At 34.1% G+C, this 144,179-nt stretch overlaps 2 protein-coding genes across 3 annotated transcripts in view; one reads left to right on the top strand and one right to left on the bottom strand.

The window, feature by feature from the left end:
* The window catches only part of LOC132545496 (uncharacterized), a 1,521-nt gene extending 201 nt beyond the window's left edge, over nucleotides 1–1,320 (top strand). The window contains exon 1 of the mRNA XM_060209177.1: nucleotides 1–1,320. This exon is cut by the window's left edge and continues 201 nt beyond it. Within this exon, the coding sequence (XP_060065160.1) occupies nucleotides 1–1,320 (1,320 nt within the window).
* A 41,270-nt stretch (nucleotides 1,321–42,590) lies between these two features.
* LOC132545593 (dachshund homolog 1-like) lies at nucleotides 42,591–133,046 on the bottom strand. Of its 2 annotated transcripts, none has more exons than XM_060209285.1 (10): nucleotides 132,323–133,046; nucleotides 94,228–94,349; nucleotides 76,138–76,348; nucleotides 68,314–68,408; nucleotides 65,758–65,880; nucleotides 60,336–60,551; nucleotides 44,666–44,749; nucleotides 44,336–44,491; nucleotides 43,786–43,860; nucleotides 42,591–43,480 (listed from the first exon to the last, which is right to left on the bottom strand). In XM_060209285.1, the coding sequence occupies exons 1-10, from the start codon at nucleotides 132,841–132,843 to the stop codon at nucleotides 43,377–43,379; spliced, it is 1,707 nt and encodes a 568-aa protein (XP_060065268.1). In that variant the 5' UTR covers nucleotides 132,844–133,046; the 3' UTR covers nucleotides 42,591–43,376. The 2 variants fall into 2 exon arrangements, with proteins under 2 accessions (XP_060065268.1, XP_060065269.1); XM_060209286.1 differs by having other exon boundaries at nucleotides 76,138–76,327.
* Between the last annotated feature and the right edge of the window lie 11,133 nt (nucleotides 133,047–144,179).

Here is a 144,179-nt window from a genome sequence, read left to right as displayed (position 1 = left end):
AGAAGAGATGTTATGAATGAAAGAGACGCCAAAATTGTCAGAAGAGATGTAATGGATGAAAGAGACGCCACATTGGTCAGAAGAGATGTAATGGATGAAAGAGACGCCACAATGGTCAGAAGAGATGTAATGAATGAAAGAGACGCCACATTGGTCAGAAGAGATGTAATGGATGAAAGAGACGCCACATTGGTCAGAAGAGATGTAATGGATGAAAGAGACGCCACAATGGTCAGAAAAGATGTAATGCATGAAAGAGACGCCACAATGGTCAGGGCAGATGAAATGAATGAAAGATACACCACAATGGTCAGGACAGATGAAATGAATGAAAGAGAAGCTACAATTGTCAGGACAGATGAAATGAATGAAAGATACACCACAATGGCCAGAACAGATGAAATGATTGAAAGATACACCACAATGGTCAGGACAGATGAAATGAATGAAAGAGACACCACAATGGTCAGGACAGATGAAATGAATGAAAGAGAAGCTACAATTGTCAGGACAGATGAAATGAATGAAAGAGACACCACAATGGTCAGGACAGATGTAATGAATAAAAGAGACGCCACAATGGGCAGAAGAGATGTAATGAATGAAAGAGACGCCACAATGGTCAGAAGAGACGTAATGAATGAAAGAGACGCTACAATGGGCAGAAGAGACGTAATGAATGGAAGAGACGCCACATTGGTCAGGGAAGATGCGATGAATGAAAGAGACCCCACAATGGGCAGAAGAGATGTAATGAATGAAAAAGACGCCACAGTGGTCAGGACAGATGTAATGAATGAAAGAGACGCCACAATGGTCAGCGAAGATGCAATGAATGAAAGAGACGCCACAATGGTCAGCGAAGATGCAATGAGTGAAAGAGACCCCACAATGGGCAGAAGAGATGTAATGAATGAAAGATACACCACAATGGTCAGGACAGATGTAATGAATGAAAGATACACCACAATGGTCAGGACAGATGTAATGAATAAAAGAGACGCCACAATGGTCAGAAGAGATGTAATGAATGAAAAAGACGCCACAATGGTCAGAAGAAACGTAATGAATGTAAAAGACGCCACAATTGCCAGGACAGATGTAATGAATGAAAGAGACGCCACAAAGGCCAGGAGAGATGTAATGAATGAAAGAGACGCCACAAAGGCCAGGAGAGATGTAATGAATGAAAGAGACGCCACAAAGGCCAGGAGAGATGTAATGAACCAAAGAGACGACACAATGGTTCGGACAGAGGTAATCATTGTTTATAAGGACTACGCACACACCATCTCTACGTTTCCCAGAATTAAGATATGAAGACCGCTGCGTTCTACAATTCCGGGAAATGAGAGTCATAACATAAGTTCGAGAGATGTTGACAAATACATGTAATAATACTAAAAGTAATTGACGTAGATAATTGTGGCACAGTTAGACCAACTCAAACTATTGTTCAATTAACCAAGACTCAGCTATATTTTGTCAGATCAATCAATTTTATTGTTCCAATAACAGAGACACAGTAATACTCTGTCAGACTCAATAAAACAATAGTAACAGTAACATTCCCTAAAAACCATTAAAACAATAGTGATAATAACGAGACACAGTATTACTCCGCGTAATAAAACTACTAGTAGTTTCAATGGCTGATTATAAAATTACACACCGAGAAGTGGAAAATCAAACAAGTACTACAGTAACTATTGCAGATCGAGAACTAATAAAAACAAAGGGAACTATTAGATACTATTAATAGAATAGATAATGCAATCAGTTAATTGTATAGTGAGGAGAGAGATGACGCAAGGAAGGACACATCCAGATGAATGATTGAATGAAGAAAACATCTAAATAGGAAGAGGAGAAATATGGTACAAAGTATTTAAGTGGAGCGAAAATAAACAGATATTTCCTAATTAAAAAACGAAAAACATTAACAAACAAACAAAACAAACAAAAGAGTAAGAGAAGCTAAGCTGAAGAATTTAACGAAAGGGATTCAATTATATACACACAGCGTGGGTATCCAATGGCCTCGAAATGTATAGAGTATAAATGATGTATGTAGACATAAGGTCATTAGGGTTAACCAAAATAAGCGGAAATCGACCAGATCCATACAAATGAAGTAATTGGTAATCGGTAGGAAATTCTAGAAAGGAATCTCTTTATCAACAAGTATGATTAATACAGGAAACACAGCAATCAACGGGGTAAGGAGGATCAAATTTAATAAGAAATTAGATTTAAGAAAAAACGCAAAAAAGAGATACATTTAGACTAATATATCTTTAAAATGAAATAAATAAAGAAACAATGACACAATTAAAGAAAATAATTTCAGAAAAGAGACACGAAGCAGAGGGTAAACTGTTTTACCAGTGTCATGTCAGCAAGTCACCAAGAACGAGACAAAATGATCAAAATAGGAAGCATCAACTTATCTAAACATTTAAAATCGGGATCATATCATGAATGGAGTAGAAAATAGAAATGACGAAGAAAGTCAGGGGAAATATTACGGAGAAGTCAATGATATACAAAATGAAGGAAAACAATAAAATGTTTATGTGATTGTACATACCGCGAAACTTTTTACTATTTTATCATCTGATTGTCGAGATATGTACTACATCATCTTCATTATCATCCTCAATCCCATGGATGATACGTGTTAGGACTTAAGGGGTGGAAGGGGGGGGGGTAGGGAGGATAGAAGACAAAGAGTATTAGGGTAGAGAGCTAGAAAGGAGAGCTGTGTTTATATCTGTATCGAGGAAGGCAATGCTGAGCAAGTCTCCATACCGACAAGGAGTGATAAACAAGATAACTTTTTATCCTTAATGACAATCGAAGAAACGAGTGAAAAACATTAGAAAAAGGAACAATTATAGAAACGAGTACAAAATGAGTAAGATATGATTTTCCGGAAGTGAGAGCGTCTTTTGCTTATACACAATATATAAGTCTACGTGTTCATCAAAAATTATCCTGTATCACTCTTATTACTGAATTTCTCATTAAAGTAAGTGTTACCTGTTATTTATTTGTTATGACTTCTCCAGATAAGAGGTTATTTATAGACCCCATCCACCCATCTCGTTTCCTAATGATCATTGCACTCGGTAATATTGTTGGGGTGGCTTTTATGCAGAGTGATTACACACACGTGAGAGTATAATTCACGATTATTGTACAGCTTCTAGCAACTCATTAACAGTGGAAATTAGAAAGAAATGTGAGTTGTTTATAACAACACTCCATCATTGCAATCGTAAATATTAAGAGGGAAAATATGAGGAATGTCCTTGACAACTGACCCCCAACAGTGTTTCCTATTGGAATTCAGTTACAATATCAAGCATGTGAATTATACCTCCTCATACAACAGGGAGTAAAATTGTATTTAAATATCGTTACAACTATTTGCAGATGCTAATACAGATCAATTTATGGCTTTCCATTAAATTCCTATTATCGATAATTAATGTATAAATGGAACATTTGATTAGAATATGTAATTGGTTTTCTCTCTGTGTTAACTTTGGTTTAACCATGATGTTGGCTGGCCCATAGTGTTCTACCGTATTTCACCAATTTACCTGGTCAGTCGGAGTATTGGACCCAACCTACAGAAAATCGTACTAATATATTTTATTTGTCCGTATTCAATTCTATTGTTTCTTTTATCAAATATTTGGAAGCAGCCCGATCTACATAAATGTATCGATTGGTTTCTTATTTCTTTTTTCCGTTTCTGCTGACATGCCCATCCACAGGAACATTTTTGGCTCTCTGAGCGGTGCTTCGGCAATCGACTCCATTTCCGGTACATTTAAAAATTACGTTCAAAATTTAAAAGGTGTGATATTTATATAATGTGTTTATAATTAACAACTTTTATGAATTCTTAATTATTTTACATTATGTGAACTATTCTGATATTTTTCTATTTAATAATTAATTATGATATGAACTTTTGCTAATTGTTGTTGAAAAGAAATTAAAAGATCTTGTAATTGAAATACAGCGGATATGGATTGGGATAGATTAAGAACACATAAAGCAGGAATTGATACAAATAGGTTTCAGGAGAAAGTAAAAAGGCATAGTGAGATACTAAAGTTCAAGTATGGGAACAAATATATACCTAACGAAAAGGGGTTCTAAACCCCAGCTAGAAGATATATAGCTTAAAATCTTATTTATGTCAAGTACAGGATTTATATAAACATTGGAGATCTCAGAACATAGTTATTACGGTAGATACACATTGTAAACTGCACCAAATCACCCGTCATCTAAGGAGAGCAGACGGCAAAGCCTCCCGTGTTTTCCCATCACTAAATGTCCGCCATGTAGCAATCGTAAGTTTATTGGTTAGGAATCAGAAAAGTTTGACAAGCTGTTTCTACTTATGTAAGAAATATTCTCTATGTTAACGAGATTTTCAGCTCTCAAAAAGATCTGCTCAATTGAATCTGGGTTTTATGACTAGGAAAGAAACAGTGGGAGTCAGGAGTGGATTTCCCGTGTAGCACTTGTGGGAGATAGACACTAGCGATTTATTAAAAGAAAACTTAATATTTTACTGTTTAAGAAGATTACCCATGAAATTGTATTACAATGTTTACTGACTATTAGGTCACCGTCCTTGTCATCAGAGGAAATGGTTTGTCCAGAGCAGGGTCCGTGATCAGATGATACATCACTCTTGCTGTCAAATATGCATTGAAGTATTAGTTAGCAAATGTGTTTTCCTATTGTTTCTCTGGTTGTGCTCGCCCTCTTAGCGGAAACATATATAATGTTTTATTTGAATTGCACATCTAGCTTATCTTTTATTGTCTCTTCCTCTGGACTGCCAACTGAGCGACATGATGAAGCCCTTTTATGTCTTGTCTAGAATATTTCAGTTGGTATTTGTGTGTGGTTGTGTTTTTATATGGCCATTTGCTTTATTGATGCAACGCAATATTTGAAATTGAGTTAGTCCATTGGCCATCAACCTTAAGGAGCATGAATGTTAATTATTGCAGCCATTAAATATGAGTCAGGGTGTGCATTAAATTATAAAGCACACAATATTGTATTATACGCTCTTTCAATAGTTTGTACATATTTGTATTTTTATGGTTTCACAAATATTTTTCTTGAATTTTTCTGCTTCATAAAGAAATAATGAGGAAGGAGACTAACAATGTAACACAATGATATCAACAACGATAAATCAAAGAAAACTAATGTTTTATCCGTTCCTGGACCGGATCCTGTCTGCCGGCATAGTAAACGGACATGTTTATAGAAAAATGAACTTTTATTTACCCTTTATTTATTTGTTAATTCAATATAACAACAAAAAAGTCGTTTTTATTTAATAAAAAGACAAATGTATTGAAGTTAACTTTCTCTGTAACCCTGTATTCACCACTATACCTCGCCTTTGTGATTATATAACAAGCAAACCGTAGTTAGCCAAGCTAGCACCGAACCTTTCCTCTTTGTAACTTTGTTTCTGTTTCTTTCATCAAATCGAAATAATCTTGTGTGAGAATTGAGTTTATTGAGCAGAGGTCAAAGATCATGTCACGTGATCCATGTGGTTCCCGTCGGGTGGTCAGTATGATTGATTTATTAAAATGAAGCATTTAATTCAATTTCGTTTCAAGATAAAGATGACACCTTTTTTCCTCAATTCTCTGCCACTTTTATTAGTACGTGTATACAGTTTACATCAAAAACTACGGGAAAGGAAATAAAACAAAAGACCCTCACATCAGCCGATCGTCTTGCACTGGGGAACACTGAACGGCTGCGTGAAATTAATCCGTTTCACTTTTCACAGCTTTCGAGATATGCTTTTGAACATCCTTTTGTGTCGTGTATACGAGAAACAGACCGACGATTTTATTGCTGTCGAGAATCAGAACGCTCTTATCTCTGTCCGACTCTACAACCAATTAATAGGAATTGAGAATATCCCGGGTCAGGGGTTAAGTGCCCGCATGCCACAGTTCCGCAGCGAAGTGCCAATTCGGCCTATGTACCGGAGTAACCCGAACGGGTCACCACTCACAGCCTATCACCTCCCTTGTTTTAAACGCTCAATGTCAGGAGGTCATTTCAAAACCATACAAGGACACTCTACGATAAAGGAAGTGAAAACAAACTGATATGTAGGAAATAGGAAATATAGGAAATATAGGAAATCTATATTTAGATCATGTATTAAAGCTCAAAATTGTTTTCCTAGTAAACAATTTGTGGAAATGCATTTTGCTAAAATGCCATGCCAAAGCGTAATTGCAAATTAAGAAAATAAATCTGTAAATGAGAATAAGACAAATAATATGAACGAACTAGACAGACTTAACTGCCATCGCTAGTTTTCAATGATATGAATCAATTTCAAATGAAATTACTTATGTCACAGAAAAGTGATAAATCCATGTATGTAGCATACAAATGAATAGACATTTTAAAAAAGTTCATTTAACCTTGTACAAAAGACACATGAGTGAATAAAACCTTTTGATACAAATGAAGATCAGGGTAATGGATTCAACCACACCATGTATTCTACTTCTGGGACTCGTCAGTGAGACTAAGGACCCATAATTGTGTGATGCATTCTAGGTGATATGACGTATCTATTAGATATATATTGCTATCTGAGTACATTTATTAAAAAAGTAAAGAAATGTCCCCACTTTTTCCTGTTTCTTTCGGAGTTATTCGTATAGATATATATTATTGAACTAGAAAACATTACCGTGACATTACTTGTATCTTATCACAATAAAATATATTTATTGTGGATTGCTTAAACAGAATAATATTTGTTGTTGCCATCTGACTTATCAAACACATGTGATGCCTTTATAGATATATACAGTGTACTATATAAATAAACAGAATGTCGATCCAGAGCTTACAGATTTTATACGGTATTCGGAATGTTATATACTAATTCAAAACACAACTACTACTGACTAATGATCGCTATGATGAATTTTCTAGAATATATCTGTGTATGATGTTCAAAACGCCTTTATTACCATTCAAGAACCATCCCTGTCGGTAGGAAGAAAAACGTATTAAATAAAAAAAGAAAACAATTTGGGATAGTTATGAGAACTGTTGGTATATTTATGTGCGGGCGTTAATCGTGTTCAGATACAGAGGTATAAATCGTCCACGCTTCCAAATGATTGATTGATTAAATTAACATTATATCCATGACAGTAATTTGGCTGTTTCCCGTACAGATACGGTTCACCACTATATTAAATCCGCTCCGACATGTGATTATAGTCATATAAATATTCTACAGGATGTATAATATCACTAGATGTCGATTTCACTGCAGTTTAGTGCTAACGCGTGTCAAAATGGCTGTTTCTTATATCGGTTTGGAGTCTGGCGCCTTCTGTAAGTAGATAGCTCCTAATTTTTACATTAGTATTTCATTATATCCAGAATTAAACAAACCATTTACCGATGACTGACTATTCCATGGAATGCTGACGTATCATGATAAACACGGGTGATGAAAATGAGTAATGATTTTAACGACCAGAGGTGAGAGATATTATTTTTTGCCCCGATCTGACCGTTCTGCCTACTCCTCTCACCTGCATCCGTTCATAGAGTGATGAACGCTCCAGGCAGCTGCCTGCTGAAACACGTATACACCCTGCTAATGTAATTGATGAAACATCCTGTCTGTAACATTAGTTTACTCGTTATTTTATTTAAAACAATAAAAACATTTGTATGATAAATATCCCACTGAATATTTAAGTTAGTTATTCGATCATGATATAAAACCAATGATATGAATTATTTAAATTCATAAAAGAGTTGGCGTATAAAATATCACAATATCTAGGAATCGTCTGTAAAGGCTTTCATCACCAAATGTAGGCGACACATATCTAGGTCTTGGAATAAGCTGGGACAACCAAGTGTGCCAACGGAGTTATGACTAATTACATTTACAAAATATTCAACATAAAAGTGAATAACATCTTTCAATAACCAAATAAACTGCATCATACAGCTATTTTCGTCCTTCGAGAGGCCTTGTCAGTGATTCTTGGGGCCTAATTGTTTGGAGGAAATCGCTTAAAGTGGAAACCGGCAGAAATAAAAACAAAAAATATAGATGGGGAGATGAACATGTTTCACCATTTTCACAAAGACCTTGCCAAGTTCTTCAATTTCACTTTCAAGTGTATTGATGATGTCTTGTATTCAAATAGCGAGAAATTTAGCGATCATGCCTACCATAATTGTAAATCAAAGATACAACAGGCTGCTCTTTGCATCAGTCACCTGTTTTTCCTGCAATTAATTCAACATGTGTAGCTGTATCCACAAAGCTTTATGGAAAGCATGATGGTTTTCCCTATCGTTAATTTTCCATTTCCAGATAACAAACCCCTGCCTTACCAACCAATAAGATTTCCTTTATAGATACTATTTTTGGGATTTTACATCCTCTCAACAATAATCATCATGCGAGGCCAAAACAAACAGGAATTACAGAAATGTTGAATGTACTGACAGAGATCCTCCTTTTCTGCAATCACAGTTTCCTCGCTTATTTCGACAGACATGTACATGAAGTTGGTGCATCGGTACTACATTTGAATTTTGCATAGGTCCCTTAAACAGATTAACCGGTCAGGACCTTTGCAGGGGTAGATTACATTAATCACATCTTGTAACATGCACCAGTTTGCAGCATATCTATTCTCTCCCTTCGATAGTTCCCGTCTTACTCTTTAGGCAATCGATGACGTTGGTAAAATGCGCGGTCGTTACATGACAAATTGAAAGGTGGCTATTGATAACAAAGGTTATATATCACATTTTGTAAAATCACAAATAGAGAAAATAGTATCTAATTCATAAATAATACGGATATAGTCATCATTTTATTGTAAGTAATCCACATATTGTTTTATTGTCATAATAATCTGTGGTTTCTATATCTGATTATCATTATCTTATTAAACGTGTCTGTGAAGCAAAAGAAGCCAGGAACGATTCTGCAGGTGGCCCAACTTGGTATACTCCATTGTATTTGTCACAAACTAGATAGTACTATGCACAGTTTATCTATAATTGTTGAATGCTAGTTCTAACTTTAGAGAAAAGACTGCATGTGATTTTATGCGAAAGTCGATAGTGATATATTATATAATAACATTATATAGTATTGTTGAATGAATGGCAAGTGCCAAAGATTGACCTATTAATTAATAACGTCACAATACCCAATGACTTTTACATCTGATACTTCGTACTGAATAAGTTGGCGGCACGTTCACAAGATAGATCGATTTATTCTTAAATATTTTTTACAATAAATGAAAAGGGCAAATATAAACATTGCAACAGAAATGATAATGTTTTCCGAGCAAAACGCACTCTCCAAGGAAGAATTTACAAAATGGCCAATTGTGATTTCAGATAAATCTGTCAAAACGTTTGCCCCATTACGTCTGTCAACGTCAGGAGAGGAGAGGGAATGTATTTAAATAAAGCTTTTAGGAGCTCTGTGCGGCCCGGGGCCACTTGATGTCACTGTCACGTCGGGATGGGATCAAATGTGCCGACAAAGACATAAAACCAGGAAAAAGCTTGATAAATCTAATTTCTGAATGTCTTTTTTAACAAATTAAATGAAGTATCCACACATTAGAGATAACAAATCGCCTCGGTAGGCCAGACCCATTGACGATGGATAATGCTGAAAATACGAGATGACACAAACCAGCGTAACAGCATCAGTATCTCTGCTACCAGGAGAGCTAGCTTTTACACGACTAGTTACCGAGATCGGTCTTAATGACATTAATATTATTTTGTGATATTCGAACTTTTAATGTCAATAGCCGCCGTTCAATTTGTCGAGTTACGACCGCACATCCCTCTCATGGATCTTGTTCTAGCCTATATGGAAATCAACAGCACGAAACCAAACACAATTAAGGAAGATTGAAATGGGTACAATTCTACTCAACCAACATCAAGAAACGTTAAATTCAGATCAACTTTATTCAAGACTAAGAATTACATATGTTATCAAAATTTAATACCGGGTACAAAATATAAAATCATAAAATGCCGAAGGAACTGTAAAAGAGCTTTTTAAAATGAAAAGAAAGAAAGAAATTCAGTAATTTAACATTTGTGAATAGGAAATTAACTGCTAAGAACTGGTTTCTGTATGTAATTGGGCATAGCTTATCCAGCGGTTTAATGGATAGATATGCCACAAGCACATATATATGAAATCGTATAGTTTCCTCTCTTAGTTGGGATTACTATTGAATCCCTATTTGTTCCCTTTCGTTCACATTATTAAATTGGATTCTGAACATTTGCTTATGTTAGAGTTTGTTTTTACATTGGTATGTATCTTCTATAGTGTTTTTAAAATTTTTAACTTTTATGCCTCGCGATTTAAATCTCGTGTTTATATGTATGTGTATTCCGTTGAAATCGTGCTTGCATAGTGTAGTTTAATTTGTTTCCACTAGAATGTATCTTAAATTCTTAATGTTTTCAGTATTATGCTAATAGATTTTGTATGCAATTTTGATGACATATTATTGTTGTTACGCAATTTCAATTTTAAATTTTATAATGATATTAACATGTGTGTAATAAAGGTAATTTATTTGTATGCGCGATATAACGCACTTAGATTGACCAAGACTTTTATGGCGGGTGTCGTCGAAAAAGCAGAAGACGCTTGCTCTTCTGGGACACCAGGTCATATATTCCTTGAGGTTTCTTTTCAGGAGTGAAAGTGTAAATCTTTCTTTTGTTCATATTTTACCCTAGTTTATAAAAATTTGGGATCGGATTATGATTATGTTCACTTGTAGTTATTTCAGCTGTAGTGTAAACTAATATTGTTGTTTCTCGGTCTGAATCCTTTCTGAACTGCTGGTATATCGCTATTTCATTATCACTACATCAGGTCCACAGAAGTGTCAAAACGTCTGTTTATACAATGATTGAAATAATCTGTCTCGCTTTTAAAAACATAAAACAAGGAATTATTGACTTGCCAAGAATAGTGTTGTGTGGACGAGCAAATACAAATACATTTCTCTTTTAAACAGTAAACAGGAATGATATGGAGACAATAATAAAATATTTAAAACATACCAATTCATCCATTACGTCCTATAGGGAGTATGAGAGAATCAGACCGTGGTCACTGTCGAGCTGCAGTAGACCAAAATTACATGTGTTGTGAAGGATCAGTCCAAATCGGTCATATATTACAATCACAGACATGTGACTCTCCCATCTTATCCTTGTTTATCGTTATCCTCCTATTTAAGTACATTGAAGGAATGTACCTACATCTTAAAACATCTTAATATGTCTGTTTTTCTTCCATATTGGTCGTGTTTTACAGAGGTTCTCTCTGGCTGTTAACACTTTCAATTGTTTTATCACAGGGAATATAAATAATTCAAATCTGGTTTCTATATCGTAAAACGGCAATATGTTGGAATCAGTCAAGCTTAATACTTTTCAAATAAAAATTAAGAAGAAAACATGCTTTCACACTCAAAGTCATAGAAAGGACGGATATATACAAAATACCATCACCCCTTAAAATGTTAAGAGTTTGATCATACAGCTGATTGTTTCTAATTGTTGAAACCTATAAGTTGCTGAGGAAAACCAAAACAAACTGACAGAAAGAAATGTCAAAATCTAGATTAGGAGGTTCACTAGCCAATAATTAAATAAATTGCATTTATTTGATTTCAAACGACCGTTAAGTACATGTGAATATTTTTTATCTATGCCACTATGGGAATGAATTCCAACGTGGCATGCAGCTTACAGCAAATCCAGAAAGTCCAACAGCATTGCCAATCATCAGTTATTTTGAATTAATCACCAAAAAGATTTCTCATGTAAATCTTATAATTATTACATAAGTATTTACAGGTCTGTTATACTGATATATTTCCACAAACTTGTTCTGCATACCTTAAACGGAATACACTGTAGAATGTACTTTATATTCAGCTTGAATGTTGGTTTTTGTGACCTCGTCACGACGTAGAGTACACATACTGATGACGCACTGTGGCGGAACATAATTGCAAAACCAAAGTTCCAGTATTCAAAAAATCATTAAGCATCATGTCAAGTACAAGTGTTAAGAGAAATTCCACTTGATATTAAAAATCAGTGCTGTTATTAGTTTTTTTCCGGATAAAATATTTATAAACTTCTCACAATATGAGGACATGCCACCTTTATCAAAACGTCGTTCGGGACTTAAATCTCACCAGGTTTGTTAGAGATTTGAAAAAAAATCATGTTTCTCATATGAATAAAATTAAATGGTCGTGTTGTGTTTTTGAAAGATTAATTGCCAAAGCTGTCGTTCGTATCATGTTCTCACGGTAGTATCGTCTGGAATTGATCACCGTCATTAGTTGATTATTTCTACCGCCACTTGCTTGGCCAGGAATTATCGTGTGACCGGAAGCGGAAATACCGGACAGGAATTAATACGAAAAAGAGAAACGGATACCGGTAAAATTTACTCGGATGTATGTATTTGATATTTTGTGTTTAATATCCCATTAGACAAGGATGAGCAATCTGCAAATGAGAGATCTCGTTTTGTCTTTCGTGACTGGATAACCCAAGCAATGACTAAGTCTTAAAAAGGCCTTCAATTTATTGTATGCTTTGTCACAAAACGCTCGTAAATTGATCCAGATCTAATGGGGTTATCGACAGGGACTTCTGATAACCACTGGTAGAGGTGGGCTTTTTCTTGTTACCCTACGTGCATATCACATTTACGTGGATACTTCAGCTGAACTTAATTGAGATTTAAAAAAATAAATATATAAATGAAAAAGAACCACCCATTAATGTTACTGTACACTGTATATTATAAGCGAACACTTTTCGATTTTCTCCGGGTCATATAAATAACACAGCAAAAAACAAGTAAACTCCCATGGCACAATAACCCTAATAACGCCCAATTGAAAAGAATCTGTCTGATGGCATCATTCATTCATTTTAAGAAAGGAAAAATACATTTTTGATAAAACGGATATTTGTGTTAAAGTAAACAAACGAAAAGAACGTTCTCCCTTTCTTTATGGACTTCTGTTAATGTCTGGTTCATGGATTGTAGATATGTTTTATACCTCACCATTCCCTCTTGTTTCTTTATGATTTTTGCTGAAGCAATAACCACTCGATCATAAAACAGAAACTTTTTTCATGTATCTCCAGATATAGCCAGACTTGTATTCTTGTTCGCCTTGCGTTATGGCTTCCAATCACGATAGCAATGATTAAAGATAATTTAATGGTTGGTGGTGATCTACGTCGGAAAGTGTCTTAACATTATTCAGGTCAGTTCCTATAGCTCTAAAACACAGGAAGGATACATATTTTAGTGTATCTCCCCCGATACGTGGATATGACACCGGATGGTCCTTACTTACTGTTTAGATGGACAATCGATTGATATTCTGTCAATATCCGGAAATCAGATTCAAAGATCATAAAAGGCCAACACCAGATCGTCATTAAGGATTCGCTTATTGTTTCATTTTTTGAAATTTCGACACGACATATGGTTATAATGTTAACCTTGACTTCTTAAAAGACTTCAATGAGCCTCATAGAAGCTGGTATTGTCGCCCTCTAGATTTCCTCTCTGATTTATAAATTGGATGATATTTATCTTCAAAAAATTAGAGTTGATATCTATATTAATTAAGACTGTAATTATACATTTACATATCAAACAGTGTTCATTAATGTAATAACAACCGTCCCTGCATGCATAATAGCCTTAGAATTATACATTTAAGTTCGATTTTGTATTAATGTAAAGTGGATCTTCATGTCTGTTTTGTGAGATTTGGAGAGGAATAACGACCGCATATGTTACCAATACTTTTCTTCTTTTGCGGGGATTGTGAATTTCGTCAGCTGAAAGGCCAAACGATCGTAATGGCGGGCGTAAATACCACTTACTAGTACAGTATTTGATATAGTTGAACAGTACAGGAAGTTCTTTATGTGTAGTTCTATCGAAGCCGAGTATTGTTAGTCACAACGTTTAAAATCATACAAGGGGTTTGGATGTGCAGTTTATGTCCAACTGAGTACAAAGTGCTTTGAGGATAAATCCCCGTCGTCGGTTTTGCTTGTCTTATCTTCTTGATTTTATTTAGGTTCCGAGAAATATATTTTAGTTCCAAATCGTACTTGAAATCAACTTTACTAAAATATTCTGAACGACATACCAGTGCTATGTGAAGTTAAATGAGAAATAACTACGCTATGAATGTATACTTTATAGTGTTTATGAATACAACACGCATCAGATTCCTCTGTACGTTTATGTAGTTTATATTTCAATAAGAAAATTCGCAATCTAGTATTTAATTCACAATCAAGTGATTAATTTCACGACAAGAGGTTTCATGTCAAGGGGTTGTGTTAAGTGTGAAGGTATTCGATAACAAAGGCATTACCCCTTTCGCCAACCCTTACATAGCAGTGTCACTAGCATCTTCTCCAGGTAGATTTTTACCTGTGGGGATACCAGGTTATTGTACAATACATTCTTCTTTCTCGGACGTAAGCGTCGATTTGACCAGGTAGTATTTCACACGATCTTCACAATGCATTCAATTATACTCTCAGATAATTTGTCAAAATTAAGTTTTATATTGTATATCTAGAACTCAATCAATATTAGGTTGCCAATATTGTCTCACATAAATTTTCTCTTCTTCTTTAAATAGAAGGAAGCTTTGGACAGTCTTATAGGGTAGCGAAACACGGTAGTTGTCCACCCAGATATTACTTTGCAATTAAACTTCACGATCTTCCTCCTATTTACACACCTTTAATTAACTGATCGAGTTTCTGTCAGCGAGGAGGACCGTAGTGTCGTCTGTCCAGGTCTTTATGACAATACCCATTTCGTTGGTCTAGAAACATAAAAACAGAAAGAGACAGATTTAAGTGAAACAAATAACACTTTTATTACCGAAATTGTACCTCAACGAATTTATATAAAGTTGCCCGGAATTCAAACTTCTTTGTTTCCGATAAAATTCCTTTGATGTACGAATTACGACTTTCTCTGCCATATCGTTCAATCGAATGTATTGTGTATTTATGGCGGGAAAGATGTCGTCTGCTCCATCTCTATCATTTACCAACAATAAAAAGAACGGGAAAACGGTTCTCCTTATTCACTGTGCAAATACTATTTAAATGACACGAATTGGACGAGGAGATAGCCGTGTAAACTGTGTGGTTTATCGGAGCTGTTTCTGTTATTTATTAGCAGCCTTATCTCCGAGTAGCTGGAGTGTATCCTCAGATGGCCTTTGATCGTCTCAGGACACTTATTTAGGTATCACACCTGGGTGTAAGGAAGCCCTGAATAGCAATGAAACTGAGAGGTATCGGGAGAGGATTCACAACGATATAATTTAGCTAATAATGATATATATAATATAAGTATGTGTTCAATTAGAGTACAACATCACGCTCGGCTGACGTTTCCACAAACCCACATGCACTGTTTGTTGTCTAAGTAACATAAATGTCATTGATATTGTAGAATGAAGTAGAAAAGTAAGTTTACTTTAAAGTTATTGAAAACATGTTTGCGACATGGAAATGAAAAACAATGCGTATCATTAGATAATTTACCATCTTGACTAATCATTTTTTAAGAAGCAATCAAATTGCTTGTTAAAGTAGAAAAGTCCAATTTACTTCTGTATATGTAATTACTGCGGTATATGTTTGGCAAAAAAGCGTTCTTGTTAAAAATATTCCATATTCCATTTCTAGGTAGTACGCTCGTACCTTTATTCCAGAGAAGATACAACGATTCCATATAACTATCTGTGTCAATACGAAAGCAGCTTAATTTTAAATTAAAATTTCCCGACTCTTTAAAACATTCTCATTGATAACTCTCGGGCCTCCTTACATCCGTTCTATCCTTGTTTGACTCTTCACCTCATTCAAATATATTAATAAAATACACAGTGTACGGTCAAGTGACACACAATAGATAGCTCGGACTTGGCCATCGTGTTGTCCTGTCTGAAAGCAGGCCCAATCTTATAATAAACTATTTTACTCTCCTTTTTGTCACGACATGAGAATATATCTATAACGATTCTATAACTTAAAAGGGATCATTCTTGACACTGTTTTTTTCTCTCGATCCAAGCTTAGACAGCAATGACTATGATTCGACATAACAAAATCCTGTCGTATAGTTACATTCAAAATCAAATTAAAACAACAATCTTTGTAATTTTTGTCAATAATTTGATTCTGTAAAACTTTGCGTATTAATATTCTTTTTATTGGCGTACACGTTTTTAATCTCCTAAAACATCAAGACACCACACATTCGCCCGGTTTTATGTCATTTGTCACCGCCCTGTCACATTTCACAACATCAGCACACGCAGACATTCTGATGACTCGTCACAAAGATGGCAGGTTTCCCGCCATTTTAGATTATAATGTCTTCCAAAAACATATTAGAGATGCATGCAACTCTATAGTATAGAATTGATATTGGCTCCCTCCAAAAGTTACTTGTCAGCTTAACCACAAATCGATAACAGACAGTTCTCTAAAAGAAGGATACACTGAAAAAAATAAATGGCTCTATATTTCTTGAAGGCCTGTTGTGGAATTATGATAGGGTGAGGATTTTGTCGTATGAACGTTTATTGAGGTTAGAAATTTGAAGTGTTGGTGTGATTGAAGCTGACAAGTCTAAGAAAATCTAGTCTCGGTATCATGGCAGTTGACATGTGCAAGCCTTCATGAATAACAGCTTTTTGTCCTATTCGATATGAATTTATCACATGCGATGTAACCTTGATAGCACTAACGCCATCTTACATGTCTAACTTACTGACTAGACAAACCATACCAGTGGTAGGCTTTGTAACGGTTGTTCAGTCTTAAATGAATGTAATATCTTGATTTATTCACTACAATGTCACTTCCTTAATGATTAAAATATACTGAGCTAGCACAATTATTATTGAATTGATTTTTCATTTAGCATATAATAACACGTTTGTCACGAAAACAAAAGCAAAATATATGAATTAGGGTTTAAAGACTTGGTTGGCAATTTTTTTAATTGTCAGATCATTTGATCAAAGATTTTGTCTCGATATTTCCAGGTCATCTTCCCACGAAGAGAAATCTAACACCAGCCATCATATGATGTTAGATCCCATAAAACATTTCAGGAGAAATCTCTAAGTCGGCGAAAATTCTCGCCATTTTCTCCACATTTCATCCTTTAACACCCACAATCACAGAAACGCCACCTCCCCGTATCATTGCCTGGAGGTGTTCTGGTGATGCACGACTCCAGCGCTATCAATTATCACACTACAAAACAGCTAGAAATCATAAAAGAACTCGGCGGAAATTTAATAGGTCTAAATCTCAAAATTCAAATGTACTCGTCGACATCGGACATTAATACCACATGAAGTAAGTAAGAGATACTTTCTGTCTAAATCAGAAGAAACAATAGACGGAGAAATGCAGTCCTATACCCTTGGTAACTGATGTATAGACAAGAAGTGTAAATGATAAGGACATATAAAACTGTCATTTCATTTTCGTCTGCGATTTAAGAGCACTTAATCACACTCTGGGACGTTATACAAATGTACGAAATACACAAGTGGTAGTTAGATACAAACTTGTTAGGTTAAATCTGAAAGTTGATAAGTTGTATCTTGTCATAGATCTGGTTATAATAATGTACTGACCCTTCTTTATTGTCATTTAAACTCATCCTGATTTTGACTTTCAGTTGATGGCTTCGTATGTTGAATGTTTTACTCCATTTAGTAACAATTTTATATATACAATATTGCTATATTAACGTTCCTCTCTCGAATTGGTATTCATTATGACAATGCGCAACAACTACAAAATCGAAAATCAAATTAAGAAAAAGACAAGACCAAAAACAGTATAGCCATGTATCTCCCCTTTTCGCTAACCACTAAGCGATATAACCACTCTGAATTGATTTTTGTTGATTTATTGATCTATTTTTTGGAAGGTTGATTTTTCATGACGAATGTTGTTGCCATTCTTACGTTAATCTACCTAACATTACTGAATAAGAAAGGGTGGTGATTGCTATTGTTATCTCACACAAATCAACCTAAAATAATCTGACTGAATTAGACATGGTGGTGATTGCTATTACTATCTTAAACAATAAACCTAAAATCATTTGACTGAATTAGACAGGGTGGTGACTGCTATCGTCATTATTATACAAATAAACCTGAAATAATCTTACTGAATTAGACAAGGTGGTGACTGCTATCATAAACTGTATGTACGTTTCACTCCTATAACATATATATATATTGTATGTACGTTTCACTCCTTGTCTATAACATTTATATATTGTATGTACGTTTCACTCCATGTCTATAACATTTATATATTGTATGTGCGTTTCACTCCTATAACATATATATATATAATGTCTGTACGTTTCACTCCATGTCTATAACATTTATATATTGAATGTTCATGTTCGTTTCACTCCTTGTCTATAACATTTATATATTGTATGTACGTTTCACCCCTTGTCTACAACATTTATATATTGTATGTGCGTTTCACTCCTATAACATATATATTGTATGTACGTTTCACTCCATGTCTATAACATTTATATATTGTATGTACGTTTCACCCCTTGTCTACAACATGTATATATTGTATGTACGTTTCACTGCTTGTCTACAACATTTATATATTGTATGTACGTTTCACTCCTTAATTTTTACTTGACGCTATTTGTTCTGTTTGTCTTGACTTATGATTGTATCATGGGTATAAATGTCGTTTTGCTTGACAATTTAATCTTTCTCATTATAATGTTTTAAAAGTATAAAACAAAGCACCCACTCGTCTTGTAACAGTTATGGTGTAATACGAGTTAATTAGCATGCTGGAAACACTAAATATTTACAATATATCAATATCATACTTGACTTAACACTTTGTTGCAGAGTTATAATGATAATTTCTTCATGAAAATATTTTAATACGTTGAAATAATACTGTGAAGAAAACATCACAAACACTGTATGATATTTCTTATGTGCAAAATTTTATGATAATATATGTACACGTTTTACATAAACACTATTTCAACGTGATATGCAAACTCCATTATTATGATAATTAATTATAATAATAATTATGTAACACTGAAAAGTCTCTTTCAAATTGAAAGAGTATTTTTTTTTTAAGTGAATTAATTTGAAAAAGAAGAATTCATAATAAAGTTTCCTTCATTAGCCAATTGAACACATCTTGTGGCCGCAGTATTCCCACCTGGTTTCCTGATATAACAAAACTGCAACGCTAAATCACCAACTGATTAACATAGCTTGAAGTTTTAACATACTAAGTAATGGCGAATAACAACATAGCGTTAGATATATTGGTAACATACCCGAGTTTCAAAATTTACAAACTGAGCTGGAGATGGAAAAAGGCCTTGCTGTGATATCGCTTGCAAGCAGTGTAGAATATGACAAAGAGAAAACGAATTTCACAAAAACTGCAAACATTATGATACATACCTATTTATATATCTACACGGCAATGCTAGATTTTCTTATCAACAGCGAATTAAAAACTCAAAGAAGGTCAGCTAGAGTTGCACCGCATAGACATTTTTTTATTTCCTGTCTACAATGGTGGGCGAGACTTGGAGCATAAATTTATTAGGTTGTTTTGTGGGGATTTTTTCACTCTGGTGTTAAGCCATGATATACCAGGAACTTTGTCGTATCTAATTTAACCATTGTGTTTGTAAGATTCACCGATTTATTACTTTTGTAGCTATCTGTTGATATTTTTATCTTTAAAACTTTTTGTGTACTGGTTGATGTTCAAGTTGCCGCGTCATCGCTGCGATATAATTACTTTAAATATCTTACACATTCATCCTTTTTATCTATATAACCGAATGTACTGTCGGAATATATCACAGCTCATGAAGCTGTACACTTATCTAATACACATATAGTTTTTTAACTGTGCCTTTACGATGTAATATATAAAGATGTACTGATCACAATCCTGCGTAATTTGAAAAAAAAGCAACAACAACAAGAAATAAACAAACAAAAAAAGAAGGAAAAAAAAGAAGAAGAAGAGAAAAAAACCATCAAAACAACAAAAACAACACACAATTATTATTACAGAATTCTTAGGCTGTAAACATAATAAACATGTGGATCTTCAGAGTAGTAACTGGATGTCGGTAATGGTGAAACTTTTTCAGCCATATATGGTAGTCATGTTTATCAAAGCTTGATATCATCATACCATGTATATAATGTAAACAAAATATCACATGTTTAAGTCGGACTGGTAACGATCATATCATACCATTATTGGAACTCAAACTCTTTTTAATTTTTTTTTTATAAAACAGTAAGTACTTTGGCCTTGGTTTTGTCGAAAGTTTCTCATAATGAACGATAAAAACACGAGCGAAAGACTTTTAATAACATATCTTTACTAGGGCTTCAAGTTATGGCTATATAAATGATCTGTACCTATATCTATCCATAAACAATTTAACATTTATGAAAAAACTAACAGGCAATGAAGTTTTAAAGATGTATAATATTTCCCATAAAAATAATTACGCATTTCCGGTAAAATAAAACAGTGTGATAATGGAAATACTTGATAAATATGTTTCTTTTGTTCTTTTTCCGTGAAATATATCACTTCTCTGTCAATACGTACACAAAGTTGTATGTAGTTATAAACGTCTTATGAAAACATCATCAAGAAATCACTTTTATCAAAAGAAATATTTGGCAAAAAGTATAGAATGAACGACGCCCTTTTCTACATTTCTTGCTGTGCTATGTTTATCAAAGACATAATAATGCTTCCAGCGTCTTGCTACTTGTCTATGTGGAAATCTTGATAACCATAGCAAACACAAACTATGTTAGATATAGTTGGCATAGCGTGGGGAGTAAATAGGATTCTCTCAATAGTTCCCCCCTCCCCGAGACGTCGGACTGTGACAACGTCACAGAATGCGTGTATATCTAATACCAATAATTCAAGCGATTTTATTTCTTTCTCAAGTAAAATAACCATAAAAACGGCACTTGAAAATTTACACTCAAGTATTTTTATTGTAAATTTGGTCGAGATTTTACGAGATCATAAACAAATATATTCATATCGTCTAGATTTAATCATTCAAATTGTATTATCTCGACCCAAAATAAACCATTCTAGAAACATAAAATTGATATATTTCATTCGAATGCCTAAGGTTGAACGTGTCGTGTTTAAAAAAACATTTGCAAAGTTTCTTCTTTACAAACTAAAATGTTATATTTCATACAGACATGAATTATCCATCTACTTTTACAAATTTATCTATTTGGGTACATTTCAGCATTTTATTCGGCTATATAGTTTTATTGGTTGATGACTCTGATAACTCCGCGGATGCTGATCACGAGATATACAGATGTAAATATCCATTAACATCTTCTATTGCCTGAAATACGAAACTATATTTGCCCATGCGTATCGAGAAATGGCGGAGATTCGCCTTTTTATTCTCTTATCGCAACAATCGTATTTAAATTTCTAAAATTCAAAGTTATGATTTTTTAAGTGCAGACCAAAGACTACCTTTGTAATGCTTATTAACAGGCCCGTCACTTTTGACAACTAGTGACCAGTAAGTGAATTAATAAACGTTTTAAGAGTTAATAATAGACGTAGTTTTTTCTATATGCGCAATACTTAGTATAAAAAATCCATAAACCGAAGAGTGAGTCAAGCGATTTCTTCCTATACTGAATCAACAATCTGAGGACAATATTTCATTGTCAATATGATAATTTAGTGGCTACCTTTGGCTAATAGTGACCTATGAGTTTGAATAAAGTTTACGTTAAGGTGATTATCGATGCTGATACTTCTCAAAAACCACCCGCATTAAAACAGTCCCAATAGCGATATTTCAGACTTTTTTTTATTTAAACATATTTTATTGAACAAATTCAATAGGATTGTGCACGAGTTTTCCAACTCATATTACGCTTATATGAAATTTGACAAAAATAAATAATGACAAGACAAAACGACATGCGAGAGAGAGATATCATACATACAATGTATGTTTTTAAGCGTAAATCAGTCTTTCCTGAACACAAATATTAGTTACAACTGTCTTCGAGCTGTTCTGAAGAGTTCATCCCATCCCGGTATAAAATACAGACATGTTTTGATATTAGACTCTATGGACAAGTAATATTACAGGTATGATTTGTTTTATATCTATTTCTGTTGAGCGTTATCTTTCACCACCATCAAAAAGAAATCACGCTATCGCATCATCATCTCAATACAAGTGGCGAATCTAATGTCTTTTGCTTTCAGGTTATTTGTGGTAGTGCCAAGAAAGACACATTTTCATGTAGTTCAGTAAAATATAGAATATATTCATACACTTGGAAGGTACCTATCGTCAACGACAGAACAGATATCAGAGGAAAGCATCAATGAAAAAAACCGACATAATGATTTTTCCATACAACAGGCAATTGTCGACCCTGGATGGACTCTGAAGGTAGAACTAGGAACGTTCCACTTGTCAATTATGAGGAAAGGAAACCTTGGTCGTTGACAGTGTTGATGTAAATATTTGAAAAGGGTGCAAGTAAATGAGAGTGAAGTGTGTAATTTTACGTTCTTGAGGAAAATAATAGGCAAATAATTGTGTCCATAATCATTTTTCAAAGGCAGAAACAGTTTCAAGTACTTTACCAATGTAATCCCCTTGTTATTGTTACATTGGCTGTTTCGTACAATCAGTGCGATTCAACAAGATGCTGGGATGACAAATTTTACTGCATTCGTTAGAATATCGATAGTCTATTGAAATATTTCAATCAATTTCATTAAAATGTGGTCGACTTGTGAACAAACTTCTCATCTGTAATACGCGTTACCATCACTGTTATGCACAGTCTTTCTCATTTATATTGATCACTCATCAGCTTTACATACAAATGAACGTAAATGAATCTGTTTAGATGTTGTGCTTTTGTAAATAAATCTGGAAATTCATGAATTACGCTTCCGGTCATGATATAGGTAAGATAATATTCAGCTGAGAGCACTACTATTTCATTGCGCGAGTTCTTTTTCAATTGCCATGTTCGAATTTCTTAAAAGACTCTCATTTCATAATTGTTTTATATAAACATTGAAAAACGAAATATTTCAATTTGGTTCTTTTCGCTTGAAATCGGTGATCAAATGCAAGGTTAATTCGTAAAATTGAATAGGTTGTAAAATACTTTATACGTGTTCTAACAAATGCCAGAAATGCTAGACATTCATAATTTATCCTACAGCCGATACCGTTAGGCAGTTGCACAACTCAACGTCATAAATCACATGTTTATTAATCATACGTATGTGATGATAACTCTCAACGTTGTAAGCGTCTTCTGCTTCATCGATGACGTCATCGTGTATGTCACGATTCCAAATAAGAACCAGGTAAACAACAACGGACCACTATGTATACCATCGAGCATGAAAGACGTTGAACTGGAATATTTCTCAAAGAGACCGTTATGCAACTATACAACTTGCCCAAAGACACAACTACAACAACACACACCGGTCCGTTTTTCAGCTTCGTGAGAAACGCAATCGACAAGGTTAGGAAACGTCGAACCATACACCTGAGATCTGTATCCTAGGTAACAGAGACCAACGCTTTAACCAAGTAAACTATCGCGGCCCCATACCATTACAACTTACCAATCAGAAAGGAAAACTTAACGAGGGCAGAGATTTACACGGAGACTCTCAGAAGGTACAGCAATGATAACACCATGTGATTGTAAGCGTTATGTTCCCAGATGAGAGCCAGGTCTGTAACAATGAAACCACTTGACATCGAACACATCAAATTTCTTATCTCAGAAGGAAATTTAACGTTTCCGCATAAGATTATAATGGCACCATTTCTACTTCCTCAAAGTTGGAATCAAGCTGCAAAACTGAGTCCCTAAATAAAACAAAGAGAATTTATTTTCTAGTTAGACAACTCTACCGATGAACTATCTACAGTTGTAGCTGATAAGGTCAAAATGTCATACTAGTTTTAATAGAAATTATATGTTGGAGTCAGAAGCTGTAGATTGATAAAGACGATATTCCTTTTATTAACGTCTGTTTCCAAACTCTTAAAACACAGATTTCATTCTTTTGAGTTTCACTGCGGGGTACTAATTTGTTTACATCGCAGACTTTTTACATCGACTGACTACTTTTGTTGATAATTGGTTGTTTACTTGCTATATATCCTTTGAAGGTTATTTATACTTTGTTGGGATGCCTATCTCATACAATGTTTTCTCAACAAACATGTAAAAATTGCAATATCATATACCTAGAGTTATTTCCCCTGCTGATAAACACTGGGATTTCCGGTAAGATATGAAGAACGTCAACTTCTGGTAATTAACATAACTGAAATGGCTAAACATGACTATAGAGCTGTATAGTGCATTTTTTTTCTTACTGAAGTATTTATCATACGACTGCCGTTCTATTCAGTGCATGCACACTTGAAAACGTTTTACATATCATCTCATAGCTCGGCCTAATGTGACGTCAGGATTAAATGATGAAATGACGTCACCTATTCACAGATTGCATTGCGAAGTCACAATGGTGACCATAGATAATGACCATTTAACATAGCATGCATATGTACCAAACTATTCTTCCTGAGGTATCGCATTGAAAATAGCTAACTGATTTCGACATTTATGGTAGTTTGTACAATGTATTGTTTTTTCATCATCATTAGCTTCATAATATATTCAAAAGTACATATTCCTCACTCTGTACATGTACTCTACTATTGGAGGGAAAGGTGATTTTAAAATAAAAAGAACTAAAAAATTGAGGAATAGAACTGTCCACATAAATAATATATTATCAACCATAACTGCTTTTAATCATAAAGACTTTTTTATTAAGACAATTCCTGCCAAAAAGTTTAATAAAAGTGTAAAACACGGAAAATACATCTTCTTGTTGAATCCGTCAATTTACTGGTTAAGTCAAATTTGCATGATTTTAGCAACCAGACTCCAACAATATTTTCAGATATCTTCTAGAAACATATTTCAGCTTATGATATTATAATACACAGGAAATAACTGTATAAAATGTATGTTCCATGAATTTGGAGATCGTTTGATTTGGACCTAAGATAGCTCACAATCACAATCATATCAACTCCGAAAACAGATTTTATCATTGAAGAAACTGAAAGATTTTACAAATGACGTACATGTGAATCGGACCTTTTAATATATATTTATACATGTTATAATGTTATGTATCTATGTTTAGCTAGTAATCCTATTGTTTTTATATTCTCGCTTACAAATACAACAAAAGCCAACAATGTTCCAACATTACAATGTTTTTGAGGAATATTCGATGTACTATATTCTACATGCACTAAAAGTTTTATGTTTTTGTTTGTATTACTTATTGGTTGTTTACTTCCCATATCCTGTATTATCCGTGAGTTATTACACTTCATAGTTGTTACAGTAAACGATTATAATTATCTTCGCTAACACTACATATTCCAATCGTCAGGTTGGGGGTGGGGAGGGGGGAGGGGTTACTTCACAACTACTATACACTACTAGTAAAGCTAGGGAGGTGTGTGATGCAGTTGCTTGTCATTGGCCTTACCGAAATGTGTCATCGACTATACCATACAGTGGCATCGGTTAAACTATATCGTGGCATCAATCATACCATAAGGCGGCATCGGCCTTACAATAAGGTGGCATTGAAACTATACTGAGATAGCATTGGCTGTACCATAAGGCGGCATCGGCCTTACAATAGGATGGCATCGAAACTATACTGAGATAGCATTGGTTGTACCATAAGGTGGCATCGGTCAAACAATAAAGTGGCATTGGTCATTAAATCGGCCGCATACATCATACACAACGATTGCCATAATCCTCCGCTACAATATTAAAGTTAAATGTAGATATCTTATTATTCTAGGGCGTATATTCTATTAAATCTGGTAATGTTTAACTTCAAAAGACTTTTGATTTTCTTTTAATATTTTGCGTTTGAAATTGCTGATAAATATCAAATATATTCACGATTTATCAGAATAACAATCTTTCTGTTCAATCTGAATACAAAGTATGACACATGTCAAACACAGACGTGCAGACTGACGATTTGAAAACAAAACCCGAGCAGGAACACCTATCTTCAAAAAAAAGCATTGACATGAGGTGACAATGAAAGTGGCAGTGATATATTTTGGTAACTATGATCTAAAATTCATACAGCTGATATGTTAATTCGTGTTTCAACCGCGAAATGACACAAAACATTGACAACGGAGCGAGTGAAATAGTTCAAACTGTCATTAATTTGGCTGGAACCATAAACCGTTTCTTCATCAAGCCCTTGTAAAATGGGACAATGGCGAAAATAACGATTATGAAAATATAGTTTGCAAATAACAATAAAACGGACATGAAATTCGTGATTTATTTTGTATGGCCTGTATCAAAAAACATTAAAATATTATAATATGAAAATTTTCTACATATATAAACATGTAAAAAGCCTGGAAGAATGGACCTGATTGTATCACCAAGACAGATGTATGATAGGATGTTGTCTTTTCTTGTGAAAACGAATTGTAACTCAATATTGGCAATAATAACTGAGTATGGAGATCTGGTATCTCACTCCGTCCTATCAGACACTCGCTAGATAACCAGGGGTGATAGAAAGCTAGGCCAGAACTTAATCACGGTATGGTGCTCTTCAGTTATACCATTTAAATCTACACTGCCAAATAGTAATAATTGTTGTCCAATTTCTGTTTGTGATGTATTAATAGACATATAATTAATTAGGTCATCTATTTTAAATCTACACTGCCAAATAGTAGTAATTGTCGTCCAATTTCAATGGGTGATGTATTAATAGACATATAATTAATTATGTAATGGATTTTAACAACTGCTGTAACACGTTTCCTTGACTGGTCTAGAAAAATGTGTTGACTGATACGTGAATCAATAGCGTGTCATCTTTAAAACGCTATTGTTATATAAGTAGTAAGTTCAATAAACTCATACAGTTTGTTTTGGAAGAAGTGATGATGAATGCTATAAGTTAATGAAACAAAGGTGTACCTACTACGCTGTATTGTGTGGGGCGATTTCCTATAAAAGATGTTATATTATCAATAGCGCAGCTTAAAAGACCATTCTACAAAAACTAAATAAGATCTTATTATTTTGTCTTGATTCAAAATCACGATTTAACGAAAGCACGTTAAGTAACCGAACACATAAAACTGTGGGTATGGAAACGAACTCGAATTCTAGTTTAGTGAACCCCGATCTAATCTTTGAGTGTCATTTAAATATGAAAACGTTGACTAGACAGAGAAAGGCAAGCAGCAATATGATTCTACACTAGGCCTTTAGGATAACACGTAGATCGTGAGCACGAAACGCTTTTGTGTGTGTTATCTTCACCTAACGTGTTTAACACCAGCATGAAAAAAGTATTATCAAATAATTTGTTCTGATAAAAGAACACTAAAGAGCGTATCATTTCGATATATGCGTCGTTTTCATTTCAGGAGAAATTTCAGTGTTCAAAAAAAAAATTGTTGTTTTCCTACGTTTAAAAAACCTACTATCACAAATAAAATACCTTTTATCCATAATTCATTCTCTTAGCAGCAAACGTAAGATTTGCTTTACTTCTCAACTAACAAAGAAATAAATTCTTTGATTTGTATAACTGATTAATATAATACATCGCTTAATGTGTTGGTATCTGCATAAGATGTCTAATTATAGTATGCTAATTAAATGGGGGTTGTTTATTGTTTATACAGTAAGAACATCATCAATCACCTGAACATTATTGATATTACACATAACTAATGAAATGCCGTAAAAATATTGGCAGAATTTTGTTTATCTGCAAACCAAATTTTCGCAATAACACTGTTATTAAATTGACTGCGTCGCTTATCGTTTAATTGTTCCCTTCCTTTGCATAAATATATTGGATTTGATTGTGTAACAAGTATCCATTACCTCAAAGTGCAAAAAAGCTTGTTTACTGAGATAGATAGGGGATATATATTTTCAGTTTTTTACCTTCTTTGTGGTAAAGTACCTGTTTTTTGTCGTCATGATTAAGAAAAACGTCAAGAAAAGGCGTTTTATTAAAGGTAATGAAATTTGCATGATACATATGTTACAATGCGGTTACTCCGTTCATAAGTCTAAGCACAGTTTGTTTGTGTTTGTATGAGTCAATCTTCTCATGCGAATAAACTCACAATCATATGTGTTTATGTTACTTATCATTGCCATGGATTTGTTATGTTTTAAGCTGAAATGGTGTGATGTTGATGTCAGTAAGTTGTATCATTGACCTCTACATAATCTACCTCAAATACGTGGTTTATCATATTGTTGTTTTACGTCCTATTAACAGCCAGGGTTATTTAAGGACGACCATCCTTAAATACATGAAAACCATCCACATATGCAAGACAACCATCCTTAAATGCACAGCAACTGTTCTAAAATACATAGTTATTATCCTCCAATACTTGACAATATTCCTCAAATACATAAACACCCTCCTATACAAAGCAACCGTGCTCAAATATCGACAACCTTCCTTCATGACACCCATCCTCTAATACATAACAACCATCCTTACAAACACGACACCCATCCTCCAATACATAACAACCATCCTTACAAACATGACACCCATCCTCCAATACACAACAACCATCCTTACAAACATGACACCCATCCTCCAATACATAACAACATTCCTTACAAACACGACACCCATCCTCCAATACACAACAACCATCCTTACAAACAACCACACAAACACACACCCATCCTCCAATACACAACAACCATCCTTACAAACACGACACCCATCCTCCAATACACAACAACCATCCTTACAAACACGACACCCATCCTCCAATACACAACAACCATCCTTACAAACACGACACCCATCCTCCAATACACAACAACCATCCTTACAAACACGACACCCATCTTCCAATACACAACAACCATGCTTACAAACATGACATCCATCCTCCAATACACAACAACCATCCTTACAAACACGACACCCATCCTCCAATACACAACAACCATCCTTACAAACACGACACCCATCCTCCAATACACAACAACCATCCTTACAAACACGACACCCAACCTCCAATATACAACAGGTTTACATATACTGCTGATGAACAAAAGCATGGAGCCAAAGTGAATGATTGGTAAGAATTCAAGTATAAGTACTAGCTACTAAATTTGCTGTTTCTGACCTATATAGGTTCATGTATAACGCACAGATGTACATAACTATGACCGTTATATGCACTATAAAACCGCAATGTACGTACATCATCCAATTTTAAATAGGATCGTTTATTGAAAAAGGGTCGAGTAGAGTTTAAATCTTCTGTGACCGGTATATATACATATCTATAAATTTCGCTGTATGTTTTCTGTCAGTTAATACGCGCGTGCGCTTACGAGTCACCCCGGAAAAAAGGCATTAAGTATTGCAATATACGTTTGTTCGAGAAATTATTGTGCAAATTTTCTTTTTTCATGACATAGTTCACAACGGGTTATGAAGACATAACATGAGAGATTAAATTATAGAGATACCCCAAGGTGATTATGTCGTGGGCTGATGGTATTCTGTTAAGCTATAATAGCAGCGGTAAGGAGGCGCCTGGCCCCCAGTCTGATTCCTATCACAACTACCTCTAACTGGTGCAGAAATTGAAATTCATTAAAGACAGATATTAACATGTGATGGTTTAGTATATTTCTACCAATATAATAAAGGCCGTTTCTGTTGATATTAATAATATGTTACATTTCACACTCCGCGTGTAAGAACATTTGTGCGAGAGCATTTACCCTTCATCTCACCCATATGCAGTTGAGATGCTATTTTCGAATTATACTAATCACAGCATGTCATGTTGAGAAAAGGAGGCTCCCGAACTCTGGTCTAAATGTACACTCTCGGATTCACAATCACAATCCACAGGCTCTCAAACCAAACAGTTTCACATTTCCCCTTCTGTAATAATTGTGATTTCCTGTGGATCTCTACCAGAGAGCTCCTTAGGAAAACAGGCACACCTTCTAATCGAGTTTTTATGTCAGTAACGGTCTCAAAGAGCGACGAAACGTACTGAACAAAGCTCTGTTCATACGCTGGCATTGCAATCGGTATTATTCCGTTATAAATTGGCATAAAAAGGTATTATTTCATTTTACGTTTATATAAATCGTCCATTTGATCCTTTACCTCAGGTTTCCTTTATTTTCCTGTTTTTGTTCTTGAGATGAGATTCTGTATAGTCCAATCACAAATATATGTAGATTATATACAGTGATGGGGCAATTCATCGCACTGCTTATTAACGCCAGTCTGAACGCATTACACCGTTTCCTATATCTTGGAATGCTCATTTGAAAGCCATCATCAGAGTGCGGGTGCTTTAGACCGTAACTCTTAGTCCGTTATTAATGCAGAAGTATGTTTTACACGTCAAACGATTCAAAACCATACCTTTCATTGCATTGTATCAATGGTATTTTCTCTATGGAGGCACAACAAAGTAACACTAGAGCTAGTTAATTCACACCTATTTCTTAATTCTGTAACTACAAACACAAGATCGATACAATACACTTCTTCTCTTTGCCACTCAGAAGGCGACAAATTCCAAAGAGGCATTCAGAACTTGTCATGTATATAGAATAACAAAAACTTCTTTAGCTAGAACAGGTAAATATGATGGATAATCTGCTCTGAGTTGATATTGAAATGTCATTCATAACATGATAAATGACAGTCCTGATAACTGCTTTATTTATTCTTTTCATCTCGATATTCCTTGTTTTTTTAGAAATGTTACTCCTAGGACGTGTTGGTTTGAACCACAGTGTCTCTGAGAGAGCAGGTGCCGCTATGTTTTACTGATTGCAGACATATGTGTTTTTATAACAAAGACCATTTATCTATTACAGATTTCAGTAGGTTGTTATTGTACTTTGATGTTATATATCTTCGATTTAACTCATAAGCACAGATTGTTTATGTGTTAGCTTGTCTAATGATTTGAGAATATTGTATATATTTCAGACTTTGTGCTTTTAAAACTGTGTGTAACTTAAAAATCAACCTGTAAGCTGTTTGTGTATTACTTACATGCCACTTTTGATTTCTCTACAACAGCAGCACCGATTCTACACACGTGTAAATTACATGTCCTCGATTAATTTTTAGTGTTTGTATTCAGGGTGTGTGTGGTGTGTGGGTGTGTATGTGTGTGTGTATGGGTTTGTTAAAGAATATCTGTAATTATTTTCTTTTACAATACCTGCACGAAAAGTGGATATAAACTTGTGGGTGTGTGTGTGTGTGAGGGGTGTGTGTGTGTGTGGGGGGGGGGGGGGGGGAGGGGGGAGGGGGGAGGGGCGGGGTGTTAAAGGATATCTGTATTTTCATAATACTTGCACGATAAGTGGATAAACCTCTGGTTGTCGATTTTTTCAGCCATCCAAATTTCCTGCACAATACCTGGACGTTAAATGGATGTAAGCCTCTGGTTGTCTATTTTTCTTTCGTCCTCGAAGTTTTCTGTAACATTGCGCGGTACATCCCCTATACTCCTTTAACGACATCAGTTCAGAAGGTTTTTTTTATTGAATTACAAGTGTTTAACCTCCCTTTGGTGTCTCTATCTGTATTTCTCGGACATCTCTCCGAATCCCACTGACCTCAGAAAATGAATTTCCACCATGAAATGCATCTCGCCAATATTTCAAGAATATCTATTTAATATGGCTACCATTGTGTGTTCAAAGTGTATTGAAAATACATGTATTTGAGAGATAAAACTAGATACATCAGATTGATAGAGCAGGTCCCAGAAAATATTTATCTCCTCTTAACGAGACCAGGAAACAAATTATGTACAGGTGCCGACACAGTCAAAAAAAAGGACAGAAGTATAATTATGCTCGTATCGGAAAGACGGATATCAATTGTTTGGTGCATAAGGCTTCCAAACCAATCCGCCTGTTCCTTGATGTGCTGGAGACGCGGAATCTGACGCCGTGAAGTGCCACATATATTCGTTAAAGAATAAGATTGAATCCTAATTATGTTTAACAAGTCCAGTATTTATCACTGCTCGTCATTACCTGTGCTGTTTTTGTTTATTACGATGTGTAAAATATTTAATTTTCGTTTTCCCTTTCTGATTTAAATAGTTAGTGAGCGATCTATAAATTAGCTTGTCAGGTTCACGACGGGCATTGTACTCAAGACAGGCACCACTTGCAGGAGGATATTCGTCTTGTCGAGTTCTGTTTGGTTTTAAATGACATGTATAAAAAAAAGACTACAAAGATATGATGGCAACTGGGATGTGCCCAATACGATGATCAGCTCTTCATACATCCATGTTGTAAAACTAAGTTGGAGTAGGGGAAAGGCAGGTTATTCATTGAAATGAAATGTTTAAGATTTGAAACTGTTATTTGATATTTGAAAGAACTAATAAAATGAGAGATAAAAGATTTTCGATTTTCACACTATAGATGTGAAAAGATAGTGTTTGATTTAATACCATTGTAAAACACGGCTATACAATTATCACGTAAAGTTGTACAATGCGTTCTCACTTCCTCAAAAGGTTCACATCTTTATCGGTATGAACATGTGAACGTATTTCAAACAAATTAGGGGTTGCATTTTGTATAGAATTATTTTTTACGACAATATTACACATGCACGGACCTTGATCATTTTGACCGGACAATAGCACATCGGTCTTCATCTGGTCACCTAACACCGTAACTGGTCAGTTTTGTTGTGTCTCTGCATCTGTGAAGGCGGGGTACTTTGTAGAATCTTCTCAAAAGCGTCTGATGTTGTACACATTTAAATTGCCGTTATAAAACGATGCTAACTGCAATTTACGATTTTAAACAGAAAATCACTCGCATTGTACCGCTGCATGTAAAGTAGGGGTTCTTTAGAACGGGTAACACCATACAAAACAGATGAGAATTGTATTTGGTGAAATTCAATCTTCGGCCAACTGCGACCAAATGCAAGTAGCGATTGTTGATGAAAAAGCAATCGGAGACCAACTGTAACTCTCCTTTGTATTATTCTTTAAAAGATGTACAGAAAGTTTTTTTTTCGTGAATGAAACACAATAGCCTGTTATCGGGAGTAGTGTCACTGCCTTACAACGGTGTGTCAAAATACCCAAAACTGATAACATTTAAATATTTGCATGTGAAGACCATAGCACCTGGCTCGGCCGAGGCACACTAAATATCAGAGGTATTTAGTTTGTTGTAATGCTACGGAATACATAATGGGAGAAAGATGGGGATATTTCCATGCATTTGAATAGAACTTGATAGGTTAGTGCCTTGGTCGTTACCCATTAATATACCGTGATTTGGGCTGGAAATCAAACACACCGGGCTGCCCGCGGTTATGCAGAATTTCTAATGATTAAATCAAACTAAATTCTGAATTGCTACGGATTGTCTGATAAAATATGTGGATCAAATTGTAAGGAATCTCAGGCTGATCTTGTTTGACATAGAGACAGTAAAATTGGAAAACGGCGGGAAGGCAAGTTACAAGTGTGGCGCGATTATTGTTTGAATGCGCACGTCAATGCACGTGCCTAGATAAAGGTTGATTTATTTATCACTATTTCATTTTTATGCACGTCCATACACTTGTCTGGTGTGGAAGGCAGTTCAAGTTATGTAGATATATTGTAATCGTCCATTTTAAGATACATATAGCGTCAAGCTCGATTTCAAACGAAGCAGCCTCTCACGTGCTCATGTGGAACTAGGGAGCACCGACTGACCCTGGGCATGTGTTATGGAGTTTGTTTTCCTATGTAATTGATGTTCCGCTTTTCCGTTCATTCTTTATTTTATTGTTTCTTTTGAAGAACAGTGCTTTCAGAAACGTCTTAAATTGAGGAAAGAATTTATTATTAAGTGTTTTGGTAGAAATATACAGCTAATGATTACTAAAAGATACATATTTGCCATTCTTTACAGGAGAAATACAAAACCGAGCAAATGTAGTTATTGGCAAAAAAAACAAAGGTAAATTAAAAGCAATTAGACAAACAGTTCGGCATAAGGCATTGGTAATGGAGAATGCTATCCAACGCTGTTTAACAAATGGCGGTTGGTCCTTGGGCACCGCAAACACGTGTCCGACGAGGAATGAATGACTGAAACAATTTTATTTGTAGTGTGATACCGTATGTGACTTGTGTCACTACTCCATATAAGTATAGGCTTCTGTGTGATGTTTTGGTATACATTGGAAGTGTGGTCCTTTGTGTGTTCTGTGTGTGTTGTCAGTGACATCTTGCTTGAGGGAATTTTGGAGGGTTTTATCTAAATGCGCAATGATGTTGGGGATGTGTCTGGGTTTTGTCTTTGGGATACAATGATAATGGGGATATGTGTGGGTACTAACATTGAGATACGCTGATAGTGGGGACATGTGTAGGTATTAACATTGAGATACGCTGATAGTGGGGACATGTGTAGGTACTAACATTGAGATACGCTGATAGTGAGGACATGTGTAGGTACTAACATTGAGATACGCTGATAGTGGGGACATGTGTGGGTTTTGTCTTTGAGATACACTGATTGTAGGGACATGTGTAGGTACTAACATTGAGATACGCTGATAGTGAGGACATGTGTAGGTACTAACATTAAGATACACTGATAGTGAGGACATGTGTAGGTACTAACATTGAGATACGCTAATAGTGGGGATATGTGTGGATTTTGTCTTTGAGATACACTGATAGTGGGGATATGTGTGGATTTTGTCTTTGAGATACTTGATAGTGGGGACATGTGTGGGTTTTGTCTTTGAGATACACTGATAGTGGGGATATGTGTGGATTTTGTCTTTGAGATACACTGATTGTGGGGATATGTGTGGATTTTGTCTTTGAGATACACTGATAGTGGGGATATGTGTAGATACTAACATTGAGATACGCTGATAGTAGGGATGTGTGTGGGTTTTGTCTTTGAGATATACTGATATTGGGGATATGTGTGGATTTTGTCTTTGAGATACACTGATAGTGAGGATATGTGTGGATTTTGTCTTTGAGATACTTGATAGTGGGGACATGTGTGGGATTTTTCTTTGAGATACACTGATTGTGGGGATATGTGTGGATTTTGTCTTTGAGATACACTGATAGTGGGGATATGTGTAGCTACTAACATTGAGATACGCTGATAGTGGGGATGTGTGTGGGTTTTGTCTTTGAGATATACTGATATTGGGGATATGTGTGGATTTTGTCTTTGAGATACACTGATTGTGGGGATATGTGTGGATTTTGTCTTTGAGATATTTGATAGTGGGGATGTGTGTGGATTTTGTCTTGGAGATACACTGATTGTGGGGATATGTGTGGATTTTGTCTTTGAGATACACTGATTGTGGGGATATGTGTGGGTGTTGTCTTTGAGATACACTGATTGTGGGGATATGTGTGAATTTTGTCTTTGAGATACACTGATGGTGGTGATATGTGTGGGTTTTGTCTTTGAGATACACTGATAGTGGGGGCATGTGTAGGTACTAACATTGAGATACACTGATAGTGGGGACATGTGTAGGTACTAACATTGAGATACACTGATAGTGAGAACATGTGTAGGTACTAACATTGAGATACACTGTTAGTGAGGATATGATTGGATTTGTCATTGATATGGTTTCGGACTCCCCTTTGGTAAACATTGACACCTACAGCGTGGCATTAAGATTTCGAAAAACATCATGAAAATACCAATATTGCAACAAATTACATAAAACTATGGCAAAATATGAACAAAATAAATAAAGTCATGATAAAGTACAGGGAGAATAAGACCAGGTGTTCCGGAAGAATAAGCGTCTTCTGACAATACCAAGCGTGTTTGGCATGAGTCAAATATGTTGTGAAAAGATCTCTTTTGTTTGACTATGCAAGGACCAAGTACTCTGGAACAGTCGTCTGGTTTTATTCCGTGTGAATGGTGACCATTGAAAGTATCATTAAAAAACAAGATTTGTCTGATACGATTTCATATCGACGGACAGGAAGCAAAGCGTCCACAGTTCTTCCACACAAAACCAGTCGGAAGCTTCAATTTATCACACATGTGTTTGGAGGACAATGATTGGTAATTATCATCTGGTTACGTTGGAGACTCGATATCACACTCTGTCCTGTTATCATACCTAAAGTTACATCTTGTACCTTCAATCAAATCGTCCTCAAACATTGTCACAAGGAAAGCAGTTACGTGGGGAAGGAGTGAAGATGGGCAGCGCTCTCCACTCGTGGCAGTTTGTGCGGTAGATGAGAAATCGTCCATCATATCTGTGCAGCCGTGGTTGTGTCATTGGACAAGGCACTTTCACCTAACTGATGTCCGTGGTCGGCGACGGGCCCCCGTATACTGTTCACTGAGTTAGCCACCAGCTACTAAAAGGATGCTCAGTTTAGATTTACCACGGTTGTTTACCGGCGATAAATCCAGCAACTAAACAAAACACACGGGTGTATTAACAAGACTCCTGTCAAGTTACACTGCTTGTGAATATATCGGCCTGTATTCTAAAGGGGTTATAAACAGGACTTACAACATTTATAAGGACATAATTGACATAGATAATATTAAAGGTCAGCAATATAGCATTCGTTTTATATATTCAAATTTAATAAACAAATTAAATTATTGACTTTTACCACATGTGTACCCTACTGACAGTCCAGACAAGACAAACCTTGATAGTGGGTGGTCAAACAAGCCTGTTTATGTCGTCATTGCTTGTCTCTGTATTTGTTTTGTGAATCATTTGTGCTGGCGTTACCAGCCAAATATTTAACCAGCGAATCTTCAATGATGCAAGCTAGCACCATATGGGATGAGAGTTCCTTTGCGGTTAATCTGGTTCTCTGGAATCGAATTTCATCAGACTGGTCGAAAGAATAGTTCTTTCAGATCTTCGTTTCTTTGATATCTAGAAATTATAATGAATCTCGTTTAGTTTGGTTTTATGTCTATAAGTAAATTATAAGTAAACAATGATGTTGAATAACGTACAAACAGATGTTTGTTAAGTTTTTTTATATATAATTTAAAGTTCATTATTTTAGCCATTGTTCAAGCAGATATAGGCACATATCTACTTAAACAACATTTTTTTATATGACAACCATTTTTGAGAACAGATCATTTGGTTTCTGGTCCACTTAAAACTGACAAATGTTATGAAACAGTGATATCGGCAGGATGGCTTGTTTTATTTGAATATCGTATAGGCTACCGTAAAAAATCTGTGAAATAGCAAATATATTTGTAGAACCTGCCATGTTGTAACATTTATTTTGACAATGAACACCATAGCCTGGCAAGTATTTTTATATCTGTATGCCGGTGATTGATTTCCAGTTCTTGACAAATTTGTAACATTCTTCTCCTGAAGATGGGCCTTTCAGGAACCCGTGTATAATACAGAGCAAATTATCCTAATTTATTGACCGTAATATACGCCTCTCTAACAGACTGAACAACATGTGTATAAATAACTGTAAATAAACTCCATCCAAATACATTTATTTTAAAATTACATCCATATTCAGTAAAAAAAAGTAAGCTAGCTTCTCATTTGATAAGACCAAAACACTATCAGACAACATTACAAGCCTTTAATGTCTTTTACAAAGTTCGTCAATATAGAATGAAGCGTAAATAACAATATCAGCTGTACTTGTACTGGTAAAAACAACAATTTTCACAGCTATTTTCGATCACAATTCAGGTATAATTCAACACATACGTAAGTTTGCCGTGTAGAAGGATACGTGCACGTAAGTCTTTGAGAAATCTGTGATGGTAGTAAATTCCACACTCTATGATATATAGAGAGACTGGGTCTGTCACTTATTACATGTATACCGAATGAATACACAATACGTCCTCGTCCCTGTAATTAGTGTTGTTACTTTTTATGTCATCAGTTTCTCTATGTCTACAGAAGCACTTTTTACAGAGTTATTCCAAGCAGATCGAGACGGCCTCTTAATGAAAAGCACCCGTCCAAACTTTGGAGAGTGACTGTTTCGGAGTCTGTCTGCAGTCTGCATAGTCCATCATGGATGAAGGGATATTTTACGTTTGGAACTATGTAGCTTGCTTCATGACTATGAGAAGGATCCTGTTTTCTAGAAACGAAATAGTTGAAACCATGTATGCTTAATACGAATGCGCCTCGTTTTTATTGGATTTGCAAACTTCACGAGAATATCTTGTTCAACCAAGTCTGTTATTGTTGTTTTATGATATTGTGTCAATTTAAAGTTGGAATCGATAAAAAGAAGATATTTAAGAACAGTAGAACGTTTCCTATTAATCATGAACATTTTAAACCTGTTATCTTTTCTTGATCTGCCCACCAATCACAATACCGTAGTTAACTCTGGCCCGAAGAAATGCGTTCGCTGACTTATTGTTAGATATTTCCTTACTAGAAAAGGCGAAAAGCGATATGTAGCCATGGTCTTGAAACTTACCGAAGAATTCTGTATAGATGTTAATTTCGAGGAGCTTATATTTTAACGGTCGTTCCAGTTTGGACTATTTAAAGGTGATTAAATCTCGCGCATAACTATACAGTGGAATTTATGTACATAGTATAGATTTCCTTGAAGTTTTTACAGTTTACAGTCATTAGGACGTCATGTTGTACAGCGTTTCGTAAATCCTTAGGACGTCATGTTGTACAGCGTTTCGCAAGTCCTTAAAACGTTCCTGCTGTACAGTTTTATCAGCCATTAGGACGTCCATGTTGTACGACATTTCGTCAGTCATTAGGACGTCCATGTTGTACGACATTTCGTCAGTCATTAGGACGTCCATGTTGTACGACATTTCGTCAGTCATTAGGACGTCCATGTTGCAGAACGTTTCTTCATTCATTATGCCATGTTGTATAGGTTTCGTCAATCGATGTTGGCGTTTTAAAACGTTTTTTGAAAGATTTGTCTACCTTTGGTAGCCGATACATAGAAATCATTCTAGACAATCAGGGAAAGTTCGTTTCATTTACCTCGATCCTCTGTATGAAAACAAGACATTTCTCGAATTTCATATAGAATTTTCCACATGGTTGGCATCTTTGGTTAAGTAGAAAACGCTTACCCTTCCTGAACAGGTATCTTATTCCTCTTGCATCTTCTGTATGATATCCGACCAAATGTGTTCAGAATTTGCTCTCTTTTAACTGATTTTCAATACTGATTACAGGTAAATTTTATATTGTCATTACGTTTTTTGTTACAGTCCTAATCGTACTTTCAATGTTTGTGAAAAAAGATGCCAAATATTAATCTCAGCAGGCCTTTCAAAACACACATGTTAAGGTGAAATAAATGCAAATAAACAATGTTGCAACAGGTGTATTAAGGAAATGATAACAAAACCCAAGTATTTGTTTCTACAAAGGATATTTTAATTCACTGGCTCATGGACACAAGTAAGGAATGTACCATCTGTACAGTAGATCAATGGACTTCTATCAGTAACTGTACAAATGACAGAAAACAATATCTACTAGCGACAACTAAAGTGTATACTAAGGAAGCTTACACCTCCACAAGACAAAAATCACATAATTATATATATATATAGGTCTCTAGTATCATGTTCAAATATAAGATGCCTTAACAAAAGACAATTCTAAAACATGCTCATTACAGACCCAGTGATGTATAGGTCTTTAGATTTATGCTGAAATATAAGATGCAGTTTTAGTCTTAACACAAGAAAATTACTGAATAGTATATAGGCCTATATTTTCATATTGGACATCTTAATTGCTCCAAATGAAATCTTATTAGAGACCTAAAAATATATAGATTTCCAGTACTTGCAGGAGACATTAGAAATAGTTTTATATCTCATCTTTTTTTGATAAGACATGTCTAACTTTTACACATGTATCAACTAATAACATCAAGTGTGTCTTTCATATCTTAAACTATTTAAACAAATTCAACTTTAGACATATCTTAAAATCTTAAAATTAAGACATTTGTTCTTACACCAACATATAGACATTTAACATCAATCTCAGATGTGTCCTGATACACTGACATCACACAAGACGCATCAGTACATCACAACAACAGCTGTATTTATCATACTCCAACTTTCCTGGCAAGAACATTGTTATATAAATTGTATAATTCAAAACATGTCAGAATTCAACACCATTTAATATTTGTTCCATAAGATACAAACACAGTCAACTCCATCATATGCTTAATCAACATCTTTCAAGTTTACTATTTTTTTTTTATTTTTTTTTTTTTCAAATTTGTCCTTGTAATTATTACAATGTTCCATGGCAACCGAAGTTTTTCTCCATATTCTTAAAATAAGAGTATCATATATGTACTTCAGAATGTGTGTTTCAGCAGAAAGAGGTTCAAATGAAACACACCAGGATGATCCTGTGTTATTGTCTAAGACTTGGACAGGTCAGATATGGTGTTGGAAAAGGGACTAGGCAGTCAGCTTTAACATAGGCCACACCAATGCCTACAAGTCTTAGTTATCACCAGGCTCTGACCAACAGTCAGGTTTAACAGAAGTAGACATATCATTGCTTTATTGCACTGAAATTAATTGCATTTACAAAAAGTAAAATATGTATGTTTGTGGTATGAGAGGATGGGGGGGGGGACAGATAGCAGAGGAAATATGGAGTGTTATAGCACATGTGTGATATCTCCTGTCCTCCAAAGTCCTTGGTTTAACACATGTGTGATATCTCCTGTCCTCCAAGGTCCTTGGCTTAACACATGTGTGATATCTCCTGTCCTCCAAGGTCCTTGGCTTAACACATGTGTGATATCTCCTGTCCTCCAAGGTCCTTGGCTATGTGTGAATGGCACAAATTGTCAATCAAGATCAATGAAGGTCCTGATATAAATTTATCAATAAGAACAATAAATGCACATAAGTAAACAACAATTATCAAGATCATAACATATGTTTGAAACAAACAAAACAAAGACTATTGTCTGCATCAACATTGACATAAATCAAAATTTGGAGAACAGATGAAAAACATCGGTGAACAGATAAAAAAGTTTAAAAGGTGTAATATATTGCAGGTTTTTTTAAGAGTTCAATTTTAGGGAGAAGGAAAATATTGCCATAAAAAAAAATATTACCCTGTCAAAAATTCCTACCTGATGAATGAATACTATGGGACATCACTACAAAGTCTTAGCTTGATAAAGTATTCAGATCAGGTTTATTTAATATTTGGAGTTTTTCATGAATGCTCTAAATTGAACCCAGACTTAAGCATGCTAAAAATATGATTAAGTATTTTTTACAACCCAGGATTTGTTCTAGCTGAGCCCATCTGAAATGTTTTGTCCAGTTTCATAAGCGATATCAGAGTAATTTTACTAAATTGTACAATTCTCCATGGCAACCTTGTCCTAGCATTGGAGATTGACATCCATTTTAATCATTATTCATAAAGCTTCTTAATGAATATTCATAAGTCAATATTCAACAAAAGCATCTTAAATGAATATTCATAACAAAGTCATTAAAAATAATTCAATAAGACAATCTATTCTGAAATATATCCAAGGACAACAAACGAACCAATGAGAAGCTAAACATGAGCCATGAATATTTAAAATGCAATAAACGACTACACATGTGCCTTGAGACAACAAATTCAAACTGTTTTCTAACATGTTACATTTCTTTTTCCTATCATCTCTCTTGGTATAAAGAATAACCATAGCATATAATAATTATATCACATAACATTTGCTTACTTGAGATATGGGAATAGGGTATAAATGGCAGGTGTGAAACACTTTGGAGTTCTACACACTAAAAAACGACACTTATAGCACATGGATAATTACCTGACACCTATACTTTAAATTTATTTCATTACAAAATATTCATTACAACTCATCTTATCAATAAAATGAACAATTCTATAAAAACTCCTTGTATTGAAATATCAGATATATAAATATCCATGTTTTTAAACTTCAGTTATCTTCTGTGAAACAAACAGGGAAAACTATCACTATTAATTCCTTATTTAGAGTTTTAATTTACCAGAATTGATAAGTCCCATATATGTTTAGTTATTCAAATGAATTTTGATATATTGCAATTTCAGTAAAAGAAACAGGATGTAAAATAATTTCAACACCATTGGATTTTCCAACACAAAATGGCACAAAGAATAAACATTTAGTTGTGAAAAAATATCACTATACATATATGTACACCCATAAATATTCAATGTTGTATTTCAATCCACTGATATTGGGGAGAGCAATTCTTCATCATGTAACAAGCACATGTATAGTTTTACAACAACAGAAGATACACTGATGAATAGTAACTAATTGAGTAGAAAAATCTCCTAGATCAAATATATTTAACTTAACATATAAACACTTTGATTTATTTTTAACTAAAACATGTTACACAATGAACTGACTGATCAATCAGGATTTTTATATCTGTACCTGTATTTCTGTCAAGGATTCTGAATGGTTAAAATGGTTTTGAATTGTCCAATCAAACTTCCCCTTGAATTCTTGTTCAAGGTTTTGATTTTTTGTGTCTTTGAATCCCTAATAATGTATATCCTTAATAAAGCCAACAGATGTCATATCAACAGACAATGAATTGGCTTAAACTTTCCACATCAAGTTCTTCGATAGACTGGAACACAATCTTTGTCTTCAATGTTTCATTTCAAGACATTTGTTTTACTGTGGCAGATTTTTAGATCCCTTACAACATTAAAATTCATTCTTTCTTCACATCTTCCCACTCATCTATGCGTCTGAGATCATTTATTCCAATATGGTAAGATAAAAAGTATGGAGGTCTGTTGGGGCCACAGGCCTATTGTACATCCTTCACCATCGGTAAGTATGGAAACCTACTGGTGTTATTGCTGCTGTGTGAAAGGTAGTTCTCAAACAGGTGGCTTGGGCGTTCTTGGGATTCTGGAAATGAAAAGTTACAGAATAGTAAATTACTCTGGACCATCATTAATCTAATTTAAAAGGAATACAATGCTTCCTTGAAGTCATGAGAAACAGAATATATAATTCTTTTGTGAATGTATAGATTGGAGTAATATTGATGAAGATAAAATACTCAAGCACCTTCCATTATGTAAGTATCTCTCAGCATGTTCTTCCTTTAGTCTTAACTGTACTTAGACGAAAATGTAATTTTTTAGATTTCTCGTAGATAGGGTTTTCTACTAATGACAATCAAATAGCTAATGTTTTGACCTTGAACTGACCTGTACTACAGCTCATTCGCCTGTCCATAGCCTCATTAGGTATCTCCTTCTCAACTTCTTTTTCACTTGCAGATTCTGAAACAGTTCACAAATTAAGTCAATCATAAGGGATTAAAAAATGATTCATGAGAAAGGAACTCAGTATGAGGTTTGGATGAGGTATCTAATTCAGTGAGGGCTATAATGTCCTCAGAAGTAGGTTGACATCACGGTTTAGGGAGAAGAAATGAGGTTCGAAAGAGACATAGTTCTTTGTTGACACTAGTGTACTTAATGGAGAATACCTGGGTAAATGACTTATGTTGGAATATGACTGGTTGAGGATGGTAAAAAGTATCTACACCTGAGAGTGATGATGATATATCCTGCTCTGAACCTATAACCCATAATGTAAATTCTGGTCAAGTTTAAGGAAGGAATGGACTGTAGGGATTATGCTTCCAGTTGAATGTAGGGAAGTTGATGAGGTTTAAGAACAGGGATGAGGTCGCTCTGGCTTGGGATGGAGATGCTTGAGAGTGGTGATGATCAGAGGGAGAATTCCACTCACCATTGTTGTTTTTTACAGAGTCGGGACTTGGTACACTGGCCGTGTTGGGGCTGTGTGAGGGTTTTATCTGCTGCTCAAGTGACATGTCCATCAGCTGTTGTTCCTGAAGTTTCCTTCGGATCTTCTTCTCCTTCTTTATCCTCTTCAGAAGCATAACTAGTAAAGAAACATATACATTTTCAAGTTTAGACAGTTTCTGTACTTGTTCCATTGGAGAGGAGTTTCACAGTGTAGCATATTTTAAGATTAGATATTTCTTAAAGGAAAAAAAAATTTCAATTTCTCTGTATAGACAGTGATATGACCTAGAACATTTTTTATGTTGCTTACCTTTGCTTCTCTGTTCAGCAGACAGCTGTTTCTCCAGACTCTCACGAACTTCTTTCTCTCTGATCAGCTCCATCTTCAGCTCAGCTGTAAAAACAAGGGGAGATCACTGTAAGCACAATTAAATTACGCAAGATTTTGAAGAAAATGAAAACTGTTGCTCTAAGTGATATCTACAATCTATAATCAAAGTATACATTGTTATCATATGCAGATAACTTACATTGAGTTTGAGAATCATCTAAAACACAGTATAAGTGTGATGGTAAGAAACTAAACAGCAGAGTCACTGGTGAAGGTAAAAACTTTATGTCACCATGAATTTCTAACAATGCAGAAGAAAGGAGAGCTGTAGCACAACATCCAAGTACATACATATTCCATCCATGTTATGGATGAATTCATATGAAAAGAGATTCATCAGTTAATGTACGTTTAAATGCATTTCTAAATGCCTTCAGCAAGTGAAATACTATATTACATGACAAATCAGTTACATAGTTTAGTCATCCTGGCCTTGAAATTTTGTATTTTTGTCCTCCTTGCAAGCAGTATAAAAAGCTAATATCTCCCATAGATACAGGTGCAATATACAACTGTATGTATGTATATAAAGTAGTATTGTTAAAGACCTAAAGGAATATGATGGAGTTTAATCTCTGTTATCCCAATAGGTTCAAATGTTGATGCTAGATGCCTACTATGAGCTAGTTCAGGCGATACACAGATACATTGAGGAGATATCATACCCTGGCTCAGGGGATGTCATCATGTTTTGAGTTAGAGGATACTACAATGTCTTGGTTCAGGGAATAATAAGATGCCCTATAACTGGTTCAGGAGATTCTATCTAGCCTTGGTTAAGGAGAAACACTCATTCAGGGGATACTATCAGAAGATTTCAATATGTCCTAGTTTAGATACTGCTATGATGCTCTTGATCAAAGTGATGCTATCATGCCCTGGTTCAAAGGATTCTATCATACCCTCTGGTTCAGGAGATTTTGTGATGCCCAAGTTGGTTACTATCATGAGACCCCGTTATAACATTTGATACCTCAGCTTCTCACATCCAGACTATAGATAAACATAACAGAATGGATAATCTGGTTACAAAATACAACAACTACATGTCACTTCTACTTGGGTGGTTGATCCCAGGTGTGATCAGGTCTGTGTTAGCCCACATGAACTATAAACCTCCATGTAAAGTGAATTTCAAATTGATTTCACGCCTTCTGTTACCTTTAATAAGTAGTCATTACATATGAATAATGAAATGAATTCATTGCTGATTACTCAACCTCCATTTAGAACAATCAATTTTGGTATCTAATTTTGAGGACATAAATTTATAAGCACCATATCCACTTGATCTAAATATGATAATTCTAATGATTATCATCCTTCTCGGAAAACATCATAAAATTCTGTGTACAAGTAGCTTATCATTGTTCAAAAAGAATACTTATGAACATTTATATTATTCATTTGAATTTCTAAAAGCTCGCTATCATAAAAACAGCAATAAAATGTTCTATGCTTGAGATACAAGCAATTATCTTCACCGCAGACTAGTATTGCTCCGGTATTACCGATGCTTCACAAATAGCTATCTTTCCCGATACATGAATATTTAAATTCCAAACAGGTGTTATGTTCATTGAAAACACTACAGGTAAATACACTGCATTTGAGGTACACGTCTTCCTCTTCGTTGATGGGTGTTTAATGTATAACTGTACATAATATTAAATTTGAAATATTCATGCAGCCATTCTGTTGTCATGTCGCCGTTACATATTTGTACCGTAACCATCAAGATCTTCATAACAGTATTATTAGTGCATTAATCGCATTCAAATTTACACACCTGAATAGCTAGGTAGTCATAAAATGAGATATTCAAGTTTTCCTTATGTTTATGAATATCTAAGAGTATGTGGCGATTACAGGTAAAAACATGTACTATCAGGCCATTTTATAACTGGTCAATACCTTTATTCAACAAAGGTGATTTCCACATGCAACAGAATATTTACACTAATGATCCAACAACAGTATTTCCATCTGCTAACCTCTGAATGCATTTATGGTAATAGGCAACTGTTTACCATTTTGATATGTAGAAATATAGTCCGTATAAAGTGTGAATCTGATTGTGCTGGAAAACCTATCATTTCATAAAACCTACCAACCATATTACAGTTATCCACACAAGCTGAATTACAGTAAAAAGTTCCTACAGACACTCAAGAAAGATAAAAATCTGTCAGTTTGGAGAATCTTGTAAATTTAATCATTATCTCTAAATAGAAGAACATGATATACCCCATATTTTTTTCAGATTTTTCACTTCAAAGTGAACACACAGACAACATTAACCATGGTAATATTCACCAATGAACAGCAATTCCTGCTACACAAATTGTCATGATTTTGACGTTAACCAAGGCAAGGCTATGATTTAAGAATATGCTCACTTTAATGTGTCAAATTCTCCCGCGTGTTTTAGCGTTTTTGTACACTTGGGTGTCAGGACAATGGTGATATTACCTCCTCCCAGACATTGCTGATTGAAAGGTGATGGAAGGAAAAAAATTGATCTTGTTCTGTCTAGTTTTATATCGTTTTTTATTTTCAACCTCTCTGGTTAAACGATCATCAACTGATATGGAGAGGCTGTTAGATTGGTTTGGACTTATGGTGTTCCCACCTGACTACCTCTGTTTCCAATTGTCAAGACAAGACAAGAAAAAAACCCAATTCCATTGTGCTTCAAAGAAGTATAAATCCTGACAAAAATCATGCAAGAATTACAGAAAAGTCATAGTTTATCAAAAATGATTATATATTTAAGCTTGTAGTTGAAAAGTATGAACAAGATGTAGTTGAAAAGTATGAACAGTATTTTCCCCAAGCATGACCAAAGATAAATGAAATTACAGACCAATGGTGGAACAAAATAAGAAATTGTAGTGAAAAGCCCTAGTCAGACACTGGTATAAAAAATAAGGTGTGTGAATACCTATCTATCATGATAGTCGGAGCTTGGGCATTATTACATGATATTATACAGGCATTAGTGTCTACAAAAAACACTACAGAACGCATTGGGTTTTTATATCCATATCCCTGGATGTGTCACAAAAGTGATATATATTCCAAATCACTTCCATAAGATACGGAAATGATACATTGCACACTGACGTTGACCCATCACGCCTGTCAGGCTCTCTGTAATCAATCAAATAATTAAATACTCTTTATGACAAATTCCTTTTTCTCCATACGTTTGTCTGTATCATGGCCATTATCTAGACTGGGATTGCCAATCGTGGACATAACAGCACTCCACTCACAAATCAACCAATGTCTGGGTAACTTTTTTTTTTCAATGTTGACAAGATTTTTTTCTCCTCTGTATAATTAGATGACAAGCAGATAGAATTTCAAATTAACCCAAGGGTTGGCTTCCTACTAAAAACAATAATTTAGGAAACTTCCCTAATATTCACTGACATATTTCCATCATACAAAATATGGTCATGAGAACTGCTGTTGCACTGGTCAAGGCAATCATGGTCATTATAAAGCTTATTGTCAAGGCAATCATGGTCATTATAAAGCTTATTGTCAAGGCAATCATTGTCATTATAAAGCTTATTGTCTGTGTGTTTGAATCATAATCTTTATTGATTTTTTGTTGAAGTTTTATTGATAATACTTGAAGTCAGGTCATTTTACAATCAGACAAGGTAAAAGAGCAATTTTGGGATCCAACTATGTAAAGTTTAAAAGATTAATGCAAGCTTGATATAAGCTTATATTAATGGCCTCATGGGGAGGTTGTGTAGACAGGGTAATATCAAACCAGGTGAAGCCTCATGGAGGGGTTGTGGGTAGGCAGTATAAGGTCAAAATAGGTGTAGCCTCATGAGGAGGTTGTGGGTAGGCAGTATAAGGTCAAACTAGGTGTAGCTTCGTGGAGGGGTTGTGGGTAGGCACTATAAGGTCAAAATAGGTGTAGCCTTATGGGGAGGTTGTGGGTAGGCAGTATAAGGTCAAACTAGGTATAGCCTAATGGGAAAATGGGGAAATTGTGGGTAGCCAGGGCAATTTCAAAGGTAGGCTTAGGTAGGTGTGGCCTGAGTACAGGAACCTTGTGGGGCAGCTAAGGTAGGGCTATGCAGGAGTGTCCTTATTATGGGGAGGTGGTATGTAGTTAGAGTAGGCCTAACTTATTGTGGTCTAAGTATGAAGATATTACAGGAAGCTAAGGTAGGCCTAACTAGGTGTGGTCTACATGAGTGGAGGTGGTGGGTACCTAAGGTAGGCCTAGCCAGGTGTGGCCTTGTGGGGAACTTGTTTACCTTGCTATGCAGGTAAGCCACTGTATTTACCATTGTATACATATCTGTTTGTTTCTACAGTCATAAATTATAAGTTTAGCGGAACAGGATACCCGTTCAGTGGTGTAATCAACGATGGTGATCTGAGTGAAATGTTTAACATGGCCTGATGCACACAACCACGATTACACATTTCCACACATGCAGAAAATTGTAATTATCAAAACAACTTTGGTGCCAGTTTTATGTTCCTCGTAGGCGTCTTGTGACATTTTCAATTTGTTTACTAAAATTCTGCGACTGACTGCTTATTATATCTACCAGGCATATGTTTAGGTACAAACCATGTGGTAAAACTTTGTCACCAGATTGAAATATAGAAAACAAGAAAATGTACCCATTCATACTGTTAAGTAGCTTCTTTATGATAATTTATAACAGACTATTTATAGATAGCAAGCTATCATATTTTCGTTCCCGTATTACATTGTGTCTTATTGACACTGGTTTGTTAGCAATGATTACGGATATAATTCCACTAATCTGAGATCTCGAGTGTTTACATTTTCTAGAACTGGCAGAGTGGCAACGCTAGCGATATTGATTCCCCATAGAACTCAGTGTAGTTTTTATGTTCTTACGCAGACTATCCAATTACAACTGACCAATTAGTGAATAATTTGTTAGAGATGTAAATATCAACTAAAATAACAAGATCTCTTTGTGTTGCAAGTTGTATGGTTAATGAAATTAATTTTCTCTTTTGAAAACAATGAGAAATATTTGAAGAACAGATATAGAAATTGTTTTGCTGGTAGTAAAAGGGAATTTTTTGTTTAAAGAGTTTTTAGTTTATTGCTAATGGGTTTCTCTGGCAGTGGAGTATTAATCATGGATAAATCACGATTTCAGTGTCCTATAATTATGTACAGACAACTCTTGACTAGATTCATTTCAAATAATGGATATTTTAATATTGTCTATTTCCATAGGTCGTGAGTCTGCCATGCAGTCTATCGCAAGGGTGAAGAGAAATAAAAAATTGTAGGAGAGAGATCTCCCCATATCTGGGTGAATCCTTGTCATAAATTATATATTGTGACAGATCGAGATCGGAGTGATGCCAAGACAAGAATAGGATCATATCAGGGGAAAAATCCTCCTGCAATATGGATGATTTGTCTTTAATGACAGAGTAAAAAGTGGTCCAATCCGCTTTGAGACTGTAGAAGAAATGATACTACTACCACTAATCTCTGTTGTAGCTTCAACGGTATTGATTCAACTTTTAATTGAAAAGTAAAAACTGTTAATTATCTATCAGGGGGACTTCGGAGGCACATGTATAAAATATGTAATATCTAATAATGCATAGAATATCATATATTTTAGGTTGTTCACATGATATAGTAGTATTTTCTAAATTGAGACAGTAATTATGTAGATATAATGTTAATTTATAAGACAATGAAATATTTGACTTTTTAGTACACAATTCATTAGACAATGAAATATTTGACTTTTTAGCACAATGAACTAACTTTCAAGAAATTTTAAGAATGTCTGGGAAATATTTCAATGAAGAAAGCAATATAATGATTAATTGCTAAATTTATTTACAATCATATCCATTCATAGACAATATTGTTATATATATACTTTGTATACAGTTCTACTGTTTGTATTCATAGCCTGGCCCTGTGTGAGAAAGTATTGTGGATATTCCACATTAATTAAACATTAAATCTAAACCATATCCATTTGTAATAATGAAAAATTTTAATTTTTAAATATCTTGATTTTACTTTAAAAATTCTGAAATCAAAATTTTCTCATTTTCCCCATTCCAATAAAGAAACTCTATTAAACCACATTCTCTTCTATATTTACTTAAAAATATCTGTCAGAGCCCAGAATTAGGTTTTATGATGGGAACGTGGAGGTGAACAGGTCTGTGGAATTACGTATATATTCCAGTTTTATCACTAATTCAAAATATTGTCATTATTTTTTTGTTATGCAGTGATAGATAATCAGGTTTGCATCCTTATCTAACAAGCCAGAAATGGGATAGTATTTGCTATCTTTGTTGCCGTATTTAATCTTTCATATATCATAATACCCATTTCCAATTTCCAGTTTTTCATTCATTCAATAACACAATTTCAAGCTTTCTATGTTATCAAATATCATTTAACTCTGCCAGTAAACACAGAAAATGTAATGTATTAAAGATTATTTTGCGTTTCATCTGCCATTTCAGGTAATAATCTTTAACATACAGATTCTGTCATTATCTGTTAGGACTATACCTACAACTAGGCATTCTGCCCGCTATACATACAGAAATGATGTCTGGAATTCATTAATCATCTTTAGTCATCCCCAACAGTATCAATACCATTGTCTGGTCTCTAGACACAGGATTTAGGGGATTACCATCTAAATTTCTTTGTTCATTTCCATTTTCCATTAAAGTAAATAACATGATGACCTGTATAATATTTTCATTTTAATAAAACCAGTTTCATTCTTGATATTTCATATCTGTTTATGACTATGCCGTCCTCTGAGGATGTTAATTTCCTGGCATTCCAAATCAATTTTGGTATAGAAAATATTTATTTTCTTTATCTTTGACGCTCCATGTTACTAAGTACCTCAGTTACAGCCCAGGTTGGTCTTTTTCTGTTGTGACAATAGTAAAACCTATTAGGAAATGTAGTTGTGGCAATCCTCAGAGAATTCAGAAAATGATTTTCATTACAGCGAATGAAATGAGCAGACAATATTATTGCATTGAGGTAACAGTAAATCTGTTTCACTTTGTCATTTTCATTTACTTTGGTAATGGAGGTCATCTATAGCAGAGCTCGTATCCTGACCCGAATCTGATGTGATGAAGGCAGTAATATGTCTAATGTCATTTTGAATGTGGTCTGCATTATACATGATATTATATTATTACAATTGCCGTAGGGAGGGGTACATTTTATTTATCACACAATCAGGATTCCATTTCATTCTGGAAATTATGGACTTCATGTGGTTTTCATTGCAATAATGCTGATACTGCACCAGCAAAATATTTTATCATTCCAAAAATTCCCCATTTAAAGTACATTATTGTTTATATAGTTTTCTGTATTTATTCAAATGTAAATGGATGGGGCGTGCAATTTAGACAAGAAAATCTAGCATAAAAATATAACAATTTCCAGCAGTTATTCTATAAAAACTACCCTGAAGATAGGGACAAGTGTTAATAGGTTCTCATATTACAGAAATCACAATATCCTCCTCAGCTACAGCTGCTGGGCTCCCTCTAATCAATACAACCGCCTCTCCTCAGCTTCCCCTTTAACAGGAGAGACAACATAAACATGCACCTGTAGCCTTAGCTCCCGCACAGCTCAACACACAGTGATCCTGCCTACTGATTCATTCAAAAGCAGACAACTCTAAATTGACCAAAATCTGAGGAGATTAAACTTGATATCTCGGCCGTTGTGGTGATATAAAAATATGAAACATGCACCTGCAGTACAGTTGTTGGCTCAACACTAGCTATGTTTTCTGACATTGCCACTGTAAAAGGTGAAAACTGCTGGTTACACATATAAATGTATCCAAATGATTGTTTCCTGGGGCAAGATATGAGGGAGACAACTCTCTAGCTTCACAATATTCACATAACTGATCTAGAAATCTGATAACTTCATAAATTATGTTGTATATTATATATAGCACACAATTTATTGTGTTTCATACAGGTGCAGGCTACACATAAACATTCAGTGCTTACGATCTTGACTATCTGTATAATGCTTTCTGAGAAATAAAATGTAATCTTACATTCTACAGAAAGGGGAGATGACTCTTGCATGTCCAGACTGTACAACATTTTAATCCCTAAATTACATGTTAAATTTGTTATTGACAAAGATCAGTCTAAGAATAGAAATAAGGAGGGTTGGTAACACTGATGCATGAAGTAAAGTGTAACCTGACACCTGTACAGGTAAACAAAATGTACAGGCCAGATTACAGGTAGGTTAATAATACACTCAGGGCCAATACAGTTGAAATTTAATGAGCCTTAAAGGTCTTAGTGGAATTCTTGAAATGTGTAAAACACAATTGAATCATTTCCTTGTGTAAGGTGCAGGGAAGCTTGCAAAGATAATGGTGCCACTCCTACAAATCCACATTTAAAGCTGAAATTTTCCATATTTGGTCTTACTTACTTCCATTGACTTTGAAATAATAGAGAAAATGTTATTATGTTGCCACTTCTAATTAGTATTTTCTACAGCTGTCTGCACTGCCCAATCTTGCCCCCTATGTATTAATATTTGTGTCTATTCCTCGTGCCTTGAATTTACAAGAGTCAGAAGTAAAAATTCACCTCCATAAAAGTCTAATAAGGAAAGTGGTTGTAGTAACAAAGATACAAGGATCAAACCAAATTAAAAAAGCATACATTCCAACGATTAATTATATATAAATATGTTAAAGGAGAAATCCTGACGATTAGAGCTTTCAGATTTGTATCTAGGTGATGATGGGCAAGGCTCACAATATTGTATTCATCTATGATCTCTTAAGTAAGTCAAATATATCCATCTATGATCTGTTGTAAGTCATAAGGTTTTCTATTTGAAAAGGATATTTGGTTTTCATCTCCCTAAAACATTGATTAAAAAAAAACTTTCATCAACTAACACAAAACTTTCATGCCATTCCCAAAATGATAAGACCGATCCATCCTGTCTGCCATGGAAATATCAAATATAAGAATTCTTTAAAAGTATTTCAATCAAGAATGTTGGGATTATCTTCCTACATTTCCTCTTGATCCACACAAGTATTTTATCCAACCAAAATCCTTTATAGAAAGTAAACCCTGACCAACTGACTGTTTGTGGTAAAACAGTCTTATGTTTGATTGTAACTCTGTGGAAAGAATAAAATTTATCTACAAACTTGTGTGATATAATATAAAGACCCAGTCGTACAGAATCTGTAAAATTGATTTAATAATCAACATATGAAAGGCTTATATCCAGCCTATATAGACTATAAGGAAATCTAGGTGGTCCTATCTCAAGATATAAAGATTAGCTTTATATTTCTCGACTACCTCCTTCTTTCTTTTTAAGTAATTAGATGTCTGTTGGTTTCCTCGTATACATTTTAACGTCAACACATATCTTGATTTATTTTTTTGGATTGTGTAGCATTCCTCTTTGTTCCCATCTTTTAGTACACCAGTCCCAAGTGAAATGTGAACATCACAGCAACTTTCCATATTTTTGGGACCTGTTTGATAATTGCCATTTCCACCAAAAGTTTGCTGGGCCGATCCCAATCGGGAGTGTATCTGATTCTAATAGTCTTAACTACGATGGTACAAACAATGTAGAATCATGCTTAATGTTTCACAGCTTATCGTAGACTGGGTCAAAATTCACCTACTTTTCTTTATAGTGTGTTTATCTGATGGGATTGTCTCCTGTGAGTTATACATATTTATAAATCTTTTGCTATTCACTTTCAACACCAATCTTTCGTGAATATGTTAATTTCACTATCAGCAACCTCATACCTACCTTGATAAATTTGTTAATTCTGAATACACATTTTCCAAAAAAGCTATATGAAAATATTTATCACATTCAATGATTTAGCCAAAAATATAGCATATCCTAGTAACACAAAATTCAGCTGGTAAAAACTGTCTTATCATCTTTATTATTTGTAATGTAGCTAAATATATCATTTAAAGAAAAACACACACAAAATGAAACAAAACTCAATACCCCTACTATAAGCAATACAAAATGAAAAATGGGAAAATTGACCTTTTCTTGTAATTTGAAAAAAATATTTACGGTATGAAAAATAAAGATTACAGTACACATATTTTAAATATTGATAAAATTGAGGGGTTTTTTTGTAACCATAGATCACTGATAAAACCAAAAAGGCATTTCTATGAAGGAAGATTTTTATAATTATAAATAATAGACAATGTTTGATGATAGAAAATAAATGATTACATGTAGTTAAATGACCATCAATTTTATCACTTTCCATACTTTTCACATTTAAATCCTTTTCTTTACCACAAATAAAATCTGAGACCTAAAAGCTAATGGGAAAGATCTAAAGACATTTTATTATTCAATTTATTTTCTCCTGAATATAAAGATTGAAAGAACACAATTACTACATATGTAATTTTATAAAAAACATTCTAATAGAATGTTAAAATGCATAATATAAGACACGTTGCAATAAAAGTAAACAAAATTAATGTTTCCTTTGTACATCCGATTTATTCTGTCTTCAGCTCATAAAATACCAACACATGTAAGAATCAATTATCTTTCTGAATATGTACCTCTCCTTGTCGGTCGGCCTCAACATCAATTACAAATTACTTTCATCAGAAAATAAGAAACATTTGAAAAAAACGTTATTGACATACATTAGTATCTATTTGTTTCATTACACAGGTGAAGTCGATCAAAACCGTTCTAAGATGTACAATTTCTTAAAGGTGGTAACTGATTACCTGATGTAGGTCTGACGACTTAGCTCGTTTTGAAATATCGTTTATGACAAGTTACATGCTCCTTTTTCTACTTTTTATGGATAGCATATCCAGATGTAACTGATAAATGTGCAGGATGGAATATCATCAGTTGAAGGCTATAATGAACACATTCAAAGTCATGCTCACCACAAACATCAGGTTATTACATAACCTTTTGAGTACTGAGTAAAAAAATGTAAATTATTAAATTTTGTAATTTCCTAGAAAAAGTTATACAAAATCTACATTATTAAACTTCTGTGGGAGTCTGCACTGTACTAATCGATAGTGATTTCTTCCTTGATGTATTAACTTCTGCAAGGATTTATTATATTCATCAAATTTCAATGGACTGGTTGTTTTTAAGCATACCCTGGGAACAAGAAATAATACAATTAATTCTAGAAAAAAACTTTTCTTGCATCGGATATTTTTCAAATTACTTGAAGCACAAAATTGATTGAAACATGGTTTGCAGCAAATACCATAACACGTTTGATCAGAATCAGGCACATTACTTATAGCTGAGCGATTCATTGTTTCAAGATAACATGTCTAAATATGTTATATTCCAACGATTACTGTGCATAGGCTAAAAAAATTGCTATTGGCTTGGACAATTCTCTATAAATGGATCTGTTTTTTGACATAGATGCACACAGATTAAATGTCAATCTTTTACTTCATCTACCCAAACTTACAGAGAAATAGTTAAGCAATTGTTGCTGCTCACAGGTATTTTCTGACTGATCAAAATTCAAATGAATGGGCGAATGTTTAAATCTACTCAAAACCATTGTAACTTCACCTCCCATGTTAACAGGCATTTTAGGTGACCTTGGTGTGACATTATCAGGGCTATTACATTGGAATTTCTTAAAAAAACAGGTGAATCAATAAGTTTTTCACCCATAATAATGCTACTGTAAATGTTTGTCTTATCAATCAGCCTTAAAATTCATTTAAGTATTTCTTCTTTTAAAGAAAAGAGAGAAATTCTGTATTTAGATGTCTCAATGGTAAACATATGGGACTGAGGAAGAAATGAGTTGCAATAGACTATATGGTCAAGGAGAACCCCAACTAAGGGACGAGTAAAAGTAAAAATAGACAATCTGACCTGGAGGAACTCATGGAGGCTTGTCAGAGTCAAAATAGAGACTTTGGTCTGGTGAGACTTTAGAGGGCTAGTTAGAATCACAATAGACTATCTGGCTGGAGAAAACCCCAGGGGGCTATTCAAAGACAAAATAGATCACTACCTGGCTTTGTGAGACTCAAGAGGGCTGGTCAGAATCAAGTCAAAATCACAATAAACAATGTGGCTTAGAGAGATGTGACCCAAAGGTATTATTCAGAGCCATAACAGACCACTATCTGGTCTGTTGAGACTTTATGGGGGCTAGTCAAATTCGAAATAGACTATCTGTCCTGGAGATGGGGGGACTTGTCAGAGTCACAATAGTCTGCAAGGCCTGGTGAGACTAGAGGGACTTGTCAGACTCACAATAGTCTACAAGGCCTGGTGAGACTAGAGGGACTTGTCAGAGTCACAATAGTCTACAAGGCCTGGTGAGACTAGAGAGACTTGTCAGAGTCACAATAGTCTACAAGGCCTGGTGAAATTAGAGGGACTTGTCAGAATTAAAACAGACTTAGATGTGGTCTAGTCGAACCCAAGGGAGCTAGTCAAAAGTCAAAAGTCTGTCCCGCAGAGACCTGAGGGGGATATCAAGAATCAAAACAGACTATCTGGTCCGGGTGGCTGGAGGTATTAGGATATATAAAGGTTATAAGAGGTAACATAGTCAATTAAATATCCTTGTTATTATAACCCTTGTTAGAATTCAGCTATATGATGGCAGTTTCCCATTCTTTCTTCAAAACATTTTAATGAAATATGACCCATCTTATAAATGTTTGATTTCATCTGTTCCCATCATGGTTTGGTTGTTTACAATGGTTTACTGGGATTGATAAGTTAGGGGTGGTACAGGTGTACACAGTATATACATGGATATATTTTTTTTTCTTTTTAGTTGACTGCTCCCTGTAATTACAGGCAATAAAGGGAACTACAGATGTTCTGATGTCCACTGATACAGCTCTACCAGTCCTCAGAATACGTTACTCACAAAAATGAACAGATGAAAATTTCATTAAAATTGCAGGCCAGTTAAAAAATATTTTACATTTGTTTCAGCATTAATTTTCTATACACTGTCATTGTGCTTGGAGAGCATAAAACATTGACTTTGCTATTTTATTGGACTCTCTTGTTCACACCAGATTTTATGACTTTTCCTCTATTCAACCAATATCAATAAGTATTGATTTTTCTATGTACGAAAGAGAAAAATTAGAGTTTTATCTTCAGCTCCCATAATGACATCATCTGTTGGTAATATTGGTCGACGCGCCAGCGACATGTAATTTTAACATCAAAACTGTTATCATATGACTATGTCCTATCTTTTGATGACAGCTTTCTCAGCCTACATACCTCGTTGTTCTATGCTCTTTCTTACCCATTAAGAAGATCAATATCCATATTTTATACAAGATGTTGGCAGCATACGAAACAGATAATCATATTTAAAGAGAAGCGGAATCAAACAGGTAGAATAAGCAAGAAATATCAATCCGCATTCATTTAATCCTCACTTAGTTCTGATTTCTTAGATCTTGTTCCATGACAAATCTAAATGGTGAATTATGGATGTTTAAATAACAGGGCTACCACTACACGTAATGATCCCTATTGAGTATTTGTCTACAAGTCATACAGACATGTTTTTAGGACTTCACCAGAGCGCATAATGTTCTTGGGAATAAAATATTGGAAACCTGATTCATATTCCACCATGATACCCTAGTCAGTGATAATACCTGAAAATGTTTTGAACAAAAGTCGCATAATTTGGATGAATGAAAATGATAGGTGGGTGAGCAAGTGCTGAGTCAATCAACCGTGAACCGCAATCGGAATTATTGCACTAATGACCTCTGGATCATAAGGAAGAAATATTCCTGATCTTGTTTCAATGCATTTTATGACACACACATTGATAGCAAGAGTAAAGGTCAGTGGAAGCAGGGCATACTGTCCCTGTTTGAAATGCAAGTGCAGCCCTACTCTACGTAAGCTACCCAATCCCCCTGTGATAAGGCCTGCTCAAGTGCCTAGTGATATATACTTGTCAATATATCATTCCCATGTGCTATGGGGTCAATCTGGGTTAAAAAACATGTTCCATTCATAAAAAAAGTTGACTCCCTTGTAGTAAATGTGTAAAAATGGCATGAATGAGAGTTTAGATCATAGTGATATCAAACTGGAATGGAAGCATCATAATTTTTGAGGAATATAGTATCTTATTTTAATTTGTATTAACATGGTTCAAGAATTTTGTATTTTTTTTTCTCGAAAAATAAGGCAAATATTTCATTAGAGAGAAATGCACTTTTCAGATGAAATACAGTTTACACATGCATTCACATAGTAAGTAATTCATCAATCTACACACTGCAATCTAATTAAGGAATGAGGGCATTCATACAATATACCACCGTAGCAAGCAAATTGATCAACAAAGAACAGATAAAAAAATATTTGTTAAGAAACTAATTCAAAAATTCAGGAAATTATAGCTATCCAATTGGCCACTTATTCATAACTTAAGAGCTCGAAGTAACATTACGTGGTCTGATGGGACAATAAAACCTACCTTTAAGGTAAAAAGTATGCTGTTATGTTTAAATTTCGTGTTTGACTGTAGTAAGTTTAATAATTACTAAAGATTTGTTCTCTGATGAAGTGATGAATGTACTCACTAACACATGATTGCCTTCTGACTGATCAACAATGTTTCTGGGATTGACCAAACTTAAAACTTTAACATCACACAGAAAAGAAAGTCTCTGTGAAGAGATTGTTTGCCTTAAAGCAAATGAAAATGTTAAAAACACATCTGCAGATTTGGTACGAGATGGTATATTCAGTGTAATTAGTTTTCTATAATCCTGTTACTATGGAGAGACAGAACAAAAAAAATCTGAAATTACATTTCATGATCTAAAAAATGTCAAAATGATTCTGCACTTTACATGGATGGTTGTGCTTAATTTCGAAAATGCATTTAAATTAATATTATCCATTTGTACTGAAAGCATGATTTCAGTGATACTGTAACGGCATATGCGTATTTCTAGCTTCTGGACTTGTTTTAGACTTTCATGGACTTCGTAAATTTAATTAAAATTCTACTTTTTTTTTATATAATTTGTACAGTTCTAATTCATTTCAGTGTGTCCCTCAAAGAATGATATATACCAACCAAGATTCAACCAGAGCTAAAAGGATTATGCCATTGGCACCGTGAATAAAAATCCTACTGCATTTCAAGACAGGTTAACTGACTTAGCTTAATTAACACAAGAAATGGTCACAATTGAAGGAACTGAATTCTAATGATTACGTAAAGCTCCTCTGGCAGATAAAAGCTGTACTTTCTTGACATTGTACAAGTATGTAGAAAAAAAAATGTACTTTAGATGGTATTAATGTAAAACAGAAAATAGAATAACTGGAGGTTTTACTGTTGATGTATATAGAGAGATAGAGAGTATTACATAAAGACAACAAATATATATATTGTTATTGATTTCCTGTATTGGGTATCAAGTGTTTATTGTATGTTTTCTGCATAAGCATAAATACCTTTTTCGTAGCTAAGCTGCCTTTCATGGTGGCGGGCGTTTTCTGCTGCAACCTTGAGGAGTCCTTGGATGTTGAGGAGGAGGGTTTCTATTGAGGAGATGGAGGGTGTTTCCCCATTGAGGAGTTCTGTAGGGAAGGTGGTGGGAGGGGCTGTATGCTTTTCCCCAATATCACTGTTGTTGCCCGACTCACTAGGGTCCATGCTGTCATCCAAGTCTGCAGACAGAAAATCATTTCCTTAATGTTTAAATCACATTAATGTAAATTAAGGATTAAGAGTCTCCCTAAAATCTTCTAAATGTGGAGTTTACAGTTATTATATAAGCACTCTAAGACTCTGACTAGATATGAGGAATAACATTTAGGAAATTATATATGAATGTGATTTTGTTTTTTAAACACTTTTAAATGTTTTTTTTTTTAATCAGACCACGCATCTGTTCGGGTAAATGTTGGTTTAGGTATTCACTGTGAAACTCTAATCCAAATGAATCGGCTTAAATTCTTTGAAGTTCTGAAATGATATCTAGTTAATTTCAATCCATGCTGACTTTCAAATTTAAATTATCTTCATATCAATGTGGACGTATAATTGGTTGTTACACCATAAATAAATATCATTTCATATTCTTTATAAAAAATACTCAAAAGCCATCAAATGTAATGGACGGGCTATAACATTTAAAGAAAAAAAGAAAAAATATTGCCAAGTTCTCAGCATCCAGTCAGATATTCTAATGTTAATGCATTTTTATCCTAGATCTGTGCAATAAATTCCAGATCTGCTAAGAAACTTGACATAAGATGTAACTATTGGTTATCTTTCTAGGAGGATGTAAATTATATTAAAACAAGAAGTGAGCTAGACATAAAAATCCACCCCCATAAACATCTCCGGCACTCCCTACACCCTGGGGTAAACCCCCACTGCCAAACACCCTGGCAAATCTTTCACTGTAATTACCCCACCTCATTTATTGAGTAAATCTATAACATATCAATGGAAATGATAAATGTTGACTTGCACAGCTTAATGATTAGCTGCCCTTTAACCCCAAGGATCATTACATCAATTCAAAATATATTGTGGTGTTCTGGTGTTTATTTTTTCTATCTTCTCCGCCGCTAGGATATGAAGGTTGTGATTATCTTGCCTATAAAAATACCACAAATTTAAACTCAAAATACACTTATAATATATTCAAACCTATGCACGTTTGAAAGACTGGATGCAGACTACTGGCAATAAAATGTATATTAAACTGTAAAATTTGTTTCCTCAAGAGTTGAGACACTAGGAATCCGTAATAATTTCTCGGCAGGTCTTCAGAATAATGGATTTATGTATCGTTAGCATGAAGTTATCATCTCCTGATGTACGCGATACGCATGATATTCAAATAAGGAGAAACAGATAGAAAACAGATTTTTACAGGTTTGGTGCATTTCATTGTTGTTTTCACCAACATTACACACATGTAGTTTTCATTTCATAGAAAACTGTAAATGTTGTATTATCTGGTATTTTCTTGGCACCAAGTTGTCAGGAGATAAACTATGGCTGTCATCAATTTTGGTAAGAGAATTATCAGGCCAGCATCAGGTGGAATACACCACTAATACAGACATCTGTTAAATTGACAATATGATACATACATACTGCTACAGATGTCTTACAATTCTTTCTAGCAATTAACATGGTTACCAAAGTGACCTTCCTTCCTGGCAGCCGTGAAAGGGGGAAAAGCAAAGTGAAAGGAAATGGCATGAAGATTCAACTCGGAACAGACCAAGTCATTAAATTTTCATATTTGTTACAAAAGACATGAATGGGATAGGTTGACGCGCTTGGGTACAAAATATTAACTGGCATGATGATCTATACTTAAAATATTTCATCCAAGTCATTATACCACCCAAGAGAGCTTGTTTTTATGTGAAATAGTTAATAATTCAGCTGGTACTTATCTGATGCCTGTATTCCAAAGGCAGCAATTTACTGTTTAACTATTCAAGTACAATTGACTTTGTAAGTTGGCAGCCACCTTTTTAAAATTCTCTGATCTCCCTTCATTGTCAGACAACAATGGAAAGTTTTTAGTCCAACAATGCTGTGATGTAAGACTCAACATTCACCATTAGTTGAATGACAAAGCAAGATGTCAACAAACAATTAATTATTGAAACAAATGGTATAAGTACAAGTAAGATTTCTATGTAGATATCTTTTGTAGAGATATAGAAAATTGCGAACCTCAAACCCCAGTGTCAAAATAGAACAATCCTGATCATATTGATTAAAGAATCCATTTTAGTTCTGTTTAAGTAGGATGGAATAAAGTGGTTATTAACGTTTGGTTGACTAGGATAAAAATGACAAATTTAATGAGTATTGAAAAAAGTACTTGTTTGTTAATGGACTTGTATTCCATCTAAGACAAGATCAATCATCATCCTCATATCTCCCTGCCAACAGGTATATTCTACTTTCCGAATACAAAAGAGTTCCAATAAAAATCTAAAAGACTAAGACGAGAAAGCACTTGAGACTAATAACCATAGCCATTAACACTTTACAGCAATCTTTGGCTAGCCAAGGCTACAACTGAAAGACACACTTCAAACATTTCAGATCATTTTTTTTTTATTTCTACTGAAAACAAAACTTTCAGAGCAAATGCTTACCTGGAGGAATTGTAATCACTGATCAAGTTCATAATAATAAGCAAAGTAAGATGTTTGATTTTTCAGAAACCAAAGAATATGGTAAACAACCCACTTTGATACAGGTAACATATACCTTTGCCTGTTCCATGGTACTAAATAATTAAGTTCTAAAAAGCTGATATTGATCTGGCGTCCAATGACTTAAAAGTAAAATCAAAATCCAGGAAAAACATATCTTGTCTAGACAAAATGAGAATATGTTCACTTTATCCTCACTGTAATATATTTACGTTTTTTAAAACTTTTTTTTAAAAACAATTTAGGACCTAAAAAATAAAAAATATCTGAGAAGAAAATCTGAAGGTTGTAATTGCAGCTCATAAAATAGTTGTCATATTGTGTTTGCCACTACAATACATTAATTGTACATTTATTATTCATCCCGCTAGGACAGTATCTTTATACTTCTCCAGGATCCTGCGGCTTCTCTCCCCATTACCGAATGCATTATTACAACCAATCTGGAATTATCAAATTTGCCGTCACATTGCTGAGACAATTTTCGGGACATTAGGCGGTTATAAGAGTCCCACAGAAATGTCGTCTGAAATTGAATTTCCAGCTGAGATCATCAGGATGCTTTCTCCTCTAACAGAATAATTCTTCCATTGTTTTAACAAATTTACAAGAATCTTCATTCATATTAGCTCTTTTTTGATGACAAGGGAAAAGCAACATTAAACGTGACAGGTCTTTTTTTATTAGTTCAACAGAGTCCAGAATAGAGACTTGATATTGCACTTTGATCATCTAAGTCTTGTTAAGGTAGAGTACATGTTACTAGTATTTCCATGATATTGCTATCTTTACAGTCTGTACAAAATAAAAATCTCAGTTCATACAACAGACAGCAAATAACAAGATAATTGCCGAACAATAAAAAAATTAATCAAATGATTAATATCTATATAATGATTTTTTTTTATTTTCAGCAAGAAAATATTTGTACTTATATAAAATCACCCTGTTTTTCAATTATCAGCTGATTGATAAATAAGTATCCAACTCTCTCTTTCAACAAACTATTTAAATTAGTTTTGCTTTTCACTTTTAATTCTTTTTTCTCTTACTGTAATGAACATTTGGTTTCCAGATATAGATTTTCAAGGAAATGTGTTGATGTCAATATGCTAATGTAACATGTTTTACATACAACCAAGGGTATGTGTTATATTCATAACATATAACAATATTAATCAACATCAACAGAACAGTCTGAACTGACAGTATCAAACAAGATATTGAAACTCATAATCTATAATTGATTTGTAATTAATAAACCTGTTGAGGTAGAAATGATGTTTTGACTCATAAGTCTGATTAATAATGATCCTACTAATTTCATATAGAAATTAATGAACCAGATGAATTGACTCACAATATAATTAACACTGACTGATTCAGATATTAATTCTCTCCAAGAACAGAACTGAATTTCAGATCATGATTATTTAATACTCAACATGAAAATGATTCCAGCTTATTAGTCATAAAGAAAATAATGGAAGAGTAATGAAAATAACCAAACTAGACTTCAATCACCATGCCTGGAGTTTGGAGTGTGGACTAAAACAGGAACATGGAATAACATAGCGGACATTAAAACTAAAGAAGTACAAAGGCAAACAACCTGGCCATCTTTAATCAAAGAAAACAACATCAGCCATGAAAATTAAGTTACAAATTGACGACAATTACAACTTATGACAGAGCAGGAGCTTTTTCAAGCTGGTACACATAAACTGCCAGATGTGCTGAACTGATATAGGGACTAATCTGGGTGCCCATTACAAGTCTGTCCCACTGTGCTACTACACTACTAACCACAGAGAAATGAAATGCTTAATTTTCCTTTTTCAATAAAATTTGTAATAAGGAGAAGACTTGTGTTTGGTGCTTTAATCAGAAAAGCAGTTGTCCTTATAGTTTATTTATAAGAAACTGAGATCATAGAACATGCCAGCTCCAGGTTGATGCTAGTGCATTCTCCTTGTCTCAAAAGTTTATATCCTTAACGAAAATCAGAGATTACTGTAAAAATTGTAAGTATATGTTTGTATATATATGCCATCTACAGGAGGACTTGCCAAGGGAGATAACTAATGTTGCAAATCTCTTGGGTAGTGGGCGGTAATGACCATTTCAAACACACTACGATATCTAATCTGCCTGATTGACATAACAAAAGGGAGACAGAGGGAGACAGAAAGAGACAAAGTAATGGAAATTGTCTGTTGATTTCCCAACGACTTCATCATCACAACACTGGCACAATTAAGTACGGGACCTGTTGTTTCTAAGGAGATATATTGAATATGGTTTTTCATGAATTTTTTTGGAAATGTTTGACATATTAATGGTTAAGACTGGATAAACTTATAACTATTTTTCCCCCTGTCTGAATTATGGATCTCTGATTTCCAATTATAATTTCCAATTTTCTGATTTGTTAAGATCAAGTCAAAATATCACTAGTTTCTAATACATTTATTACAAAAATTCTACTTCCTAAATTGAATATGATCAATTTGTGAGGATTAAAAGGGTTCAATAATATTACTAATCAGTATTTGATCAGAAAACTTAGAACGCAATAATATGTGAAAAAAAAAAGATAAAGACATAACAATGTATTCTGTATTATAAGATATTTTTCTGACAACTGTCACTTGATAAAAAATTAAGTGATACATACCATCATCTCTTTCGTCAGATAGCCTGTCGTCATCATCTTCATCCTCATCACTCTTGCCATTGGAGAACCTGTTGCTAATGTCCTTCGTGTGTCCATTAATGTGAAGGTTCAGAGGTTTGTTGTCTGAAATGGGAACAATTAACAGTTTACAAATATGGAGGATCTGGGTAAATTAAATCTGGCATGAAATAAAGTTGAGTAAGATATTTTTTTTAACAAAATGGGTACAAAACTTCTACAGAATTGTTTTATTTTAAAGTAAAATTTAGAAAGGTTTTTAAAAAGGCAGTGTGTTGTTTAAATATATTTCATATTTTCTTGATAATTAACAAAAAGACACTTTAGGGTATAGTTAACATTTACTATGACAAGTTCTTTTTTAAATGATGAAAATAGAATCATGAAGAACAAATGAAGTGCTGTTATTATATATGTATTCTGTCTGAGGAGAAAATAACATTATTTCTTATTCTGCATTATTTTAACACTTGACTGTAGGAATCTTCGCCACCCATACAAAAAACAAACACATGCCATGCTCAAATTTCACTTCATCATCGCATTCCACATCTCTCTCATTGCTTCATAATCATCGTATATGAATTGAAAAAACCTACAATAATGACACGGCTTTACTGTGCAGTGGACCAGAAACGAAACTTCTCTTGGTCAATGCTACAGGCTGTTCGCAGTAATTTTATTGTCGGCAAACTACACTTCTGGCTGTACGGCGCCTAATCGGCCATAGATATTTTTTCAAGAAAACAAAATCAGTAATTTGCACTCCATGCCCTTGAGATACGATGCCGATTACAGTAATATTATGACTGACCCCAAAATATTTGGTTGGAAAATCAGAAATCACACTGATCTTGCTTGGTATTTAATGCGTATTAAACGCTTTGATAAAAAAATTGTATTGTAAAGTTTCAAATGAATATTTCTAGTTTCAACATCTGATTTAAGTTTATTGTAAATGATAATGATAAATATATTGAAACAAGTATAAAAAAAGAAACAAAAATAAATTATTTCAAACTGTGAAATACAATCACTGATAATCACATTTGCAGAGCAATAATCTCAATTGCTTTCTGTACCAGCCTGGAACCACAAAGATTTAATCATAGAAAAATTAAAAGCTCCAACAACTTTTTATTTTACAATGATCATTAAAATCTTTTTCAAAACTCATTTGGAAATTATCATGAACATGAAACTATTTCCAAGTCAAGATGAACACTTGAATGGCAGACATATCTATCCGAACTACTGAGCAAAGCTTTATTTTTATTGCAAATACCATTTATGCTTTACATGGGGTAACCCATAAAATTTCTACGACTGCATGCAATAAAAATAAACGACTCTACATTGAAGCACATTAGCGGAAGGAAAAAAGTAAATATTAATATAGTGAGTAGTGAGGTTGTTGGGAGTATGTAGCATGGCTGTGTGGACGCTGCCTGTCTATACAGAGAAGTCATCCTTTCCTCGCAGGAGTCGCTACTTATCAACCTTATCAAATATTCATTTGCACCAATTTGAGTTTGAGATAAGTACCTCAATTTTGATGAGACCAGATGAGAATTTTCTGGATTCCAACATATCAGTGTTAACCCTTCTTACTCAGGGATAAGCATTACATACTGAACACGAATTCTTTGGAATTCTTCATGAGAATAATTGTAGAATTTTATGTTGTGAAAACTTAACATTTCAGAGATGCTGGTATAATTGATAATTTGACAGACTTTAGGTAGATGATAGAAAATCACCGAGATCTAATACTATTGGCTGCTTTTGCAAATACGAGCAGAGGTTCTGTTAATGACAACATAGAACAACCTCTAAAGTTGATAACATCACATTAAGTGTGTTAATTCCAAATAATAAGCCTTTTTAACTGTAGAATATGACTGACATGTTGGAATTATTTAATAAGAAGAACAAAATTTATTGCATCAATTGCTCATAGTTTTTCATTAAAACAGCATTGTTTCAACTGGAAAAAAAAAGTAAATTGTAACTGGACTTAGAAATATGCAGTCATACGGTATATAAACAAATTGAATTTCCATGGCAGTCTGTTGACAATTGATTCTGTGAGGTTTTATGATGTTTAATAAACATGTACAATAATAGATTCAGTATAGAAATGAGAGGGGATTTGAACTGTTTTATTAATTCTTTAATAGGTTTTATCTTCAAAATGGATCTCCTTGAAGCAGCTGCAGGTTTACCTCACTGAACATCATGAGGAAGATCCATCACGTTCCATTCAGTCAATAAAATAAAGTAAGGGTAAAGTAAAGTGTCTTGACCAAGGACACAGCTATGACAGTAAAGGACTGTCTGTGATACATTGTAACTGCCTGAGATAGAGATTACACCAATCACCTCAGATCTTCATCTCAAGTTTATTAGTCCAAGGGTCTAATGACTTAAGTTTCCAAGCAGTTTTATACATAGACATGACAAAAAAGTAGGGAGAAGTATATAGGAGACAACTGAATGAATAGCATTATGGATAAGATGTTATAAAGAAAGACTTACTGTCATATTCCGAGGTGCGGTGCAATCTCTCCGAGTCATAGTGAGGAGACACACGACCCATCTTCATGGCAGCTTCCAGACGTTCATCTCTAGATCTGTCAGTAAAATAGGTAATTACCAATTGCTAAACAGGTTACTATGATGTAATTACAAGGTGTTATACAGGTGACACAGATGTAATTACAAGATGTTATACAGGTGACACAGATGTAATTACAAGATGTTATACAGGTAAAAACAGATACTATTACAAGATGTTATACAGGTAAAAACAGATACTATTACAAGATGTTATACAGGTAAAAACAGATACTATTACAAGATGTTATACAGGTAAAACAGATACTATTACAAGATGTTATACAGGTAAAACAGATACTATTACAAGATGTTATACAGGTAAAACAGATACTATTACAAGATGTTATACAGGTAAAAACAGATACTATTACAAGATGTTATACAGGTAAAAACAGATACTATTACAAGATGTTATACAGGTAAAAACAGATACTATTACAAGATGTTATACAGGTGACACAGATGTAATTACAAGATGTTATACAGGTACAACAGATACTATTACAAGATGTTATACAGGTAAAACAGATACTATTACAAGATGTTATACAGGTAAAAACAGATACTATTACAAGATGTTACACAAGTAAAACCTGTATTATTACAAGGCATTACAATGGTTAAACAGATATTATTTCATGGTGTTAAGCAGGTAAAACACGTGTAAAAACATGTTTATTTCTACCTAATAAAATGTAACCTCCCTTGTATGATATTTGATTTATCCGACATTTGGTACAGCATTTGAGTTGCCATGGTAACAAAACTAGGAAGATCGTAGATACTGTAGTTTTAATTCTATGTAAGATGATGATAAGGATACATAAAATACAATGAGTTGTTCCATTTTACGTGTATATGTGTAGATCATGCTAATGCAAGCAGATGTATGGTGAAATCTAACTCTAACTAATATTAGAATATTGATCCCGATTGGTTTTCCATAACTTTTATCAAGGTTACATTAAAAGCAGCAATATCATGATTCATTACCGTTTGCTTTGTAATATTAAAAAAAAAGAACATTTAAAAGAGTTCAAAACAATTAACAGTACTATGAACCCCAGTACAACATCAGTAAATACACCAATTACAACCACTCAACACCTGCCAAATCTCTCCATAACGAATCATATTACAAAAGGTTACAAATTCTTAACTAGATCAACATGTTTTTAGAAGTATTAATGAAAACCACCACCCTCTTGGTGAAAAAACCTTATTTCAATATTGTACGTTTCTGTTTCTTTTAATGTACAAATTCCTTTTGATTAATTTTTACGACATTAGACACAACTCCATTTTCCACAAGATAAAAAAATCAGGAGAATGACAAGAGGAAACCAGAAACTTTCATCATCAAACCAAGAAAAGGAAAGCAGAAATCCCCACAAACATACGAACATCAATGAGTTCTTTATACAGCGCCATCAAACAAAGTCTACAGTGGAAAGGCACAACTGCCTCTTCATGTGAGATTCTCAACGTTTCATTAAAATGGTAAGCGACTAATGAGAAGATGTATAAACACAATATTTTCCTTTATCGCAATCTGATTCCAATAAGAATTAAAGTGAAATGCACACCCAGTTATTCTGGGTGTAAAATACAGCTACTCAACATTGCGTTTAACATCACAAAACTTGGCTTTCTTTGGTTGTATGTATTAATGGCATCCAGCAAAAAAAGCCTAATATTTTCATGAGAGCACATCCAAAACATATCTCAAAGATCATACAATTCTGCTTGCTTTTTTGCTCTGACTTTCATTACTTGGCAATGCCATTCAAAAATATTTTAGAGTCAAGATGCCTAATTAATATTTCTGCTTAAATTCCAAGAGGGTAGAAATGAGTTGTGTACAAATGTTGTGTTCAGTGTTAGTAGCAATGCCAAAAAATTGGTCATTACAGATAAAAAGACGTCCCATGCAGCATTGTGGAGGTTGACTTTCTCCTCACAAATGTGTCGCAACGAGTCGTTAGCAATCCTTTCATCTAATAAAACAGATTTTGTGATGTTGTTCTCCAATGACTGTTTAGCATGCATTGCTATGTGCTAATTATGAATGGCGGCCAAGTTCTGTAGGGTATGTTATCATTAACAGAGTGGCCTCCCTTTGATAAAAGTATTCAGACAGCAATATGTAATTAAAGGAATATAATTAATGAAATCATGTGAAAATTACAATGCCGCTCGAAAGTTAAGGAAAACATTATTTATGTTACAACAATTGCAAAACAAGTTATCCAACTTATATTCACCCTGATTGAAGTGAGAAAAAGGGGTTTTACTATAAGAGGAAATAGGAGTACCCAGACGAAACCCACGGGATCGGGCAAGTGACCTTTTACCTTTACATGTCTGTTCAGAGAATCGAACCCCAGACATCTTGGCAACAGGCAAGTGCTTTACCACTATGCCAGCCAACCAACCACTCAATATGCAATTAATGCTGCTCAACATTTATAATCAGTCACATTGTAAAAATTACAATTTTCCTCAACTAATATTTTATAAACACAAGTTTACCAGAGTGTTAATGTGTTAGGATCATTCATCCTTGTACATGACTGTTGAAATTTTTACGCTTACATCCAATCTTTCTCATGTTTTGTTAAGCATGTTCATTTTACCCGATTGGTCAACAATGTAATGTATGTAAGGCTTTGATTTTTAGAATTATCTATTAGATGTCCTTTTTCATCAAGATTGCACAAAATTTTAATATGTTAAAATATATTCCATGATTTTAAAAGAAAATCTTGAAAATATTGACTCCCATCATGGAATTATTCATCAACTTTTATCAAAATTACTTCCAAAGTAACCTTCTGTCTGAGATTTCTTTTTATCTATTGAAAGAAACCCTACGAAAATTTGCTCCAATATATCAGATACAATATATCTCAGAAATATGTGGTGAAAAAATGTTAAGTATGAAATATTGATAGGTAGGTAGGTATACAGTAACGTTATCTAAATGCTTTGTACTATTAAGTCTAAACATTAAAACTATACATCATATTGGACTTTAGAAATCTTTAGAGAAGATTAATGTTGTAAATATTCAAAGTTTTGGGGATCTTTTCATGAAAAAAAAAACAACATCAGCTGCCAGGAGAACTTAGCATCAACATTAAAACAGAACAAAGCTAGTCTAACACGACAAAGCAATACTAGATAAGGACTGAATTCACCAACATGTGTTTTGGGGTAATTTTACAGAATGTTTTGTACTTTTGAAATTGACATTATCTCTAAGTACGAGCTAGATATAAAAAGTCGATGAATATGATAATAAAATTGTTTGATATAGAGGCTGTTTTTGATATATGTGGGGTAACGTTAGACTAAAAGTGAACATTGTGAGTGCACGCTGATGATCCTACTGTAAATATCAGAAAAGCCAAATTAAATATATTTTACATTTTGATGAAAGACATCTGGACTCAAGATCTTTGTATGAATCCCAAAGGATATTATCTCTCCTCATCTGTTAATTACAGCTATTAATACCATCATATCCTTGTTCTCTACACTCTTCTCAATTCCAATTTCCTGAATGAACAAAACAGACCTAAAACCCCTAATTCATTAGACATTTGAAGATATATCATTTCCACACAAAAATTCCCTTTCATTTGGACATGGCTTATATATAATATGATTCAATAAAACAACACTGCCATCCGAGGATCAATTTTCATCAAAGAGAAAATAGCGTAATTTTGACATTAGGGAAGAACCTAAATTTTCACAGCTTTTACAAAAGGCTAACACATCCCCATATCTGAAGTCTTCCTCTCGGTAGACTTGTCATTAATAGCACAATCTAATTATTTCTTGAAAGCTGGAATTTTCACTGTTGATGCTATCCACACAGATATGAAAGCATTATACAACTGATATCTGAAGAAACAGAGCAATGAAATGCTATTTTATTGAAATGTTTTATTTGGAAATGGAAATTATGCCTCTGAAGTAGGAGGATTTTATTCAGAACAATCTGCCATCTAAAGCAAATACAAATGTTGGTTATGAAACAGAATGCTGATTTCCTGTATATATGGCAGCCATCATTCAAGTCAAGCTGTCTTTTATACAAGAAGGAAAGCATCTTTTCACACAAGCATTAGACTATATGTTAACCTTATGGCCTGTCAGATTTAATTATATCTCATATCCAACAGCCAGTCATGGAACAGAAAAAAAAACTTATCAAATTTGAAATCCTCTAAAACTCTGCTTCTTTACATCTGCCATTATATCTGCAGATTGTTGAATTGCACCAAATGATCTGGTCATGAAGGGCCCCTCGGGACTAACAATGGCAGATTAAAGGGAGATAAGTAACGAACAAGTCTTTGAAGATCTGCCATCATAAGATGGTAAAGTTGTCATCCAAATGGATAATTCCTAAAGTACATATAAGTCTTTCCACCATTTCTAAGGATAATTCTGTAACCTGCTGTCAGGTGGCTGAGAAAATCTTAAACTTTTTGATGTTCAAAATGAACAGCTTACAGATTAATTTCAAAGTAAAGTTCATATATACATCTGTTTCAACTTTTTTTCATCCCCAAAAATGACCCAAGTGACCATGTTCTATGAGTTTAAGATTTTTTTATTTCCTGGGAAATTATGATTCCTTTCAATAGTGACCTGAACCTACTTGAACAGACACAGTACATTATACTTTCAAGGTCATGGAATATGGTGCTCCTGCCCCCAATAACCATGGAATTAGCTCCATCACTCCTAATCGTATCTTTGAAGTAATATAAAGTAGAAAATGAAATAAAAACAATGGCATAAAAGTCAAATGAACCTACAACATTCCTTACGTTTGAAAGATATCAAAAGTTTATGATCCAAGTTTGTGTATCATCCCAAGATCATCTATTTTTCATAAAGTTCTGTCGAGAATCACAGTTGGTTTTATAGAAAATTTATTGTTTGTAGATTCATACCTGACCTATAGATATAAGCAAAATTTGAAATGAACATCACTTTCTTTCTTTATTAAAAAAAAACTTCTATACAGGTGTACTTTAAGTTTCAGCATAAGAAAATTTGAGTGACATGCTAGGTCTAAAAAAGATTCATCCCCTGCCTACTGATATGTATATCAGACTCCATTTTATACACAAATCCAACCCAGGTGCTCCACTAATAATAAAACACATTCTGCAAGTTAACAATTTCAACATGACACCCAATCCATCTGTCTAATGTCTATCATTATACTTACCATATATGCCCGATAGGTCACATACACCTCACCCAAATTATGTACAGAAAATTTAATTTGCAGGAAGGCATGATATTATAAAACTGTTTAAAACAGGAAAATTGACAAGAAAATGGAATTTCCTGGTATGTGAAAATGTGACCACCCAGATTGTTGTGATTATTGGTGAGCACATTGAGAATTAGAGGCTTTCCGATATAAGTGGGAATCAGAGATAGAATCTAGCAAGTGAAACAGCTAAAACCTGCAATTGCTTTGTGTACAACATCCACAAATTACATCTATGGTCAACAAGAGCACATGGAAAGAGTTCTCTACACTTAACTACATGAAATCCATGTCCTTGGAAACAGACAGAATACATAACAACAAAAACGGAATCTCAAACCAAGAATTATGATGCTGTGTAATAAAAATCTTTCTAACCTATAGTTGTAAGACAATTTAAAAAAAAAACACACACACGCCAAAAAAATTGGCTTACTAGAGATTGCTGGCTAGCAGGTGGCATAAAAGGCTGCTATGTCCGCAACACGGTTATTAAGGCACAGAATATATCCAGAAATGGAATCCTTAACAGCTTAAAAAGGAGAAACATCGGAAATGGATAGAGTGGTGTAGGCATTAATTTGTATCTTATACCTTGGAAGATGAAGGAAGAAAAATTCTTAATAGAAAACACGCCTAGTGGCAGAGAAGATTTCTACATCTGAATAGGTCAAACAGTACACCATACGCAATCAATAGGATATCGAGGCTTTTAACAGCAATTGGGGAAATTATATCAGTTTCTTTGTACGTATCATGGAAATCGGAGAGAAAATCCGACTCAAAGACATGGTAATTTTGCCTCAGACAAAAGCTTTTCCGATAAATACACGGTTTTGAGTTTTAAAAGCATATTTGCCAAAATGGAAGGATTTTAGACAGAAGAACTTAGCATGTGTTGGTCCCAATGTAAGGTATTACTGGAAACCCATGTGCAATTTAGACAATCTGAAAACTGTATGCATTGTCTGAAGGAGAGACAGTGGTATTTACTGGCGAGCTTTTATTGCTTGCGTCGCCTGGGCCATAGAGGTTAACAGACACTGCTACTTACTTGACTTATATCACTACCCAAGGAACATAAACAAATCCTATTGTCCAAGTTTGTCATGCTAAGGAACAGAGCATTCTAGACATCCTATATCACAATGTCTTAATATCCATTGACAGAACAAAGTTTGAGGAAACCGTATAAATAACATAATGTTGGAGTCGGCCTAATAGACACTTTGTTCCCGGCAATAGACAATACGAGTATGACAGCATTATTTCCAATGAATAAAAGCTCAATTTGGGAAAAAAAGGTATAAAACAGACCAATTTGCTTGATGTTAAGACGGAGAAATGTCACATAACCAGTCAGAAAAAGCTAAGGTTTTGTTCATCTCCATAACTATTTTTATTTATCTCAAAGTTTATTTCAATTTCAAATCAAATATTTTATTTCTATATAAAAATTGTTTGAAGAGTATATCTTGACTTTTTTCTGATAATCCTACACCGAATATCCATGTAAATTTTTAGCTGACATTATGAACCCATCAGCAATACAACACGGTCTATTGATTTGTGATTCATATGATTGCAAATCCAATTTTGACCTAGTTCTATAACTGATCTAATGATGTTACTTTTAATATTTCAGAACTTCTTTTTTTGGCCATTGCTGCCATGAGTATATCAGAAGAGATAATTACTGGTTCTGTATTTCTTGTACCTAGTGCATGGCATGATGTAAATCGGTACGTTATGGAAATGGCAAAATGATACAGAACTTCGAATGAGGCCCAATCGGGGCAATCTGAAATACCAACTCACTAATGACGACAACGGTCAACTTATCAACTTCATATTGAATCAGGTTTTACATCAATATCCAGGTAAAAAAACTACACTGTATTCCAATAAATTCTCATCTCCATATCCTCATCTTGTATTTCAATTACATTTCATTTCTGATTATCAGAAATAGTTTGACAATTTTTGTGATTGTTACACCAAGCGAACCTGTAAAGTGTTATCCCGGAACACGATCACTTCAAAATAAACATTAGCTTGCACTAGAAACATTCCTTTAATAACCATGATAACTCTAATTGAATATTTATTGATAACACAGGACTGTACAGCCTGGTTTATCAGCCTGGTCTTATCAGTCATTTCAAATTTAGCCAATTCTATCTCTACAAACTATAAACATTATGCAGTAAATTAACAGCATATCCACAAACTGCTTGTACATACAGATTGGCCGGTTATGTCTCGCCTTCTTGGCAATAAACGACTGATTCAAACTCGTCCCACACCTGATAGCATTTCACAAGTATATTTTGTACATCACAAACATTTGACATACAAATCTATAATTCGTTTTATCTCATTACAACATGTTTCTCTTGTCTCAACTTGTGTTGTTTGATACAGGAATATAAATCAGTTACCTTGGTGACATGAGGTCAGATTCCGAACTTGACCTGTCCTTGATAATGGAACCATCAGGTCGAAGGCCAAGATGGGTTGCCATAGCAATTGAGGTTGGTGGAGAAATCATGGGATGGTTCAGGGGCATAAATGGCAGTGGTCCCATGGCATAGGGATGGTGGGCAAATCCGTTGAATAAAGACTTCCGGTCTGTAAGTAAATTTGAAAGACCTAGTGAAAATTAAAAACCAGTCAAATACTGAGACAAAAACAACAAACATACACTGAAAATGAAGATAGCTATAATATTCTTTTCTTGAAAGATAATGTTAGGGAATCTCATTATATATATTTTATCAAATAATTAAGAGGGAATCATTATTCTCATCAGTTAGAAAAATGTGTCAATAACTCTGTCATCAACAAACCTTTCATAAAGCTAATATACTTGAAGATATCTATAAAGTACAAAATTGATAACTATAAGGCAATATAATGTTATGTGTTTTTTAATATCCTATAATATGTCTGCTGGATTATCATTCTGATAGTGTATATGTGGAGTATTAATCACTTCCTTCTTACTGCTGACACCACAGGTTATTATAAAGTCATTGACGCACCAGATACCACCGTGTTCTTTGGTATTGGAATAGATATTAGTCTAGAAACATCTATTTATTGCATTGTTGACTTAATATTTAATATTTATCTCTGTCTATTTGAAAGTTGTGTATCAAATCTTGCAGCTAGCTTATTAGAAAATGGCGCCACCTATTCTCTTTTCTTATCACTTTCTCAAAATGGTAAATTAAATAATCATACTGAGATTCTGATTGGTAAAAGTAACACAATGGGAAGATAACTCTAAATGAAACACATGAAAGCATAACCTCTTGTGTAACAATAAACACGAATACAGCTTCTCAGATAAGTAACACTCAGTTGAAAATAAAGACACTTGAAAGGTACTGGTCTGGTTTCTTAACATGTAAACTATCAAGCACTTTTGGTGAAAAATAATAAAACAATATAAGCTTCTTCTTTGAATGAGATATAAGCCAATAAAATGACAAGTAAATTTAAGTGATTGGGGAATTTGCTGTGGAAAAAATGTACACTTCAACATAGAAATCTTATAAGGCTGAAGATTCAAGACGGCGCTATTTCATCACTTCAATTTCATACGTTTGACTTAATCTTTCAAATTTCAGATAATCTATTCACTCCTGTTGTAATTTCTATCATTATGCAATCTACTTGTTCAAATACCAATTGAATGGAAGATAAATGGAATCAAAACTGTTTACAAACTAGCATCAGAAATTCACAACTGGATTTATCTCTTAAAGTACAGATTTGGTGGTAATTTTGTTTTTGAGTTGATTATAGCTAAAGAAACCCTGTATCAACGCTCTCCTGTCCTAGATAGCATCTCCTCCTGACTAGGAAATCTCAACTGAAAACTGTCAATGTTTTTTCTATTATTTCTCAAGTACTATAATACATCAAGCACTTGGAATACTCCTCCATTCGGTGTGACCCACTTCAAATATCATACCGAAGATTACATGCTTTTGTTCGTAAAAAACTTGGAAAGGTCCTAATATAGAAATACAAACGCTTTTCTTGTATGAAGAAAACAATGTTGCTATTTGGACATCAGGTAGACAATCAGGGGAAAGCACGCCAAGTGATGAAAGGACTTGTGTGATCACAATTAAATCGTTGACAGTATCGGAAGAAACCGCAAGAGACAGGAAATAGATTTTACTGTACGATTTCTGCGGATATGGTGGTGACGTACTGTTCTTGACAACAAACAGCTTTTCCAATTTATGCAATCAATTGAAAGAAATAAAAAGCACCAGCACAAGAATCTAATTCACTTTCACACAAAGCTATTTATGACATATCAATATTATCTTTGAAAAAAATCCGTTACAAGTGTCCTTCCAATGAAAACCTCAAATTTTTTACTTTTTATGTTGAAATGTACGGTGTTGTTTGTGTACCCTTGAAAATGGAAATGATTCCAGCAGAACGATGTGTTACTTCCTATTCTTACAATTATTTTGCCTGACAATGTTTTGCTACAGGTAATCCATAATTTATATCTGAATAGTAAACTCTGACTATTGATAATATCTGAATAAAACTTCAAGTTCAAATTGAAAAGTAAATCAAACAGTCCTTTTAAATCACTGAAACTGGACCCAATACATTAAGACTGAGTATCATTTATAATAGATACAATTCTAATCAATGATCAACTCTTTTTTGCAATGATTAATTTCTTTTGTGCCTCTTGCACTTAATCTCTGTTTACACAGTTTTAAATACAATAATATTCAAAAATAACAAATAGCCTTCATAATCACCAGATCATGTATGACAAATAATGAAAAATTCCTGCCATTGACCGCACATATAAATGATATCAGTGATATTAAAAGTTTGGGAATCAAAATCTAATAAAATCATATTGCCACCAGTCTTTGTCAATTGATCCAAACACCACATTTCTCCTTCAATAAAAGCTGAATAAACAGATACTGCTAGTAATTGTGGTATTTATTGATTAAAATGTCATTTTTACCAATGTAACTGTATCAATCAGACTGAAGCTCTGCATGTGACTTGAAAAGGTCGGCCATTGTGTGGCCAGTCCAAGGCTTGGTAGGAAATATATCGTTGACGGATGAAATGACAAATTTAATTCTTTCTGATTATAGCTATCAACACAACATCCGATAACACAAAGTAAATTATAACACTGGCCAGTATTATAGTCCACAAAGACTTATACATGAATCAAAACAATTTATAGATTTTCCACATTTAATACCAGTCCTTAAGGGCGCTACATTCCCTCCTGTTTCTAGACCTGTACAGACTTATTGCTAATAATGAACTTCAATGCCGATGCCAGATATTCAAACCTGTCAATTTATATTTATTAATTCAACATCTTTACCCAAGCACAGTATAAAACCACAGCTGGGGACATGCCAGCATCCATAACTTAGTGTACAGAGTAGTCATGTACCTTTTTGTCATTTTGACTTGTATTTGAGGATTTCTCAAATTTTGAAAATATACATGATATGTATTTGATTTTCTTAATTCCAATACTTTTATGTAAAATCTTAATGATTACAAATCTTACACCTAAAGAATTAAGTTGACACTGATATTGACTTATACTCCCGATAAAATGTTACCAAACATCAAGGATTTACAAGTGGATATTCGCACCAGTTTATGACATTCATAAGTATATTTATGAGTGTGTATCAGAGGGACGGTGTCCGCAGTCACTTGGGGTGTGTCGGTGCACGATAACTAATTGGACTTCCTGTATATACATCCGAATGTACACAATCAGCTAATGTGATCCTAAACCTTATGGAAATGCACAGATCTATAATAATATATCTTCTAAACAGAACAGGCGCTACCTACAGAAACATGTGTTATTCCATGAGGGAGGATTCAAGAAGGGAACAAGATTCATTACCCCTAAGTACAAACTGATTAAAAAGTTACTCCATATTTTGATAATAATAATTATGTCCTCCCTGTTCTAACCAGGAACTGTTCATTACATCTAATGTTAACAAAACCTTACTGACATATTATCAGATTTGCAGATGCATACATTTATCATATTCAAACACTGATATACCCAATTAAGTTAAATGCACGCAGAAAAAAACAAAACTTTATACTGCATTAATTTCATTGTGTCTTTTACTCATAAAATCCAAAAGACGGCCTCAGATTAAGATTTATGATATATGAAATGAAAGAAGATTTTAAATAACATTATTTATCATAGCAATGAAATGTTGTGGTTTGTTTGTGATTTGAATGACAAAGCCATCATTGTTGTACTAATGCACTGTATACACATCAGACAATACCACACCTATCCTTGTTAAAAACAAGCCACAGTCCTGTTAACTCCAATAAATGTATACAAGATTTAATTATTTAACACAAAACCCATTGGTTTAAATTTCTGATATTAAAAATCTGCTTTTAGAAAGAAATAAATTCATAATTTATAGACTTGTGTTATTTTTCTAGAATAACAAGTGCTTTGGTGGTGACAGCTTATGACATGGGGTCAATTATCCATTCAGTTAAATTGTCTCCATTTCAACTATTTATCCAAGCAAGTTCAAACTGAGCAACAAAAAAAGACTGCATGTCCTATAGAAATCTGTTACACTGCCACAATATACCATTGTGTCCATTAAACTTTGTTATACTACCACCATTTGTCCATTAAAACCTTATCATGCTGTCACCATTTGTCTGTTAAACCTTGTTACATTACCACCATTCGTCCATTAAAACCTTATCATACTGTAACCATTTGTCCATTAAACCTTGTTATACTTCCAGCATTCCTCCATTAAAACCTTGTTATACTGCTACCATTTGTCTAATTAAAAACTCTTGTTAATGATTTTTTGTTCTGTTCATTGAGTTTATCACCCTGTGAACAACCCAGGTCATTCTGAGGTGGTGTCCCTTCCCTGAACACATGGAAAACCGCTTGCATGCCATCAAGAGGAATAAGAGTAAAATGTCCAGCCTACGGATACAACCAGGCAGTGCAGACTGTTACTTTTCTCAGCTTAAGAGAAATACAAACCCCTACAGGTAGAGATTTTGAATTGAACCACAAACCTTGGATCTTCACCTAAGGTTATATAGGCCAGTGCTCGAACTGAGTAAACATTATGTCCTCGTCTTTATGACAGGCATCATTTAATTTAACCATTACATTATCTTAGGAGTTGTCCAGGAACATGCTAATATATTCAGAGAAATAACTTCTGAGAATTAACACTGGATGTTTAGAACCAATGTCCTGCAATACAAATACATTAATGATATACTCCTTGTCAAGACAATCTCACAAATAGAATATATATGTACCCTCTGGTACAAAGTCAAAGGCCCCAAACCAAAAGTATATTGGTATCTACAGAAATTAAGATCAGTTTAATACACAGTCTGTCATGTATGTTAAAGTCATCTAGAAGTTAACACTGCTATATGGAACAAATCTGAATTTCCTCAACATATATATAACACACCAAACATTCCTCAGTTTTGAAGAGAACAACTCCCATGATATTTGGAAAACATTTTTTTTCTCCTTTCCTTTTTTCAGAGAAGTAAAAATATTCAAATGAGCATCATTTCTTCACACTTGGAAATCACATAATATTGATCCTTGAGTATGCTGACATGGGAATTCAACACCAGATAGTTTTTCTGTCAATGTGTAGACGGCATATTTCATTCTAATGATGTAATTCTTTGATCCCCTGCAATTTTGTGATTAAAGTGAACTATTCAAAATGTGATCAATCAATGTTTTTTGTATTGTCATAGTCAATAATCATTTTTCACATCCAATAATCTTGGGATTTTGCCTTGAAGCCCCCCATCTGTCTATGCGGAGGTCTTTTCTCATGGAAGAGTAACCTTAACAAACATCCACAGAAAAAATCTCACCCCCAAATCCCTCACCTTGTGTAGGGCCCCATATCTCTATAATTAAGTGACAGGGGATGTAGGTGGCCCCTTTTTTCCCTTTCACGTGGGATTAAGGGTGCATTACCATGAGTAAATGTGACAGAAACATACCACAGTGAAACACACAAAAAAACAGTCATGTATTTCTACAAACGTCAAGAAATCTGTTTAAACCTCTGCAAATCTGATTTAAACCATTACAAATATATTCGCTTCTATCCTGCTTAACACAGAAAAACAGCATTTCCTTTGAAGATCGCATGTCAAAATTGTATTACAACTATTGTATTAGAACTCTCCTGACACCAACACAGATATCGTAAATCAGGGGTTGGATCAGACGTGGATAGTCAAAAACTTTCACTGACATATATCCTCATGTTTTATTCTTCTGTTATAGACATATGGTCTCACCAATACAATATCTGACACATATCTTGTATATAAACTCTCCAACTGTACATAAACTTGAACCTCTCCAATCTGACATAGAATTATATAAACTCTCCAATACAAAACCGTCTATATATAAACTTTAACCTCTCCAATCTGACATAGAATTATATAAACTCTCCAATACAAAACCGTCTATATATAAACTTTAACCTCTCCAATCTGACATAGAATTATATGAATCTTTAATACAAATAAACTTTATATAACCTTGAACCTCTCCAATCTGATAGTGGACTTTTAAACCAATCCTATCCGATGTTTTATTTCAAACCTCTGCAATATGACGTCTTTTTGATAAATTTCCCCAATCTGACATAACCTTATATAAACTCTCCAATACAACACCATTTACATATATATATATGTCATCTTGAACCTCTCCAATCTGATATATTTTTTTCCCTTCTTAAACATCCTCAATCTGATATATATTTGATATAACATCTTCAATATTTGACACATATATCTACTTTATAGAATTCAGAACCTCTCCCTACTGACATTTACTTTACATGACAATATTCAAATGTTAAAACTTATCAATCTGATATTTTCTTTAAATGGTCTAAAGTCTATCAAATCTATCATTTCATGTTATCTTTAACCTCTCCAATCTGACATCCACTTAATATCGTAAATTCTGATTGAATTTCGTTAATTTTTTAAAGTTTGAAAAGTGACATTTAATACCTTACTCAGTTTCCTTGAGTAAAGAGTTATCTCCCTTATTTTTATCTAACGAATCCTATAACAATAGCTGATGTCAAATGTTGAGTCATAATCATTCTGTTCAGATACCAAGAGACAATTGATAAATTCTGCTTAGCCTGCCACTGCTGTACATTCTACATTAATGTCACACTATTTATGCTCAACAATATACTGAAACTATTTGTTTTTGCTGTTTTGTTTACCCTGAAATGAAATCAGCCTTTAACAATATCAGCCTAACTTACAGGCTCACAAGCCATATCTTAGAAAGTGTATCAATGATATTGACATCAAGTGGCTAAAAAAACCAAATGTTTATAAGATACTGTAACGCCTTAATTAAAAAAATGTTCTTTAATGTAGAGTGTTTTATGGTGTTTTTGTACACAAAGGAATGGAGATCCTAGGTTTGAAATGTCAACTGATATAATTACTGTGGTGTTGTTTCCAATGTCTGAGTGTGCTGCACTGTCTGCGTGTGGAATGCTGACAGATAAGTGAAGGCATGGCAGTTATGTGTGGCTATTCACAGTTAATGAACCAGACTATTTTTGTAATTTTCTCATTATTCAATAAATTTTATTTTTGGTCCAATAAAAATTTTGCTCGGAAATGTTCCACAAAATGTAGAAAGAATAAGATTGGCTATAACTCCATCACTGTCCGAAGTAATTCCTTTTTTAATCTTGCGATGTGAGAAGCAAATAACTTTTGAATATTGAATTTTAAATGATTCAATCTTCATGACGGGAATATGCTTATCTAATTTTCCCTTGTCATAATCGTTGAGGTTTGATCTCATTAAACTTGCTTGCCTCTACTTTTTCACAACAACTTTTCATACAATTATTATCGTGAATTCGAATTTATATCCCAGTAATTGTTCAGTTTCCAGTTTTATTTCAAGAACAGGAAATAAAAATCAGGACTTAATGAAAATATGGCTTCAAGGTGGAGAATAAGATTAGAAATGGGGCTAAAAATGAAAAATAATTATCAAGAACCCTACAGATGAGAAAATCAGGCCATTGGTTATTGAATCTAATAAATGTCAAAAAATCTGCAAATGTCAATTTTCAAACAAATCATTTCCTCTAGCAGAGAAATTTACACACTCAATTAGATAAAAATGTACCAAATCATCAATTTACTAAGCAATTTCATTTGTTTATTTCCTGTCTGTGAGCTCTTTAATCATTCCTTCTAGATTGCCATCGCCCCTCAACCAAGCTGTGTATGGTTAGCAATGAATTGATTTCTAAGCTGACAGAGGTCCATCGTAGGGAAACTTTGGGATTTACCTGGAATTTGATATAAACATATGATGGGTAAACTCTTTAATACCTCAACAAGGTGGTCAGATAGCTAAAGTAAGTTTTATTCAGTGAGAATCAGCAGCAGTTGCAGGTTGAATTTCTTTCAACATACCATACACATGTCCATTTATACAGCTGGGTAGATATCATTACTCTGTGTGAAAAATCTCTATCTATAGCTGGACTTTTTATTAAGAGAATATTCCTCAATGTAACCAAGCTGTTATTGGTTTAAAATAGATTACAAGTCCGCTCGGTTTGAATTGTCAGTATCAACATATATAATTACTTCTTTACTCAAATCAAAATTGTGGTCTGTTTGAAGTGTAAATTCTCCTTGGAGATCGAATACAACTAATAAAACTAACTTAAAATTATTACATTAGGATGATTCTGTCCATCTGTTTAATTGGTTATACATACACAGCATGTTTACTGATCAGTTGTAAACAAGTCAGGAAATACATACATATACAGCCTAACTCAATATTAATGGATCATATTGAACTGTCATCGCTATAGTAATAGTTATTATGCATGTAAAAGAGCCATGATCAACCAGAAAATGAATCCCCAGCAAAAATTCAAAGAATAGAACAATTGTAAACATCTTACAAAAAGCGAGATAATATAATGAATTAAGCAGCCAACAAAGAGAAATGGCTTTATTTGATACAAATGGAACTGGCACAGATCAAATGGAGCCAGACCTAACAGAACCAACATGTCGTAGGCCTACATCCGAGTGTTACACTGATATTATATAATAAACACTTCTAAATTATATTACAGACAAATGCTGGATATGTCTGATGTTCTCAAAAAGTACATTCACACTTGTGTGTGTAAATAAATAAAACAAATATACATCCATTCAATGCGCTTTGATGTGCTCAATTGAAGATGATTTAGAACGAGAAAGAAATACTCAAAATTGCCGACAAAACTCTATCAAGATTCTGAGTGGAAACTTGCTATTCTGATCCGACCATTACTTTCCCTGTCGGAATGCTTTGATTAGTGTATTGCTTGCGTACTTTTATTTTCATCAAAATTTGTAATTTCTAAACAAACAGATAGCAAGACATGATCTAATTTTGAGAGAACATGGAAAAGAAATCAGAATAATGTATTATATACACGTGCAAATTTTGTACTTTAGAAGCATAAACCGAAGGCAATTTGGACTTGTAAAACTGAATAAATACATGTTACTACATCAGAAGTGTAAGAGGAAGGGATGTCCTGTTAATATCTTACAACATCCTGTGGTGTTTCTAATACAAAATCAATCTCAATGACGATGTTTCATTAAATACGAGTTATTTTTTCATCCTCAATCTGGAAATAATATAAATGTTACCTAGTCTCATGTATCTATTTGGAAGTCAGATCCTCAACACTTATTTAAAATCAGATTTGTACTCTTAAAAAAAATGTAAAACTTTTCAACAGAACTTAAGCCAATCATACAGATTTCTCAATGTGAAAGACCTGTGTATGCACAATGAAATTTCAGGTAACTTGAATAGAAATTACTGCGTACAAGTAGTTACAATAGGGGCTGACCTGAACAGGAATTCATCTTTTAACCACAAACTTCTGAAAACAATCCTTAATGTTTAAGCAAAAAATTATCCTTTCATTACTAAAACAGAAAAAAGATTTTGCACAAAAATAAAAGTTGTTCTCCATACAAACAAGAAGTCCTCCTATTTTCCATTGATTTACCAACATGTGTATGAAGTATTCGTATTAATTAACGTGTTACAACTCTTGTTTCTATTGGGTTGAATACACCATCTAACACTAGAGGTCTTTAACAAATGCCTTCTAGCACTAACCACAATCGTGTAAAGAGATTCAGAGTTTGAAGATGTTTAATTTCTGTATGATATGATTTTAATTTCCTTCCTAACTGAGACTTAACCACACAAAGACTTGATTTGCAATCAATCCTGATTTAATCAATAGCATTCCACAGGGTTGGATGTTTTAATAAGGATCCAACTTCATACAAATCATTCCTCTGAGAAATTCAACTGATCATTTTTCAATCTTCTTTTCCCTTTTGTAAAAATCTCATTAATGACAAAGCTTTAGATGTGCATTTTCTTACAGTAAACGGCCGAATTAGGTGTGAGGCATCTATAATGGCCTCAGGATAGACAAGGATCATCAGACTCCACACATTGTACACTTCTGTCAACATCCTCAGCTAAATGCAAATTGCTTTGTCTGGGAGACAAACTTGATAGATATTGAAAAAAAAAATAACAAAATTCAAGGTGATATGTGTTGTGACATGCATTGATCATTGTTGTAGAGTTTCAGTTTTCCAGCCTTAACACATCATACATATATCAGCTTTATAAAGTAAAACCAACCCAAGCAAGTATAAATTTTACTTAAAATATGAAGATAACAATATAATTAGACATTACTTATATAAAATGTTTCATTCTTTAGTGATGGACCCACATTTTTTGGGTAATTATTTTTTCTCATTAAGCACTATTTCATTGAGATGAAAGCAAAATGTCTTTGAGCCCCCCTTTTTTCAAAATCTGGTTTTGGACCCCTTTTTTCCAAATCCTGGTTTTGGACCCCTGTTTTCCAAAATCCTGGTTTTTGGCCCCTGTTTTCCAAAATCCTGGATCCTCTAGTGTTCTTTAACCTAACAATATTGATCAGAAAATTCATCAAGAAATTTTTATCTACTTTTACCTCATATAAATCAAATCAAAACTATAATGTTCTGATAAAAAATTTTTTTTAAAACTTTATTGCAATATCAGTATTGAACTAAACAAAATAATGACTGGATTGGAAAGAACAATGATATACACAAAAGAAGAAAATCATATGATGAAATCAGTGACAAAGCTTTACTGATTAACACAAGAACAGGCCTACAAGATTCTTTTACAAAAATTTTCCTTAGCACATAAAAAAGCCTGTGTATAGGCTGTTTCAACACTCTTTTCCACAATGGTCTGATCACCAAAAAACCTTCTGCAAAAAGCATGTCTATGTTTTTAAGTTGTCTTCAAACATTCAAGTTTTAATAATTAATAATCGTTTGCTCTCCCCTAAAACTTGTCTATCATTTTTATCATAAAAGCTTTTTATTTTTATTTTATTTTACTTTGACCCCCAACACCATGTCAATACGGTTGATTAAAGCTCTTTTCCAATAGTTTAATTACCAATTTATTCTTTCTTTGCTCTCAAAAAGCATGTCTGTACAGTTGTTTTAAGCCTAACAATATATAACACTTGATCCTACACAATCACCATTAAATCCAGACTATAAAGTCTACACTCTGATTTCTCGTCCATTTCAAACTAGAAAGAAATATTCTCCCTTTTTTCTATAAAAAAAATCCTGAAAGTTGAAATGAGTGATTGATTTCCCTGATATCATAAAAGCCTCAATTTTCATTCATCTTTATTAAAATTAGAAACTTTCATCATACTGACTTTGCTCAAAGCTAAAATTGAATATTTCTGCGGTTTGAATGATGCTCATCTAATCGTTGATGTTCAGATCAAAGTCATTATTATGTTGTGTTATTACAAAGTCAAATGACAGCTTCTGTTTTTTTAATGTTTCTGAGGTTTTATGGCTTTTGAGATTGCAATGACATCACGATGAATTCATTGTTTCATCAGCGGAATTCAAAACCATCATCCGACTTGTAACACAAATCATGGTCAATAATATTTAATTTTATTAATCAGGGTGGACTCCTGGGTTCCAGTGGACAAACAAGATTCCAACCCCCTCCTAAGAAATTCTCAATGTTCTAAAAGTCTGAATCTAGAAAAAGCTTGTCATGGCTGCACATGATGTTACAACATGTATGTTCATTGATTCTGGGAACTTTTCTCTGAATTATTGCTCATAGCTGTTATAAATTAAATTTCCCTCTCCTTTGAAAACTTAATATTTATAGGAAAATAATTAGGTAGTGATCATACTCCTGAACAGAAATCAAACTAGACTGTCATGGGTAAATTCATAAATTATCTGCTATGGTTTTGATCTTGTAATGAGTGTATTTATACATGGCTCAAAAGTCATAAATGCAGCTTGCTATTACAACATCTTCTCCATTAAAGTCCAGCTTTTTTTCTAATAGCCATAAATATTTTTCATCAATACAAATTTACAATGAACAAATTTGGATATAATTCAATAAAAATTGTACTTCAATTCTCAGTTATTTCCATCAAAATATATTTCTGTAATGTTTATTTTCATAAATCACAAATAGTTGTCAATGGTAATGCCTAAATAACGCCTTTTCTGTCTTATTAACAACAAATGTTTCTCTTGATGTGTTTTTTGACCACCATGATTCCAGAGGTCTGCTGGCCATTTCCAATCGATTAACTTTGTAGTTGGTAGGTTCTCCAGAATTTCTGTCACAGATATGCACATAAAAAGATATGTCCCACATGTTACACAAGCGAGCAGGCAGTAATTACAGCCTTTCGAGTCCTACATCTGTACGGCTAAAGGAAAGCAATGCATTGTGACTAATACAGAGGATATCTTTTGTGGAAGTGAACTCGTTCACCTTTGCCAAAATCACCATTTCCCTGTAGGTACAGCAATATCTCAGTTACATCATAAAATGTTTGATTTTAAACATAGAGTTTGAGAAATTTAATCTTAGTTCTCCGTGATAAAAGATTTTCTTGTGTGGTCATGGTAACTATTTTGGTATCCCCTGATAAACCAAATGTGCGGTATGACCGTATATCATATAAAATTTAATGGGTGAAATAGAAACATCAAGTTTACAAATTTCAAACATAAAATGTTATCCTTTCCTACTGTTTTATATTTGTAATGAAATGTAAGATATTTTCTGAATACTCAATACTTTTTGTTTACATGCCATTTGTTAGCATTAATAGAATCATAACGCCACGAAAAAAAGGGTTCCAGTCACAATCTAATATTCTAAGTAATCTGAACAGAGAATGTTACCACTGTTTTAGCAAATTGATTGAAAATATGAAAATATATATAAAATTATCATTTAATTGGTTAAATTGCTCCAAAGTATTAACTGATATCAATTTTTTTCAATCTCCCCCATCATTAGAGGACGCGTCAATGACATCAACACCAAGGACCTTACCACAAATAATTACAAAATATTTTGAAGTAATTCAACATAATTCGCGAGCACTTTCATTACACATGCAACAGAAATTCAAAAAGTGAAAAATTGATAACAAATTTGTATGAAATGGGTTGCAGAGCTATTAGTCGACCCTTCATAAATGGTGTATTTGTAAATGATGGAAAGCTGAGGAGGCCTAAACAATGTATAAGTCCATGTTATACCAATGACAGATTAGGAGAAAATCAAAACCAACGACTCATTTCACATTTAAGCTAGAGGATTTATTGCAAGATAATAACATAAATTGACAAAACAGTCCTGTGTCCAAATGCCACTTCAATTTATGCTTTATTCATCATCTAATGTTAGTCTAGGACATTCCATTCCCAACAATATATAAACCCATAAAATTAATACAATTTTAACAGCACGACTCTTTTGTCAATTCATGTTGGATTATTTTCACTAATAATAATGTGTAAATAGACATGAAATATTTCTGACAGATCTGGGACTGAACATTTTCCATGTTTCAATGCTATTCTTATAAATTAACTGTCATTTCCACATTATCAGATTAACATTCAATTTTCTAATTTGATAAATTGTTATTTCTGCACTTTATAAAAAATTATATCTTTTCAAATGTAATGCTGGGTTTCATTTAGAATCCTTTTTAGATATTGTGGTAGTTTATACGTGCACTAACTGTGAGTGATTTTCCTTTTTAATAGACAGCCTGCTTTATCTATCTGTTGTCACAAAAGATTACAAGCTTGTTCTACGTTCAATTGAAGAAAAACACGAATGTTCATTTTGGTCATTTGAAATGAATTCAGAAGGCATTTTCTTGTACTGTCCTCCACTGATAACAAGACCGCTGAGGTCAATATGCTAATGGACTTGTCAGGAGAGGTTGATAGGAAATCCGAAAAAGATTTAGGATTCAATTAATTGAAACTTGATAAATCACACTGGGCGCCTTGGAAAAATAATCAACCCAACTTTCCCACTATGTGGTTATGTACAAGCCAGAGAAAAATTCATTATCCACTTGTTTTCATAACTTCAAAGCACATTTGTCGAATAAAAACTTTTGAAATTAGTGTCGCCATTTTCATCTGACATAATTTCATTTGTAACATGCCTGTTATCTTTGGCAAAGACTTCTGGGGGTTTGACAGAAGCGCTATGTTTTTCTTTGCCCCCTCCTCACTACTTTCTTGACAACTGTATCCTTACCTTTATATATCAGTGGGGATCACAGACCCAGAGAGAGAAGGAAATTGTTTTTAATTCATCTACAATAACTGTAGTTGTTACTTTGTTTAATTTCAAAATAAGTTGCTGATTACCCTACAAGCCTATTGGATGGCCAGTATAATGAAACAGTTGTTTACATTTTCCATGGGGTGCCAACTATTTCATTTTCTGTAGTATAAAGAAAAATTATGGAGTTAATGGTTTTTATTACAAATCTTACCCACAGCTATTAAATTTAGAGGATAGATTTACAAATCTGTCAGATTGTTTGAATTTGTTCATATGGTCACCAGGCTCTGTACAGGAACACCAGTCTTGTGAGAAATCGTTCCAACAATTTTTTGCATTGTACAAACACTGATACTTGTGATAAATATCAGACATCAATGTATTACATGCATAGTTAGCCTACAGTCCCCTTGTCAGAATAATTCTACCTTCTAGCTTCTTTCTGTATAAATCTATAGAATTTTGTGTGTTAATAAGATTGCAGATAAACAAATATTTAACTAGAGTTCTTAAACTTAATATTTAATAATCAGAAAAAAATTAAAAGAAATATAAAAATGAATTGGTTTTACGCTGACGATGTATATAAAAAGAAATCTGAGTTGTATAAAATATCAGCAATTTATGTAGGTGTATAATGCAGTAAGAAAACGTAACTAATTTTCAGGTGTTTACATATAAAAGGCAGTGTACTGACAACTGTTAATGACTTAGCCAAGATTTTATGATCATTCACCTGGTAATACAGGTATTGAATAGCTGTAATATGGGGAAGATGAGGTTTTAGTACCGTTGATACAGCATCTGACACGAAGAACCCACCTTTCTCTAATTAACGTGATAAACAGGTGATTTCAAGTAAACTGGTGTATATTTAGTCAACTATCTATCATGTAATTCTCTGTATCAATATTTAGTCAACCTACTCAAGTCCATTGATATATTCAGTCCATCTGTGTAAAATTCAGGGGATGTTAGCTTCTGTTTTTTAATATGCAGTCAACTATCTAAAGCTCCAGAGTTTTCTTTTTGTTTTTGGCGTTATTTTTCTATCATAGGTAAATTTGATATATTATTAGCCTAATTATTCAAAGTGCAATGAAATTTGCTGGAAATACTTTCTGGAAATATTCCATAATTTTTTGTACATAAAGTTAACTATCTTGAGCCCTGTTGATAGTAGCGGTAATTTGTGATATATTGGCCTCACTAATTTATTCATATATATATCACTGTCAATTTTCTTCACTTTCTTTTAATAACTGGGAAACATTTTGTGATATTTATTTCAACTTTGTAACGGCTCTTGAGAATCCCTATAGAATTGCCAGTTATTTCAATCTCCTGTTTATATTATATTGGTAAACATGCCATAATATCAATTTAATACAAAAGATGCTATTTACTCAGTGAAAATATGTTCTTGGTCGATTTTAATGGTCCTCTAATTACTAATAATTAACTAGGTGTCACTTTGGCTAAAAAATTTGTGAATTAAGAGTCTTAATTGTTGTTTTTGGAATAACAATTAAAACCATTTTTGAATTCAAATTTAATAAAGTGTAAATAATGACATTAGAAGTTTTTAAATTACACTGTATCAGAAACATTCAATTCTTACACCCCTTTGTGAAGACAAAGCTATTTATCATTACTCTGTGGCGATTCAGGTTTTCTCCTGAATATCAGTCAATATAAGTGCACGAGTTTCTCTCAAATCAGAATGAATATCTTTATTCATGATTCACAAATAAAATAAAATATATCTGGTATTCAACTGGTATACAAAGTGAATTTCATTTTTTTGAAATTGTTGCACAAACTTTAAAACATCTTCTATAAACCCATGTAAACTTTGGGGTAAATTTGTGCCAGCATTATATAACAAGCTCTATTGAATAAGACTCTGCTGCCAGGGTTTTTAAGTTATATTGTAGCAACAACTTTCAATTCTTACATCCTATCTGGTGCTATAATTTACTGATATCCACATTAAATAAAAATATGACAAGTACAAATCAAATAATTTCTATAGCTGTGTGCAGAAAGCACAAAACAGCAGAAGCGAAAAAATAAAAAAATAAAAAAAAAACATTTAGATTTATCTACTGTGAAATGCTGTATTTTTCCAACATGGTGTTGACTATAGAAATACATGTTGTGCAATATAGGTGCACATCTGTGGCGAGCTGATAGCAATAATACCTACCGCTACGCCAATCTTAGATCAAGGAATCGCATTCCGAGGAACACCTGGTCATATCTAGTCTAATATGTTTACTTTAGTATATTTCCGATGTATTCAATGCTTTGAAAGATGTAGACTTGTACAAGGATATATGATGTTCTAATATCAGAATTATTTTTTTTCAAAACGCTAGATTTTGCATCATATCATTGTTAATGTTCTAAGACTTCAACGTACTTTACTAATCATCATATTTAATCCATCTATTACTTGCACTGCTTTCAAATTACATATAAAGTACAAGCTGAAAAGTTCTCTCAAAATTATTTTATAAATCCTATATACAAATGAATCATTCTCATAAAAGCCTGAACCATTCCACTACCTTCTCAACCTTGAACCGTTCCATTATCCTAACCATCTTTTACATAACCTATAACTTTTTATAAAAACCTCAATCATTACATTCCATTAGTATTATATGCATTAGTCCATTTCAATATCTTAAAAAGTTAACTAGTTTACCATTCCAAAATGACTTATCAAGTTGTTATCATAACTTCTATAATTGTCTATTTTGATTTTTCACAACTATTATGAAATTTCATATATAGACTACTTTAGAATCACCTTTCTCAGTAAGTATTTTAAGACATTGATTGATTGAATGACCTTCATGGTCTTCAGACTGACCATTAGGTGAAATGGCCAGAATCAACTTTATGGGATAGCTTCGGACTAAACCTGCCTTCTGATTTGAGACAATAGCTTTTTAAAACCAAGTAGCACTGGCTTTCCTTGAAGATTATAATGATCGGACTACTGTAATGGCTGGCCCATCCGTCACTCTGACATGTAAAGTTTAGGTAGAAATGGCCACTCCTGACAGTAGCTTTACCGAAGGTCCATCTGACCCTCTGGCCATACTACAGTGTATAAAAAGAGGCTTTTTTGAAGAGACTAAAACATAAAACTACACATAAAGAGATGTCATGTTTTGCGTCCAGATATAAATGGTATAAGTATCACGTATGGTTAGTTGAGATTCTATCTCATTAAGACTTAGGTTCCAACAGTCCTGAAACTACCTTAGACATCCCTACTTTTCTGTGTTTCTTGCTTTCAAAAATGTTTACTTAAAAAGTTAATAATTCTAAATGATCTTGGGAACTTAGGTAACTTTTTCATTACACAAAAATTCACAGTACATAATTTTGTATGGTAGACAGACAACATATACATTGAATTCCATCAAGTTTTCAGTTTTGTTGTAAGAAAAATTATTCTGTGCTAACAGGTAGTGAAATGGTTATGAACACCAATAATATACATCAGTCGGACCGCGTTTGACCACAAAGAGTAGACAATTTCACAACTCCTTTATGTTTCAAAAATTTGACTGTTGCCCTCTGTCCTTTCGTAATCATTGAATTTTGATAATGATGTTATATATTATAAACTTACCATATAGTCTTGGGTCATACTGGAAGTGATCACCATCCAGACGACTCTTTTTCAGTTTCTCCAGAGTTTCTGGGCTGGCATGGATGTGTGGGTTCCTCTTGGGAGGACGACCAGGTCGGGCACTGCAGAAACAAAGCAATATATGGTAAGAATAAAGAAACATAACTGTATGTTTAAGTATCATAAAGAATGGTCTATGTCTTCCACAGAGGTAGGAAAAAAAATATATTTATGAAATCAAGATGCCACCATATCAAAATAAGTAAATTACCATTTATTATATGGCATTTTATGACATTTTCCACGATGTTATTTCTATTTCATACAATTACAAAATAAAAATACATAATTTTTTGTAGGCAAAGATAAACAGATATCACGCAGTTTAAGTTCTACATATCAAAATTGGGACTGTTATAAACCTGCATTTTACTAAATGGTGCTATCTAGAAAATGTAAGCGCAAAATATCAAGACGAAGGAGGAACTTGAGAAGGGAAGTAACTCAAAACAGAAAACTATGACTTGTTGACTTTAAGTGACTGTGTTGTAAGGATCTTATTAAGTTAATGAATCTGTATTTTCTTTGACAACAATTAATATATATTAAAGCGAACTCTGAATGGAGCACAGAAAATTCAGTTTTAGAAGATAGTATTCCAAACAAAACTTAATGTACATAGTTCCATGACGATTTGTTATACAACGCTGAAAAGATTTAAGTATGAAGTCTTAAGAACTTGCTGACTTCAGTGCCAATCTGATAATTGCAGTTTGGTGCAGAGTGATATTTAAATTTTGGGATTAAAGGTGACATACTAGACAGGGTAAGGAGCAGTGCACATGTGGATTGGGGTACATTAGGCAGCGGAAATTTAATGAGAGACAGTTTCTTCAAAATGCTGCCACATTAGAAAACAAGAAAGTGCATAAATATCGTTTAAGAGTTACACAAAGTGCATCTGACCTTGGAGATTATGTATGTCAATAGCTAGAGAGTCAGATACAGAGATACATACCATGAAAAAAATTTAGGATGATTTATATCAAATTTATTTGATACAAAACATATCTGATAATTCATTCCACATTTGAAATGTAGAGGGAAAATGAAGAAATTATGCCATTCCGGCTTATTAGTATTTCAGTGAACGACCACATTAAATTGTTCCCGGTGTGAGTGAAGGCTTGGGGGACCAGATTTAATACATTTGTCGAGTCAATGTTTTCAGGACTCCACAAGAAAATGGATACACAGAAATCTTTTTAACGTTTACTTGATCCACAGTCATGATATAATTTCTTTTCTTTATACCCAATACAGTTGTCTTCAGCATGTAAGTAGATATACACCTCAAAACATCAAAGTAAAAACCAGTATATTGGCAATATCAGGGATTTATAACACCAGAAAGACATTTATATAAATCTCTGCTTTGAAAATATTTTTTACAACTTTGACAGCAAAAATATGTAACTTAAGTCAACAAAATCTTCCTGAAGTCCACTGATTTTTTAATTTGTAAATGCCACAACCTATTTTTGATTTTCTCTGTGATAGAACTTGTTGAAAGTATAAATAAAATGTAAAAAGTATAAAGAGTTGAAAGTTGTAAGAGTTGAAAGAGTAATTAATTATCAAAATGGATATTCCCTTTTGAAGATAAAATTATTTCTCATTATCATAAACCCAATTAGCAGAAATCTTTGAATTCAAACAAACACTTTAAGAGAAATATAGAAAATTAATTTTTCATTTGAAATTGATATGTATATCTCTATACTTGGGGTGGAGGGTAACTTACATTGAATACTCATTACCATAAAAATCATTAAATACTATACTTATATTACTATCACACTACCAGATTCATATACAAAACACTAAAGCTCTAAACACCTCCGTTAATGGTACCAAGGAATTCAATTTGGAAATGAAGGCCTTTTAATATCACTTTAATTCCAGGGTATTTGGTCAAACAGTTTCATCCATTCATTAAACAATACACACCTATCATTGAGAAATTTCTACTGTATCAGAAGATTTTCAATTTCAAGTAAATTGTGAAAATGTCCAGTATTAAAGAGACATTTAAAACATAATTTAACATATTATCATAAAATATATTGGGCCATAATTTTTCTACCATGTGACCAACTCCTTTGTGATCGCAGATTGAAAAGCGTATCATTTGTGTTGACAATAACACATGTGGTTTACCTCCATAGCGGAGGACTATTTAATGTACCCAAGATATAAAAAAGAAATACACTACTAACTTGTGGTATAATTTGAGGGCCAACAGAGAATTAGAAAGGTATACTTTATCTGCAATTAGGGAACAAGGGGCTAGTCCCTGGCAGAACTAACAGCAGTCCTAGTTGTCAATAATAGAACGGGTATCATTTGCTAAGACCTGGTCAATGGGTGTAGGAAACAGGATCTACCCAGGGTACTATATCCAGGTAGGTTGTTCCAATAAACAGCTGTATCTTGTTACAAATTCTACAGATTCTCCCTCTGGTTGTAAGAAGACACTATGAATGAACGACTATTGGATAAATTGTGTGTTCAACCATGGGTAAACCATGTTTGACTATTGAGTAACTGTCAGTGTAGGATTATAGGTGTTTACTTGGGTAGTAATACCATAAACACTTCCCTATCAAAGAAATATTATCAGGCACATCTGTGAACAAAATTTATAAAAAAAAAAGGGAAAGAAAAATGACAAGAATATGTTGTACTAATTGGAAGACCTGTAACAACATCTCCTTTAACATAATGGTTACCCTCTGTCAGACATGATAATTTAAAGATTTTGTGTCCCAGTGCCGTTTACAGGACAAGTCTGACTTGGATGTCATTACAGCAATTGCTGTATTGGTTATATTTAATGTAAGATTCATCATCTTTGGGGGAGGAGGAGAGGCTCACAGTAGAAGATTATGGAACAGTTCAATCATGAAAAGGGGGTCTGCAGGTCATCTGTTACAATTGGGGTCTACAGGATATGATCTGTCATGACTAGGGATCTACAGAATATTACTTTCATGCTTGGAGTGCTATGGGACATTATATGTCTTTATTGAGGGTCTAGAGAATATTATTAATATGATTGGGGGTCTACAGGTCATCATATTTACTGTCATGATAGGGGGTGTGCAGGATAATACTATCATGATTGGGGGTCTACAGGATAATACTGTCATGGTTGGGGGTCTACAGGATAATACTGTCATGATTGGGGGTCTACAGGATAATACTGTAATGGTTGGGGGTCTACAGGTAATCATTTTTATTGCCTTGATTGGGGATTTACAGGATATGACTATCCTTGCTGGAGATCTACAGGAGAGACTGTCATGATTAAGGTTCTACAGGATACCTACTGTCACAATTTGGGACCTAATCCTCAAGATGAAAATTTCAGGAACTTCAGATTTCATAAAGAATAAGATCACATACTAATAAAGATAATGATGATACAGACATGTTCTTCTACATACATGCATAATCAGACATCTGCCTGACCCCAGGTGATCTGGACAGGTGGTTGACATGAATATTCCACCTTGTCAGAATTATTATACACCAACATTGTTACAAATAAATCCTTTTTTTATCAATTAAGATTATGACACACAATAACATCTATTGAAATGTCAAGAACAAAAATAAACTATGAAACTGAAAATATGCCTATTTATCAATAAAGTGCATGCACACTTTGTCTCTATTAGGACACTGTTGATAGACATCACAGTTGAAACTCTCCAATTTTTTCACAGCAATTTTACGCAATATTACCATCACCACATTGTACTATGAAACCGTTTGTGAAGATATAGCTTGGCATGACTAATTTGTAGCAATATTTGCCATTTTCTAATTTCCTTGTCCAATTAAGACCAGAGATCACACTAGATATTAGTAATTTACCTGTTGGAAATGAGAATTATTGATAACTATTTCAACATAAATCATTAAATTTCTTTCTGTATCTGAAACATCAGTACCATCTGACAGCTCACAGACGTATTTTATTATAGACCCGTTTGTGCAGTTTCGTTTAGAAATTCTCTCTAATGATAAAAATTTGCTTAAAAAAAGGAAATAAATGTTCGTAAATTTACGAAATTTAATGGGTATTACTGTCAAATGGGGCTACCTCACATACATGCCAAGTTTTCTGCTTGTACGGCCAATTAGAGAAGAATGAACAAGTAAAAGTTTCATTTTGCCTCGTTTCTTTAAGTGTACTGGTAGTTACTTTTATTCACTTTGTACAAACAGCCGTCATATTCAATGATAATAAAATGTATTTTAACCGTGCGACCCTTTTCCAATTCATTTAATTCAAATGGAGGAAGCCACTGGCTTATGGATGCTGTGTTACACATTCAATTTCACATCTTCAATAGAAAAGCAAACCGTAGATTTATAGCATCTCATCCTTTGCCTATTGACACTTCTACAGGTGATACATACCTTCTCGATTTATTTTGGATGCCATTTTAATTTTTAATATCTTTTCTTTTCATGGATGAGCAGATCAAATAGAATAGCAGTGCACTGAACCATGTCTAACAAGCAAAACCCCCCTCCCCTCCTATAGTCGATTAGATCCCTGCAAACCAAACATTCAGATAATAATTGATAACAAACATCGCTATAGAAAATTGAATGAAAAAAATCTCACAGAATTTCCAATTCCAGTATTGGCTATTAGGGAGCAGGTGCAAATAGCTTAAATTGAATTTTTGCAAGATAAAAATAAAAAAAGAAGATATCGGTGAAAGAAACAGGGATGTTGGTGAGGCACACAATCCTGCACAACTCTCTCCTCACAATTACAATAGAAATGGAGCGAACTTCTTTGTGCCCGTTTGGTATCAATTATATCTCCCAAGTCCTATGGACGAGTTCAACATGTAACAATTGAATCTATACAAAAGACGGAAAACTTCTTCATGAGGCTGTCTTTTGATGCATTCGTCTCCTGAAGTGTAAGTTTACCTGACACTCACAAAGAGATGTGTTCTTTTGTAGAATAACCCAAGTGTTGTAGAGTTTTCACCCTATCTTTTTGCATTGGCTACATTAGCCTTTTTCTGTGATTCAAATTTGAATTCATTTATCGTATTTCAATTTGATCTCCATCGGCTATCAGTAAAAACAGCTATTGTGGTTAAACGCTGGGAAAAAATACGACACAATTCAAAATTGCTAACTTATCGTATCATGTTGATCATCAGGCCACACACCCATTTCTGACTATATAGAGACAGTCAAGGGTGAATTGTATAAAAGCATTCTATACATTTATTGAATTGGATTTAAAAACCCATCATCTGACAAACGAAATCTATCTAAATTGGTATAACCAGAAAACATTTATCATTTATCATTTCTACATTACAATTCAATCATTCTATGAACTTATTTAGAATTCCAGAAATTTATTTGAATGTACTGTGCCAAATCCTGCTGTGAGAAATGTGAATCTCATTGTAGACAATTATATACAAATAGTTTTTATTCAATTTGCAGCTGATACTTAATGGAGTGATCTTGTATTTATTTTTTCTGATAATCAACTAAAGTACATCTCAAGTTCATACAGGTCTTTCTATGACAGCATGGTGGTAACAGAGGTTCCGTAAAGTGCATAAAACTTATCACTGATCTTATTTTATAATGTGTTCCATTTAACAGTATTTCAATTCCGGATAAAAATAAAATAGTTTACATGCAGAGATGAGAAAACAAGTTATTCAGGTCTTGGTCCACCAAAGTGTTAAGTAAATATAACAAAACTCGATTACATATTATCAGGTGATATATCACTCTAGGTAGCCTGCTATCAGTGCTCTACATTAAATGGTATTTCGACTGACCCTTCAGATTTTTTCTTTGATTCATTTGCAAACCTGAACTTGTAGAATTTGTCAACAAATAAAACAAACTGCAGCTCAGATTATTTGACTCAAAATATCAGTTTGGTCTACACAGATATACATCTGTAGTATATGTTACTAGAAATCTGTTATTTTGTTGTCTGGTAAATGTCTACCACCATCAAACCTTAGTTGTCATCCGTCATCACACTTCAGTTTACGTCTCTCATCTAAAGTTGTCTACAGTCATCACATTTCAGGTGTCATCAGTCCTATGTTGTCTATTGTCATCGCACCTTAGTTGTCTACTGTCAATACACTGTACCTTACTGTCATCACACCTTAGTTATTTACTGTCATCCCACCATACCTGTCTACTATCACATAATATACCTGTCTACTGTCATCACACCTTAGTTGTCTACTGTCATCACACTATACCTGTTGATTGTCACCATACCTTAATTGTCTACTGTCACCTTGGTTGTGGACTGTCATCATACCTGTCTACTGTCATCACACTATACCTGTTGATTGTCATCATACCTTAATTGTCTACTGTCATCACACCATACCTGTCTTCTGTAATCACACCATACCTGTCTACTGTCATCACACCATACCTGTTAATTGTCATCACACCTTAATTGCCTACTGTCATTACCATTTAGTCATTCACTAGCTATCAAACCAGAGATGTTACTTGTCATTACAATATGATGTATTTCTGTAGTAGAATCATGGTACTGGAAAAAGTTGGTTGGGTCCAATTCTAATTTTTTTAAGTTACTGATTGTCACTCTTTGGCAAGTTCATTCTGTTGTCATCAAATTCTTTTTATATGCTATCACACTTAAAAAACTTTCCAAAATGAAAAAGCATTGTTAGCATTATGAGACTACTGATCAGGATACCCGTGTTTGCTGCAGAAATGTACAATAAGAATAATCAATACATTTAACACAAGAGATACTTGCCACCTTACTTGCCAGCATCTATGAATGCTAAGCCTTCAGACATATCCCTCTCATAACATTTTTCTCTCACTTAACACAACAGACAAGCCAGTTAGTTAGCATTTAATTATTGAAATAATCACATATTTTGCTGTTGTATTACTTTTAAAGCTGAAGTGTACTCATTAAATGGCCATCCTGACTGGTTAAAAAACACAGGACCCCCATCCTGTATAGATGGATTGAGGTGTGATGGTTCCTTTGATATCTCCGACATACTGTTCACACCCTGCATGCAATGCTGAGACTGATCTTGGTGATATTAATGAGTTGATTAGTTATACTTACACACAATAAAGACTAATTTCATTGCTTAGAAGACATGTTCTGTGTTACACTGCCAATAAACACCATGCATGTATGACTAACTAACCTCAATGATACACAAAGACATACTAAAAGCAACATCTGACACAGGCTGACACTTGCAGTACATGGCCTACGACTAAATCTTAACTTTGAGTTGGAAAATATACAAAAGTGTTAATTGCAAATATGGTTTTAATCTTAGCCAAGTCCATGTCCTGCTAAAATCATTGTAGACTTATAATGATAAGTATATAAAACAAATGTAATATGTGTAAAGTTTTTGGCTTTGTCTTGTTGTTGCAGTTCTATTTACAAGGCTTTCATTAGCTCATATCAGGACAATCACATAGCTGTACATTGCATACCATTCCAGTTGTTCAAATCCATAAGGGACTTTAATTCTTTATATTTAATATTTCAATCTGAAATCAACAAAAGATGAAAGCAGTTGGGACCCTATTACGGAAAAATGAATTCTTGTCTTCCCCAGTTTGACGATTCTTAACCCACACATTTCAGATTATTAACTTGTAATGTGCTTGAAATCATACCAGGGGGGTGTCTCCTTCTAATTAGCATTTTACCCACAATGCCATAAATTGATAATCTCAAACCCGCTGACAAAATTGTAAACAAAACTATTTTAAATGTGGTTACCCCCCTACCTCTGTGGAGATTGAGTCTTTGAACTAGGTTGGAGGGAAACTCTGAAACAGCCAAATGGTAGGCGCAGCTGCCAGGCACAGGATCTGATTAATATTATCATCATAAAAAAGGCACAGGAGAAAAAATGCATAGGAATTAAACAGGAAGGCTGTGATAGAGATAGAAAGCTGCTATATTTCAAACCCAATAAGGTTGTGTTACTTAGCTCAATGCTACAGGATAAAATGAATTTGAAATGATAACTTTTTTTATGGACTCTTAAAGACAAAAAAATTACATTCGAACTGTCAGTCACATATTTCTCACCTAAGAAAACGTGACATATTAATTCTGAAAGCTTGAGAAAATACGCTTCAGTGTTTACAATTTCGTACCCTTTGGAAATGAAAATAAAATGATATTTGCTGTAACTTAATGTGATTGTAATGAACTTTTGATAATGAAGGCTTTTGAATATTCAAATAATGACTTATACTTATCTAAATCAACAGGTAATGTATTTGAAAGAATACATGTCACCTGATATTTTGCATATTTCATTAAACAGAAACAAAAGTTTAAAAAGATGAAAACAAAGTCATAAAGACATACATAGGGAGAATATTTTCTGATTCCTAATATGGGATGCAAGTATTTGAGTTATCATTATAACCTGGTTGAAACAAGATCTTGCTGGAAACAATACTAACACATATCCATCATGTTTGGTACTTGACAATGACACACACCAACATATAGGACACACACCAACACATTATTCATCATGTTTGGTATTCAACAATGACACACACCAACACATATTATCCATCAAGTTTGGTACTTGACAATGACACACACACAAAATGTCATTTAAATTCAAACAGAATACACAGCACATATATGAAAAGTGATATCACTCATGATAAATCATCAATTTCCGCAACATTTCATAGCAATTAAATTTACCAATGTTGGTCATGTAATGAAATTTATTATGTTATTTTGTCAAAAGAATTAATTTACTATGATAAAATGAAAATAAATTACATGAGATTGTAGATATCTACTTCTTTAAACCATAGCGATTCACAAGATAACTCTGGGGTTATGTTACGCTGTTAATATGTGCAATTTATTTATATCATTTAGCTACAGCCAAGAAATTTTTTTTCTGCCAGGTTCTTTCTGATGGGCTCCACATGGGGTTAGAATATATACACGTCCTGAAGACTTGTTAACAACATCTTGTATCTTTTGATAACAACTTTTATTGAAAGTAATTTTTAGCTCAAATTACTTTATAAAGAAGATATGCAAAAAACAATTATATAGATTTCTCTTATCAGAAGGCGTGTCTACACTTTTCAAGTGTCCAGGTCATATTGGAAGATTTCAAATAACATAGATATAAGACATGGGGAATTTTACCTACTGGAAAACAGTATGTCATTGTTAAAAGTTTGTTATATTCTTGTGTATACATATAGTGACAATAATGATAAGATGATGGAAGAAACAACTTCAAATACATCGTTATCTCCCTTTCCAGTGTGCTAAAAGTGTTACACAACGGGAGTTTATTTTCAGGAACTTACATAAAATATTTATGAAAAGAAATTAAATCAATGTCATTCTAACTAAATGTTTTGACTGCTTTGCGTGTGATAATACAAAAGAAAGTCTGAAGTAAAAACATGACTTATCTCCCTTCCCAAAGCGATGAGCCTAACACAATACCCTAAGGGAAGTTTATTTTCAGTAACTTCTTTAAAATATTCATGAAGAGAAATGTTGCTGACTATTTTTTTATGTAGTTTGATTGTAGAATTAATACTACCACAAGTGCTTTGACGACTGTGTGTCAGTGTGATGCCACTATTGGTATAGATGTCAAGCCAGGATCTTTTAGGTACATAATATGCTATCATACAAGTTCAGCAGCATACATGATACAAGGAAGTTCCTGGACAGTTGTTATGGTGGAAACACTGGCACATAAGCCCCAAAAATATATATGGTAATCAAGTTTCATCAACATCTTATAAACTTTCCTCTCTGCTTACCTTTCTTTTGAAACATAATGTTTGAACAGACACAATCTAATTTTGAAGTCTAAATATGAAAGCTTTTATGTGTGTATTCCTTGAGCTAATGTATTAGACCTTGTAATGTTGGTCTCTGATCTCTTCCTGTCTGTACTTCTCTTACTCATACCTTTCTATGTTTCGATAGAATTTTTTTTTATAGGATATCACAAATAAATGCATTATTCTTTACTGTATTGTCATTTTTGATATATTGTAAAATCACACATCTTTGTGGGCCCCAATTTTCATGGTATCTCAAAAATATTCTTTTTCATGAACACTTGATTAAGTGGCTGAATTAGCTCAATCATTCTACTGATGCTTCCATTAATAGTTTGTGGACATGAATTTATGGATTAAGAGTTCTCACGGAATCAGCAAAATTAAATCCCCCGTGAAAATTAATGACTTATAATTACAGTACTTTGAATATTTATCCAATAAAACCTTTGTACAAAAAACTGTTTATTGATTGAATGACCAATTGCATAAAAACATTTTTACCGGCAGGCCAGTCTGAGGTCTGCAGCAATGTGACACAGCATTGGGACGATAAGTGCTGATACTCAGAGCTCAATTCCTGCATTTGTGGAACTGCAGGTAAAAATTCAAGCTAAGAGACAAACTGGTAGGTGTTGCCTTTGCTGTGTCCTTAAACGTGACACTCATATCAATCCAAAGTGCTCTTGAAAACTGGCATGTGAGGAGCCTCCTGTAAGTTGTTCAGTGAGGTAGCCACTGGCTACTTAAATAAAAGCCTGCCTCATAACGATACTAACTGAAATATACTTTTTAGGTGAAATGAAGTAAAGACAAAAAGGGAGATAATTTCTAAGGAAATTGCAATAATTCTTAAATCCTTAAAAAAAACAAATTACATTTTCAAAAGATTATTCATCTGTGGGTTTCAATCAGTGAAGTTTTATTAAAAATCTCCAAAGTAGACCCATTGAGAACAGTAATTGATCTTTGTGTATCACAATGAAGGTCCATTTCCATTACGTATATACATCCATTCATCTTTGATACTTGTTGACAAACCCTTCCATTTATCACCTAGATTAAATATCAGACCAAAAGGAAGAATTATAGATTAAAGCACAAACTGGTAATACCCAAAATCTACTAGTTATTTGTTTGTATTTTTTTAACTGACAACCCACCAAAATTATCACTAAAAGCTCAGACATGATTCAACAGGTTTACTACATGGAATTAAAGGTAACATAAATTATCAATTTTGATATCTGCCTACTAAAATTGGATACTTGATAGCAGTAAGAATAAAGCTGCGAACAACAAGATGTTTTGGGCGATGTTATCTGTGACCAGTGTTTCGGGAGCGACACCTTCATTGTTTTGGTACATAACTATAAATAAAGGCGAAGCCATTTTATTACCCAGAGGAGTATAATGTTATGAAGGAGATCTCTATCTGTTAATTCCGGAGATCAGATGGGACAAAAATGATAATGATATTGTACAGGTGAAAGTCGACAAAGGGTGGACCTATTCCGCTGGGAGTCTACACCTGGGCTCCACTTGTCATTGTTACTTCTTATGTTCAACATTATTCAGGTTACATTTTAAATTCAAAAAAATTGAAATATGCCCAAGTTTCTTTGGTTGGACAACAGGACAGCAGAATATTCACAATATAAAAATTATGCTAGATAGGAAATGAAAGGCGCTGGAGAATGTAGGTATTTGAAAGGTAGTTTACAATACATCAAACATGAAATAACAAGGTGTCAAACGGGTGTTACATCGTAAACCAATACTTATAGATCATTTAAGGTCAAAGAGGTCATTTTCAGGTTTCACTGTAATTTGATTCTCCTTTTCATTTGTGAAACAAAAGGACAATGTGTTAAGGCATGTTCTAAATTGTTACTATACAAGTTATGCAAATCTAATTTCATAATACCTGTGTGATTCACCATTGTTTTCCATTCACAAGTCATAACAGGCAATTCAAAATTACTCTTTAAAAGCCAAACTTTTGAATTCAACAAAAAAGAACTTCCCTGCTGAAAATTAATTTACACCAAAAAGTCCCACCTCAATCCTTTACAGAAACATAAATAAAATGAAATTACTTTCCTTATCAAGGTAAATGAAATGTACACTAATATTTAAGATGCATGTAAACCAACACTGGTCTCAGGTATGTCAGATGCTCAGGTGAGAATTGTTAAGTCCTGTGATCAGGTAGTGCAGCAGTGTCTGATTACATCAGAAATACATATTTCTTTCATACAAACATCCAAATGTCAGCTCTATTTTTTGTCAGATTCTGACTGTGCCGGGTAATTGCCTTTCCTTTTCGTACAGATCTTTCTTACTGTATATCTAAATACTAGCCAAATTAAATAGATTTTATCTATGCTTATTTCAATTTCCACCCGAAACAACATTTTTTACCTGAAATGATATACGAGATATCAGGTACAACTTGAGATTTAATGTATGAACATACTTGTATAACTTGTGTAAAGTGTTTAATACATACATCAATGGCTGAATTTTTCAATATGGACTGCAAAGATATTTAAAAAATGCTTTGCAAATGGAGGATTTGACTAGTATTTAAAATCATTTTAGTTGGAAAATATATGTGATAAAGCAGCTGGACAAGAAGAGAAATGATGTATGAAAGTAGCACATTCTAATTCAATTCCGAAGTCATCAGCCATTTGAAGAAGAATGGCAGAACACATATCAGAAGTCGATCATGTTTTTGGACTGTCATAAGCACACAGCATCAGATATCAGCAGGCTTTAAAACCAGTCCATTTTCATATATCTCTTTGTGATTTCAGTAAAATGTAAAATTATGTATGGTAACCCGATAGTGGAGAACTGAAATGGAGCAATGAATTTTTAATAACAGTGTCCGATTGCCCACCTTAATGATAGTGTGATAGCGACTGAATATAGATGGAATATTAGGGTCCTAAACAGCTACATACACTACCAAATTATGTAGCAACATGCCTTATACAGGTCAATATTTAACTCCTAAAATTGCTTTACTAGTCCAACTTCTGATTTTTTCTAAAATTGTTCACCAATAAGGTCAGTATAATAGTCATTTTCTTGACATAATTTAAAGTTATTTTCAATACAAAACTATTTCTATATTTCCACTAGATATTCTATTGTGCTCTATCAGTCAAAACTAATATATAAGTATCATAAGAACAAAGTAATTGAACATTTATAATTTCTTGTCCTTGACCTTTGCCTTTAATGTACTTCATAACCCTAACTTGCTGATCCTTAACATTGTGTTAGTGGCTTCTTGTTAAGTTTTACAAGGTCTTCGGTACCTATAAATGTTATATCACTTTACAATGTGTCAACGTTATATTGGAATGTCAATATGACCTTAAAACAAACAAGATACGACTGTCACTGCAGTGAAAAATCATCTGTATAAAGTTTGTCTATATATTTGTATTGTGAACTTATTTTAAATGGTTTTTTTTTCATCTTAATTTACCTTAAGAAGTGCTTAGAGTATAAAGTATTTCCATTCTTTTGGTTTCTATTATCTTCAATGGCCATTTTAAATGACAAATACATGTACAGAATATACTATTGTTTACAGGTAGCAAAATTTAGATATTTTATCCCAATCTTCAAAGATTTCAAAAAAAAATACTTATTTTAAAAATAAGTCCAACATATTACTTATTAATCAGAGTCATGACTGGGCTTATTAGAGGACCCCAAGGTGTCAATATATCCTTTCTTACAGAAAGACTGAGTCTAACCGAAAGTCTGGGGCTGTGCTTATTACAGGACTCACAGGGGTCAACATATCCTTTCTTATAGAAAGATTGAGGCTAACTGAGAGTCTGGGGCTGTGCTTATTACAGGACTAACAGGGGTCAACGTATCCTTTCTTATAGAAAGATTGAGGCTAACTGAGAATCTGGGGCTGTGCTTATTACAGGACTCACAGGGGTCGACATATCACTTCTTACACAAGAGTCTGGGGCTGGACTTATTAAAGGACCCCAAAGGTTCAATTTTTTACTTCTTATTCAGATTCCAGGTGTTGCTTTTTTACTTTCAGACAGCAATATATATACATAATGTCTTGTTATCACAGGCCTTATTACCATGCATAGGCTTATTGTTAAACAAATACAATACACGCTGTACCTGATGACTACATCATCAGCACTAGGAATGACCAGAGGATCTAGCCGCTGGCTAAACATCAAGATCACACATAATGGAGTCCTAATCAGGTCTAGAAATGAAGCAAATTTACTCATAAACAAGTGTGCAAAATGGACAAAAATATTCCTCATAGAAAACAAACCTCATATTGGCCATATTTCCACTTGGGCAATTCGATTTCCCAATTACAGGGCCCATTTCATTGCTGTAATAATTTCTCTCACTGCATGGCTAGTCTGTCTCTATCAGGCGAGAAGATATATTTATATTATATACATCTATTTCCTATCCTGTTGATGATAATGTGTGGAGAACATTATCAGAGTTTCTCTATTTCTATTGAATTTGTCGCTTGGCTTTCCATCTGTCAGGGCAGTCACACGGAACAGATGTATCTACTGGAGAAGAGATGAAATATCCTCATCGTTTTTCAATATATATCACACACAAAATCCCATAATTCTATTTCAGACAGAACTGACTAATTTGTGTATCATGGTGGACAGGCATCTCGGGGTGTCCATCAGTACTGGCCATTCAAGACGCATGACTAGCCATGACAAGATCACATTTCTTCATATAAAAGGTGTCAAGTAAATCTGCTGCAATCATAGAGAACTGAATTTGTAGAAATTATCCTATCCACACAAATATTACCCCAGGAGAGACATTGAATAGGACTCTATAATCAAATGACTACATTCTACTTCGTAAATTGTCATTTTTGCAGCTATAAGTGTCAAAATGTTGACACCTTTCACATTTCCTGTAAATGAAATATTGCAGCCATACAAAAATTATAAAGTAATTTTGTGGGTTACGGAAATATATCAAAATTGCTGTGACTGGTCTGCTTTGAGAGAACAATATGCAGATAAACGGGGCATTATTATGTCACAGAGACAGGTGGGTAAGGCCATTGATAATTGTGATGGAAACAGGTAGATAACCGCACAATGTGTCAAAACTAACATCCCAAAATGGAAGTCGGAAATGAAAGCGTCTCAAATGATGTAACTGTTTTATCTGGTAGTGACTTGTTTGACTTAATCAGTAATTGGAAATCTGCATGTCGATGAATTATCACATCGAGTTTTCACGATGGCCTCTTGTCCTGTCTAGTGTTTGAACCAGGTTGGCAGTAATGCATGTGTTCCCAGTCACGACTACGACAACGATTTCATCACTTAACAAACAAATTTACGGAAAACAAACAAGAAGACCGATCAGCCTACTATTATCAAAGGTAGCAGTGAAATTAAGGTAAATAGAGATAAGAGAGATATGGGCTTTCATATCAAATAATGTTATTATTGAATCATTGCATTACCATCAACACTGGCCCTAACAAGCTGTCCCCTTGGGGCTGGAGACTGGTAATTAGATACATTTTTAGAATGGGATTTACACTAACCTGACAGCTGGTTAAGATAGCTACTAGATATGAAGTTGATAAAAAAAAAAGCCACAGGCTTACAGAAGCTCTTCAGGTGCCTGACTCCAGTAGGATTTCAAACTAGTTAAGGGATGTTACACATAAAGGAACACTACAGGTAAGGGTACGCGACAAGTTAAGGGACACAGTTATTGGGACAACATAGAGGCTTCAGGTAAGGGGATACTGTCCAATAGGACTGCAGACAAAGAAACATGGTCCAATTGGACAAATATGGAGACACAGTTCAGTAGGACTCAGGTAAGAGGGCACAGTCCAGTAGGACTCAGGTAAGAGGGCACAGTCCAGTAGGACTCATGTAAGAGGGCGGAGTCCAGTAGGACTCAGGTAAGAGGGCACAGTCCAGTAGGACTCAGGTAAGAGGGCACAGTCCAGTAGGACTCAGGGAAGAGGGTACAGTCCAATAAAATTACAGGTAAAGGGACACAGTCCAGTGGGACAACAGGTAAGGGGACAGTCAAATAGGACTGCTGGTAAAGAAACCCTGTATGATAGTAAAACAAGTCAGGGAACACAGTTCAGTAGGACTTGGGTAAAAGGGCACAGTCCAGTAGAATTACAGGTAAAGGGACAGTCCATTGGGACAACAGAGTAAGGGGACTCAGTCCAGAGACAGAGTCTAAAAGGAATGGACATGGTCCTGGTGGACTACATTCACTGTCCAGAAAATGACCTCTTTGGTCTATATTAATTGCAGGCAAGAGGATAATCGGCTCTACAGATTCTTCCTTGACTGGTGCTCTGTATAATTACAGAAGAGAATTAAGCATCAGGCATAGCAACTGTGTGTTATGTATTATTAAATACTCAGGTGGGGTGTCACCTAACGCAAGTATAAAGTACTTAATGTCAGGTGGTCAGCTGTTCACCTGGCCAATCACACACTGAGGTCAGGCATCCATGGGACTTTGTCAGGTGAAAATATTGAATCTTTCACCTTAATCTATTGCTTCATATCTTGCAGCGGCTGAATCACAAAGCTTTCTAGTTCAACAAAGCCAGGGAGGTTATACCAACTTCAACTAGCAGAATACCACAATGTATGATTCAAACAATAAAATCACAGTATGATAAAACCTAGATGTTTCAACAGTATTTTATTCAATAATCATCAATTATATTAATATGTTTGAAAGTTTGATATTTCCTACCAAGTATGCCTTTCATTATGATTAAAATCATGTTACTTATCCTTTCTAATTAGGATACTATAATTCAATGACAGAAAGTTTTTAATGTTTTTAATAACTGACATTTCTTGTATTCAATTTGTCTTAAGTTTGAAAGTTTCAGTGTTTACACATCACCTGTGCTTTCACACACACAAAATGAATTAATTATGTTACAACATTCACATTTGATTGGTAGAAAATTAGGTATCCTATGAAAAACTTCTTCCTTGACCTAATATTTAAAAAGGTGAGTAAAAAAACAGGGGTTATTTTGTAACACCAAACCCTAGGATCTAGCGTACTAATTATGTCTCATATTAATATCACTAAATTGAAATTGAAATATATCTAAATCACATAAAATTTAATCCATTAGGCTTAGCTATTATCTTCTAACATTATCTAGGAAAGAATTAATTTGCTTCAATAAGTAAGACAGCAGTATTTTATGCCTATGATGATTTTCCTTCACTTAATTACAGCTCACAAAACTAATTACATACCAACAAAAGAAATATCTATATATTATCAGTTATCACAGTTAAGTTTTCACAAAATACAAAATTTATACATTATTAAAAACGGAAATAAATTGTTTGATGGTATATGTGTATAAAGATTGGATTAAAAGAGTACACTTTCCCCCGATCGTGTACTTTTAGTTTACAGATCTCAAAGCAATCCCATAACTGCCATGCGGTACCAGTCACTCCCCTTTAGTGGTGCATGTGGTTAAAACTGTGTGTAAAAATAGAACAGAAATAAACCCCACGGAAATCGTAATGATAGCTATTAATTGTAATGTCAATAGTACATTCACCGAGATCAAAATGAATTCAAGATACAACAACCAATAAACTTCTTTAAAAAAGATTCTTATTTTTTTTTTGGTCAAGTTTTATTTCTTTCTTTAAAATGCGATTAAATCAATTTAATCAATGAATTGAAATTTGTCATAATGACTAATAGTACAATCTCATGGCAAAATGACAAGTCATTACACTAATGTTAGTGAAGATTTCAAACATTTTCTACCTGTATTTCTTTACCCAGATAAGTACCAGGTAGTCGTTCAGATCTCAATCTAAGATGGGTACTTTATCTTGATATGTTGTACACAGATCCTATCTCCTATAACAAATCCGGACATGTGTTACTTTCCCAAATTATGTGACATTCGATCCGTTATTTTTCAACATTTATCATGTTTAAATCTAATACTAACCACATAAAACTAATAAGATTTGAATTTTTGTCTTTCTGTTAGGACAATTCACTGACAACTAATAATGCAGGTTCTTAATAATATGGCATCTATCAGGACGTTCACATTGTTTTGATTATGAATTTTTTCTATTTTTCGTTTACTGTTTATGTTCCATTAGCATTTATTGAATTCAAGCATGAATTGAATCAAAATTAAAATCTCTCTCCCCCCCTCCTCCCTCCAAAAAAAATTTCAAAATTGCAAAATTTGATTTAGCATGGCAAACCACAGACTTCTGTTAAGCCAATAGTCTTTACGGTTCAACATCAGTAGGATACAAGATCGGTAGCCAACGTTTCTATTGTAATGTTATGCACTTAATCAAGAGATACAGCTGCCCCTGTGAAAACAGACAATCACAAACATTTAAACGGAGACATCCAACAAAGTCACAAGTTAAACCCACTTGCACATCAACAGATTGTGTGGTTACAGAGTCACCCACTGTTTATTTAGTAAAAAGAATCAGATGCGATTTTTTTAAGAAGACGGCTTAACAGTCTGTCGTTTAAGACCAATAGACATTTCTCTTCTTTGAACTTGTGTAAACATGCCATTTTTATGTTTTTAATCTGTTCCTATCAAATACCTAAATGAAAGAAACACTTTTTTAGGTTACTGTATCTGCCGTTGTTTATTTGCAATTCATGACAATTCATTTAATCTCATGCTTTTTTAATGCATTTTAAATTCATACGGTTTAGAGGAAAAACATCTATCACATATCTATTGTAATTTCATTCCCTTAAAAGCATTTAAAATGAACTTCTGAAACATTTGAATAAGTTATATTAGTATAATTGTAAACTTTATTTTAATTATTGCCATTTATCTCCATTTGGATTTGACACAAAACTATTTAAATAATACGTGATGAAACACGACCATTTTCACATGTAGTTTGGATATCTCTTCAACAATTAACACATATTAAGTTATTCTTTTCAGTGTATGAATCTCAATAAGCAGCAGTTTAACTCAATCAATGGTGTTTTTTTTCTCTCTGTACATTTTCATAGTTTTGTAATGCATAAAGTTCATTTACCGCGAGTAAAAAGTACCATTTCATTTTATTCACCAGATCTTTTAAAATACCGATGTAGCATTTTTTATGAATTACAACACAGACATCTGAAGATCATATCGTCAAGTTTTAAATAAATACATATATAAAAGTTAACCAAGAGCGTAACAATTTATAATTGTCATTCAAGTGATTTATGAGGTAATGTGTAAGAAGGGACATAACTCTGCAACATACCAGCTAAATTACTATCTTCAAAGGATTGGGTACTGTATTGTATTAAAAAAATTTCCAAACACAAACACTGGAAGACAATAAATCTGATAAATAAACAATTTTTTTGAATTAAATACACCTTGTGTGTCTTTGTTTAATTGTCACAGGCTAACCCAGTACAATAACACCTTGTGCTAATAGACCATTACAAAGACTATTTGCACTTGTAGGATCTGTCCATCCCTAAGTATATGTTCCGTAATGAGACCAAACAAATGAGGATTGATTTGGTTTTAATGTCATCTATTTAATTCCACATTCACTTCAAAAGCATACAGAGGATATTTGCTCAGAGTAATTTCCAAACAGCCAAAAACGGTTCCAAACTGGACAGCGATGACATCAGGTGGACAGTTGCCCGGTGTTTAACACTTTTGTCAAGAATGTTGTACATTTTAAGGTTATGGTGTACCTGTATGGAGTGTATAGTTCACCCTGTTCACCCCTGGGTGTCAATTTAGATATGACCAAATGAATTAGCTATAATGTATAATAAGATCATATGGGGTCGCCAGGGTTTTTGAAAAAATGAAAAGTGAAGGGGTGTATCATGATCAGGTCATTTACCATTTGAAGTCCTCTGTAAATATTGTTGGGGCAATAGGTCTCCAGCTTAAAATATCTCGAGTTTAAAAGAATTTTATTGTAAATCTTTTTTATTAATACTAAAGTAAAACCTATCAAAATGTTTTCTTTCATTCTTGGTCTTTTATTCTTTTGACAATTAATTATGCTGTATTTAAATTAGATTGCACATTTATTCCACAATATTTCCTTCTATTAAAAATATGAGACACCTGAAAATCCTTCCAATAATTCTGCTGTTGAAGCACCAATAAATGACAACATGACAACATTAATGTAAGAATTCTACATGGATGGATCCAGAGAATGAGAAGGGAGAAAGCAAATGAGGAAACAAAGGAAAGAAAATCCAATTTGGATGGAACAAAGGGGAGAGAATCAAATGTACAGGGGAACAAGGAATAAAGAAAAACATGGGAAAGAACCAAGGAGAAGAATCAAATGATGAGGAACTCAGGAAGGGGGAGACAATCCTTTAATTACAGAACAAATTTGGGGGGTGGGGGTAATGGCAGTGGGATTCAATGGTGAGGCAAATGTAAAGATAATCATTGGGTATAGGAGTGAGGGGGAGACAATCCAATGACAGAGCAAGGGGCAGATGATCCAATGGTGAGCAGGGAGTGAATCTAATGGCTATGGAACAAGGAGAAATAATCAAATGGTGAGTGAACAAGGACAGGATAATCTGTTGTTGTAAAAACAAGGAAAGACAGTCAAATGGCAACGGAGCAAGAAGAGATAATACAGTGGTGAAGAAAGAAGGGGAGATAACCAAATGGTAGGGGATCAAGGAAAAGATAATCTATTGGTGAGAGAACAAGGAAGACACAATCCAATGATGATCTCTTTGATTTGCCTGCTTTCACTTTCTGAATGGAATAGAATATTCTCTCTATCATATATTTCCATACAGATTAAGGGGAGCATAATTCATAAACCATTTATATCTTCCATCACATGCCTACAATATTTATGGTATTTGTATACCAGTCTGAAAATACTTTCTAATTTCTGCTCTCCAAATTTACACTTATCTGTTTAAGTTTGTTGACACACAGAAAAAGCCTAGTAATAATTTGACAAGAAAAAACAACTTCCCATGGCATATGAAACCTAAGACTATGGTCATGAGGTGCACTAACTATAATTAAAAATGTCTTTCACAGCTCTGAATCAAGACTGGGTTTTGAAACACTTCTTTATCTTATCACCGAGGTTCCTAATTTAAACAAATTAGTTCCAAAATTGAATAACATAATATTCTCTGATGATAATTAAAAATTGTAGGTTTTAGCAGAGTAATGCTATCTACTTGTGTCAATGAAGACTGGGAGATATGGAACACAACTGTTAAGTAGAAATGAATAAAACAGCTGACATATCACTAGTCTGCTATACACTGTAACAGGGATTTAGACATGTCACAAATGCTACAAATCTCAACCTAATCATGGGTCTGCACTGAATGGCTAGGCATTTTTCCACACCACAGCCTTTAACTATGTACTACTGATACAGAGCATTGAAGCTACAAAGATTGTGTTTCAAATGATTTTATTAAATGCATAATTAAGGCAACTTGCAATTCACAAATATTCACTAATTGGCACAATATCGGAAAAAAATATTTCATTTCCAACAAAATGTTTTCATGTAGTTTAAAAGCCTGTTGCTGATGTCCACTTTGGTCAGTTTTCTGTTTTGGAAAAGCCCTTGATATGTATAGCTTTAAGTGACAAAAATACCACCAAATCAACAACACATAAGTTTGATATCAAACATTATTAGCTGTAGTCTCATTGAAGTTTTGAAACATGTAAAGCAAACAAGAACTTCATTTATTGTACTTGATAAATTTTATACCAGATGTTGCTGTTTCTAATTATCAAAAGCAGGTTTTACATGAGTTTGCACTCCATCTACTAAGTGTACAACTATACAATTAAGGATTTCTTAACAATTAAGTAAAACTATCATGAAAACCTGGTTTCCTCTCAAAATCACGGTCTAAGTTGTTCATAAGGGGTATCAAGTACCAAACATCACTTACAAAAAGATCTTAATGATATCAGTCAATCTTTCAAGAACTTTAATCATTTAATCAGAAGTTAAAGAGTAAAATAGTTGATGAATAACCTGGACAGAAATTAACAAAATTATTATGATGCATTAGAATACATATTTTTCAATATGTACAAGCCAAGTGAATTTCTTGTTTCAGGAAGTAAAAAAAAAATAGATTTTTTTAACCTAATCATGTTTTTATTTCATCACATTCTAAAAGTTTCCATATGATCAAGATATCAAAAACCTGTCTAAATACCAGAGATATTTCATACTGAACGTCACAGATTTTAAACACCTGTCTGAGATGACAGGTATTGTCATAACTTAGTAAGAGGTGCAGACTTGTGACTATAATACAAAATTTGAGATTTTAAATATCTATTGATACCCAATAAAATTATCTATTTTTATAACTAGACGAATTTGATACCTAATGATAACAACCACACAGAACAAAGAACTTGCAAACTAATCTAATACCTTATAGTCTTGTGAGAACTATGGGCAACAGAAAATAATAGGCATTTACTTCAAATGTGAAAAGGAAATTTTCCAATTTGTTTTTTGGAAAGCTTATTCTATGTAGAGTTAACTTTGCATTCACTAGTAAAGTAGACCAGACATTTTTACCTACTTATGGTTGAAACTCATCTAAATATTAAATCATACAAATACTTAATTCAAGAAACTTTCTCCTCCAACAAAATCACATTTTTGAAAGGTTCTACGGTTTGCAATTTTATTTTTACATATACCTGTTTTGTAAATTTATAATGAAAATTTAAACACAGAAATATTTTTCAGTTTATATGCAACACATCAAGACTTCTATCTATCAACAAACCTGCTTCAAATTGAAACAATTTTGATTTATTGACTTAATGACCTCAACATTAAACATGGTGTTAATCACATTCCAAGAGGTGTCATATCTAAATGAATAATCCATATGCTCTCCTGCCACATCAGTACCACAGCCGTCACACTATGGAGATGCTTGTTTCTTTATTTCTTTTTTTCATATGACATTCAACAATTATTTAACAAAAATATCAAATTGGATTGTGTGTTTCCCATTTCAGAATAAATTTGTACCAAGGCTGAAAAATAAAATTTCTGTTTATTTAATTTCAATAACTTACTCAGATTTCATATTAACTTTCCATATGGGAGAATACTGACTATACATATAGTATCTATATTATTTCATTATTTCACACAGAATTTGATGCAAAAAAAACCAACAGACTTGTTTTAAGGTCAAACATAAATTAGCGGAGCAAGATACCGCCAGGAGTTCACTGACACCAGGATAAAAACACTTTGACTTCTGGTTAAATAGAACAGTATTCGTTATATATTAAATATTATATAAATTCAGCAAAAACAACTATGTTTGAATTTTGATAAGCATTTAGCCTTGTGTGAATTAATACACATTCACTTTATCAAGGCCATTCTTCACTTCACTGACAAAATTTGATAATGACAGTCTAGTGTGGTCAGTCAGGTGGCAGCAAATGGTCATTACCAGGTAGGACACACCAGCAGATTTACTACCTCAAACGTTTCAATTTCATTTTGAAACTTACACCAGATTTACTGATAAACTTCTCCATACGATTTGATTGGTTCCCAGGATTCAAAATGGAGATAAAAAATAATGCTGATAATTTGAATGCAGGTGTAGATGCTATAGAATGTTGTGTGTGAGAATTTCACTCAGCATCTTAATATCTGGTGGTGATTCAAATTTAACTCATTTTACATGAAATGTTTGTTCTGCTGAAGAATGGCACTGATACATCACTTTATTCTCTCCACTCACGTGGGGACAATTTAATGTATGGGAACAAAGTGGATTCTCAACAGGGGTCATGACCCAAAGGTATCCAGGCTGATTCGTGATTGAAAAACCTTTCTTTCATTTGTCAATGGGTCGTCACTCTTAAACTGACACCAAATTATTCAAATAAAATAGCATACTTTTCTTCTACTCTGATTCAGTGACTAATTCAACAGTTCTCGTCTTTCTCTATTCTGTTCCTACTTTCCTTGCTTCTGCTGCATTGTGCCAACCATTTGTTTCCATGACAATATAAAGACATTTATATATATTGTAAAACACTTACTTTCTTTAAAGAGTTATCAAAAAGGCATACTTTTGGCTTAATTTGAATGGACAATACCAGTATTTTGTCGTTACTAATTTACATTTAATTGTTGAAAATACAAAATTTAGGTAAGAATTTGTTTTTTATAATAATTGTCACTGACATTTGATAAAGAGATCTTATGTTTCAAATCTAATCTGATTACCAGCTAGATTTTCACACAATTATAACAGAAAAGATTGTAAAAAATTCATGGACTCCAAAACCAATTACAGAGTTTGTATTATTATTGTTATATCTATAAAAGAATTTATTCAAACAGAAAACACACAGTATGAAATCTGCCCTGAAAATTACAGTCGAGCATGATTAATTTTTCCAATAATGCCCTCAAAATGAGTTGATGCAGATTGCAATGAATAGTACCTTTTCGACGTTTTACCATTACTTTTCTAACTCTATTGAACTTATTTCAATGCAGTGCCCCTCCTCCAACACAGCCTGGAAAAAGAGACTCTCGAAAATGCATTCAAACCTGTGATTTGCACTGTATTGTAAAGGGAGAGAAAAAGGTGATTTTTGTTAAAATTGGGGTTTTTTTGTAGCAAAAAGGTTCCAGATGCAAGAATTACTCTATGTGACAGCAGAGTACAATGGTATTCAATGGTTCTTTGTTTATCATCTTTGCTACATATCCATTTTCCTGTCAAATTGTGCATTGGTTCATTTTAAATTCACAGATCTGAAATCATTCTTGACAGCCCTAAAATACACTCTCAAGCATTTCAAAGAAAACCTTTTACATTTAATGAATAATTTTATACAACTTTAACAAAACCTCTCTGCCACTTTTTATCTGAGGACAATGCAGATATTTAAGTTCCTTAAATTGACCGATGCTAGTTTTGACCATAATACTCTGGCCATTATTGAATAGGCTGATTGTTGACCGCTTGCCGGACAGCACAATTCATGCAAATGTTTGGTGCTTAACTCCATTATTTATAGAAACATAAACCAAATGTTGGGATAAAAAAACTTTGTATTTGAATATATATGGTCAGGAGCCTCACATAAAAAGACTATTTATGTGGATTTGATATGGCTAGACCTATCTGGTTACAATCAATGTACAATTTATTATTGTCCACTGTCAAATCTTGAATTTCAAATCATGTCAGGGTGCTGTAATTGAATATTTCAAATGCAACAGATGCATTTCAGCCATTTTTAAAGACAATTTTCAGATCTTAAAACACTTGCCACAATGATTATCTACCATTCAAACTCTGAAAATTTTCACAATAAAAAACATCCATGGTGATAAAAATTGTTGACTGGGTCAAGCTACCACTTACATATATATATGATACCTGTAGTCAGCAAATCATTTTGTCTGCCTTGCAAAATTCCTAAAATAATTTTGAAATTGACCAATTAAGTATGAAAGTATATGGACATCTTACTATCTTTCGCTGTTGTCATAAAAAGGCGTTGATCATGGATTCATTTAAAAGTTGGTGAACTGTAAAACCAGTGTATCACTAATGAAATAATTTTCTGTACAATGATGAAATTCTGATTACTTATGGAGTTATGGCACTCTCTAATTCCAACTTTATTAGACATTAATTAAAATAAATTCATATACTCTGATGATATTCTGATAACTCATAAGAATGCGGCACATTTATTTAAGCATTTCCCCATAATTTATTACAACTGGTAAAACTCTGGTGAAGATGAATGAATTTCAGCCCCCTCCCCTGAGGAGATGAGGAGAACGTCAGGTATGAAGGAAGAAAGATCACAGAGTGCTGGCCAATATTACACAAGCAATCTCTCTAAACATTACATCATAATTGTGTCTATAACCCATGGAGAGACTGTAATGAAGCATATCTCTACAGCTGTAAATATATATATATATATTATACCAATAACCCAGATTTCAGTGTGACATTTATACCCCACTATCTTGATCAATTTATGCTCCTATTGTAATGAGTTTATGTAACTCACTGCCTGTTAATTATACAGCTCTTATAACAAGGCCGAATGACACCCCATAATAATCAATAGTCACTTAATTAACTAAGTTGATAACAATTAACATAATTGTCAATTAACATTATAATTGTTTGTCTGATTAGACTGTGTCAGGTATACATTACAAGTAATTATGAATATACATTAGTAACTTAAGATTTAAATGCCGTTAATTTGTCCGTCTTAACACACGATTAAAGCAAACTGATAAATCTAAAGACATTCTATTCTTTCTTTAGTCCTATACCTCAAGGAAACCTCAAATTCAGATGCTCTAGCTATATATTAACACATACAAATGGTAAAATATTGGATTACTTTAAAATAACAATATACTTTTTTTTAAGATATATTTCAACGTATACCGGGAGGTAAATAAGTAGTTGTAAAAACACCATTGAACAGTAGACCAATGTTAACTACACAATACTAGTAATTACATATGGTTGGTCAAACCTTGACCTTTAATTGTCACAAACAGAATTATTTGAAGTAATGCCATATCTTAAGGAAGAACATCTACAAAAACCGCTCAAATATTCATCATTCATGAAAACCAAGACAAACTGATCGTCGGTCATCTAGTACTAAACCTTGGCCAGGTTAGGTACCCGAATTCATTCATGCCTATTCAAGCAAGATGCGCTCTTTGTATGAGGATATGTTCATCAACAGTCGAAAACAAAGAAAATCAGAAATGGCTGACGAGGCATTGCGTCTCCTGATGTTTCAACAAAAGAATATAAAATTAACAAGATGAGGAAAAAAATGTATTTTCTCAGAGTGACATAACATTTAAAACAAGTAAACATAAAATGTAAGACAGGACCGATTCACATAAAACATTTCAGAGACAATGTAATTCTTCAAGTTATGCTTAAAGACTCAGTTCATAAGGCAGTTAGCTAACCAGGTGAACTTAGAAGATATTAAATATGTATTCACAACATTAGCCTGCGTACTATCATGAAATGATGTATGGACTACAATGGCCCGATCCATCCGTATAATGAAGCCATTTCATGCCACCTTGTTTCTTCAATACACGACAATAAATTGAAACAGAATTAATGAATTATTGAGATACTGAAAACAAGTACTAGATTATACAGATATATTACAGAATATACAAGTCCAAACATCTCTTTGAACAATTAATTCCAAATCCCTCAACGATGTATAGGGCCATTAAAATGAAGTCATGAAGATGGAAGTCGATTTCCTATTTTAAACCTGAATCATTAATTGATGTCTGTATTTGCTATGTCTCCACATATTTCATATATGTTTTATAAAACATGTATCCTAACGTAGCTTTGGTCGACATCCATGATGTTAAAAATTTCATGAGCTCTTCACCTACTATAGATTTAATGGTTGTTTTGTTCCAATTATTATTCCATACAATCATTTTGATCTATTTAAAAACATACTCATTAGAAGTTAGTAATGCAGAAAGCCTTTGATATCATAACTACAAGCCATGTTAAAGACACATATATTTTTCCAAATGTAGCTTCCTATTTATAATTTAAAGCAATCCGGATATCAGAATTAAAATGATACCAGATTACAAAAGTCTCTAATTATTCCAAGGAGGAAATTTCTACAATTTCAAACATTTATTGAACAGATGTGAAATGTATGCTAGCATTCTATTTGGTCATTAACAAACCTGTTAATCTAACGTTCAATAGGAATTGTATTGTAAGTAGAGGATATAAAAATAGTTTTGATGCAGACATTGACAGCTTTTGGATCAAACCACTAAAGGAAACACATCAAAGTGCTGAAAAGTGGATCAATGTTTGATTTCACAGTCAACACAAATACATCAATATTTCCTACCATTAGTGAATTTCTTTAAAAAAAAAAAAAACATTTCACATTGATGATAAGTTTGATTGTGCCCAATGGAGCATTGCTTTGTGTCAACCTAAAGGCTACCTCAAACATCTGATTTATTGAACGACACAATTTGATGGTTATGTTGCCTGACACATTTCGATGGTTATGTCCTACAATTTTGTCTTTTTTTGTTCATCTGAGAAGAATTTTAATTAAATTTTGTAAACTACATATATTTATGTTTCAAGTCAAGTTTTGCTTTTATGGCCATTTCAACTGAAATCAGAACCTATGCTGTTCAACAACTAGGTCTGTGTTTTTATATTGCTGGCTGAAAATGTTACCTCTGCGTCTATTTCAGCTCTAAGAACAAAGGAAGATTTCCTGATTTTCTGCACTTATTAAACAAAGTCATCTTTGGAAATCTCACCAAAATGTTACCACAACAAAGACCACTGTAGAGAAATCCTTTACAAATAGGAAGATAAAAACATGTACCTCCATCCTGGGAAGTAAAAACATCTCAAATCCACCATAAGGTGTTAGTAATTCTGTTATCAGTTCATCTCACACAAAATCTACAAAATTAATTGCAAAGAAATATATCTGCATCACTTTAAAAAACAGTCTTTAGACAGCTTCTGCATTACATTCCAACCAAATTCAAACATACGAGAGATTACCATGAGCATATACCCATCGTTTAAACATCAAAAAGGAAACAAGATGGCAGACCGACAGACAATCCCTAAAACTAAAGACTTCTGATATACTTGGATATGACTTTGAAGAAAACAGACTTCAATTACAACTGATTAAAAGCTCTTAATCCCCACAAACATATACATTTGGCGCTAGCTCTTTAAAAGGTTTTCTCTTTGAGGTGGCTAAGTTTTGCGGATTAGCATGACAGATGTACTGAGTAAATTCTACAAAACTTCACCTCTCCTTTCTATAAACTTTTCTGGTTAATGTAGTGATACAAACATCTTTATCAATAAACTGGAATCAATTTGATAAATTGTAATTGATTACCATGTATTTCACACAAGAATTATTCTTGTAGCAGTGTTGACCAGTTGGCTGAGGAATTTAAATTAATTTGTAGATATACACAGTTTGTACTTCCAGTGCCTCAGAGTACCCCTGTTTACATTCACACGAATTGTTGCTTTTATCACGATCCTTTATCAGCCTGACATTTTATATCTGTCCAATTTAACTGTTTGTTGAATCAGTGTCTTACTAACCCGACTATTTCCGATGATTAAACATTATAATTGTTTGAGTCAACAGGGGAATTCCTGCCTATCGGATCTTTGGCGTATAAATAAAGCACTTTTTCACATCTTTTATCTGTATTTCTTATCAACTTAGATGTCCATTGCATAGCACATCAAAATGTAACAGAATTTGACTATCTGTAATATGGCCGTGGACTGGCCCACATTTATCTAAAACTTTGACATTTATGAAGATGTCTAATACAATAGATAAATATAAGATCAAATATCACACTAGGGGTGAGTCTAGCCATTTCATTTAAATCTCAGGATTTGTTTGGGTCAGAGGTGAATACCACTGAAATAGAAATACCACTGATGTCATCTGCAATATAGAAATAATTGATCGATATAAATAAAAGGAAGAAAAATGGATTTTGATTAAATCCAATTTATTGAAAACAGAATGAGAAATTTGTTTTTCATTCTGCTATGTTCTTACAAGTCAATCAAGTGTCTGACTCTAGCTCTGAGGTTCTCACCAAAAAGGTGGGGGTTGGGGTGGAAGGGGGCAGCTCAGGTAAAACTAGGCCATCCCAGATCAGAGATGCCAAGTCCATACCAGATAAATAAAATCTGTATAAATATCCCCAGTCAGGACCAACCCCTAGATAGGAGACAACAAAGAAAAGAAGATAAATATTATCATTGTATCATTATTTCTATTTGTTGTAGCTGGTTCAGGATAGCCGGAATTAAGACCATGTGTCCCTCGTCAGGACGATTCTCCTGGTGGCTGATTAGGGCCGGGCTAATTGGTGACAAGACCCGATTAGGGTGGGACTTTATGCAGACTTTATGTATCAGACTGTGGCATAAATGCCACTGAAACAGTTTAGGAGGATCATAAAGTCATAAAATAAGAGATATTTTCTCGGTATTCTCGTTACATTTCCACCCCTCAGAAATGTAATGAATTCAAGTGTTCCTCACTTAGTGATAACATTTGTCTACTTCTTCAAAATAGGGAGGGTTAATTGTTTTAGTTGTCATGGTAACCTAATGATAATTATTGAATTGTTGTGTTGTAAGTATTTGGCAAGATTTTTTTCGACCAAAAGAACAGTACCATATTCATACCCTAATCTTGATTTATGACAAAGACACTTGTTTATTTGCTAAAGCCAAACTACAAAAGGAGACCCTTAACCCTAGCTTGCCCCAAGAACATCTGATTTATGCATATTTTGATAATTGTAGCCTCAGAGGGGTTTGTTTGTTTAATACTTCAAATTCAATGTAAAACTATTTATCTTAGGGATTTTAGTGTCGGTGTAGTTGGTTAAGAGTATTTTTACTGAGGAATACCAAATACAATCAAACAGATAAGTACCGCTAATTTGTCAAGTTAGCATCCCCAGAGCTTAGCTTTTAACTCTCTCCAACAGATGGTGATAGTCAAACAGAGTTTGGGTGTCATAAAATTAACAATATGGTTTTATTTCATTTGAGACTGTTGTACAAAGATACAAATAGTTTTAAATCCATTTCTACCACATTTAATGTACAGACCTCAATTCAATAAAACGTATCCATTTCTTTTAATTGTCTCCTACAAAATTTTTATTTATTTATGCAGACTATAATAAAAGTTTATTACCAAAATCAAACACACACAAATATTCCCCACATAGGTGAACATTGCTATCAAACACTTGGAAAATTTAATTTTCTTTACCCCGGATTTTTATATTGAAGTAAATAAAGGCATTTAAAAGTACAAAACAGCCAGAAAAGTATTATAAGGATTTGGTTATTGTGAATACATCCATACTATACAATCTGCCACACTGTTGGAATAAACATCTGGTTCAACTGATATTTAAAAACATCTTTCATAGCTCAGCTCCATTGATACAACTTCATATTTTCAACATAAATGAACAAATGAACAAATGCCTATACAAATTTCATCTTTTATCTACAACTGACTTATTTTTAAGGTACTTAAATAATAGAATTAAAATGAGCTAATGACAATTGTTTCTTATCAATACAAAGGAATTTATTAGCATTATAAAGATATCAGATAGATTGCAGTTAGGATTTTAAAATGGCATTTTTCGATACATTTATTTTAATATGAGTGAGGAAAAAATATTTTGTGAAAATTTAATATTATCATTACCTCGAAAAAATTAGCTGAAAACTTAAATGTATGAAACGTCATGCAATCTTGAACAATAAAAAGGACAATATGGAACATATAATGAAGGTATTTCTACCAACCACAATAAAGGGGTGAAGTGCTGAGGGAAGGTTCAAGCTGGTTATTGAATGGCTCAGTGAAGCTACCTATCAGACCCCCGGTGCACTACCATAACTGGGTGCTTCAAAAACAAACTGGTTCCTATCTCAAATTTAATGGCGCATTTCAAAATCCTTGCTCTGTCATGTAAGCTCCACTGGTATTCTAATGCTTATAATTCAGGGGAAATCTTTCTGTGCAAGTTTTATGGTAGAAAAACTGCAATTATAAATGGACTGGATGAACTTGCATGCTTGACTGCTCAAGTTACATAACATGCAGTGTTTTCTCCTTGTACTATGCTGGTCCATGTTTTTATAGTCTTTATTGCAAAAAAATAGAGTCTCCTTTGAATTAGAAGACAGTTCCCAATGACTTGACCAAATGGTGCTAGAATGTGCCAGATGCAAAAACAAACATTTTTAAAAGAAATTACTTTCACTTCTCTTTTAAATACTTAAATCAGAAAAAGTAAGAATTAAGTCAAATGATTTTATTGTCAAATAAAATTGTGTTACACATCTTTTTATTATACATTTCTACCTTTACAATTAGATATGTATTCTTACTTTGTAAATCAGTTTAAATAAACTACTATCATAAATATATTTTTCATAAAGGGTTCAAATTTTGCCATGTACATACTAATACAAAAAAAATGAAGAAAAATCTCTAATGATCAAAATCCATGTAGGCAAATTACTCAAAAGCATATAAAAGCTACATCTAGTCCATTTTCATTTTTTCTTTTTAATCTTTCAAGTCAACTAACTCTTTTATTGTTCGCCTAGTTCATTCTAACATAACCATCAACAACAGATTAGAAAGCAACATAACGGTTTATGCTTTCCGACATTTAATTGAATATCAATGATTCCCAGTTGTTATCCGTTTTAACAATACATTCAAGTTTGTCACAGACATATTTTTTATCCGACCATCACAATTACAAATCAACATTACCAATCGTTCATGTTTTAATATCAACGCATTCACTTACAGGTCTTTTGTAGCAGTTCCATTTGATGTTCAAAAAGTCTTTTATCATTTTTATTGAATCAACATATATTGGAATAACAGGCTTTGCAACCGGAAACACAGAGAATCCGTCTGAGCTTTGAAAAGAGTTGTGCTATTGGAAACTGTATCGTTTCATCGTTATGACAAAGTCGTCGATTGTTCCTGGTCAATTGTATTGCTTAAACGACAAGGCCGAATGTGGATATGTTTCAACATGTGACCGCTAGCCCAACAATTAATATCACGGTTTGTTATTGCGCAGAGAATTTAATTTAAATCAGTAGAAACCCGATATATTCCGAATAACACTATTGGCCGATAGTGGTAATGGACATCCCAATTATTTCCACAAGTTGCCGACAAGACAAGGTTTATTCCTGGGAATATAAAATATCTTATCAGTACTTCATGTTATCATATAAATAGGTATTGTGACTATGCATATATTTAAATGTATAAAAAAAGCTGGTCTTTTGTATCATTTTGTAGCAGAGCTCTTAACACAAACTGGGCGATTTTTTCATCGCAGATAGAAATGCGTCTCCCTTCTCCATAAATTGGAAAATATTACACGAAATTAAGAAATTCTGGTATTTATATACGTTTGAGATCAATCAAGCTGAACATTACACATTGCATAGTCATTTTGTTTCATTTGTAGTGGAAATTGTTAACGAACTTTCACCTACTTGTACCATCTTCTGCTAATCCAATTTTGAAGGGCGCGTGTTGCATATCAACAAAAAACATCCGAGGTAACAAAAAATAGTTCGTTAACATAGAATTACAACAACTCAATAATAGTGTGTTTTCCTATACAGAAACAACTTGAAACAAAATATAGCCGTTTTTCACAAGAGTGATCTATAATATAAAAAATCTTGGACGTATAATTGATAATTGATAATGTGTTCGGAAAATTTACATAATCATGATGATATAAAGCGCATGTGCAGTTTGTTCACAAATAATAACCCGTGCAAATTACTGTACATGCTTGCCTCATTCAGACATCTCGAGAGAAGTACTATGGTTTGAAATAAATGATTTTAATGTGTCGATTTCTGTGCGTAACGGACTTGATTGTGGTCGTCGCCTGCTGTAAAACCGGAACGGAGTAGCGTCATCGGATGTCGCAGTTTGTTGATATCGGCCCACACCGCGTCTACTTTCGGTTTATATTTTTCTAAAGCTTTTTCTTTATTTGGTTAGGAAGTAAAATGTCGATATCTTGATAATATTTCCAATTACTTATTGTTTGAAAGAGAAACACGTAAACAAACCGTCATATGCATGAATTCTGGCAAATCAATCTAATGCAAATACGCCGTGTATTTATTTAGAGAAATGGAAACATTTGTACCCAGGTGCGAGACAATTCGATATTTGTCAACAAATAGTTGCTTTTCGTCCACTTTCATTCAATCAATGCCGTTCATTAGCGTTTCAATATAGATGGTTGGCTTAATTGCCTGTTTTGACCAAAAACAAATACTGATTATGGGTCGAGACGTGACCCGCTTGTATCGGAATTGTATTTGCGATAACGGGTAGGGGTCGCTGGGTACAGCGATTAGCATTTTTATAGCTACATGTTAAAATCTATTAACTGGTTAGTAAAGTGGTTGGTATTAGTGGAACATATGCAACAACGAATATTTCGTATTTCGACAATTAAATATACTACTTCCGACTTTGTGATGAAATCGATAAACACATAGGGAGATTTATCATATTGATTAATCAGAAATCAAGTTATGATCGATATATTTTTAAATATTGATCATTGTTACAAATTTTACCACGTTTAACTTTAGATTGCAGTTGGAATATTTATAAAGAAACGAAAACTTATATGGCATTTATAAGCTCATTTGTTGAATAGTGAAATATTTGACATGTTATCTCGAGTAACTGTGCCCAATATAAGCTTTATTAATGGAAAGTGATATTGTTGTCTCGTAATTGAAATCAATAAATATATTTTCAAAGAGGCACGTGCATTTTGAATTGACCCGGCTGAAACTTTTAATAACTGCTTCATTGATTAGCATTGAGGAGGAGGAGGAGCCCGAGACAGTGACCTTTGACCCTACAGGTCTGTGCTCTGACAACGCTGTGGAAGAGGATGCCCCGACAGTGTCATTATATATCTTTAACTTGGTAAACACGGAAAACAGTTGTATCACAACAACCGATAGTAATTTCGTAGAATATAATGCTTTATTTATAGCTTATTATTACCGTGTGTTGTGGTGAAATTTAACAGGATCCAGTTGTGTCGTACCGGCTATACGAAAGTGTGGGTCCTATGATTACCAGAGGACCATATTTCACGATAGAAACAGGCCTATGTAATGCCATCTCACGACTTTCTTTTTTCTTTTATCCTCGTATAATTTCTCAATACTTAAATAAATCATCAAAAACAGGATCCACTTTCCCAACATCCACTTTCTGAATTGTATTGATGAATTTCTGAAATATTCTGTTACTGCGTTCATTCTAAAACCTACAATGCATTTAAAAGATGTGTATTTTTTATAATGATGAATCGGAAACTGTTTAGAAATATCCGGATACCCAGTGGGTACTTAACCTCGTCTAATCTCGCTGTGGAAGAATACAATGGGAACTTCAGTCAACCGTAAAATAATTATACTAGCATCAAAAAGAATACCGATTTGAATTATATCTCATAGCGAATTTATATTTATCATTGAAAAAACCTAAACCATACCTTCCTTGATGTGAAGACACAAAACGAATGATGACCTTTTGATCAGTCCCAAGAATTATCTCGGTTTTATCACTGAATGAATGATAAGGATACAACGAAGAACGTCTAAATAAGTTTTTGTAGCAAAGCGATTAAGATAAACAAGCAATCGTCACAAGCTGAGAAGGAAAACATCCGATTCTGAAGATCGCTTTATCAATTCAAGTGGCAGATTGCATGAAATTCTGTAATAAGGCGATTGTTAAATAAATATATTTTTGTCATTTCGACATCGACAAAGAAACCATTTTAGACTTAAGAGATAAGATAACGTATATGTGATATACAGAAGACATTCGTTCAGGGATAAAAAGATACAAGGTCCTATTTATCTATCGACCTTTTCTTCTTAAAAAAAAAGAAAAGGAATTAAAAAAAAGAGTTTTACATTTTGTAAATGAACGTTTGTTTAAAAAAAAATATGTTGAAATTAAACTATTTTAAATAACTTTATTATTATACCAAAAAAATAGTAATTTGGACAAAAATTTCTATATGGACTTGAACTAATTTTATTGGATAAGTTTAACTTTCATTTGTCTACGTATGATTCTGATACGGTCGTATCTCACGCGCAAACCTAACCAAAAACACATGCCTCATTTCCACAGGTTACACTTCTTCTCCTACATCCGCGAACATCATCTCCGTCTCGCCGTTTATTAAATTTCCTATATGATTTCTATATAACATGTCATTACGTGTCGGGTGATGTGTATGTATGGTTGAGGATGTGTTCCGCATCCTGACAGGCCAGCAGTCCCACCCAGACAACCCTCCCTCTTCTCCCCTGTTTCCCCCTCCCAGTCCTGATCGTCATGGTTTCCCCCTGACAGGTAATTTCAGAAGTCCCATCCAGACAACCCTCCCAATTCCCCTCTGTTTCCCCTACTAGTCCTGAAAGTCGTGGCTTCCCCTTCGAGTCCCAATATCCACAGCTGTAGATCATACTTACAGATGGAAATTTTGTAATTACCGAGATAAAAGGAGCTGTCGTTCTTCAGGTGTGAATGTCACAGGTGATGTTTGATGCAGACAATGACAGTTTACATGCACACTATTTCATCACATCAATAGAATCAATCATATATATATAGTCAACCTTATTTATTTTTCTGTTATTTATGTAAATTAAAATAATAGTTTTCATGTTTTTTAAAATAATTTTCTGAAATAATTTCATATCACAGTCACTGGTACTTCTGTATCATGGTGTTCTTAATATCATAAATTAATTTATATATATATATCTATCTATAAGTGCATCTTATCTCTACATCGTGCATGAACATTGGACAAATTGTGAGTATATATTATCTACGGAATTCACGTTTCAGTCATGGCTTCCAACTGAGAGAATGTAAATTGTCATTTTCAATGAAAATGCCCTGTATTTAAATTCGTAAACAGATAATACTTATCGCCGGGATAAATTGATAGACTAGCCAAGTTTACAAGAACGTGTCAACTTCAATTTCTAACGCTGTCAGATGAATAGTTTATCATAGGTTCCAGTTAGATTTATCTTTTTATTTAGTCCTATCAGGTTTTATCAAAACAATATCTAGACAAAAATTTAGCAATGTCTTTATTTGTTTTTACTGATAATTTACACGAAAACATTAACAAAATTTAATCTAGTTTTAGAAAGATTATGTGTAAGACTACTATAAAATTTACTTCTCTGAATTTAATTTCATACATAGACTAGAAGTTAATGAGATGTGATATCCAAACTTATTGGCATTTCCTAAACAATTATGATTAAGATAATACTTTATCAAAAGAATTGCACATATGGAAAATTCCAAATTTGCTTAATTCTGTTTCAGTATTTAATTTACTACATTCTTTAAACTTGTAAAAAAAACCTAATTTACAAGAATTAAATTTTTGGATAATAGAAGATCAAACAAACACATCTGTTTGTATGATAACAGGTATATTGTACAAATGTCTGATTCTACATTAACCTGTATCTGTGGAAGTAAACAGCTATCGTGCCACCAGAGAGGCAGGTCGATATGTAACAGTAATAAAACGGTACAGTATGATACCTGTACTTCATGAGATGTTTGGTTCCAGATTTTTTTTTCAGCCGAGAATTGATTGAGCTTCTGTTTCTGAAATCTTGGCGTCATTTGTCTGTTTGTCACCGTTTCCTTGTATTTCTATATTTATTGAATACTAAGTGTTTCATATTCCAATTTTCTATTGAAATATCAATAGTCAATACATGCTTTTATTATGTAAAGAGATTGTTGAATAGACAAATTGATTGGCATACATGTAAATTGGTATATTTTTGTAAACCATGAATTTTTGGTCATTTTCAATTGCAATATGGTTTAATTAGACAGTGACGAAAATATAGATATATATTATTTAGAAACGTCACAAGATTTCCTCTCTAATTATCTGATAATTGATGTAAATAAAATGTATAGATATTGATTGCTAATTCATAGGGTGCGTCTCTCAACAGATAGGGTTAAATAGGTACACTCTGACCAAGAAAACAGGGCTGGGAAACATATCCTCTGTGAATCATGCAAAACCTACTAATGTTGCAGGGTACACATAAAAAATGAATTGAAAACTTAAAAACAACTACATGCAAGAATATTGATAGCAGAATGGTGAAGTACGTTTTTATAAGGACTACTAGAATAAGAAATTATCTGCATGTCCTTCATACAACATTTATATATATATATATGAAATAAAATGTTCTCAAATTAATTTTAACTTACTTGGAATTTGTGCAATCGTCATAGAGGATGTCGAATTCTTTACACGAGATCAGCTTACATCGGTTGACGCCAGGTTGGATGGAGCCCAACCCCCGGAGAATTCGCACCTGTTCGACATTGCAGACCACGGGTAGAATGTCCAGTCGTTTGAGTTTTGTGTAGACTGTGTGAAGTCCTCCCACAAGATGTTTCAGGAAAAGTTCAAATGCCTGGGGCAGACAGATAAGTTCCCTGCCGTCCACCACAAATGCTGCAACTTTTGCATTTCTATATTCAATTAATTTACAAATATTGTTGTCAGGATTACAAGCTATGGGCGGTGGCGAGCTGTAAGTAGTAGCTTTGTGTAGTTTACTCAGTAAACTATTGTTGTGATTAACCGTTGGAATCATCCCGTGTGTGAGGCTGATCGTCCCGGGGGTAGGTCCAGGGCTAGAGTGGGCCCGAGGGGGTGAGGGATAGGAATCGCCTTTCAAATGTCCGAGTGGAGACTCCATGTAGTCTGAGCCGATAGTATGCATGTACACCTTCTACTATCGACTGCTTGGAAATATAAAATGCTGCTTTCTCTTTACAACTGTATATATATCCTTCAACGGAAAATATTTTTTGAAGAATTGATTCAATAGTCCTGTCACTTCAATGTAGAGATCCCAACCGGATGGAAATGATCCGCTATTATTACCTCAACTGAATCAATCGTAAAGACTCTAACCGTGGCGACACAATAATAGCCCTGCACACAGATATTATTCCTATAAGCGTGTTTTTGTAAGATAAATACAACCTCGCTACTTAGGCCTGACATGTGCCTAATCGGGGCCTGGGAGCTTACTACTGCGCATGACCACACCGGAACTATTTTACAACGTAAACACGGGGTATTGCACACACGCTCTGACAGGGCCTATGACATGTGTATACGGACATGTGATAGATGTCAGATATATTACAAGGGGTGTTTTGTGATACGTCTGAAGACGTGGTGCGGGCGGAGTTTAAATTCTATGATACATTTAACGTAAGGAAACATAATGTTATATCAACGATTCTTTCTCTGATGTTTAAATACCACTAACATTGACTAATCTCACGAAGAAATATGTTACGCCTCAAATAGAAATTCCCGAAATCAATGAAAAGTAATAGGTTACATATCAGGCATTATTTCAATCGATGGATGGATTCACAGGCAATGACCAGGAAGTGTGAAAAATGAAATGGTTCGTCCCGAAACATGATTGGAAAAGATATATCAATTTTTATTTTCCCTGACAAGGCAGATAAATTAATTGATGACCTTAATTTAATTGCTTTTCATACGAGTAGGGATACGTTAGCATTTAGTTGGATGTTTCCGTTCTGTCAGCGTTTCGCCTCTTAGTACATCAAAGATTGTTTTTCTAGTTTTCAAAGATTCTCTTTATCTGTAATCAATTGTCCATGTGTGTATATGTGGCTTTGATAGAATATAAACACTACCATACCATCGATACGCCGAACGAATGAAAATGATGAAATGCGTGTACAATCTAATAACCTTTCGTTTGATTGTTTGAAATTGGTTTGAAACTAGAGTTTTGCCCCATTCTCTGGCTTTGTGAGCTGGACGTTTAGTCCTTTTTATGTGCAGTCGAGTCGGGTTAATTAACTTAGAATAACAAACGCATAAAGTACCAATAAAACATCAAAAATGGTTAATCAAATGAGGAAACTAAAAACGGACATGGTTGAAACGCTTGCGTCGGAAATATGTTTTCTGTCGGTTTTTTTGTTATGATATGCCGTATCATTGGTGTTGTGCGAGAGTTTGGCTGAGGAAGGGGCACTCAGTTTGCATCGTATAAAATTGTCTCGATAAATTGATATCTATTAGTTAAAGTAGAATTAATGGATTTTTATACAAAGCGTTAAAACCGATTCACCAAATTATACATTTTATGCACTTTTTATAGCCTCGTTTTGAATTTCTGCTCGGAATCACTAAAACAAAACAAAATAACATGATTTGTAATGTTTTCTAGAAAATCACACTTATCTTTCTTATAATATATCTCGTCTAGTCGTTTCTATATTTCACAAATATTTAATTTGATTTGAGTAAATAATCTCAGATGTTATCTTAATTCCTTCTTGTACGTTCGAGGCGACGACGGACTTCTAATTGCTTCGTATATAGGGTATTAAACCACATGCGATTGTCCCTATCAGCTGTGACGTAATATTAGGGTCAGCCGAATCCATGACCTCTCCTTCGGCGTTCCTTTGTGAATATAAACAAGGTCAACATAATGTCCAACAACAGATGAAGGCACAGACATTTGTGACCAAATAACAGATAAAATTACAGAATTGTCGCGAGGGTCTTTATTCCGAATGATAGGCGGGCTGAGAATTGTGAAATTTAATCTCGACTTCTGTGTGTCAATCGGAAGCGGAGATTTGACATGGTCCAACTTCATACGAATTGTGCTCTCCTCAACGACCTGTTAATGGACTCGCCAAATTGTGACCATATTTTATTTTCATACTTCAAGCTGTGGGAAAGCGTAAACGGTTGTTATAATTTTGGAATGAGAAATCATTCCCTAGAGAAATAGATGTATATTTACAACATTAATTGTTTTGTCGTGTTTTCCTGTTGTTTATTTTTCCCTGTTTCTGCTGTCTACTGTAAGCAAATTTATTTCTCTCTTCTATAATAAAAACTATAAAGATGTCATTTTTACTCTATGAAATATGAAACATACTTTATTGTTAAAATAAATTGAAATACAAATATATACATAAAACAGTCGAACAAATATTAAATATAAAAAAAAAATCCAATTAAAGTAAAAATATTTGATTGATAGATTCAGCGTGAGTCAATACTATATGTCAAACTGATATGAGAAAATGTAAGCAAGAAGGCAGATAACCAACACTATCTCGTCCGTAGTAATTGATTTCCGTCGATTCCACGGCACCACACAGCAAAGGTAAGGGATGTGTCTATGGGGTGATTGACAGGCTGTGCGATAACAACGACGATATATTGGAAGAAATAAAATGCGATGACATCCCCTTATCGGGGTGCTAACACAGACAGCACGTGACACTTATGGCAGAATAAGGGGACATCACCACACAGTCCAGTGCTTGTTTATTACATCAGGCGCGCGAGAGTTTTACCGCCAATTTACATGTCAGCGTAATTTATTCCGCTGTCTCTCTGTTACGTATGCTAACACAGCAGGGCACGCTGCCAGTTGGGGGCGGGGTTATTTGGGTGTTCCAGGCTTACACCTACCACCCCCTACTATTTTTACCATCTCAATGTCACATGCTCTGATTTATAATGCGACATCTTTAATTGTGCCTTGGAATTCCTTTGCCATATTAAAATTGTAAATATGCCATTGGTTTGTTATTTAAAATGTAACAACATTTCATTAGTAAATATTTGTCAATAATAAATTTTAATGAATTAGTAGCTCTTAATTGTCTAGTGTTTCTATTTTATACATTCAGTAATGACAAATGTTGGGATAAAGGTATATATAAATACCATTAGAAGTTAACTCAATCACTAACGAACTGCTCAATCAATACTTACACCTGTGTAAAATCTGTACCCACGGACATCTGTCAAGGCTCTGCCATTTCTACATCATCAAACCCTGCTTTTATTGTCGTTCACTCTCCCGTGAGGAATTAGAATCGATTTGCTTGACAAACAAAACAAAAAACTAATTACATGTAATAGTATTGGCATACCAGCATCATCAACAGCGCGTGCTGGTTTTCCTCGGTGCTGATGTTTCATCGACGCTGTCATCGAAGAAGATGACAGTATCTAAATCATTACGATATCTAAATTAACATGCTGTTGTCGAATAGAAAATTGTAGATGGCGCAAACTTTCAAGAAAATGAAGATCGAATCAACAGCGTATTTTCAGTGAGAATTATACATCCCTTAAATAAATAGCTTTATATATCTTTTTCTATTAATAGTCTTCTATAACCATGTTTTACAAAACGTAGTATGATCAAGATGTGTCGTTATTTACCGATAGGATACCACATTTTTCAGACTTTTAGTCCTTAATTTTGGTCAATTACCAGGATTTCAATACTTTCTTAAATGATGTTTACAACACATTTTGTTAAATAAATTATAATAAATAATGAACTTGAGTAAATGTTTTAAAAATGAAAATATAAAGTGTACAACAGAATTAAGACACATTCCATACTCACTACATTGACAACTGTAAATTTTATTTAAAAAAAAAATAAAAAGAACTAAAATGTTTTAAATCTACTTAATTTCACCGCAGCATGGAATCATAATTCTTAATCATTTTAAACTTGGAGACAAATGAATGAAGATGCCTGTATTTTCGCCAGAGATCAAGGTCATTATAAACTGGATTACTGAAAATTGAACAAAGCAATCTATTTTCCGTGTTCAATTTAAATGTAGATGCATGGCAAATATTTGGTGTGTACTGTGGAGTTGTATATTGTTGTAGATGTATCTCAGTACTTAGTAGCGACTTCAGGATATAAATCCAGCATGTCTCCATTTGATAAGACTCCCAAGTTTTCAGACAGAAACCGCAAATCACCGGCAAATAACAAAATACAGGAAAACCTCCTATTTCATTAACCAGATAGAATATATACATGTAAGTATTGTAATATACATACCATACACGTACAATGATTGTGTGTTGAGTCTTTGATATACAACACAGGACATTGCTGATGAAAATTATACCACCGGTGAAATGTATACACGGCAGGGCTAATTACTAGCCGTGTGATAAACAATGCCGCGCCCTAACTGATGTAGGATGCCGTAGATATGATCCTCAATCGTAATCGCAATATCTTTACATAAATAAATTTCAATATTTCAATACGATATCATTATTTGTTTATCATAATTTTATTTTTCTTAAAATGCGGAATGATTCTCAGGTAGAGACTTAGCAGTAAAAGTTATATTATAGAATCCCGTTTTATGTGATCTTTAAGTTATGCTGTGAATTCATACATTTCCACGAGAAACTCTACAGCAAAAGTATTGATACATGTTTGTACACATTTTTACTCTTTTTATTTTTAGATCATCTCAAGGAAACTTACTTAAAACTTAAAACTTAAAATAAATATGTGTTTATTTTCAAAACTACAGAACCTCGCCTGGAATCAAAACCTATTAGATCTCTTCTAGACTGAGGACCTATCGGGATCTCACGTAAACTGAATGAATTCTCAGTCCCAGATCAATAAATCGGCACTTACAGATCATTCCTCACAGCAAAATCATATCCTTGACTGCAAAAATTCTAAAATAGTCGACGGGGAAAAAACCCTTTTCAGGCGGCTGGCTATGGAGGCCATCTGGATACACCGCAGCGGATAAGTACTAAACAGGGACGAGGGGACCACAGATTCTAGCACATCAATGACTAAGTATAAAACAAAGCTAAGCCGAATCGATGTCATTACATTGTAACCATCTTGTGTACTTTTTGTCAATTACCTCTTTATCATCTCGTAAAACTGATGATCTATTGAATCTCACCTGGACTGATGATCTATTGTATCTCACCTGTACTGATGATCTATTGAATCTCTCACCTGGACTGATGATCTATTGAATCTCACCTGGACGGATGATCTCACCTGGACTGATGATCTACTGAATCTCACCTGGACTGATGATCTATTGAATCTCACCTGGACTGATGATCTATTGTATCTCACCTGTACTGATGATCTATTGAATCTCTCACCTGGACTGATGATCTATTGAATCTCACCTGGACTGATGATCTATTGAATCTCACCTGGACGGATGATCTCACCTGGACTAATGATCTATTGAATCTCACCTGGACTGATGATCTACTGAATCTCACCTGGATCGATGATCTATTGATTCTCACCTGGACTGATGATCTATTGAATCTCACCTGGACTGATGATCTACTGAATCTCACCTGGACTGATGATCTACTGAATCTTGCCTGGACTGATGTTCTATTGTATCTCACCTGGACTGATGATCTATTGAATCTCAACTGAACTGATGATCTACTGAATCTCACCTGGACTGATGATCTACTGAATCTCACCTGGACTGATGATCTATTGAATCTCTCCTGGACTGATGCTATATTGTATCTTACCTGTACCGATGATCTATTGAATCTCACCTGGACTGATGATCTCACCTGGACTGATGATCTACTGAATCTCACCTGGACCGATGATCTATTGAATCTCACCTGGACTGATGATCTCACCTGGACGGACGATCTCACCTGAACTGATGATCTATTGAATCTCACTTGGACTGATGATCTATTGAATCTCTCACCTGGACTGATGATCTCACCTGGACGGATGATCTCACCTGGACTGATGATCTATTGAATCTCACCTGGACTGATGATCTATTGAATCTCACCTGGACTGATGATCTACTGAATCTCACCTGGACTGATGATCTCACCTGGACGGACGATCTCACCTGGACTGATGATGTATTGGATCTCACCTAGACTTATGATATATTGTATCTCACCTGGACTGATGATCTCACCTGCACTGGTGATCTACTGAATCTCACCTGGACTGATGATGTATTGAATCTCACATGGACTGATGATATATTGTATCTCACCTGGACTGATGATCTCACCTGCACTGGTGATCTACAGAATTTCACCTGGGCTGATGATCTCTTGAATCTCTCACCTGGACTGATGATCTCACCTGGACTGATGATCTCACCTGGACGGATGATCTCACCTGGACTGATGATCTATTGAATCTCACTTGGACTGATGATCTATTGAATCTCACCTGGACTGATGATCTATTGAATCTCACCTGGACTGATGATCTATTGAATCTCTCACCTGTACTGATGATCTCACCTTGACTGATGATCTATTGAATCTCACCTGGACTGATGATTTATTGTATCTCACCTGTACTGATGATCTCACCTTGACTTATGATCTATTGAATCTTACCTGGACTGATGATCTATTAAATCTCACCTGTACTGATGATATATTGGATCTCACCTGTACTGATGATCTATTGAATCTCTCACCTGGACTGATGATCTCACCTGGACTGATGATCTCACCTGGACTGATGATCTATAGAATCTCACCTGTACTGATGATCTATTAAATCTCACCTGGACTGATGATCTCACATGGACTGATGATCTCACCTGGATGGATGATCTCACCTGGACTGATGATCTATTGAATCTCACATGTACTGATGATCTACTGAATCTCACCTGGACTGATGATCTATTGAATCTCACATGGACCGATGATCTATTGGATCTCACCTGGACTGATGATCTTTTGAATCTCACCTGGACTGATGATCTATTGAATCTCACATGGACTGATGATCTTTTGAATCTCACCTGGACTGATGATCTATTGAATCTCACATGTACTGATGATCTATTGAATCTTACCTGGACTGATGATATATTGTATCTCACCTGGACTGATGATCTCACCTGGACTGATGATCTCACCTGGACGGATGATCTCACCTGGACTGATGATCTATTGAATCTCTCACCTGGACTGATGATCTCACCTGGACTGATGATCTCACCTGGACTGATGATTTATTGAATCTCACCTGGACTGATGATCTATTGAATCTCACCTGCACTAATGATCTATTGAATCTCACCTGGACTGATGATCTACTGAATCTCACCTGGACTGATGATCTACTGAATCTCACCTGAACTGATGATCTGTTGAATATTGCTTAGAGCGAGGACTAAGGACTTATTGGATCTTACATTGACTGAGGCCTTGCCTATACTGTGGAGCTCAGATTGGACCTGACCTTGAGTGAGGACTTATTGGGACCTTGCCTATACTGTGGACCTCAGATTGGACCTGCCCATGACTGAGGACCTGTTTGGACCTTGCCTATACAGTGGACCTCAGATTGGACCTGACCTTGAGTGAGGACTTATTGGGACCTTGCCTATACTGTGGACCTCATATTGGACCCGGCCATGACTGAGGACCTTTTGGGACCTTGCCTATACTGAGGACCTCAGATTGGATCTGACATAGATTGAGGACTTATTTGGACCTTGCCTAAGCTGTTAACCTTAGATTTGACCTGGCCATGACTGAGGACCTTTTTGGACCTTGCCTATACTGTGGACCTCAGATTGGATCTGACATAGATTGAGGACTTATTTGGACCTTGCCTATGCTGTTAACCTTAGATATGACCTGGCCATGACTGAGGACCTTTTTGGACCTTGCTTGTACAGTGGACCTCAGATTGGATCTGACATAGAGTGAGGACCTGTTGGGACCTTGTCTATAGTGTGGACCTCAGATTGGATCTGACATAGAGTGAGGACCTGTTGGGACTCAGATTGGACCTGCCCATGACTGAGGACCTGTTTGGACCTTGCCTATATAGTGGACATCAGATTGGATCTGACCTTGAGTGAGGACCTATTGGGACCTTGCCTATACTGTGGACCTCATATTGGACCCGCCCATGACTGAGGACCTATTGGGACCTTGCCTATACTGTGGACCTCAGATTGGATATGACATAGAGTGAGGACCTGTTGGGACTCAGATTGGACCTGCCCATGACTGAGGACCTGTTTGGACCTTGCCTATATAGTGGACCTCAGATTGGATCTGACCTTGAGTGAGGACCTATTGGGACCTTGCCTATACTGTGGACCTCATATTGGACCCGCCCATGACTGAGGACCTATTGGGACCTTGCCTATACTGTGGACCTCAGATTGGATCTGACCTTGAGTGAGGACCTATTGGGACCTTGCCTATACTGTGGACCTCATATTGGACCCGGCCATGACTGAGGACCTATTGGGACCTTGCCTATACTGTGGACCTCAGATTGGATATGACATAGATTGAGGACTTATTTGGACCTTGCCTATGCTGTTAACCTTAGATTTGACCTGGCCATGACTGAGGACCTATTTGGACTTTGCCTGTACAGTGGACCTCAGATTGGATCTGACATAGAGTGAGGACCTGTTGGGACCTTGTCTATAGTGTGGACCTCATATTTGACCTGCCCATGACTGAGGACCTATTGGGACCTTGCCTATACTGTGGACTTCAGATTGGACCTGGCTTAATATCTATTTGAATGGGCTGGATTACACAATACGTTGTATGTATTATTGAGATCTCACTATACTGAATACCTAATAGACATCGCCTAAAATGAGAATTTGATGACTGCACGCCTAGACCGAAAATTTCAGATAGGACCTAATATAGTCTGAATACGTATTGGACCTCACCTATACAAAGTACGTTTTGAGACCTCGTCTACACAGTAGACTTCAGCTTGGACCTCACTCAGCTCAGTTGTTGTTCGGACCTCCCCTGAATGATTACCCATGGCGAGCCTTCTATCAAATGAATACTCTTTGGCTTTCTGTGGAATGATTACTTAAATGCACATCCATTGAACGAGTGCTGAATTCTGTTGAACCAGTGCTTATTTGCCGTTGCTTGGAGTGAGTACCTATTTGAAATCCCGTTGAACGGCACACGTCTGGAGTGAGTACTTATTAGAATTCCATGGAACCAGTACTTATTTGCTTTTCCTGAAATGAGTACCTTTATGAATTCTTTTAAATTGTCCTCTCTTGAAGGAGTACCTCGTTGGCATAAAACAAACTGTGGAGTGATTTTGCCTCGACTAATCTGAGTTCCTACAGACTCTACCTGGACCTAATAATAGGTCATTCTTTCAGGTTTCGCCTATAGACAATGAGTACTCATTTGCGTCACTCGTTATCTTTCTGAGTACTCGAGAGTTTCTTGATTGGTATTCACCTCAGACTTACGGTACTCGGTAACATACGGGTTCAGTAAAATAGACGTTTTGATGTTGCTTGGCAACTTATTCCATGTAGACCACATTATTTTCCATCGTTATTGATTTCCACACCACGTGACATGAAACTTCAATGTAAGACAAACCGACAGATTATATTTACATCATTAAACATTTATAATATGATCTTAGACAAATATGGCATGTGAACTAAATATGAAAGATAATTACTTTTGCAGTCAGGATTGACCGTTAGATATCAAATTGTCGTCTGTACAGTAACGGTTCTTTTTATTTTGTTATTGTTCTTACATACGTCAAACACTTAAGTACAGTCTTTCTACGTTGTCTTAACTTATATATATTTATATTTAAGGCGCACACTCCCATCTTATCTTGACAATAGTAAAATTAATGTTCTGTTGTAAGGACAAACTGACATGTCAGGAGGATACACGCTACTTATCTGTATTAAATGATACTTAAGTTTAAGTTGTTTATTTCCGGGAATATTTCGTTTGTAATGTCATTTCCTCCAAATTGACTATACTGTAGACCTCCTGGTGAATCTAAATGTCCGCTTTTTCTTTCGATGGTCTTATGTTATATATCCGTAAACTGATACTGCCTTTGTCGGAATACACCTGCCATATGATCATATTTTAGCTGTTCTCACTGTGACGGAAAACAGTGCATTTTAGCACGTGCATTATTTTTTAAATTTTATTTATTTTGTTTATGATTTGCATAAATAATTCATTCAAAACTTAAATGAATTCAAAAAAGTGAGTTTGTTTGTTGTAACGTACTGTCTCTTTCCGTTGAAGTTTGGAACGAAACCACATTTCCGCATGGAGCAATTACTTAGCCAAATTCACCGTCATGTCAACATCACCTTAACACGAACAGACATAGCAACAAAGCTGGATTTTGGCTAGGGGCAGAAAGGAAAAAAGTGGCTAGTCAAATGCTCGCTAGTTTTTTCACATTTCTTCATCCTCGCCAAAATACTATTTATATTTCAAGACACTGACTATTTATTGTTAGTCTCTATATATGAAGCCATATGAATTCCTAGCATTCTCGGACTCTCTATCGTATCTTCAGATTCATGAAATCTTCCTGACATCTACACGTTTAATAGCTTTGTTTCTAGACTAGCGAATTTGTAGATTTTAGTAGCAGGTTATCCGTAGTACCCTATATTTCACTATCTTTTTCGGGAATTCCATAATATCAAAATTGAATATCTCTAGAATACACAAAAACACGGTTTGAACGACTGTGTCTCTACTTTTGATAACAATCCCTATCAATAGGTCTTATACAACCCTATTATGATGTTTTTCCCCTTGATTTCTCCGAGGGACAATATAATGAAGAGAGCAAGGCGTCATGAAGTTAAGTTTCATCATCAATTACAATTACCCTGAATGCCTGTTTGTCGAAGTGATACTGATATAAGTCAATTTGTAAAGTTTTTTATAGAAATTAATCGTCCGCTTTGGTGATATTGATTTTAGCTGATATTTGTTACCCTTCATTTTGATTTTTTTAGATATATTTTACATGGTAGTATACATTCTACCATACCTTACTGATATATATACGGTAGTAATATTCTGCCATACCTAAAGTCTATTATTCCTTATTGACCTATATATGGTGGTATGAATTGTATAATATCTTACTGACCTATATACGGTGGTATAAATTCTATATATGGTGGTATAAATTCTATCAACCTTACTGACCTATATTAACCTTACTGACCTATATACGGTGGTATAAATTATATTATACCTTACTGACCTATATACGGTGGTATAAATTCTATTAACCTTACTGACCTATATAAAATAGTATAAATTCTATTACACCTTACTGACCTATATACGGTGGTATAAATGTAATGAAATACAGTATGTATTTCTGCACTCCAAGCACCC

Source organism: Ylistrum balloti, unplaced genomic scaffold (genome assembly GCF_031769215.1).
Source record: "Ylistrum balloti isolate Yb309-2 unplaced genomic scaffold, AGI_CSIRO_Ybal_v1 Utg369850, whole genome shotgun sequence".
Classification (NCBI taxonomy): Eukaryota; Metazoa; Mollusca; class Bivalvia; order Pectinida; family Pectinidae; genus Ylistrum; species Ylistrum balloti.
This window is presented reverse-complemented; position numbering and strand designations above follow the sequence as displayed.

Coding starts and splice junctions, on each gene's coding strand:
- LOC132545593 (XM_060209285.1), bottom strand. CDS start 132,843: ATGCATACTATCGGCTCAGACTACATGGAGTCTCCACTCGGACATTTG. Junction 68,409..76,137: donor TCTGACCTCATGTCACCAAG/GTAACTGATTTA, acceptor TTTTACTGACAG/ATCTAGAGATGAACGTCTGG. Junction 43,861..44,335: donor CTCTGTAAAAAACAACAATG/GTGAGTGGAATT, acceptor GAACTGTTTCAG/AATCTGCAAGTGAAAAAGAA.